Here is a 144179-nt window from a genome sequence, read left to right as displayed (position 1 = left end):
CCCGTTTGCAGAGGCACTTGAGCAAATACCCTCTTATGCTAAGTTCATGAAAGAGATCTTAAGTCATAAGAAGGATTGGAAAGAAACTGAAAAGGTGTTTCTCACTGAAGAATGCAGTGCAGTCATTCTGAAAAGCTTACCAGAGAAGCTTAAAGATCCCGGAAGCTTTATGATACCATGCACATTAGAGGGTGCTTGTACCAAGACAGCTCTATGTGACCTTGGAGCAAGTATCAACCTAATACCTGCATCCACCATCAGAAAGCTTGGCTTGACTGAAGTGGTCAAACCAACCCGGATATGTCTTCAACTTGCTGATGGCTCCATTAAATACCCATCAGGCATAATTGAGGACATGATTGTCAAGGTTGGGCCATTTGCCTTTCCCACTGACTTTGTAGTGTTGGAAATGGAGGAGCACAAAAGTACAACTCTCATCCTAGGAAGACCCTTCCTAGCAACTGGATGAATCCTCATTGATGTACAAAAAGGGGAAGTGACCCTGAGAGTCAATGAGGATGAGTTCAAGTTAAATGCTATCAAAGCTATGCAGCATCCAGACACATCAAATGACTGCATGAGCGCTGATATTATTGACTCTTTAGTGGAAGAGATCAATATGGCTGAAAGTCTCGAATCAGAGCTAGAGAACATCTTTAAAGATGTTCAGCCTGATCTGGAAGAATCAGAGGAAATAAAAGAACCTCTGAAAATTCCTCAGGAAGAGGAGAAACCTCCTAAACTCGAGCTCAAACCACTACCACCATCCCTGAAATATGCATTTCTGGGAGAGAGTGACACTTTTCCAGTGATCATAAGCTCTGCTTTAAATCCACAGGAAGAGAAAGCACTAATTCAAGTGCTAAGGACACACAAGACAGCTCTTGGGTGGTCCATAAGTGATCTTAAGGGCATTAGCCCAGCAAGATGCATGCACAAGATCCTATTGGAGGATGATGCTAAGCCAGTGGTTCAACCACAGAGGCGGCTAAATCCAACCATGAAGGAAGTGGTGCAAAAAGAGGTCACTAAGTTACTAGAGGCTGGGATTATTTATCCTATTTCTTATAGCCTCTGGGTGAGCCCTGTCCATGTTGTCCCTAAAAAGGGAGGAAAGACAGTGGTTCATAATGAAAAAAATGAACTGGTTCCTACAAGAACAGTTACAGGGTGGCGTATGTGTATTGACTATAGAAGGCTCAATACAGCCACCAGAAAAGATCATTTTCCTTTACCATTCATAGACCAGATGCTAGAGAGACTAGCAGGTCATGAATACTACTGTTTTTTGGATGGCTATTCAGGATACAACTAAATTGTAGTAGATCCTCAGGACCAAGAGAAAACAGCATTCACATGTCCTTCTGGAGTATTTGCCTACAGAAGGATGCCCTTTGGTCTATGCAATGCACCTGCAACCTTTCAGAGGTGCATGCTCTCTATCTTCTCTGATATGGTAGAGAAATTTTTGGAAGTCTTCATGGATGACTTTTCAGTATTTGGAGACTCATTCAGCTCCTGTCTTGACCATTTAGCACTTGTTCTGAAAAGATGCCAAGAGACCAACCTAGTTTTAAACTGGAAAAAATGTCACTTCATGGTGACTGAAGGAATTGTCCTTGGGCATAAAATTTCAAACAAAGGAATAGAGGTGGATCAAGCTAAAGTAGAAGTAACTGAAAAATTACCACCACCTGCCAATGTTAAGGCAATCAGAAGCTTTCTGGGGCATGCAGGATTCTACATGAGGTTTATAAAGGATTTTTCAAAAATTACAAAACCTCTGAGCAATCTGCTAGCTGCTGATACACCATTTGTGTTTGACACAGAGTGTCTGCAGGCGTTTGAAACTCTGAAAGCTAAGCTGTTCAAAGCACCAGTGATTTCTGCACCAGACTGGACATTACCATTCGAACTAATGTGTGATGCCAGTGACCATGCCATTGGTGCAGTATTAGGACAGAGGCATAACAAACTTCTGCACGTCATTTACTATGCCAGCCGTGTTCTAAATGATGCACAAAAAAACTACACAACCACAGAAAAAGAGTTGCTTGCAGTGGTTTATGCCATTGACAAGTTTAGATCCTATTCAGTAGGTTCAAAAGTGATTGTGTATACTGACCATGCTGCTCTTAAATATCTACTCACAAAGCAGGATTCAAAACCCAGGCTCATAAGATGGGTGTTGCTTGTGCAAGAGTTTGATATAGAAATAAGAGACAGAAAAGGGACAGAGAACCAGATAGCTGATCACCTGTCCCGGATAGAACCAGTAGCAGGGGCGTCCCTCCCTCCTACTGAGATCTCTGAGACCTTTTCGGATGAGCAACTCTTTGCCATTCAGGAAGCACCATGGTTTGCAAACATTACAAATTATAAAGCTGTGAGGTTCATACCCAAGGAGTACAGCAGGGTGCAAACAAAAAAACTAATTTCTGATGCAAAGTACTACTTATGGGATGAACCATATCTCTTTAAGAGATGTGCAGACGGAATGATCCGCAGATGCGTGCCTAGAGAAGAGGCACAGAAAATCCTATGGCATTACCATGGATCACAGCATGGAGGATATTTCGGAAGTGAGCGAACAGCCACTAAGGTCCTCCAATGTGGGTTCTACTGGCCTACTCTCTACAGAGATGCTCAAGAGTTTGTGCGTAACTGTGACAGTTGCCAAAGAGTTGGCAACTTGCCTCATGGTTATGCCATGCCTCAACAAGGGATCTTAGAGATTGAGTTGTTTGATGTATGGGGTATTGACTTCATGGGTCCTTTCCCACCATCATACTCAAACACTTACATTCTGGTGGCAGTAGACTACGTATCTAAATGGGTAGAAGCAATTGCCACACCCACTAATGATACTAAGACAGTGCTGAAGTTCCTCCAGAAACATATCTTCAGCAGATTTGGTGTTCTCAAAGTACTCATCAGTGATGGGGGCACTCATTTCTGCAATAAACAGCTTTACTCCGTTATGGTCCGATATGGAATTAGCCACAAAGTAGCAATTCCATATCATCCACAGACAAATGGGCAGGCTGAAGTCTCTAATAGAGAACTAAAAAGAATCCTGGAATGGACTGTAATTGCTCGTAGAAAGGATTGGGCAAAAAGCTTGGATGATGCTCTGTGGGCATACAGAACAGCATTCAAGACTCCTATAGGAACCTCTCCATACCAGCTTGTGTATAGCAAGGCCTGTCATCTGCCCGTGGAACTGGAATATAAGGCCTACTGGGCAACCAGATTCCTAAACCTGGATGCTAAGTTAGCTGGAGAGAAAAGATTACTCCAGCTGAATGAGCTAGAGGAATTCAGACTCAATGCTTTTGAAAATGCAAAAATTTATAAGGAAAAAGCAAAAAGGTGGCATGACAAGAAACTGTCATCTAGAGTCTTTGAACTAGGACAGAAGGTTCTGCTGTTTAATTCTAGGCTCAGATTATTCCCGGGGAAATTAAAATCCCGGTGGAGGGGACCATATGTGATTACAAGTGTGTCACCATATGGATATGTTGAGCTTCAGCATACTGACTCTGACAAAAAGTTCATTATTAATGGACAGAGAATCAAACATTATCTTGAAAGTAATTTTGAGCAAGAATGCTCAAAACTGAGGCTTGAATAAAGCTCAGTCAAGGTCCAGCTAAAGACAATAAAGAAGCGCTTATTGGGAGGCAACCCAATTTTTATTTATCTATGATAATTTTCCATTTTCCATTGTTATTTTATGTCTTCTTTAGGTTGATGATCATGTGGAGTCACAAAAATAACTACAAAAATCAAAGCAAATTCAAAAATAGCACACCCTGGAGGATGAGCTTACTGGCGTTTAAACGCCAGTGAGGGTAGCAGAATGGGCGTTAAACGCCCAGTCTGGTACCATTCTGGGCGTTTAACGCCAGAAATGGGCACCAGACTGGCGTTTAACGCCAGAAAAGGGCACCAAGCTGGCGTTAAACGCCAGAAATGGGCAGCAACCTGGCGTTTAACGCCAGGATTGGCACTCAAAGGGGTGTTTACACGCCAGAATGGTGCAGGGATGAGAAATCCTTGGCACCTCAGGATCTGTGGACCCCACAGAATCCCCACCTACCTCAACTCAATCTCTCTCTTCTTCACACATTCCAATAACACCCTTCCCCAAATACTCTTCCCCATCACTTCTTAACCACTCACACCTCTCCACCTCCCCCATTTTCTTCTTCTTCTCCTCCCTTCTTTCTTCTTTTGCTCGAGGACGAGAAAACCTTCTAAGTTTGGTGTGGAAAAAGCATTGCTTTTTGTGTTTCCATAACCATTTATGGCACCTAAGGCCGGAGAAACCTCTAGAAAGAGGAAAAGGAAGGCAAAAGCTTCCACCTCCGAGTCATGAAAAATGGAGAGATTCATCTCAAAAGCCCATCACTAAGAAAAGGATGGAGCAAACAAGAAAGCCCACTCATGGACCTCAACAAGAGCATTCCACTATCCTCCATGAAATTAGAGAGGACCAAAAGGCCATGAGAGATAAGCAACAAAGGCAAGAAAGAGACATAGAGGAGCTAAAGCACTTCATAAGATCTTCAAGAAGAAGAACAAGCCGCCATCACTAAGGTGGACCCGTTCTTTAATCTCCTTGCTCCTATTTTTCTATTTTTCGAAAATTATGCTTTTTGTTCTATCTATGTTTGTGTCTTTATCACATGATCATTAGTGTCTTAGTGTTTATGACTTAAAGCTATGAAGGTCCTATGAATCCAGCACCTTTCTTAAAATGAAAAATGTTTTCTGAAAAAGAAAAAGAAGTACGTGAATTTCGAATTTTAAAACAGTTTAATTATTTTGATGTGGTGGCAATGCTTTTTGTCTTTCTGAATGAATGCTTGAACAATGCATATTTTTGAATTTGTTGTTTATGAATGTTAAAATTGTTGGCTCTTGAAAGAATAATGGAAAAGGAGAAATATTATTGATAATCTGAAAAATCATAAAAATGATTCTTGAAGCAAGAAAAAGCAGTGAATACAAAGCTTGCGAAAAAAAAGAAGAAAAAAAAAAGAAAAAGAAAAAAAAAAGAAAAAGAAATAAAAATAAAAAGCAAGCAGAAAAAGCCAATATCCCTTTAAACCAAAAGGCAAGGGTAAATTAAAAGGATCCAAGGCTTTGAGCATCAGTGGATAGGAGGGCCTACAGGAATAAAATCCTGGCCTAAGCAGCTAAACCAAGTTGTCCCTAACCATGTGCTTGTGGCGTGAAGGTGTCAAGTGAGAAGCTTGAGATTGAGCGGTTAAAGTCGTGGTCCAAAGCAAAAAGAGTGTGCTTAAGAGCTCTGGACACCTTTAATTGGGGACTCGAGCAAAGCTGAGTCACAATCTGAAAAGGTTCACCCAGTTATGTGTCTGTGGCTTTTATGTATCCAGTGGTAATACTGGAAAACAAAATGCTTAGGGTCACGACCAAGACTCATAAAGTAGCTGTATTCAAGAATCAACATACTGAGCTAGGAGAATCAAGAACACTATCTGAATTTTGAGTTCTTATAGATGCCAATCATTCTGAACTTCTAAGGATAAAGTGAGATGCCAAAACTGTTCAGAAGCAAAAAGCTAATAGCCCCGCTCATCTAATTAAGACTAATCTTCATAGATGTTTTTGGAATTTATTGTATATTCTATTCTTTTTATCCTACTTTGTTTTTAGTTGCTTGGAGACAAGCAACAATTTAAGTTTGGTGTTATGATGAAGCGGATAATTTATACGCTTTTTGGCATTGTTTTTAGGTAGTTTTTAGTATGTTTTAGTTAGTTTTTATTATATTTTTATTAGTTTTTAAATAAAAATCACATTTCTGGACTTTACTATGATTTTGTGTATTTTTCTGTGATTTCAGATATTTTCTGGCTGAAATTGAGGGACCTGAGCAAAAATCTGATTCAGAGGCTGAAAAAGGACTGCAGATGCTGTTGGATTCTGACCTCCCTGCACTCTAAGTGGATTTTCTGGAGCTACAGAAACCTAATTGGTGCGCTCTCAATTGCGTTAAAAAGTAGACATCCTGGGCTTTCCAGCAATATATAATAGTCCATACTTTGCTCGAGATTTGATGGCCCAAACCGGCGTTTCAAGTCAGCATAAAAATTCTAGCGTCAAAACGCCAGAACTGGCATAAAAGCTCGAGTTAAACGCCCAAACTGGCACAAAAGTTGGCGTTTAACTCCAAGAAAAGTCTCTACATGTGAAAGCTTCAATGCTCAGCCCAAGCACACACCAAGTGGGCTCGGAAGTGGATTCTGCATCATTTACTCATTTCTGTAAACCCTAGGCTACTAGTTTTCTATAAATAGGACCTTTTGCTATTGTATTTACACACCTCATGACATTTTACATCTGAATTTTGTATCTCCTACGGCATGAGTCTCTAAACCCCATGGTTGGGGATGAGGAGCTCTGCTGTGTTTTGATGAATTAATGCAATTACTACTATTTTCCATTCAATCACGTTTGTTTCTATTCTAAGATATTCACTCGCACTTCAACTTGATGAATGTGATGATCCGTGACACTCATCACCATTATCAACCTATGAACGCATGCCTGACAACCACCTCCGTTCTACCTTAGACTGAGTGCATATCTCTTAGTCTCCTGATTCAGATCAGAGTCTTCGTGGTATAGGCTAGAATTATTGGCAGCCATTCCTGAGATTCGAAAAGTCTAAACCTTGTCTGTGGTATTCCGAGTAGGATCCGGGAAGGGATGACTGTGACGAGCTTCAAACTCACGAGTGCTGGAAATAGTGACAGACGCAAAAGGATCAATGGATCCTATTCCAACATGAGTGAGAACCGACAGATGATTAGCCGTGCGGTGACAGCGCATTTGGACCATTTTCACTGAGAGGACGGATTGTAGCCATTGACAACAGTGATCCACCAACATACAGCTTGCCATGGAAGGAGCCTTGCGTGTGTGAAGAAGAAGACAGTAGGAAAGCAGAGATTCAGAAGACAGAGCATCTCCAAAACCTCAACCTGTTCTCCATTACTGCATAACAAGTATTTATTTCATGTTCTTTTACTTTTTACAATTAAAACTAAGAATCATTACTGATATCCTGACTAAGAATTACAAGGTAACCATAGCTTGCTTCAAGCCGACAATCTTCGTGGGATCGACCCTTACTCACGTAAGGTATTACTTGGATGACCCAGTGCACTTGCTGGTTAGTTGTGCGGAATTGCAAAAGTGTGATTGTAATTTCGTGCACCAGTGACGCACACGCGTGAATGGCCTCTTTTTGAATACTAACGCGAACGCGTGGGGCACGCGTTCGCGTGGTAGGGCTGTGCTTCTAGCATGGTTCCAGCCCCACTCCATCACAACTTACTGCCATACATCCATTTACGTCGATTTTACAGGGCCACGCGTTTGCGTGGATGACGCGGACGCGTGGGCATGTTTGTGCCTAAGGCACGCTTCCAGCCACGCTTTCGCGTGACTTTCTGTTTAATTTTCTTTTCTTCCTAACGCACTTGTGACGCGGACGCGTCAGCGACGCTTACGCATTGCGTGCGTGTTTTTTTTATGCAGTATGTAGAATGCAGAATGCAGATGCTGATGCAGGCATTATGAATGAACACTAAGAAAAATAGATTAAAATAAAGCTAAGAACAAAACAAAATAAAATTAAGACTGAAAAAGAACGATCATACCATGGTGGGTTGTCTCCCACCTAGCACTTTTAGTTAAAGTCCTTAAGTTGGACATTTAGTGAGCTCCTTGTCATAGTGGCTTGTGCTTGAACTCATCCTGAAACTTCCACTAATGCTTGGACTTCCAATAAGCTGTATCAATACTAAGTAAATTTCTCAAGCTTTGATGGAGTTTGTCACAAGTTTTGAGCTCCCAAATTTGATCCTCATATATGCCTGGATCCCAAATCTTGTTTCTGCACCCGTCTTCAAGTTGATCATCATGGTTCCATCCGGGTGACAAGCAGTCTGAATTCTCTACGGAGTACCAAACTCTTCTTTTAGATCTAACCAAATTATCACCAGTTGAGCCCTTACATCTTTCTCTTGAAGTATCAACCTTGATAAGCCTTGATTTACAACTCCAACCACTAAACATTCTTCTCTTACGCTTAATGCCACAAAGGTTCCTAAGTTGGCCGTCCGTTTCAAGAATACCGTACTTAAGTGGGATAGGAAGACAAACAGAGATAAGTTTTACCCACTCAAGTGAAGGAGTCGACGACAACCTAGGTGGAGAAATCTCCAACGTTCTTGACAAAGCGTATTCAACTCCCGTCGATCCTTTTTGAAGGGCTTCTACTTCCACATCATTTGCAGACTCAATTAGAGAAGAGTCTTCATACTCAAGGAGTTCGTTTGTGGATGTAGATTTATCACTAGGAGGACTTGATGCATGTTTCTCATCACCAAGGGAACTTACTTCTTGATCTATCCCATCTAAGTCTTCATAAGGAATATGCCTTGGAGGTTGTGCACTGGCCTTCTTGACATCAATTTCAATCTTATTGGAGGGGTACTCTACAATTCTAGATTTCTATGGAGGTTCAGCATCTCCTAAATCTTCAACCACTTCTTCCTCTGCAACTATTATGGCTTCCTCCACTTGTTCCAATACAAAGCCATGTTCCTCGTTGTCCACCGGAGTTTCTAGTGTATCTTTCATGCGACGCTCTTCTTTTGATTCTCCACATGTAGCCATGGGAGTACTTTGAGTGCTCAGATATTGGGAAGCTAATCGATTTACTACCTCGGTAAAGGCAGTCGTGAATTCTAGTACTCCCCATTTCATCTCTTCTTGCCCTTGAAGAAGAACACCAATAGTATCATGCATTGAAGGTTGAGGTGGATGTGAGGGCTCATTATTTGGGAGGAGAGGTTCATGATAAGAGGGTGGTTCATCACTCTCCATCTTTTCCACTTGTTGCACAGCACACTTCAATTTCTTGTTCTCAAATTGAGATTCTTTAGCCATGAAAGCTTCGGGTGCCATTCGGTTTACCGCTTGGTCTAATTGACGCAGGGTTGCTTAAAATTGATCCATTATTTCCTTGAGACAATCCCTTGACTCTTGTTCTGCTCGGATATCATAAGTAGGATCATAAGGCTCTTGGATTGATGGAGATGGATGTGGTGTATATGGAGGTGGTTGTCCTTGGGAGTAATTGGGTTGGAATTGGGGTGGATATATGTATGTCTCATATGGCTCATAAGGTGGTTGATATGGTGGATAAGGATTAGAATCATGTGATGGTGTTTGGTAGTAGGGGGCTTGTGAGTATGGTTGTCCAGAGTTGTGTTGAGGAGGCAGTTCATAATCATATGGTGGGCCTTGTTGGTAACTACAAGGGGGTCCACCATATCCATCATATTGGTATGCTCCCTGGAATGGCTCTTGACTATAGTAATTTGGTGGAGGTTGGTTGTCATGAAAGGGTCCACCATAACTATTGTCTCGGCATGCATTGTGGAATGGTCTTTGTTTGTGGTACTGTGGAAGGTGTTGTGGCTCCTTCCATCTCTGATTATTTTGACCTTGATGCATGTTCCTGTTATAATTTCCATTCCTTGCAACAACATTGGAACCAAACTCAAAGCAACGGGGGGTAAGAACTCATAGTAAATAATAAAAATTAAAAGCGAAAATAAAAAGAAATAAACAAGCAAAAGAAAATATTTACAATAACCAATAATAAGGCACACGTTTGCAATTCTCCGGCAACGGCGCCATTTTGATGAGAAGAATTTTGCGTGATCTAGAAATTCACAGATAAATCTTCGTTGCAAGTATAGTTTCTAAACCAACAAGAGTCCTTTCATACAAAAGTTTTTGGTTGTCACAAGTAACAAACCCCTAAATAAATTGATAACCGAAGTATTTAAACCTCGGATTGTCTCTCAAGGAATTATAGGGAGGTGTTCTTATTATTGGTTATGAGTCCTGTAAATTGGGGTTTTGGGTTGAGAAATAAGAAGAGAAAATTGCAAGGAAAATAAAATAATAACTAATAAAGTTCTTAGCAAGATATGAGAACTGTACGTCCTATCCTAGTCATCCTTATCAATTATGATTTAACCTCTAACTATGAAGGTAAGTTAAATGGATGAATCAATTTGATTCCTCAGGTCCTAGTCAATTCCTAAGAAAAGACTAGAGTTATTGGAATTCAAATCAATCAGCAAAGATAACAATTATCAATCACAAGGAGTTTGATAACTCAAGTGCCTCCAATTAATCAATTCAAGCTAAGAATGTAAAAAGCTAAATTAAAAATTATAAACCTGAAATACCTCAAATTGTATTAAATAGAAAATCAATCTAAACATAAAGAATTCATAAACCAAATTGAGAAAATAAATAAAAGGAATATTGAACCTGAAAATTGAGAAGAAGAAATCCTAGATCCTTTAAGAGGAATCCTAATACTGAATCCTAAGAGAGAGGAGAGAGCCTCTCTCTCTAAAAACTACATCTAGACCTAAAATTGTGAATTATCAGAACATCTTGAGTCTCTACATGTTTCCTGACTTTAATCTGTGTTTCTGGGCCGAAAACTGGGTCAAAACGTGGCCCAAAATTGCCCCCAGCGTTTTCTGAATTTTCTGCATATCGCGCATGTCACGCGTACGCGTCGTCCACGCGTTCGCGTCACTGGCCGATTTCCCTTTCCACGCATGCGCGTCAGGCACGCGCTCGCGTTGTTGTGCTGATCTGCTTCCACGCGTACGCGTCAAGCACGCGTTCGCGTCGCTGTGATTTTCTCCGTTTTGTGCGCACGCGTGAGCCATGCGTGCGCGTCACTTCTCGCTGGTTGTCTCCTTTACTTCTTGTGCTCCTTCCATTTTTGCAAGCTTTATCTCCATTCTCTAAGCCATTCCTGCCTTATAAAGCCTGAAACACTTAACGCACAGATAACAGCATCGAATGGTATAAAGGAGAAATTAAAATACACAATTTAAAGCTTTAGGAAGCAAGTTTTCAATCATAGAAGTCCAGGAAGGAATTGTAAAACCATGCGAATCATATGAATAAGTGGGTGAAAAGCTGATAAAAACCATTCAAATTAGCACAAGATAAACCATAAAATAGTGATTTATCAGACTCACTTAGTCAGGCAAGCAGAAAATGATGTTTTGAGGTTCAAAAGCATTAAATAGTACTTTAGAGAGTAAGAAAGCAAACAGTAGAATTGGTGTAAAATGTATATGAGAAAACAGTTAAGGTTTCAGAGTTATTTATTCTTCCGAATTATGTTTTCTTACCAACTATTTTAATCATGCAAGATTCATTTCATGGCAAACTGTAATTGACTAAACCCTAATTTCTTAGTGATTTTGTTTTCTCTAACCTAATCAACTGCTAATTCCTTGGTCACTTAATATAGATTAGAGGGTTAGGTTCAATTCTAGTTTATTAGCCACAAAAACCTTAATTACCCAGATATAAGAGGATTATATGTCATGTATCCCGTTAAGTCCAAGCAATTAGCAGTTTAGGAGGAATTTACTTTCAAGCTAGTATTCAAGTGAGATAATTTTTCCAAGAATCAACAAGAATTCATATAAAATGAGAATGCTTCTGATATATTCAAACTCATGAGATGAAGAACGAAAATAATCCTTGAAACTAAATCAATACATTAATTAAAATAGAATGATAATAGTGTTAACCCATAGAAATAAACAGAGATCCTAAGCTTAACCAAGAAGGTTTAGTGGCTCATGACTCAGAGAGAAAACTAGGGTTCAAAAAATGTGAAAGTGCGTAAGAGAGAAGATAGCCCGAAGGGCTAAATCGTTTTCCTTTTATATCTAACCTAATTTGATTTGAAACTAAAAATAATAATAAATTCTAAAGCTAAAAGATTTTGTTTGTAAATAAAAATAACTAAAATAACCTAAAATATAACAATTAAAAGCCAAATCCAACTAAATATGCTCCTGTGGTAAAGCTTGATCTGTATTGCTGGCGCTAAACGCCAGATTCAGCGTTTAGCGCCCTAGAGGGCAGAAAGCCTCCTTTCAATTCTGCTTTCTGGCGCTAAACGCTAGACTTGGCATTTAGCGCCCTAGTGGGCAGAGACCTTCCTTGTGTTTCTGAGTTGCTGGCGCTAAACGCCCAGGTCCACGTTTAGCGCCAGCTTGGCAGGTTTCAAACTCTTCTCTTTTCTTGCATACAAACTCTGCCAAACCGATCCAACCTTCACCTAAAATAATTAAAACACTAAAGCAACTCAATGTAGCATCCAAAGAGGTTTCAAACACTAAAATCTAATTAAAACTCAGTAAATTTGTATCTAAAATAAATAGAAAATAAAGAAAGGATGATCACACATCACAACACCAAACTTGAACTGTTACTTATCCTCAAGCAACTAAAAACAATATAGGATACTGTAAGTGTTTATTTAAGCTCCTGTCCAATTATTGAGTAGGGTTTATGAAACTGTGATTCTGAATAGGTTTAGCATCCCACCATCCTTTGAAGCTTAGAAATGTTGATGCCCTTTAGAACTAGAACTCGGATGATATTATGGAATCTGTTCCTCTTTAAGCTCTGATTAATCCTTGAACACAGCTTTTTCTTGTCTTTTCCTTGGTGCTTTGCACCTTGAGCCTAGTCATGACTTTAAATATTTTGTCTCAAGTTTAACTTGACACAAGAACACTACAAGCACTTAATTGGAGAACTCTTTGAGTTCTAATTTTTTTTCTTTTAATTCCTCCCAGTTAGTGGTGCTCAGAGCCTTTGGCATACTCTATAATTGCACTTGGTCTCGACTCTTAGTGCTCTGTTTCAAGGGTTACTTGACACATTCATACCACAAGTATATGGCTAGACAAATAACTCTTTGATCTTTTAATCATATTTGACCTTCCTAACTGTTGATGCTCAGAGTCTTGGACCTTGCTTTTTATTTTCTTTTTCTTTTTGCTGTTTGTTTTGCTTCAAGGATCAATTTCTTACTCAATTTAGAGAATCCATAATATTTCTCTAAGTTCATGTACCTCAAGAATCAAACATTCTTGACCTCAATATCAATTATGTACTATTCAATTCATACATTTAGAATCATAGATAATACCATCACAGTAGAGTAATCAAGACAAGTCAGAGTATGTAATTCAAGTCTCATGCATTTTACTACTTCTTTTCTTTTTCTTTTGATTTTTCAAGCTCAGTGAGCAATACATGAGACATTTTTTTTTAATAAACATAAAATATCAAATTAAAAAACTAAGCTAGAAAAACAATAAAATACTACTAATAATCATGCAAAGGCTTCAAATAGAGAAGACAAAATAAAATAACTGAAAAATAAAAATAAATAAAGCAGCAGATAATGAAACTCAACCACCTCAGTTCTGGTGGCTGCTCCCTCCTGAGAATCCTCTCAAGCAATACAAGTCGGCAAAGCAAGCAAACAGATAAAAGATGCACATGATGAATGCTTGTCCTATTGGCTGTGATATCACATTGTCGGTTCAACTGTCAACCCGACACATCTCCATGGAGATGTTGCCCTTCGGTCTCATAATGGGAACCCCCAAGATATCGTGCCCGGATCACGGTATAGGATGTCAGTGCCTGCACACTATAGTGATTCCGAAGGGATGCGAGTGGGATACTTTTTCTATAGACCTCGCATCTTAGCGTAAGCGGGATAAACCTACCGTCCTTACGCCGCCGCCGCAACCTCGACAGGCGGGATTGACCTACCGTCTCTGCCAGGCACATAGCGTCTCAACAATCTCATTAAAATATTTCATCAGTGGTTTTCAAAAATCATTTCATTCAGAACTCATTAGTTCACCACTTTCACAATGCATTCCGAACTCATTAGTTCACCACTTTTACAATTCATTCAGAACTCATTAGTTCACCACTTTCACAATTCATTATCAATAATGACCAATACCATATGCCGCCTTCTCACTAAACCAAAACTATCCTCAGTACTTGGTGCACAAAATTGTAATCTCAACGGCGCTAGAAACTTGGTACGCACGATTGTAATCTCAACTCCTTTTTACAACTCCGCACAACTAACCAGCAAGTGCACTGGGTCGTCCAAGTAATAAACCTTATGTGAGTAAGGGTCGATCCCACGGAGATTGTCGGCTTGAAGCAAGCTATGGTCATCTTGTAAATCTCAGTCAGGCAGATTCAAATGGTTATGAGGTTTTGATAATTAAAATATAAATAGAACATAAAATAAGATAGAGATACTTATGTAATTCATTAGTGAGAATTTCAGATAAGCGTGTGGAGATGCTTTGCTCCTTCTGAATCTCTGCTTTCCTACTGCCTTCATTCAATCATTCATAATCCTTTCTAAGGCAAGCTGTATGTTGGGGGATCACCGTTGTCAATGGCTACCGTCCATCCTCTCAGTGAAAATGGTCCAAATGCGTTGTCACCGCACGGCTAATCATCTGTCGATTCTCAATCATGTTGGAATAGGATCCATTGATCCTTTTTGCGTTTGTCACTACGCCCAACACTCACAAGTTTGAAGTTCGTCACAGTCATCCCTTCCCAGATCTTACTCGGAATACCACAGACAAGGTTTAGACTTTTCGGATCTCAGGAATGGCTGCCAATAATTCTAGCCTATACCACGAAGACTCTGATCGTGAACCAAGAGGCTAAGAGATACACACTCAAGCTATTGCAGATAGAACGGAAGTGGTTGTCAGGCACGCGTTCATAAGTGAGAATGGTGATGAGTGTCACGGATCATCACATTCATCAGATTGAAGTGCGAGTGAATATCTTGGAATAAGAATAAGCTTGAATTGAATAGAAAAATAATAGTACTTTGTATTAATTCATGAGGAACAGCAGAGCTCCACACCTTAATCTATGAGGTGTAGAAATTCCACCATTGCAAATACATAAGTGAAAATAGTGTAGGCATGGCCGTGAGGCCAGCCTCCAATGTCTAAGGACTAAATGTTCCAAAGATCCGATGTAAATACAATAGTAAAAAGTCCTATTTATACTAAACTAGTTTCTAGGGTTTACAGAGATAAGTAAATGATGCAGAAATCCACTTTCGGGGCCCACTTGGTGTGTGCTTGGGCTGAGCATTGAGCTTTACACGTGTAGATACTTCTCTTGGAGTTAAACGCCAGGTTGCAGCCTGTTTGTGGCGTTTAACTCTGGTTTGTAACCTGTTTCTGGCATTTAACTTCAGAATAGGGCAGGAAGTTGGCGTTTGAACGCCAGTTTGCGTCGTCAAAGCCCAGGCAAAGTTTGGACTATTATATATTGCTGGAAAGCCTTAGATGTCTACTTTCCAATGCAATTAAGAGCGTACCAATTGGATTTCTGTAGCTCCAGAAAATCCATTTAGAGTGCAGGGAGGTCAGAATCCAACAGCTTCTGTAGTCTTTTTCAGCCTCTGAATCAGATTTTTGCTCAGGTCCCTCAATTTCAGCCAGAAAATACCTGAAATCATAGAAAAACACACAAACTCATAGTAAAGTCTAGAAATGTGAATTTTGAATAAAAACTAATAAAAATATACTAAAAAGTAACTAAAACATACTGAAAACTACCTAAAAACAATGCCAAAAAGTGTATAAATTATCCGCTCATCACAACACCAAACTTAAATTGTTGCTTGTCCCCAAGCAACTGAATATCAAATAGGATAAAAAGAAGAGAATATACTATAAATTCCAAAGTATCAATGAAACTTAGCTCCAATTAGATGAGCGGGACTAGTAGCTTTTTGCCTATGAACAGTTTTGGCATCTCACTTTATCCTTTGAAGTTCAGAATGATTGGCATCTATATGAACTCAAAATTTAGATAGTGTTATTGATTCTCCTAGTTCAGTATGTTGATTCTTAAACACAGCTACTTTATGAGTCTTGGCCGTGGCCCTAAGCACTTTGTTTTTCAGTATTACCACCGGATACATAAATGCCACAGACACATAACTGGGTGAACCTTTTCAGATTGTGACTCAGCTTTGCTAGAGTCCCCAATTAGAGGTGTCCAGGGTTCTTAAGCACACTCTTTTTTTTTTTTTTTGCTTTGGATCACGACTTTAACCGCTCAATCTCAAGCTTTTCACTTGACACCTTCACGCCACAAGCACATGGTTAGGGACAGCTTGCTTTAGCCGCTTAGGCCAGAATTTTATTCCTTTGGGCCCTCCTATCCACTGATGCTCAAAGCCTTGGATCCTTTTTACCCTTGCCTTTTGGTTTAAAGGGTTATCGGCTTTTTGCTCTTGCCTTTTGGTTTAAAGAGCTCTTGGCTTTTTCTGCTTGCTTTTTCTTTTCTTTTATTTTCGCCATTTTTTTCGCAAGCCTTGTTATTCACTGCTTTTTCTTGCTTCAAGAATTAATTTTATGATTTTTTAGATTATCAATAACATTTCTCCTTTTTCATCATTTTTTCAAGAGCCAACAATTTTAACATTCATAAACAACAAATTCAAAAAAAAAAATATGCACTGTTCAAGCATTCATTCAGAAAACAAAAAGTATTGTCACCACATCAAAGTAATTAAACTAATTTCAAGGATAAATTCGTAATCATGTACTTCTTGTTATTTTGTGGTTAAAACATTTTTCATTTAAGAAAGGTGATGGATTCATAGGACATTCATAGCTTTAAGACATAGACACTAGATACTAATGATCATGTAATGAAGACACAAACATAAATAAATATAAAGCATAGAGAACGAAAACAGAAAAAATAAATAGACAAGAAGATTAAGGAATGGGTCCACCTTAGTGAGGGTGGCGTCTTCTTCCTCTTGAAGAACCAATGGTGCTCTTGAGCTCCTCTATGTATCTTCCTTGCCTTTGTTGCTCCTCCCTCATAGCTCTTTGATCTTCTCTAATTTCATGGAGAATGATAGAGTGCTCTTGGTGCTCCACCCTTAGTTGTCCCATGTTGGAACTTAATTCTCCTTGGGAGGTGTTAATTTGCTCCCAATAGTTTTGTGGAGGAAAGTGCATCCCTTGAGGCATCTCAGGGATTTCATGATGAGGAATTTCCTCATGCTCTTGTTGAGGTCCATGAGTGGACTCTCTTGTTTGCTCCATCCTCTTTTAGTGATGGGCTTGTCCTCTTCAATGAGGATGTCTCCCTCTATGGCAATCCCAGCCGAATTGCAGAGGTGACAAATAAGGTGAGGAAAGGCTAACCTTGCCAAAGTGGAGGACTTGTCAGCCACCTTGTAGAGTTCTTGAGGTATAATCTCATGAACTTCCACTTCCTCCCCAATCATGATACTATGGATCATGATGGCCCGATCCACAGTTACTTTGGATCGGTTGCTAGTAGGAATGATAGAGCGTTGGATGAACTCCAACCATCCTCTAGCTACAGGCTTAAGGTCCGGTCTTCTTAATTGAACCAGGTTGCCTCTTGAGTCTCTTTTCCACTGAGCTCCTTCCTCACATATGTCCATGAGGACTTGGTCCAACCTTTGATCAAAGTTGACCCTTCTAGTGTAGGGGCGTGCATTCTCTTGCATCATTGGCAAGTTGAACGTCAACCTTACATTTTCTGAACTGAAATCTAAGTATTTCCCCCGAACCATTGTAAGCCAATTCTTTGGGTTTGGGTTCATACTTTGATCATGGTTCCTAGTGATCCATGTGTTTGTATAGAACTCTTGAACCATTAAGATTCTGACTTGTTGACTAGGATTGGAGAGAACTTCCCATCCTCTTCTTCTAATCTCTTGTCGGATCTCTGGATATTCGCCCTTTTTAAGCTTGAAAGGGACCTCAGGGATCACCTTCTTCTTGGACACAACTTCATAGAAGTTGTCTTGATGGACCTTTGAGATGAATCTTTCCATCTCCCGTGACTCAGAGGTGGAAGCAATTGCCTTCCCTTTCCTCTTTCTTGAGGTTTCTCTGGCCTTAGGTGCCATTAATGGTTATGGAAAAATAAAAAGCAATGCTTTTACCACACCAAACTTAAATGGTTTGCTCGTCCTCGAGCAAAATAAGAAAGAAAGTAGTAGAAGAAGAAGAAAATAGAGGAGATGGAGGGAGATATGTGGTTCGGCCAAGGGGTAGAAGTAGTGGTTGTAATGTGTGAAAATGAAGGAGTGGTGAGGGGTTTATATAGGGGTGGGGGAAGGGTTAGGTTTCGTGTATTAGGGTTGGGTTTGGGAGGGAAAGGATTTTGAATTTGGAGGTAGGTGGGGTTTTGGAAAAGAGTGAATGAGGTGATTGGTGAAGGGTATTTGGGGAAGAGTGTTATAAAAAGGTGTGAAGAAGAGAGAAGAAGAGGTGAGATAGGTGGGAATCCTGTGGGGTCCACAGATCCTGAGGGGTCAAGAACTTATCATCCCTGCTCCATTTAGGCGTGCAAAATGCCCTTATAGTGCAATTTTGGCGTTTAACGCCAGACTGCTACTTGTTTCTGGCGTTAAACGCCAAGCTGTAGCCTGTTTCTGGCATTTAACGCCAGCTTGATGCTTCTTTCTGGCGTTAAACGCCAGTCTGATGCTTCTTACTGGCGTTTAAACGCCAGTAAGCTTATCCTCCAGGGTGTGCTGTTTTTAATGCTATTTTTCATTCTGTTTTTGATTTTTTAGTTGTTTTTGTGACTTGACATGATCATCAACCTACAGAAAACATAAAATAACAATAGATATAATTAAATAACATTGGGTTGCCTCCCAATAAGCGCTTCTTTAATGTCAATAGCTTGACAGTGAGCTCTCATGAAGCCTCACAGATAATCAGAGCAGGGTTGGGGCCTCTCAACACCAAACTTAGAGTTTGGTTGTGGCCTCCCAACACCAAACTTAGAGTTTGAATGTGGGAGTTTTGTTTGACTCTGAACTGAGAGAAGCTTTTCATGCTTCCTCTCCATGGTTACAGAAGGAGAACCTTGAGTTTTGAATACAAGGTAGTCCTCATTCAACTTAAGGACCAACTCTCCTCTGTCAACATCAATCACAGCTTTTGCTGTGGCTAGGAAGGGTTTGCCAAGGATGATGGATTCATCATCATCCTTCCCAGTGTCTAGGATTATGAAATCAGCATGGATGTAAAGGCCTTCAACCTTTACTAGCACGTTCTCTACTAGTCCATAAGCCTGTTTCATTGATTTGTCTGCCATCTCTAGTGAGATTCTTGCAGCTTGTACCTCAAAGATTTCTAGTTTCTCCATTACAGAGAGGGGCATGAGGTTTATCCCTGATCCCAGGTCACACAGAGCCTTCTCAAAGGTCATGGTGCCTATGGTACAAAGTATGAAGAATTTTTCGGGATCCGATTTCTTCTGAGGTAATGTCTGCCTCATTAATGCATTCAGTTCATTGGTGAACAAGGGGGGTTCATCCTCCCAAGTCTCAGTACCAAATAACTTGGCATTCAGGTTCATGATTACTCCTAAATATTTAGCAACTTGCTCTTCAGTGATGTCTTCATCCTCTTCAGAGGAAGAATATTCATCAGAGCTCATGAATGGCAGAAGGAAGTTCAATGGAATCTCTATGGTCTCTGTATGAGCCTCAGATTCCTTTGGTTCCTCAAAGGGAAACTCCTTTCTGTCCAGAGGATGTCCCAGGAGGCTTTTCTCACTGAGACTCACGTTCTCCTCACTCTCTCCAGGTTCGGCCATGTTGGTCATGGTTATGGCCTTGCACTCTCTCTTGGGATTTTCTTCTGTATTGCTTGGGAGAGTACTGGGAGGAGTTTCAGAAATCTTCTTACTCAGCTGACCCACCTGTGCCTCCAAATTTCTAATGGAAGACCTTGTTTCATTCATGAAACTTAGTGTGGTCTTGGATAGCTCAGAGACTATAGTTGCCAGGCTAGAATGGCTCTGTATAGAATTCTCTGTCTGTTACTGAGAAGATGATGGAAAAGGCTTGCTATTGCTAAACCTATTTCTTCCACCGTTATTGTTGAAGCCTTGTTGAGGCTTCTGTTGGTCCTTCCATGAGAAATTTGGATGATTTCTCCATGAAGGATTATAGGTGTTTCCATAGGGTTCTCCCATATAATTCACCTCTGCCATTGCAGGGTTCTCAGGATCATAAGCTTCTTCTTCAGAAGATGCTTCTTTAGTACTGTTGGATGCAGTTTGCAATCTATTCAGACTCTGAGAAATCATATTGACTTGCTGAGTCAATATTTTGTTCTGAGCTAATATGGCATTCAGAGTATCAATTTCAAGAACCCCTTTCTTCTGAGGCGTCCCATTGTTCACAAGACTCCTCTCAGAGGTGTACATGAACTGGTTATTTGCAACTATTTCAATGAGTTTCTGAGCTTCTGCAGGGGTTTGCAGATAAAGAGATCCTCCTGCAGAATGGTCCAATGATATTTTTGACAATTCAGACAGACCATCATAGAATATACATATGATGCTCCATTTTGGAAGCATGTCAGTAGGACACCTTTTGATCAGTTGCTTATATCTTTCTTAAGCTTCATAGAGGGACTCTCCTTCCTTCTGTCTGAAGGTTTGGATTTCCACTCTAAGCTTGCTCATCTTTTGAGGTAGAAAGAATTTGACCAGGAAAGCACTGACCAGCTTATCCCAAGAGTTCAGGCTTTCCTTAGGTTGTGAATCCAACCATGTTCTAGCTCTGTCTCTTACAGCAAAAGGGAAAAGCATAAGCCTGTAGACCTCGGGATCAACTCCATTGGTCTTGACAGTGTCACAGATTTGCAAAAATTCAGCTAAAAACTGATGAGGATCTTCCATTGGAAGTCCATGAAACTTGCAATTCTGCTGCATTAGAGAAACTAATTGAGGCTTAAGCTCAAAGTTGTTTGCTTCAATTGCAGGAATTGAGATGCTTCTTCCATAGAAGTTGGAAGAGGGTGCAATAAAGTCACCAAGCATCTTCCTTGCATCTCCACCATTGTTATTGGGTTCGGCCATGTCTCCTTCTTTTTCGAAAATTTCTGTCAGGTCCTCTCCAGAGGGTTGTGCTTTAGCTTCTCTTAGTTTCTTCTGAAGAGTCCTTTCAGGTTCAGGATCAGCTTTAATAAGAATGTCTTTGTCTCTATTCCTGATCATATGAAAAAGAAGAGAACAAAAAAGAAGAGGAATCCTCTATGTCACAGTATAGAGATTCCTTTATGTGAGTAGAAGAAAAGAAGAATACAAGAAAGAAAAAGGAGAAAAATTCGAACACAGAAGAAGAGGGGGTTCGAATTATGAGTAGAAGAGGAGTGTTAGTAGATTAAATAAATAGAAAGAGATGAGAGAGGGAGAGGAATTCAAAAAATAATAAAAATAAAATAAAAATATTTTTGTTTTTATTTTAAATATTAGTTAGTATTCGAAAATTAAGAAGGAAAATAAAATTAAATTAAACTTTAAAACAATTAGTTAGTGAAAAGAAATTTTGAAAAAGAGGTTAGTGATTTTCAAAAATTGGAGAGAGAAAAGTAGTTAGGTGGTTTTGAAAAAGATATGATTGAAATAGAAAACTTTTAAAATCAAACAAAAAGTCAAGTAGTTAATTGAAAAAGATTTGAAAATCAATTTTGAAAAGATAAGAAGTTAGAAAAGATTTTGAAATTGATTTTGAAAAAGATGTGATTGAAAATCATTTTGAAAAAGAAATTTAAAAAGATTTGATTTTGAAATTAAAGTTAATTACTTGACTAATAAGAAGCTAAAAGATATGATTCTAGAATTTAAAGATTGAACCTTTATTAATAGGCAAGTAACAAACTCAAAATCTTTGAATCAATCACATTAATTGTTAGCATTAATTTCGAAAATATGAAATAAAAATAAGAAAAAGATTTTAAAAATTAATTTTTTAAAAGTTTTCGAAAATATCTATAGAAAATGAAAAAGATTTGATTTTTTTGAAAAAGTTTTGAAAAGATAGGATTTTTAAATTGAAAATTTGACTTCACTCATAAGAAACAACTAGATTTTTAAAAATTTTAGAAAAGTCAATCCAAATTTTCGAAATTTATGAGAAGAATAAGGGAAAGATATTTTTTTATTTTTGAATTTTTAATGAGGAGAGAGAAAAACAACAAAAAGACTCAAAACATGAAAGTTATGAATCAAAACATACAATGCATGTAAGAACACTTCGAATGTCAAGATGAACATCAAGAACACTTTGAATGTCAAGATGAACACCAAGAACTTATTTTTAAAAATTTTTAAGAAAAGATACACATGCAAGACACCAAACTTAAAAATTGACACAAGACTCAAACAATAAACACAAAATTTTTGGTTTTTATGATTTTATGAAATTTTTTTTGGTATTTTTTTTGAAAATTATTTGGAAAAAGAAAAATAAGGATTTTAAAATTTTTAATAAGAATTCCAGGAATCATGCAATGTTAGTCTAAAGCTTCAGTCTAAAAAGATTAGGCATGGCTAGCCAAGCTTTAGCAGGACATTACATACAACAACCAAATTGATGGGAATCAATTAGCTCCTGTGATGATAAAAGCATCATCTGAAACTCTAGAATTCATTCTTAAAAATTCTGAAGTCATAGAATAATTTATTTTTTTGAAAATTTTTTGAAAATAAAAATAATAAAAACAAAAAGCATAAAATTAAAATAAAATTACCTAATCTGAGCAACAAGAGATGAACCGTCAGTTGTCCAAACTCGAACAATCCCCGGCAACGGCGCCAAAAATTTGGTGCACAAAATTGTGATCTCAACGGCGCCAAAAACTTGGTACGCGTGATTGTAATCTCAACTCCTTTTCACAACTCTGCACAACTAACCAGCAAGTGCACCGGGTCGTCCAAGTAATAAACCTTACGTGAGTAAGGGTCGATCCCACGGAGATTGTCGGCTTTAAGCAAGCTTTGGTCATCTTGTAAATCTCAATCAGGCAGATTCAAATGGTTATGAGGTTTTGATAATTAAAATATAAATATAACATAAAATAAGATAGAGATACTTATGTAATTCATTGGTGAGAATTTCAGACAAGCGTGTGGAGATGCTTTGCTCCTTCTGAATCTCTGCTTTTCTACTGCCTTCATTCAATCATTCATACTCCTTTTCATGGCAAGCTGTATGTTGGGGGATCACCGTTGTCAATGGCTACCGTCCGTTCTCTCAGTGAAAATGGTCCAAATGCGCTGTCACCGCATGGCTAATCATCTGTCGGTTCTTGATCATGTTGGAATAGGATCCATTGATCCTTTTGCGTCTGTCATTACGCCCAACACTCATGAGTTTGAAGCTCGTCATAGTCATCCCTTTTCAGATCCTACTCGAAATACCACAGACAAGGTTTAGACTTTCCGGATCTCAGGAATGGCCGCCAATAATTCTAGCCTATACCACGAAGACTCTGATCGTGAACCAGGAGGCTAAGAGATACACACTCAAGCTATTGCAGATAGAACGGAAGTGGTTGTCAGGCACGCATTCTTAAGCGAGAATGGTGATGAGTGTCACGGATCATCACATTCATCAGGTTAAAGTGCGAGTGAATATCTTGGAGTAAGAATAAGCTTGAATTGAATAGAAAAACAATAGTACTTTGTATTAATTCATGAAGAACAGCAGAGCTCCACACCTTAATCTATGAGGTGTAGAAACTCCACCGTTGAAAATACATAAGTGAAAATAGTCTAGGCATGGCTGTGAGGCCAGCCTCCATTGTCTAAGGACTAAATGTTCTAAAGATCCGCTGTAAATACAATAGTAAAAAGTCCTATTTATACTAAACTAGTTTCTAGGGTTTACAGAGATAAGTAAATGATGCAGAAATCCACTTTCGGGGCCCACTTGGTGTGTGCTTGGGCTGAGCATTGAGCTTTACACATGTAGAGACTTCTCTTGGAGTTAAACGCCAGGTTGCAGCCTGTTTGTGGCGTTTAACTCTGGTTTGTAACCTGTTTCTGGCGTTTAACTTCAGAATAGGGCAGGAAGTTGGCATTTGAACGCCAGTTTGCGTCATCAAAACTCGGGCAAAGTATGGACTATTATATATTTCTGGAATGCCCTGGATGTCTACTTTCCAACGCTATTGAGAGCACGCCAATTGGGTTTCTGTAGCTCCAGAAAATTCATTTCAAGTGCAGGAAGGTCAGAATCCAACAGCATCTGCAGTCCTTTTCAGCCTCTGAATCAGATTTTTGCTCAGGTCCCTCAATTTCAGCCAGAAAATACCTGAAATCACAGAAAAAGCACACAAACTTATAGTAAAGTCCAGAAATATGAATTTTGAATAAAAACTAATAAAAATATACTAAAAAGTAACTAAAACATACTGAAAACTACCTAAAAACAATGCCAAAAAGTGTATAAATTATCCGCTAATCAGTACTCCAGAAACCTAACTCTCCGTTCTCTAACTTTTTACCAGAAATATCGAATTAGCTCACCTAGGACCTTTTCTATGTTTTGACATCTAAAAGCAAGCCAAAGAGTCTTATATAAGTGTCACGGAAGTTTACAAGCTTGCTAGGAAAGTGAAACAGTTAAAAACAACATTTTTATTGAAAAACAGCACAATGTGCGTACGCATAGGGTTGTTCATACGCACGCCCATAGGAATTTTCAAGAAGTGTACGTACACATAGAGGTGTGCGTAAACACAATAAGTAAAAATTTCCATTATGTACGCACGATACATGTGAACGCCCTCAACAGAATGCACCTTCCATCGTGTGCGTGCGCACATCTTGCAAAATTTTGTTGGTTGTTTGTGCACACAGAGCGTGCTAGCGCTCCCAACAGCAGCCATATCCCTTTGTGTGCGTGCGCACAAGAGTGTGCATATGCACAGTTTCAAAAATACACGGGATGTGCGTGCGCACACAAACCAGAAATCACAAATTCTGCAGCATTCACAGAATTCAAATTTCAGATATCAACTTTCAACGATCATATATTTCTCTACAAAATTCAGATTTCTACAAAATTAATACCATTTTAAAGCTCTTTGAATTATCTTTGATTTGATATAAAATTCATTTCATTTCACAAACTGTAGCTCAAGATATGATCCGTTGAAGTTCATCAAATTTCCATTTTTTTTACCAAAAGTTCACTAATTTTTCAATTCCCAAAAATTCATAACCAAACCAACTTAAGATCACACCAAACTCCAATTTACCTCATAACTTACCCTTTGTGTCACAAATCACCATTTACACCAATTTCCATTCACATTACATATTCCTCAACCTCAACTATCAATTATTTTACACTATAACATTTCTCAACCAACACAATCATCCATCATCATTATATCACCAACAATCATCATGATCAATCTCAATCTCAATCTCAATCGTCAACACCATTTTATCAACATTAACATCACAATTCATCAAAACAACCCAAAATCATCAAATCATCATACATCATCATACAACAATTTCAACAACCAATTTAATCCAATCCTATCCTATAGGTCACTAGCCTAAGTGTCCAGAAATATTATATATTACATAGAGGAAATCGAAATCATACCTTGGCCGATTCCCAATATGCACTAAATCACCAAATTGACCTCCACCAAGCTTCCACAAGCTCTCAAACTCAATCAAGCCACCAAGTCCACTTTCAAGTCACCAACATTCTCCATATAACACCAATTCAAGCTATATACACATAATTCATAGCTAATCAACCTAGGGTTTATCATAATCACAATTTCACAAGGTTTAAGAACAAACTCACCTTACCCAATGTTGATTGAGTCAAAACCTAATATGAATCAAAGGCTAGAGTGTACTTAAACACCCAAGATCACAAAATTTTACTCAATACAAAACCCAAAAACTCAAAATTCATAGGGCAGGAAACTGGGCAGAAAATTTCGAGAAACTTACCACAAGGCTTAGCTAGAAGTGACGAGCTCGGCGAGAGCTTTGCGTAGTCGCTAACAGCACGCGAATCAGAGCATCGTAGCTCGAGATATGGTGGATTGAAGAGGAAAGTGAATAGTGTTTTAGCTCTCCCCTCTCACTGCACTCTTGCAGCTGTGTTTTGTGTTTATGAGTGTGGTGAATGAGCTGATAGCTTATTAAAAAAGGTTTCATATGTTGGGCTTGGGCCCAACTTGGGTCCAACTTGGGTCCGGTCCAATCTGTTAGCGTTTTTGGTCCGTTTGGCCCAATTTCGGGCCAAACCTTTAAAATTAATTCCCGGTTTTCGACTTTAATTATTTTTCTAAGGTTTTCTACTATTTTTAGTTACTCTCGCTCAGTACCGGAGATACTTAATTACATTTTTTGACTCAAAAAAATCTACTGAGTCCAAAAATTATATTTAAATTTTCTAATTCACATTCTAAATTTTCGAATCCTATTTTGGGTAATTAATTTAATTAATTAAGCGGTTAATAAATCACGGTTCTTATATTCTCCCCACCAAATAAGAAATTTTGCCCTCAAAATTTAGTGATTACCTAAGAATAACTCGGGATAATCCTTCTGCATCTCGGATTTCAATTTCCAAGTATGCTCTTCCACTCCTGCTCTCTTCCAAGCAACTTTAACCAGTTGAACTTTCTTTCCACCCAGTTTCTTCACACTAGTGTCGTCAATACGCACCGGTGTTACTTGAAATGTTAAGTTCTCCCTCAACTCGACCGTCTCGGGCTCTAACACATGAGCCGCATCCGACGTGTACTTACAGAGTTGTGAGACGTGGAATACGTCATGCAAGTTAGACAAGTGTGGCGGCAAAGCTACTTGATATGCCACCGGCCTGAATCACCTCAGAATCTCAAACGGTCCAATGAATCTCGAATTCAGCTTCTTGGTTCTTATAGCTCTTCCAATCCCAGTTGTCGGTGTAACCCTCAGAAATACATGCTCTCCTACTTCAAATTCTAACGATTTCCTTCTCAGATCCGCATAACTTTTCTGTCGACTCTGCACAGTAAAAATCCTTGCTCGAATCTTCTTAATCTTCTCAGTAGTCTCTGCTATCAAATCAGGACCCAAAACACTTGCTTCACCAATCTCATACCAACAAAGTGGAGATTGACACTTCCGTCCATACAAAGCCTCATACAGAGCCATCCCAATGCTCGCATGAAAGCTATTGTTGTATGCAAACTCCACCAATGGCATGTAACGGTCCCAACTTTCAGGTAGATCTAAAATGCATGCCCTTAGCATATCTTCCAACGTCTAAATAGTCTTTTCCGATTGTCCATCTGTTTGCGGATGATATGCGGTGCTGAGACATAGCCTCATATTGAAAGCTCTTTGGAAAGCTCCACAAAACCTTGATGTGAATCGGGAATCACGGTCTGATACTATGCTCGATGGCACACCGTGCAACCTTACAATCTCCTTGATATACAACCTCGCCAACTCCTCCATTGAACAATTTACTCGGATAGGCAGGAAATGAGCGGATTTGGTTAAGCAATCCACGATCACCCAAACCGCATCAAATCCCGACCTAGTCCTCGGTAAACTGGTCACAAAATCTATTGCAATTCCTTCCCACTTCCACTGAGGAATCTCAAGTGGCTATAACATTCCCGACGGTCTCTGGTGTTCTATCTTCACCTTTTAACATGTCAAACACTTAGATACGACTGCCGCTACATCATTCTTCATTCCAGGCCACCAGAACATCTTCTCTAAATCATAATACATCTTCGTACTTCCTGGATGAATGGAAACCCGACTGTTGTGAGCTTCCAACAACAACTCTTGTCTCAGACTTCCTACATCTGCCACACAAATTATCCCTTTATACCCCCACAACCTTTCATCATCCTTAGTAAATTCTCTTTACCTCTTCTTGCCAACCGGTTAAAATAATTGCTGAAGTCCTTGCTCATCTTGTTGTGCCCTCTGTATTTCTGATTTAAATGTACTCAAAATCTGCAGCTGGTTCAAACAAGCTACTTCGGCAACTTCACCAATATCCAACTTAAGATCTACAAACTTATCCACCAACTCTTCTTCTTTGATCCTCATCCAAGCTATCGTCAAAGACTTCCGACTTAAAGCGTCCGTTACCACATTAGCCTTCCCAGGGTGATAACTCAGTTCAAAATCATAATCCTTCAAAAGCTCCATCCACCTCCTTTGACGCATATTGAGCTCTTTTTGATCAAAGATGTACTTGAGACTCTTGTGATCAGAAAAGACGCTAAATCTCACTCCGTACAAGTGGTGCCTTCAAATCTTCAATGCAAACACAATCGCCGCCAATTCCAAGTCATGAGTGTGGCATTTTACCTCATGCGGTCTCAGCTGACGCAATGCGTAAGCCACCACGTTCCAGTGTTGCATTAATACGCAACCTAAACCCTTCAACGAAGCATCACAGTATACCTCAAACGGTTCATGCGGTTCTGGCAAGATTAAAATAGGTGCTGAAGTCAACTTTTGTTTCAAATTTCAAAAACTCTCTTCACACTTCGATGTCCACACAAACGATACCTCTTTCCTTGTCAACTTAGTCATCAGTAGTATAATCTGGGAAAATTCTTCAATGAATCTCCAGTAATATCTGGCCAAACCCAAGAAACTTCTAACCTCCATCACCGTAGTCGGTCTCTCCCATTCCATCACTGCCTCCACTTTCGAAGGATCCACCGCAATTCCGTCCTTACTCACCACGTGACCAAAGAACTTCACTTCTTCTTTTGGCATACAACTTTCGCTCCTTCAGGATTTGCAACACAATTCTTAAGTGCTCTTCGTGTTCTTCCACCGTCTTAGAATAAATTAAGATGTCGTCTATGAAAATCACCACGAATTTGTCCAAGAAGGGACGAAATACTCTGTTCATGTAATCCATGAACACAGCAGGTGCATTCGTCAGCCCAAAGGACATCACCGCAAACTCGTAGTGTCCATAGCGCATCCTAAACGTAGTTTTTGGAATGTCATCCTCCTTCACCCTTATCTGATGATAACCGAATCTTAAGTCAATCTTAGAAAACACTCCAGCTCCTTGCAGTTGATCCATTAAGTCATTTATCCTCGGCAGCGAGTACTTATTCTTCACAGTCACTTTGTTTAACTGCCGGTAATCTACGCAAAGTCGCATTCCTCCGTCCTTCTTCTTCACCAATAAATCTGGCACTTTCCACGGAGATACACTCGGTCGAATGAACCTCTTGTTCAGAAGGTCTTCTAACTGAGCCTTTAGTTTAGCCAGCTCTATCGGAGCCATTCGATACGGTGCAATCGACACTGGTCTGGCTCCCGACACTAATTCAATCGCAAATTCAATCTCCCTTTGAGGTGGAAATTCAGGAATATCTTCCAGGAATACTTCTGGAAAGTCTCTAACTACCAAAATCCGATCTAAGTTCTGTGCATCACCCAAGGCATTAGCAACCAATAATATATAACCCTGACACTCTTCCCCACTGCAGTTCACCATTACAGAGTTCAGGTAATATCCCTCAGCTACCACTGCTCCATTTTCTCCTTCCAGCATGAACTGAATCGATCGGTCAAAGCAAACCAACAAAACCCAATTCTTTGACAACCAATCAAACCCTAAAATCATCTCCAACCTAACCATTGGCAAGCAAATCAAATCATGCATAAAGTCTATACCCTCAAGCTTGAAACCTACCTGCCTACAACCTGACCTAGCCACAACCGTTTGATGCGGAGTATGTACATGCAAATCAAATTCTAATTCTGACACTTTCAATCCTAGTTCTTCAACTATGTTAAATGCAATAAACGAATGCGAAGCTCCAGTATCATACAATGCAACTAATGTTTTATCACCAATTAAGCATATACCTCTCATCAAAGGATCTGCCTTCGCCACATCATTGGCGTTCACAGCAAACACCCGACCTTGTTGGTTCTGGTCCACATTCTGAGTCTTCCTTCCACGAGTGTAATCTCTCGCAATGTGACCAGGCAATCCGTAGTTGAAGCAACCACCTATACCAATCTTGCAAGAGTCATTCGGATGAAAACCACCACAACGATCACAAGTTAAATCCGGGAAAGCTTTACTTTGGTTACCTCTCCCTCTCGCCTGGTGGTACTGATCAAAAGTGGGTCTCCTAACATTTCCTTGACCTTGAGGGGCATGTCCGCCCCTCTTAAAGTTCTGACCCCTCGGCTGAAAGTGCTTGCCACATCCACGGTTAGTGTTTTCTCCACGAGTGTCCCTTAAAGAGGCTACCGTCTTTGCACACTCCTCGATAACCCTTGCCTTGTTCACAAGCTCGGAGAAGAGCCGAATTTCCAAAGGAGCCACAGCAGTCATAATGTTATCTTTCAAGCCCCTTTGATACTTAATGTACTTTCAACTTTCATAGGTCTCCGGGGCACCCTGACATACCCTAGAGAACCTACAAAGCTCCTCAAACCGACTAGTGTAATCCGCCACAGACAAAGAGCCCTGCTTCAGCTGCATAAGCTCCAACTCCTTCGCTTCTCTTGCAGATTCAGGAAAGAACTTCTTGTAAAAAGCTGTCTGGAATACATCCCAAGGGATGTCGGCATTCTGAAGCTGTAGTAAGTGGCATTCTCCTTGCCACCAATGCCGAGTCTCTCCCAAAAGCTGATACGCAGCAAACCCTACATACTGGTTGTTCGAAACATGCTGTGCTTGTAACGCATGCTCCATGGCTTGGAACCAATTATCCGCTTCTGTAGGATTGGTCGAACCTTGAGAAAAATAGTCTAGGTTATCGGAGCACCTCCCAAGTCATTACCGTTTCCTTCCCCATTATTATTCCCATTTTCATCACCGTTTCTGTTTCCAGCTGGTTGACCTAACCTCTGCACAGCTTGCAGAGTCGCAGCAGCATTTGCTTCCATGGTATTCACAAGATTAGCCATTGCCACCATGAACTCGGCATGGTTATCGGCCGGTTGCTCATTTCCAGTCTCTCCTCGTGAACGTGTACGACCTCATCCGTGAGTAGCCAATAGGGTTCCTGTCCACACCAAACAATCGATATTAAGGTGATCAGTCTCAATATCAAAAGTCTAGTGCTTCAATTATCCCAAAAGGCACTCACAAACAAGCATGCTATGCAATATCAATGAGATAACCTAAATAGCATCAAAGAAAAAGACACAGAGTATGTAATGAAGTACAATCAGTCCATCCCTCGGGCTCACGAGGATGAACCACTCTTATACCACTAAATGTAACACCCTAATTACCCTAAGCCTTACCTCGCGTCGTAAATCAAATATTAATCAAAGGTTACAACAGTTCTAAAGCTTATACATATAATATAGAAAAAATAATATATTCTAGAAGCCCGATGAAGAATTAAGCTCGAAAATAGAGTTCGAGAATCGCAAACACTAAATGAAGCACAAGATGTACGTACGGATATCAAGGTATATGTAAATAGATACATCAAAAGATAATAATATAGAGATCTAGCCGCCGCTCATGGAGTTTACGCTGGCTAGTTACATACTGACATGCAGAGTTTAGACAGTTAAAACAACTTATATAAACTTTCTCTCAAAGTAAGCCTCTAGGCAAAATAAATACAAAAGTGAGAGATCTAAGCAAAATAATAAAAAGGACTTCAAAATACAGTGAAAATCCCCCGCTTTGTCACTATCAAAGTAACTCACCGAGGTGGGTGGCAACCTGTATCCAAAAAACAACAACAAAATATGGTATGAGAACTGGAGGTTCTCAGTGTGGTAACAGTGCCCAGTGATGTAAGATATAAGACTCCTGGATGTCAGAGGCAATCCTAGAGCTTCATATCCATCATGAGATTCAACTTAAAGCATAACTAAAACATTAAAACATCACTTAAAACAATAATGATAAAAGGGTAATCAAAATTAGTAGATTTCTAAACTAACAGCTCTCCGCTGTCCCACAACTTTCACCAACCTATCCTCTATGCGATCCCATCGCCACCGCCTTCCGAACCCCCTCAATCCCAGTAGAATACACAATTAATACAATGCAAGTAAAGCACAAATATAAGCATATATGTCAAGTAATTTCAAATAGGCAATTAGGCATGTTATACAATTAGACAAGCAATACAAGTCGACAAAGCAAGCAAACAGATAAAAGATGCACATGATGAATGCCTGTCTTATTGGTTGTGATATCACATTGTCGGTTCAACTGCCAACCCGACACATCTCCATGGAGATGTCGCCTTTCGGTCTCATAATGGGAACCCCCGAGATATCGTGCCCAGATCACGGTCCAGGATGTCAATGCCTGTACACTATAGTGATTCCGAAGGGATGCAAGCGGGATACTCTTGCTACAGACCTCACATCTCAGCGTAAGTGGGATAAACCTATGTCCTTACGCCGCCGCCGCGACCTCGACAGGCGGGATTAACCTACCGTCCCTGCAAGGCGCATAGCGTCTTAACAATCTCATTAAAATATTTCATCAGTGGTTTTTAAAAATCATTTCATTCAGAACTCATTAGTTCACCACTTTCACAGTGCATTCAAAACTCATTAGTTCACCACTTTCACAATGCATTCCGAATTCATTAGTTCACCACTTTCACAATTCATTCAAAACTCATCAGTTCACCACTTTCACAATTCATTATCAATAATTACCAATACCATACGCCGCCATCTCACTCAACCAAAACCTTCTGCAGTACTCCAGAAACCTAAGCCTTTGTTCTCTAATTTTTTACCAGAAATACCGAATTAGATCGCCTAGGACATTTTCTATGTTTTGACATCTAAAAACAAGCCAAAGAGTCTTATATAAGTGTCATGGAAGTTTACAAGCTTTCTAGGAAGGTGAAACAGTTAAAAACAAGGTTTTTATTGAAAAACAGAACAGTGTGCGTACGCATAGGGTTGTGCATACACACGCCCATAGGAATTTTCAAGAAGTGTGCGTACACATAGAGGTGTGTGTACACACAGTAAGTAAATTTTCCATTCTGCTCATACGCACGATGCGTGCGAACACCCTCAACAGAATGCACCTTCCATCGTGTGCGTGCACACAAGGCTGCGCGTGCGCACAGAGCGTGCTAGCGCTCCCAACAGCAGCCATATCCCCTTGTGTGTATGCTCATAAGAGTGTGCGTACGCACAGTTTCAAAAATACACGGGGTATGCGTGCGTACAGGGCTGTGCGTGCGCACACAAACCAGAAATCACAAATTCTGCAGCATTCACAGAATTCAAATTTTAGACACCAGTTTTCAATGATCATATCTTTCTCTACAAAATTCATATTTCTACAAAATTGATACTATTTTAAAGCTCTTTGAATTATCTTTGATTTGATATAAAATTCATTCCATTTCACAAACTGTAGCTCAAGATATGATCCGTTGAAGTTCATCAAAATTCCATTTTTTTTAATCAAAAGTTCACTGATTTCTCAATTCCCAAAAATTCATAACCAAACCAACTTAAGATCACACCAAACTCCAATTTACCTCATAACTTACCCTTTGTGTCACAAATCACCATTTACACCAATTTCCATTCACATTACATATTCCTCAACATCAATTATCAATTATTTCACACTATAATATTTCTCCACCAACAATCATCATGATCAATCTCAATCTCAATCTTCACCATTTTATCAACATCAACTTCACAATTCTTCAAAATAACCCAAAATCATGAAATCATCAAAGATCACAAAATTTTACTCAATACAAAATCCAAAAACTCGAAATTCTTAGGGCAGGAAACTGGGCAAGAAATTTCGAGAAACTTACTACAAGACTTAGCTAGAAGTGACGGGCTCGGCGAGAGCTTCGCGTAGCCACTGCGGTACGTGAATCGAAGCACTGTAGCTCGAGATATGGTGGATTGAAGAAGAGAGTGAATAGTATTTTAGCTCTCCCCTCTCACTTCACTCTTGCAGTTGTGTTTTGTGTTCATGAGTGTGGTGAATGAGTTGATGGCTCATTAAAGAAGGTTTTATATGTTGAGCTTGGGCCCAACTTGAGCCCGGTCCAACCCGTTAGCGTTTTCGGTCCTTTTGGCCCAATTTCGGGCCAAACCTTTAAAATTAATACCCGGTTTTTTACTTTAATTATTTTTCTAAGGTTTTCTACTATTTTTAGTTACTCTTGCTCAGTACCGGACAGACTTAAATCGGTTCTGCCGGTTCATTCACCGGTTCGAGTTTTTATGCGGTTTTTTGCAGAAAATTACATTTTTGACTCAGAAAAATCTACTGAGTCTAAAGATCATATTTAAATTTTCTAATTCATATTCTAAATTTTCGGATCCCATTTTGGGCAATTAATTTAATTAATTAAGCAGTTAATAAATCACGGTTCTTACATTCTATTTCTCTTCCAGATTCTTCCTGTTCTTATTCTAAACACTTTGCATGACCACAAACAGAATTATACCAAGGAAAACAAAAAAAGATTATCCAAACTAAATAAAAATGAATAAAAATTTATCTGAGCATGAAATCAAAGGATACTAAGGGTTGGGTTGCATCCCAACAAGCGCTTTTTTACCGTCACTAGCTTGACAGTCAGCTTTGCTAAGGCGAGGGTCGACCATAGTGCTTTACCTCACCTCTCACTGTGAATCTTTTTCTTGTGTTATCATGGATTAACTCAATATGCTCAAGATATAGGATCTTGTTCACTGTATGAGGAAAGATTGGGCCTTTAGTCAACACCACTTTCATTCCTGGTGAAAAATCTTCAATGGGGATCTTCTTCTTTCTCCATCCCTTGGGTACCTTCTTCTTAGGAACTTCCTCCTTAGTGGATGATGCATACCCGACACCAAAATTAGGTTTGATGTCAAGGAAAATTTTTTTGATTCCCACCAAAGGAGGCTTGAGCTGTAAATCCTGTTTACCCATTAAGGGGTTCTTGGAGACTTGGATTAGTGAAGTCATTCTTCATGCCTTTATTTTCTTCACTTAAGTATTGCATAGGTCTAAAAGCCTTAAAGATCAACAGCTCCTCATGCACCCTTAGAACAAATTCACCTTTTTCCACATCGATCAGAGCTCTCCAAGAGGCCAGGAATGGTCTTCCCATGATTATATGGGCGTTTTCATCCTCTCCCATGTCGAGGATAACAAAATCTGCTGGGAGGAAGAATTTTCCCACCTTGACCAAAATATTCTCCACTATTCCATATGCATGTTTCAGAGACTTGTCTGTCATTTATAATACTATCCTTGTTGGTTGTGCCTCTTGGATTTGCAACTTCTTCATCACAGATAAGGGCATTAAATTAATGCTTGCACCTAGATCACACAAGGCTTTCTCAAATGTGGTGCTCCTAATGGTGCTTGGAACCTGAAAGCTCCCTGGATCTGGCATCTTCCTTGGTAGTTTGCTCTAAATTATGGTATTACATTCCTTGGTCAGGACCACTATTTCATCTTCCCTTAAAGTCTTCTTCTTGGAAAGTAAACCCTTCATGAACTTGACATAGAGAGGCATTTGCTCTAAGACATTAGAAAAAGGAATATTGATTTGTAACTTTCTGAAAACTTCCAAGAACTGTGAAAATTGCTTGTCCTTAGTCTCCTTTTGAAGCTTCTGAGGATATGGCATCTGTGGCTTGTACTCAAGTGCCTTAGGTTGGGCATGTGCTACGGTATCCTCAGTCTTTTCTGGAACTTCTATTTCCTCTAATTCCTTAGTAACTTATACTTCCTCCTCTGTCACTAGTTCACTTACCAATGTGATAGCCTTGCATTCTTTTCTTGGATTAGGCACTGTGTCACTAGGAAGAGTGTTAGGAGGCCTCTCAGGTACTTACTTGCTCAACTGACCCACTTGAATCTCTAGGTTTCTGAGTGAGGCTCTGGTCTCCTTCATAAAGCTATGAGTATTCTTGGAGAGTTCTGTAATTATAGATGCTAACTCAGGAGCATTCTGAGACTGAGAGGGTGCGTGTTGTTGGCTGAGAGGCTTGAAATTAATGGTTGTTAAAATTATTCTGATTAAAATTACCTTGAGCATTATTGAAGTTCGGTTGCCTTTGAGATTGGTCTCTCCACCCAAAGTTAGGATGATTCCTTCACCCTTGATTGTATGTCTTCGAAAAAGGGTAATTATTTGAGGGTCTAGAGGAATTACTGATGTAATTAACCTGTTCGGGATCAAACTGGCCATACTCATACTTCTCACCTTAAGGGAAGCTACACTTATGTCATAGGAAGTGTCTTGAGCACTAACGGCTGAGACTTGTATTCCACTCAAGTGTTGTGTGATAGCATTAATTTGCTAAGACAGCCTTGTTTTGGGCAAGAATAGCATCCAAGGTATCCAACTCCATAACTCGTTTCTTTACAGAGGTCCTCTTAGAATAGTATAAATACTGGTTGTTAGCAACCATCTCAATTAACTCCATAGCCTCATCAGGGATCTTTTTTATGTGGAGTGACCCTCCTGCAGAATTATCCAGAGATATTCTGGCGGTCTCAGAAACTCCATCATAGAATATCTGCAACTGAATCTAGTCTGAGAACATATCAGGAGGATACTTCCTGAGCATTAACTTATACCTCTCTCAGGATTTATAGAGAGATTCACCCTCTCTCTACCTGAAGGTCTGAATATCCATCCTCAGCTTAGTCAGCCTCTGAGGTGGAAAGAACTTGGTCAGAAACCTGTTGACTACTTTATCCCAAGTGTCCAAGCTCTCCTTGAGTTGAGTGTCAAGCCACTATTTAGCTCAATCCCGTACAGCAAATGGAAAAATAAGTAGCTTGTAGATATCAGGATAGATTCCATTAGTCTTTACAATGTCACAAATCTGCAGAAAATTAGAGATAAACAAGTTTGAATCTTTCTGTAGGAGTCCATGAAACCGGCAATTCTGCTGCACCAGAGAAATTAATTGAAGCTTTAGCTCAAAGTTGTTAGCAGCAACAGGGGGTACAACAATGCTATTCCTATAGAAATCAGCGATAGGAGCAGTGTATGAGCCAAGTGTTCTCCTCGGTTGTTCAGGCATATTAAGAGGATTAACAACATTGACATTAACCACATTGTTGTCGTTGTTGAGCTCCATAGTGGACTCTTCAACTTCCTTATCAAAGTTGCTCCTGAGATTCTCACCGGCTTTATAAGCTCTAGCTTGTTGTAAACGCCGCCTCAAGGTCCTTTTAATCTCAGGATCAAAGTCTAACAGGGGTTCTGTATTCCTATTCCTGCTCATAAACAATAAAAAATAAAGAGAAGGTGGAAATCTCCATGTCAGAGTGTAGAGAATTCCCAGTAAGGTATCTTGTGTAAAAGAAATAAAATAAAATAAACTGCACAACTGATACTAGAAATTTTGAAAATCAACGAAGAAAAATAAACCACTAAACTCGAAAATAATGGAAAGAAAATTAATCAGGAAAAATAAAATAAGATTACTAAGAGGGACACCAAACTTAATTTCAGAAATTAAGAAAATTTTTTAACTAAAATAAAGCTTAAATTTTCGAAAATTAAAAGGGTAAAATTGAATAAAATTTAAAAACTAAGAACGCCTAATCTAAGCAATCAGACAATGGTTAGTTGTCAATCATAGTCAATCCCCGGCAACGGAGCAAAAACTTGGTAGCGGAATTCGAATGTCCACAACTGAACTGGCAAGTGCACCAGGTCGTACCTAGTAATACCTCAGGTGAGTGAGGGTCGATCCCACGAGGATTGATGGACTGAGCAATAATAGTCGAAAGACTCACTTAGTCAGGCAAGCAGAAAATAATATTTTGAGGTTCAAAAGTATTAAACAGTATTTCAGAGAGTAAGAAAGCAAACAGTAGAATTTGTGTGAAATGTATGTGAGAAAACAGTTAAGGTTTTGGAGTTATTTATTCTTTTGGATTAAGTTTTCTTACCAACTATTTTAATCATGCAAGATTCATTTCATGGCAAACTATAATTGACTAAACCCTAATTCCTTAGTGATTTAGTTTTTTCTAACCTAATCAACCGCCAATTCCTTGGTCACTTAATATAGATTAGAAGGTTAGGTTCAATTCTAGTTTATTAGCCACAAAAATCCTAATTACCCAGATATAAGAGGATTATATGTAATGTATCCCATTAGGTCCAAGAAATTAGCAGTTTAGGAAGAATTTACTTTCAAGCTAGTATTCAAGTGAGATAACTTTTCCAAGAATCAACAAGAATTCATGTAGAATGAAAATTATTCTTCTGATATATTCAAATTCATGAGATGAAGAACAAAAGTAATCCTTGAAACTAAATCAATACATTAATTAAAATAGAATGATGATAGTGTCAACCCATAGAAATAAACAGAGCTCCTAACCTTAACCAAGGAGGTTTAGTAGCTCATGACTCAGAGAAAAAACTAGGGTTCAGAAAATGTGAAAGTGTGTAAGAGAGAAGATAGCCTGAAGGGCTAAATCTTTTTCCTTTTATAACTAACCTAATTTGATTTGAAATTTAAAAAAATAAATTCTAATGCTAAAAGATTTTGTTTGTAAATAAAAATAACTTAAATAACATAAAATATAACAATTAAAAACCAAATCCAACTAAAGATGTTCCTTTGGTGAAGCTTGATCTGTATTGCTAGCGCTAAATGCCAGATTTGGCATTCAGTGCCCTAGAGGGCAGAAAGTCTCCTTTCAATTCTGGCTTGCTGGTGCTAAACGCTAGACTTGGCGTTTAGCACCCTAGTGGGTAGAGAGCTTCTTTGCCATTCTGAGTTGCTGGCATTAAATGCCCAGGTCTGCGTTTAGCGCCACCTTGGCAGGTTCCAAAGTCTTCTCTTTTCTTGCACACGAACTCCACCAAAGCGATCCAAACTTTACCTGAAATAATTAAAACACTAAAGCAACTCAAAGTAGCATCCAAAGAGGCTTCAAACATTAAAATCTAATTAAAACTCAGTAAATTTGTATCTAAAATAAATAGAAAATAAAGAAAGGATGCTCACACATCAGGCCGCACTAAATGGAAATCCTCAAGAATTGAATTCCACCAAATTAACACCCATGGCGCTAGATGCCCAGAGTTGGCGCTAGACGCTAGGGGTCCAGAGACAATTCCCTTTTCTTGCGTGCCCTCTAGTGCTAGACGCTAGGGTGGCAGTGGCTACTCCTCGTGTTGCGTGCTTCTCGGCGCCAAACGTCAGATCTTGGTGTTTAGCACCAAAGCACTAGAATCCAGTTCCTCCTTCACAGTACTTTCCAATCCATTCCAAGCACATCTGTCTCTGTTTCACTTAGAATGCATGATTCAAATATAATTAAAAACAAGGAAAACTATGAACTATGAAATTAAAACAAATAAAATGTAAAGATAAAATGTAATTAAAGGATACTAAAGGTGTTGGGTTACCTCCCAATAAGCGCTTCTTTAACGTCACTAGCTTAACAGTTCATCTCTGTTAGGTAAGCAGGTGAGTGGTCTTCTTGCGGTTAATGTCACCACCAAGATAGTGTTTCAACTTCTGGCCATTTACAGTGAACCTCTTATCAGACTTTTCGTCCATGATTTCAATATGACCATAAGGAGAAACCTTGGTGACTAGAAACGATCCTGATCACCGAAATTTCAGCTTTCTGAAAATATCTTAAGCATTGAATTGAATAGAAGGACTCGCTGACCCAGCTCAATCACTCTGGTGGCTATCTTTTTATCATGCCACGCCTTTTTCTTTTCCTTGTAGAGCTTGGCATTTACATAAGCTGTATTTCAAAACTTATCAAGCTCATTGAGTTGGAGGAGCCTCTTCTTTCTAATAGCATTGGCATCAAAGTTCAGGAACTTTGTAGCCCAGTAAGCTTTATGCTCCAACTCCACAAGCACTGACAGGTTTTGCCATAGACCAACTGGTACAGAGACATGCTTATAGGAGTCTTGAAAGCTGTCTGGTAAGCCCAGAGAGCATCATCAATCTTTCTAACCTAGTCCTTTCTTGAAGCACTGACAGTCTTCTCTAGAATTCGCTTGATCTCTCTGTTAAAGACCTCCACATGGCCACTTGTCTAAGGATGATAGGGGGTAGCCACTTTATGTTGGACTCCATACTCCTGAAGAAGAGAGTCCAACTATTTATTGCAGAAGTGACTTCTCCCATCACTGATCAAGGTCCTTGGGACACCAAACCGGTTAAAAATATACCTCTATAAGAAGCTCATCACAACTCTGGCGTCATTGGTGGGTAAAGCAATAGCCTCCACCTACTTGGACACATAATCTACAACCACTAGAATGTAGTTGTTTGAATATGAGGGGGAAAAAGGTCCCATGAAATCACTCCCCCACACGTTAAACAACTCAATCTCCAGGATAGCTTACTGTGGCATGTCATTATGCTTAGGCGAATTCCCAACTCTCTGACACTCGTCATAGTTCCTTACAAATTCTCTAGCATCACTGAAGAGAGTAGGCTAATAGAAATCACATTGGAGGACTTTTGCGGCAATCCTCTCTCCACCAAAATAGCCACCATACTCAGAACCATGACAGTGCCAAAGCACGACCTTTACTTGTTCATCCGAAATACATCAACGGATGGTACCATCGAAGCAAACAAATAAGACTACTCCCACAAAAAACTTTTGGCATCATGGAGTAACTTTTTAACTTGTTGCTTGGTGAAATCAGTGAGAATGATTTGACTGGCCTTATAGTTTGCAATGTCCGCAAGCCACGGGGCTCCAATATAGCAAAGAGCAGCTCATCAAGAAAGGCTTTATTCACTGGAGTGGGGTTAGCTGTGGCTTTCTCAAGCTCAATTCTAGAAAGGTGGTCGGCTACTTAATTCTCTGTATCTTTCCTGTCTCCAATCTCAACATTAAACTCCTGAAGAAAGAGTACCCACCTAATCAACCTAGGCTTAGCATCCTATTTGGTCAAAAGATACTTCAAAGCAGCATGATCAGTGTAAAAAATAACTTTTGAACCAATAAGATAGGACCTAAACTTGTCAAAAGTATATACCACAGCTAATAATTCTTTTTTTGTGGTTGTGTAATTATTTTGTGCGTCATTTAAGATGCGATTTGCATAATATATAACGTGAACAAGCTTGTCTTGCCTCTGTCCCAGAACAGCTCCAATGTCATAATCATTGGCATCACACATCAACTTAAATGGCAAATTTCAATTAGAAGGAGCTATGATGGGTACAGAGACAAGCTATGCTTTCAGAGTTTCAAAAGCATGCAAACAGTCATCATCAAAGCAAAAAGGTATATCTATAACTAAAAGGTCACTCAGAGGTCTAGCTATTTTAGAAAAATATTTTATGAACCTCCTATAAAAACCTGCATGGTCTAAGAAACTCTGTATTGCCTTCACATTAGCTGGTGGTGATAATTTCTCAATTACCTCTACCTTGGATCTATCTACCTCTATTCCTTTGCTTGAAATCTGGTCCCAAGAACAATACATTCAGTCACCATAAAATGGTATTTTTTCCAGTTTAAAACAAGGTTTATCTCTTGGTACCATTTCAAGACTAAGGATAGATGGTGTAAGCAAGAATAAAAAAAATTACCAAACACAGAAAATTCATCTATAAATATGATGAGCGGATAATTTATACGCTTTTTGGCATTATTTTTACATAGTTTTCAGTATGATTTAGTTAATTTTTAGTATATTTTTATCAGTTTTTAATTAAAAATCACATTTCTGGAATTTACTATGAGTTTGTATGTTTTTCTGTGATTTCAGGTATTTTCTGGCTGAAATTGAGGGACTTGAGCAAAAATCTGATTCAGAGGTTGAAGAAGGACTGCAGATGCTGTTGGATTCTGACCTCCCAGCACTCAAAGTGGATTTTCTGGAGCTACAGAACTCCAAATGGTGCGCTCTCAATTGCGTTATAAAGTAGACATCCAGGGCTTTCCAGCAATATATAATAGTTCATACTTTGATTAAGGATAGATGATGTAAAATGGCATTGAACGCCAGTCCCATGCTGCATTCTGGAGTCAAACGCCAAAAACAGGTTGCAAAGTGGAGTTAAACGCCAGAAATAGGTTACAAACTGGCGTTCAACTCCAAGAAAGACCTCTACACGTGTAAATCTCAATGCTCAGCCCAAGCACACACCAAGTAGGCCCCGGAAGTGGATTTCTGCATCATTTACTCATTTCTGTAAACCCTAGTAACTAGTTTAGTATAAATAGGACTTTTTACTATCTTCGGATCAGATCTTTGATTAGTTTTATGCTATCTTAGACTTTTGTGAGGGCTGGCCATTCGGCCATGCCTGAACATTTATCACTTGTGTATTTTCAACGGTAGAGTTTCTACACACCATAGATTAAGGTGTGGAGCTCTGCTGTTCCTCAAAGATTAATGCAAAGTACTACTGTTTTTCTATTCAATTCAACTTATTCCGCTTCTAAGATATTCATTCGCACTTCAATATGATGGATGTGATGATCGTGACAGTCATCATCATTCTCAACTTATGAACGCGTGCCTGACAACCACTTCCGTTCTACCTTAGATTGAATGGATATCTCTTGGATATCTAATACAGGGGACCGAGTCCGAGTTATTAGTGTCTTCGTGGTATAAGTTAGAACCCATGGATGGCTATTCTTGAGAATCCGGAAAGTCTAAACCTTGTCTGTGGTATTCCGAGTAGGATTCAGGGATTGAATGACTATGACGAGCTTCAAACTCGCGAGTGCTGGGCGTAGTGACAGACGCAAAAGGATCAATGGATCCTATTCCAGTATGATCGAGAACCGACAGATGATTAGCCATGCAGTGACAGCGCATTGGACCATTTTCACTGAGAGGACAGGTGGCCATTGACAACGGTGATGCCTAACATACAGCTTGCCATGGAAAGGAGTAGGAAGGATTGGATGAAGACAGCAGGAAAGCAGAGGTTCAGAGGGATGAAAGCATCTCTATACGCTTATCTGAAATTCTCACCAATGAATTACATAAGTACCACTATCCTATTTTATATTTTATTTATCTTTTACTTATCAATTCATAAAATCAGTTGAATCCGCCAAACTGAGATTTACAAGGTGACCATAGCTTGCTTCAAGCCGACAATCTCCGTGGGATCGACCCTTACTCACGTAAGGTTTATTACTTGGACGACCTAGTGCACTTGCTGGTTAGTTGTACGAAGTTGTGAAACAGAATTAAGAACATGAATGTGCGTATTGAGTTTTTAGCGTCGTTACCAAGGAAGGAATGATCACGATTTCGCACACCAAGTTTTTGGCGCCATTGCCGGGGATTGTTCGAGTTTGGACAACTGACGGTTCATCTTGTTGCTCAGATTAGGTAATTTTATTTTAATTTTAAGCTTTTTATTTCTTATTTTCGAACAATAAAATAAAAAAAATATTTCTTCTTTGTCATTTTTCCCAATTAATTTTTGAAAAATACAAAAAAATTTTAAAAATCATAAAATCAAAAATATTTTTTTGTGTTTCTTGTTTGAGTCTAGAGTCAATTTTTTAAGTTTGGTGTCTTGCATGTGTTTGTTTTTCTCAAGAATTTTCGAAAATTCATCATATGTTCTTCATGATCTTCAAGTTGTTCCTGGACAGTCTTCTTGTTTGATTCTCTTATTTTCTTGTTTTGTGTCTTTACTTGTTTTTCATATGCATTTTCAATTTGTTAGTGTCTAAAGTTTGCAAATTTCTAAGTTTGGTGTCTTGCATGTTTTTCTTTTCTTTAAAATTTTCAAAAAAATAAGTCTTGATGTTCATCTTGATCTTCAAAGTGTTCTTGGTGTTCATCTTAACATTCATAGTGTTCTTGCATGCATTAGTTGTTTTGATTCATAATTTTTATGTTTTGTGTCAATTTTATGTTTTTCTCTCTCTCATCATTAAAAATTCAAAAATCAAAAATATCTTTCCCTTTTTCTCTCTAAAAATTTCGAAAATTTGGATTGACTCTTTCAAAAATTTTTAAAATTCAATTGTTTCTTATGAGTCAACTCAAATTTTCAATTTAAAAATTCTATCTTTTTCAAATCTTTTTCAAAAATCAAATCTTTTTCATTTTTCTTTCATATTTTTGAAAATTTCAAATTAATTTTCAAAATCTTTTTCTTATTTTTATTCCATATTTTCGAATTCAATGCTAACAATTAATGTGATTGATTCAAAAATATTAAGTTGTTACTTGCCTATTAAGAAAGGTTCAATCTTTAAATTTTAAAATCATATCTTTTTATTTCTTGTTAGTCAAGTAATCAACTTTAGTTTTCAAAATTAAATCTTTTCAATTCCTTATCATATCTTTTTCAATTTCAATCATATCTTTTTCAAAATCAATTTCAAAATTCTTTCTAACTTCTCCCCTAACCTCTTATCTTTTTCAATCAATCTTATCTTTTTGTTTCAATCATATCTTTTTCAATTTCAATCATATCTTTTTCAAAAACAAATTTCAAATCTCTTTTAATCAATCATATCTTTTTCAATTTCAATCATATCTTTTTCAAAACTGCCCAACTAACTTTCTACCTTTAATTTTCGAAAATCTCTTCCCTCTTTTTCAAAATTTCATTTTAATTAACTAATTATTTTAATTTTAATTTAATTTAATTTCAATTTTAATTTTCGAATTTTAAATTTAAATTTAAAATATTTTTATTTTATTTTGTTAAATTTTCGAATTCTTCTCTCATCTCTAATCTCCTTCTATTTATTTATTCATCCATTAACACTTCTATCCTCACCCCTGTGTTTGGATTCTCATCTTTTCCCTCTTCTATTCTTACTTTCTTCTACTCACATAAAGGAATCTCTATACTGTGACATAGAGGATTCTATATTTTTTTTTCTGCTTTCTTCTTCTTTTTCATATGAGCAGGAACAAGGATAAGAACATTCTTGTTAAAGCTGATCCTGAACCTGAAAGGACTCTGAAGAGGAAGCTAAGGGAAGCTAAAGCACAACTCTCTGGAGAAAATCTGACAGAAATTTTTGAAAAAGAAGAAGAGATGGCCGAAAATAATAACAATGCAAGGAGGATGCTTGGTGACTTTACTGCACCTAATTCCAATTTACATGGAAGAAGCATCTCAATCCCTGCCATTGGAGCAAATAATTTTGAGCTTAAACCTCAATTAGTTTCTCTGATGCAACAGAACTGCAAGTTTCATGGACTTCCATCAGAAGATCCTTTTCAGTTCCTAACTGAATTCTTGCAGATCTGTGATACTGTTAAGACCAATGGGGTTGATCCCGAGGTCTACAAGCTTATGCTTTTCCCGTTTGCTGTAAGAGATAGAGCTAGAATATGGTTGGACTCTCAACCTAAGGATAGCCTGAACTCTTGGGATAAGCTAGTCACGGCTTTCTTAGCCAAGTTCTTTCCTCCTCAAAAGCTTAGTAAGCTTAGAGTGGATGTTCAAACCTTCAGACAGAAAGAAGGTGAATTCATCTATGAAGCTTGGGAGAGATATAAGCAACTGACCAAAAAGTGTCCTTCTAACATGCTTTCAGAATGGACCATTCTGGATATATTCTATAATGGTCTATCTGAACTATCAAAGATGTCATTGGACCATTCTGCAGGTGGATTCATTCACCTAAAGAAAATACCTGCAGAAGCTCAAGAACTCATTGACATGGTTGCTAATAACCAGTTCATGTACACTTCTGAAAGGAATCCTGTAAGTAATGAGACGCCTCAGAAGAAGGGAGTTCTTGAAATTGATACTCTGAATGCCATATTGGCTCAAAACAAAATATTGACTCAGCAAGTCAATATGATTTCTCAGAGTCTGAATGGAATGCAAGCTGCATCCAACAGTACTCAAGAGGCATCTTCTAAGGAAGAATCTTATGATCCTGAGAACCCTGCAATAGCAGAGGTAAATTACATGGGTGAACCCTATGGAAACACCTATAATCCCTCATGGAGAAATCACCCAAATCTCTCATGGAAGGATCAACAAAAGCCTCAACAAGGCTTTAATAATGGTGGAAGAAACAGGTTTAGCAATAGCAAGCCTTTTCCATCATCCACTCAGCAAAAGACAGAGAGTTCTGAGAAGATCCCATCTAGTTTGGCAAACATAGTCTCTGATCTATCTAAGGCCACTCTAAGTTTCATGAATAAAACAAGGTCCTCCATTAGAAATTTGGAAGCACAAGTGGGCCAGCTGAGTAAAAGGATCACTAAAACCCCTCCTAGTACTCTCCCAAGCAATACAAAAGAAAACCCAAAAGGAGAGTGCAAGGCCATTGAATTGACCATCATGGCCGAACCTACAAGGGAGGGAGAGGACGTGAACCCCAGTGAGGAAGACCTCATGGGACGTCCAGAGATCAATAAAGAGTTTCCTTCTGAGGAACCAAAGAACTCTGAGGCTCATCTAGAGACCATAGAGATTCCATTAAACCTCCTTATGCCATTCACGAGCTCTGATGAATATTCTTCTTCTAAAGAGAATGAAGATGTTACTGAAGAGCAAGTTGCCAAGTACCTTGGTGCAATCATGAAGCTGAATGCCAAATTATTTGGTAATGAGACTTGGAAAGATGAACCTCCCTTGCTCACCAATGAACTGAGTGATCTGGATCAACTGAGATTGCCTCAGAAGAAACAGGATCCTGGAAAGTTCTTAATACCTTGTACCATAGGCACCATGACCTTTGAAAAGGCTCTATGTGACCTTGGGTCAGGGATAAACCTCATGCCCCTCTCTGTAATGGAGAAACTGGGAATCTTTGAGGTGCAAGCTGCTAGAATCTCATTAGAGATGGCAGACAACTCAAGAAAACAGGCTTATGGACTAGTAGAGGACATGTTAGTAAAGGTTGAAGGCCTTTACATCCCTGCTGATTTCATAATCCTAGACACTGGGAAGGATGAGGATGAATCCATCATCATTGGAAGACCCTTCGTAGCCACAGCAAGAGCTGTGATTGATGTGGACATAGGAGAGTTGGTACTTCAACTGAATGAGGACTACCTTGTGTTTAAAACTCAAGGATCTCCTTCTGTAACCATGGAGAGGAAGCATGAAAAGCTTCTCTCACTGCAGAGTCAACCAAAGCCCCCACAGTCAAACTCTAAGTTTGGTGTTGGGAGGCCACAACCAAACTCTAAGTTTGGTGTTGAACCCCCACAACCAAACTCTAAGTTTGGTGTTGGGAGGTCCCAACCTTGCTCTGATTATCTGTGAGGCTCCATGAGAGCTCACTGTCAAGCTATTGACATTAAAGAAGCGCTTGTTGGGAGGCAACCCAATGTTATTTAATCATTTTTATTTTATTTTCTCTTTGTTATTTCATGTTTTATTAGGTTAATGATCATGTGGAGTCACAAAAACTACTGAAAAATCGAAAACAGAATGAAAAACAGCATTGAAAATAGCACACCCTGGAGGAAGGGCTTATTGGCGTTTAAACGCCAGTAAGGAGCATCTGGCTGGCGTTTAACGCCAGAACAGAGCATGAAACTGGCGTTAAACGCCAAAAATAAGCAGTAGTCTGGCGTTTAAATGCCAGGATTGCACCCAGAGGAAAGCTGGCGTTAAACGCCAGAAACAAGCATCAGACTGGCGTTTAACGCCAGAAACATGCACTATACTGGCGTTCAATGCCAGAAACATGCTATAGACTGGCGTTGAACGCCCAAAACAAGCAAGGAAGTGGTGTTTAACACCAGAAACATGCTGCAGTCTAGCGTTAAACACCAGGATTGCATATATAGGGCGTTTTACACGTCTAAAAGGTGCAGGGATAAGAAATCCTCAAACACCTCAGGATCTGTGGACCCCACAGGATTTTTTCAGGATCTGTGGACCCCACAGGATCCCCACCTACTTCTTCTCCCCTCTTCACACCTTTCCATAACTCTCTTCCCCAAATACCCCTCACCAATCAACTCAATCACTCTTCCCTATCACCTCTTCACCAATCACATCCATCCTCTCTTCCCCAAAAACCCTACCTACCTTTAAATTCAAATTAATTTCCCTCCCAAACCCAACCCTAAATGGCCGAACCCTAAACCCCTCCCCACTCCTATATAAACCCCTCATTCCCTCTTCATTTTTACACAACAAAACCCTCTCTTCTTCCCCTTGGCCGAAACCATCTCTCTCTCCCTCTCTCCATTTTTATTCTTCTTCTACTTCTTTCTTTCTTCTTTTGCTCGGGGACGAGCAACCATTTTAAGTTTGGTGTGGTAAAAGCATAGCTTTTTGTTTTTCCATAACCATTCATGGCACCTAAGGCCAGAGAAACCTCTGGAAAGAGGAAAGGGAAGGCAATTGCTTCCACCTCTGAGTCATGGAAGATGGAGAGATTCATCTCTAAGGTCCATCAAGACCACTTCTATGAATTTGTGGCCAAGAAAAAAGTGATCTCTGAGGTTCCTTTCAAGCTCAAAAGGAATGAGTATCTGGAGATCCGACTTGAGATTCAAAGAAGAGGTTGGGAAGTTCTCACCAACCCCATTCAACAAGTCGGGATCCTAATGGTTCAAGAGTTCTATGCAAACGCATGGATCACTAGGAACCATGATCAAAGTGTGAACCCGAATCCAAAGCATTGGCTTACTATGGTTCGGGAGGAAATACTTAGATTTCAGTCCAGAAAATGTAAGGCTGGCGTTCAACTTGCCAATGATGGAAGAGAACGCACGCCCCTACACAAGAAGGGTTAACTCTGATCAAAGGTTGGACCAAGTCCTCATGGACATATGTGTGGAAGGAGCTCAATGGAAAATTGACTCAAAGGGCAAGCCGATTCAACTAAGAAGGCTTGACCTCAAACCAGTAGCTAGAGGATGGTTGGAGTTCATTCAACGCTCAATCATTCCTACTAGCAACCGGTCTGAAGTTATTGTAGACCGGGCCATCATGATCCATAGCATCATGATTGGGGAGGAAGTGGAAGTTCATGAGATTATACCTCAAGAACTCTACAAAGTGGCTGACAAGTCCTCCACTTGGGCAAGGTTAGCCTTTCCTCACCTCATATGCCACATCTGCAATTCGGCTGGAATTGACATAGAGGGAGACATCCTCATTGAAGAGGATAAGCCCATCACTAAGAAAAGGATGGAGCAAATAAGAGATCATGGACTTCAACATGAGCATGAGGGGATTCCTCACCATGAAATCCCTGAGATGCCTCAAGGGATGCACTTTCCTCCATAGAATTATTGGGAACAAATCAACACTTCCCTAGGAGAATTAAGTTCCAACATGGGACAACTAAGGGTGGAGTAAGAAAGACAAGGAAGAGACATAGAGGAGCTCAAGAGCACCATTGGTTCTTCAAGAAGAGGAAGACGCCACCCTCACTAAGGTGGACTCATTCCTTAATCTCCTTGTTTATTTATTTTCCTGTTTTTCAATTTTTTGAGCTTTATGTTTATTTATATTTGTGTCTTATTACATGATCATTAGTGTCTAAGTGTCTATGCCTTAAAGTTATGAATATGAATCCATCACCTCTCTTAAATGAAAACTGTTTTAATTACAAAAGAACAAGAAGTACATGGTTTCGAATTCATCCTTGAAACTAGTTTAATTATTTTGATGTGGCGATAATACTTTTTGTTTTCTTAATGAATGCTTGAACAGTGCATATGTCTTTTGAAATTGTTGTTTATGAATGTTAAATATGTTGACTCTTGAAAGAATGATGAACAACAAAAATGTTATTAGATAATCTGAAAAATCATAAAAATGATTCTTGAAGCAAGAAAAAGCAGTGAATACAAAAGCTTGTAGAAAAAAAAGTGGCGAAAAAAATATAAAGAAAAAAAAAGAAAAAGCAAGCAGAAAAAGCCAAAAGCTCTTTAAACCAAAAGGTAAGAGCAAAAAGCCAATAGCCCTTAAAACCAAAAGGCAAGGGTAATAAAAAGGATCCAAGGCTTTGATCATCAATGGATAGAAGGGCCTAAAGGAATAAAATCCTGGCTTAAGCGGCTAAACCAAGCTGTCCCTAACCATGTGCTTGTGGCGTGAAGGTGTCAAGTGAAAACTTGAGACTGAGCGGTTAAAGTCAAGGTCCAAAGCAAAAAGAAGAGTGTGCTTAAGAACCCTGGACACCTCTAATTGGGGACTTTAGCAAAGTTGAGTCACAATCTGAAAAGGTTCACCCAGTTATGTGTCTGTGGCATTTATGTATCCGGTGGTAATACTGGAAAACAAAGTGCTTAGGGCCACGGCCAAGACTCATAAAGTAGCTGTGTTCAAGAATCAACATACTAAACTAGGAGAATCAATAACACTATCTGAACTCTGAGTTCCTATAGATGCCAATCATTCTGAACCTCAATGAATAAAGTGAGATGCCAAAACTATTCAAGAGGCAAAAAGCTACAAGTCCTGCTCATCTGATTGGAGCTAAGTTTCATTGATATTTTGGAATTTATAGTATATTCTCTTCTTTTTATCCTATTTGATTTTCAGTTGCTTGGGGACAAGCAACAATTTAAGTTTGGTGTTGTGATGAGCGGATAATTTATACGCTTTTTGGCATTATTTTTACATAGTTTTCAGTATGATTTAGTTAGTTTTTAGTATATTTTTATTAGTTTTTAATTAAAAATCACATTTCTAGACTTTACTATGAGTTTGTGTGTTTTTCTATAATTTCAGGTATTTTCTGGCTAAAATTGAGGGACTTGAGCAAAAATCAGATTGAGAGTTTGAAGAAGGACTGCAGATGCTGTTGGATTCTGACCTCCTTGCACTCAAAGTGGATTTATGGAGCTACAGAACTCCAAATGACGCGTTCTCAATTGCGTTGGAAAGTAGACATCCAGGGCTTTCCAGTAATATATAATAGTCCATACTTTGATTAAGGATAGATGACGTAAACTGGCGTTGATCGCCAGTCCCATGCTGCATTCTGGAGTCAAACGCCAGAAACAGGTTGCAAAGTGGAGTTAAATGCCAGAAACAGGTTACAAACTGGCGTTCAACTCTAAGAAAGACCTCTACATGTGTAAAGCTCAATGCTCAGCCCAATCACACACCAAGTGGGCCCCGGAAGTGGATTTCTGCATCATTTACTCATTTCTGTAAACCTTAGTAACTAGTTTAGTATAAATAGGACTTTTTACTATCTTCGGATCAGATCTTTGATTAGTTTTATGCTATCTTAGACTTTTGTGAGGGCTGGCCATTCGGCCATGCCTGAACATTTATCACTTGTGTATTTTCAACGGTAGAGTTTCTACACACCATAGATTAAGGTGTGGAGCTCTGCTGTTCCTCAAAGATTAATGCAAAGTACTACTGTTTTTCTATTCAATTCAACTTATTCTGCTTCTAAGATATTCATTCGCACTTCAATATGATGGATGTGATGATCGTGACAGTCATCATCATTCTCAACTTATGAACGCGTGCCTGACAACCACTTCCGTTCTACCTTAGATTGAATGAATATCTCTTGGATATCTAATACAGGGGATCGAGTCCGAGTTATTAGTGTCTTCGTGGTATAAGTTAGAACCCATGGACGGCCATTCTTGAGAATCCGGAAAGTCTAAACCTTGTCTATGGTATTCTGAGTCGGATTCAGGGATTGAATGACTGTGACGAGCTTCAAACTCGCGAGTGCTGGGCGTAGTGACAGACGCAAAAGGATCAATGGATCCTATTCCAGTATGATCGAGAACCGACAGATGATTAGCCATGCAGTGACAGCGCATTGGACCATTTTCACTGAGAGGACAGGTGGCCATTGACAACGGTGATGCCTAACATACAGCTTGTCATGGAAAGAAGTAGGAAGGATTGGATGAAGACAGCAGGAAAGTAGAGGTTCAGAGGGACGAAAGCATCTCTATACGCTTATCTGAAATTCTCACCAATGAATTACATAAGTACCACTATCCTATTTTATATTTTATTTATCTTTTACTTATCAATTCATAAAATCAGTTGAATCCGCCTGACTGAGATTTACAAGGTGACCATAGCTTGCTTCAAGCCGACAATCTCCGTGGGATCGACCCTTACTCACGTAAGGTTTATTACTTGGACGACCCAGTGCACTTGCTGGTTAGTTGTACGAAGTTGTGAAACAGAATTAAGAACATGAACGTGCGTATTGAGTTTTTAGCGCCGTTACCAAGGAAGGAATGATCACGATTTCGCACACCAAAATACCTCAATAAACTTTTCAACCATGTTAGAGAATATGAAAATCATGCACCTTTGAAAAGTTTTTAGGGCATTGCATAAACCAAACGGCATCCTCCGATAAGCAAATACACCAAAAGGACAAGTGAATGTCGTCTTCTCCTGGTCTTGAAGGTCCACTGCAATCTGATTGTATCCGGAATAGCCATCTAGAAAATAGTAAAACGCATGTCCAGCTAACCTCTCAAGCATCTGATCAATAAAGGGCATGGGGAAGTGGTTCTTCCTAGTAGCAGTGTTGAGCCTCCCATAATCAATGCACATACACCAACCGGTAATGGTTTTTGTAGGAATTAGCTCATTCTTTTCATTTGTAACCACTGTTATAAGGTCCCACATCGGTTGGGGAGGGGAACGAAGCATGCCTTATAAGGGTGTGGATACCTCTCCCTAGCATGATGCGTTTTGACGAGTGAGTGTGGAGGGCTTCGGCTATCATCCCTATCGTCAAAGGCAAAACCGTAAGGCCTTGTGTGCCAAAGCGGACAATATCGTGCTAGCGGGTGGTCTGGGCTGTTATAGATTGTATCAGAGCCGGAGCCCGGATCGATGTGCCAGCGAGGGCGCTGGGCTCCCTTAGGGGGTGGATTGTAAGGTCCCACATCAGTTGGGGAGGGGAACAAAGCATGCCTTATAAGGTTGTGGATACCTCTCCCTAGCATGACGCGTTTTGACGAGTGAGTGTGGGGGGCTTTGGCTATCATCCCTATCGTCAAAGGCAAAACTGTGAGGCCTTGTGTGCCAAAGCAGACAATATCGTGCTAGCGGGTGGTCTGGGCTATTACAACTGTCACTCCTCCCTTCTTGGGAACTACTTGCACCGGACTTACCCAAGGAGTATCAGAAATAGGGTAAATAATTCCAGCTTCCCATAACTTCATAACCTCTTTTTGAACCACTTCCTTTATAGTTGGATTAAGCCGCCTCTGTGGTTGCACAATGCGTTTAGAATCTTTCTCAAGCAAAATCTTATGCATACATATGTTGGGTTTATCCCTTTTAAGTCACCAATGGTCCATCCTAGAGCTATTTTATGGTCTCTCAGCACATGTATTAATGCTTCTTCTTCACCATAGCTCAGAGAGGATCTTATGATCACTGGATATGAATTCTTTTCACCCAAAAAAGCATACTTGAGAGAAGGAGACAAGGGCTTCAACTCAAGTTTTGGTGGCCCAGTCTCCTCTTTAAGCACGGTTGGTGCCTCTTTAAAGGGTGAAAAATCATCAATCTCAACCAAGTCTCTCTCCAAAGGGGGCTCCAAAACACTCTCAAGTTCCTGTCCCTCCAAGACATCTTGAACCAATGGTTCAATTAAATCAATCTTCATACATCCTTCAGAATCACTGGGATGTTGTAAGGCCTCAAGCACATTGAGCACAATTTTCTTATCATTGACCCTCAATGTCAATTCACCTTTTTGAACATCAATCAAAGCCCTCCTGGTGGCAAGAAAAGGTCTCCCTAGGATGATAGATGCACTAACATCCTCTTCCATATCCAATATAACAAAATCCGTAAGAAAGAGAAACTCTAGTGGGTTTTACCTCATCAATGTGGAGCTTTCTCATCAAGGAAAGTGGCATAAGGTTGATGCTTGCTCCAAGATCACACAACGCCCTTTGAATAGTGACATCACCAATGGTACATGGAATCAAAAAGCTCCCCGGATATTTCATCTTTTTCGCAAGGTTCTTCTGGATAATTGCACTGTATTTTTAAGTAAGTACCACGGTCTCACTTTCCTTCCAATCTCTCTTCTTGGTCAGGAGCTCCTTCATAAATTTGGCATAGAGAGGCATTTGCTCCAGAGTCTTAGCAAAGGGGATATTGATCTGTAATTTCTTGAAAACCTCCAAGAACTTTAAAAACTGCATATCCTTTGTTGTCTTTTGGAGCCTATGAGGATATAGAATCTTGGGCATGTATTCGGGTACCGAAATCTTCTTTCTTGATGGTTCGGCCTCAACTTGAACTTGGGTGAAGGAGGCATGCTCAGGGGCGTGTTCATCAGAGCTCCTGGCTTCCTTCATAACCTCTTCAGTACCTCCTTCATTACCCTTAGCTTCTGTGCTTACCACTTTGCCACTCCTCAAAGTGATAGCCTTGCATTCCTCTTTTGGATTTGGAACTGTATCACTGGAAAAAGAATTAGGAGGCCTCTCAGCAACTTGCTTGCTCAACTGGCCCTATCGAACTTTCAAGTTTCTAATTGAAGCTCTAATTTTTTGTATAAAACTATTTATATTTTTGGAGATCTTCCAATTCTGAAGGTTTCTGAGGAACCGGATGTGGATTGTGTGATTGAGGAGGTTGGTATGGATGGTTGAAATTAGTTTGGTAGGAGTTGTTGTTGTTGTTGAAATTGGAATGCCTTTGATTCTGATTTTCAGCCAAAATTTGGGTGATTTCTCCATCCCGGATTGTAGGTATTGGAAAAGGGATCATTATTAATTGGTCTTGAAGAATTACCCATGTAATTAACCTGTTCAACTGGGGGTTGCTCATAGCCAAAGCTTCCAAATTGAGACACTCCACCACTCATGTCATAAGAAGGATCTTGGGTAGCAACAGAGGAAACTTGCATACCTCCCAAATGTTGAGTGATGGCATTAATCTGTTGAGATATAGCTTTGTTCTGAGCAAGAATAGCATATAAGGCATCCAACTCCATGACACCTTTTTTCATAGTTCTCTCTGAAGAATACAAGTACTAATTATTGGCTACCAGCTCTATCAAATCCAAGGCCTCATCAGTGGTCTTCATATGCAAAGAACCTCCTACAGAATTATCCAGAGAAAGTCTCAAAGCCGGAGTGATACCATTATAGAAAATCTGTAATTGTACCCAATCCGCAAACATGTCGGGAGGGCACTTTCTCACCATAGCCTTGTATCTCTCCCAAACTTCATAGAGAGACTCTCCTTCAATCTGTCTAAATGTATGATTGTCAGTCCTCATCTTAGTCAATCTCTGAGACAGAAAGAATTTGGTCAATAACTTACTAACCAAATTCGTCCAGGTTGCTATACTTTCCTTGGGTTGTATCTCAAGTCACTGACTAGCTCGGTTCCTCACAGCAAAAGGGAATAACAACTGGTGGCATGATGCTTCCTACACAATTCCCAGGATTGGAGTTAGTATATGACCCCAGAGTTCTTCTAACTGGTGGGACATTGTTGGGGTTATTGAGTACAAGATTTTTAGTATTATCAGCCATACTGAATTCAGCTTCCTCTTCAGACTCGTCCCCAAAGATTTCTTGAACTTCTTGACCTCTAGCTTATTTCCTTTGTCTCTGAAGAGTTCTTTCAATCTCAAGTTCGTACAGAAGAGGTTCTTTGTCAATGTTTCCCTGCATAAACAACTAAAAACAAGAAAAATTAGGATTTTTAATGTCACGGTGAGAAGAATCCCGGTGAAGCACACAAAAATAAAAGAGAAAGAACTAAAATAAGTAAAGACTAAAGGGGAAAAATTAAGGAAAAACAAAAACAAAAATAAAAGTAAAACAAATAGGAAGTCTAATATAAGCAACTAATCAATTGGTAATTGTTAGTCACAAAAATCTCTAACATTGACGCCAAAATTTTGGTGAGGATTTTCAAACCATAACTTACCGGCAAGTGCACCAGGTCGTACCAAGTAATAAACTCAGGTAAGTGAGTGTCGATCCCACGAGGATTAATGGACTAAGCAAGCAGTGGTTGATTAATTGTTCTAGTTAGACAAGTTGAAATGAGAGTTTTGAATGTCAAATAGCATAAAAGACAATGAAGTAAGAAAAGCAAATAGTGAATGGTTGAGAAAACGGTATGAGAATAGAGTTAAGGCTTTGGAGATGTTTAAATGTCCGGATTAATATTCAATGTTAACTACCTTAATCATGCAAAGATTTAGCTATGGCAAACTCTAAGTAATTGGATTCCTATCCCTAGGCAATTCAATCTCCTCTAATCCAACCAACCATCAATTCCTTGATCAATCAATTGTATTAAAGGGTTAAGTTCAAATTTCGATTTATAGGCCACACAAACCCTAAGAACCCAAAGATGATGCAGTTATATGTCATGTACCATATTAAGTCCAGATAATTCAGGAGTTGTGAGAAAGGGTTTCAAGATGTAATTCTAGTGATATAGCTTTTCCAAGATTTAGAAGAATTCAATTTGGATTAGAGTTATTTTTCAATACTCACTAATTCGTAGGATGAAGAACAAAACCAATTCTTAAACATAAATCAATGCATTAATCAAGAGTAGAAGAATAAATAATTATTAATCCATCAAAATAAACAGAGCTCCTAACCTTAACAATGGAGGTTTAGTGGCTCATGGTGTAGAGAAAATCCTAGGAGAGAAAAACTGTAAATTATGGAATGAAAATTAGGAGCCAAAAGAACCCCGCGAGGGCAGATTTATATTCTATTTATATTCCTAATTAATATTGATTTGAAACTTAAAATTAAAATCTAACAAATATTTTTAATTGTTAATTGATTTGAAATCAAATAAAAAAGTCTTCTGTTGATTCTTGCTTGCACGTGTGGTCCCCACTTTGATTCACGCTATCAGCGCTAAACGCCGGGGACTGGGCGTTTAGCACCACCCTTACAGAAACGTTACACGTGAATCCAAGGCCCCAGTGCTAAACGCCGGTGAGTGGGAGTTTAGCGCCCAACGTCCAGAAAGTATTTCATATTTTATGAGGCTATTGGCGCTAAATGCCGAGTCGTAGCATTTAACGCCACATGTCTAGAGAAGAAATTGGCTTTGTTGAGCTTGTTCAGTCATGCGTACGCACAACAGATGCGTACGCATCAATCCTTCTTTGCTCCTTCATGAATGTTTCACCAATTCTTCATTTGAATGTTACCTGTAATCAACAAACAGCCACAAAAACTCAAAGTAGCATTCAATGGGGTATAATCCACTAAAATCCTCTAATAAATCAACAGAATACCATATAAATCACATAGAAAAGATACTAATGATGTTCACACATCAATGAGGAAGTGAGTGTCAATTCGATCGCGCCCGTCGTCCCTCTTGGTGCTTTGTTGACGATCTTTCGATCTCCTTGACGGAGACCGGGTGCGTGAAAGGCTTGGACGGGCCTCTAAACATAGACGAGAGTCTCGGCTATGCTCGGGATGGTAGCGGTCTCTCGCCGCCAATTCTCTCTCCAAGTTCTGTACCCTGTGCCCGAGCTCCTGCATGATTCGAGAGCTGTCATTACCGGTACCGCCAAACGAGAGCTTTTCCGGAGATCGGGCATGGGGGTCGCCTTGGTGAGAGGAGGATCCTCGATGTTTCTGGGAGGTTTCCGAACTCACGCTGCTCCTTAGGCGGCCCCCTGGACGCCCGGTGGCTCTACCCTCCTCTCGTACTTCCTTCGTACAAGGAATAAGCTCCATGCTCACCTCAAGTGCCCTATAGACGGCGCCAATGTTCAGTTGCTCGTCGGGATTAGATGTCAGTCGAGCGTCTGGTTAAGAGCAACCAGAGGTGTGAGATATCTAGACTTGGGCGTGAGCTTTACGAGGAAGAGTGCGGCCACGATCGTCGATGAGTCGGCAGGTGAGGCCACCTACAAGGACACTCTGATGCCAAAGTAAGGGTCCGTACAATGAGGCGGCTAATTAGGGTAAAGATGACGTACCTCGGGAGAGGGGTAGATCCCTTTCCTTTTATACCTTGTATTCGAGTGGGCTCTCTTGGTTAGACTCGTCTACCTAGAAACTTCCGCCAGTTATCCAAGTCTTTTTCAAGAAGTAATGTGACACGCATACTATTTTTGACTCATATGGGTCAAGAGTCTGTCGGGTTGATAGTCTGTAAAATGGATCTCCGACCCTTATTGGACCAGGTCAATAAAGGTCGAAGATATATATATATATATATAATAGAAAATACAATGTGTTTCTTGACATGCGTTTTACAATGTGTCTGATGTAATTTTTGTATGAGAAAGAAAGTACATTTGAGTATATAATTTATTCTGAAAATAAATTAAGACATTTCAAGAATTTATCACAAAAATTATTGTACCAACTACTAAGACTAAGTACCCGCTTTTGACAACAATAAACAAAACATCTAATTACAGACTCTCTTTTGGATTATACTTCAGAATCATAATTATAGATCTTTTAAAACCAACGTTTAAAATTATGTTCATACAACTTTTTAAAGTACGATTTTTAGATGTAACAATAAAAAAATATGATCTAAAATCTAAAATAATTTTATTAAAGAAGTCATTCTTTAAAATAAAATGTGACAAAAAATTTTTATTTATTTTAAATTATAATTAAAAATCGTGACTATAAACCTAAAACCTAATTAAATATTATTGTGGTTTGAGACTTGGTCAGAATTTTTAAATTTTACGTGCAAATTAGTGAAATAATATTGGTACACATCGCATAGAGTTTCGATTAATGAAAATTTTATTGCATGTCACGATAGTAGGATTTTTTATTTATTTAAATTATTTAAAAATTTTATTTATTAAAATGTGTAATGTATAAAAAATATACGGTTTTATATTTATATTACACATCTTGAGTACCAAAAAAAAAAAAAAAAGTAAAGTATCGTTTTTGTCCCCAACGTTTGGGGTAAATCCTATTTATGTTCCTAACGTTTAAATCGTCCTATTTATATCCCTAACGTTTGTAAAAGTGATTCAATGTTATCCTACCGTCAATTCACATCATGAGCGCTTTAGTTTGAGTTTTAAAAATCTCTTCTTGAAGTTAGAATACAAATGTCTGTGATATAATTGATGATCTACTCCGAAAAATTAAATAGCTCATCAAATGTTGAAACTAATTCCTACAACATTTACATAATTTACTTTTCTAGAGACATAATTGAATCTAAACACAAATAGTGGGTATAATATTAAAATCGAACACATCCAAGTGAGACCTAATTGAGAATTAATACATACAAGTGAGAATAATTGAAAAATATAATCTGATTTGTTAGTATAATTGATAGTAAGATAACATTGAATCACTTTTATAAACGTTAAAGATACAAATAAGACGATTTAAACGTTAGGGACACAAATAAGACTTATCCAAACATTGTGGACAAAAACGATACTTTACTCTAAAAAAAATAAACATAGAGTTTGGGTATTGGAAATAAAAAAAATTAAACATAGAGTTTAGGTAATGTGTATTCGAAATGTGTTACAAGTTAAAAAAATATTTTAGTGCATTTGGAATATATTAGATCTGCGTAAATATATTATTGTTAATTTAAATTTTATTCATCTAAATTTTAAATTAAAAATTTGTAATTTTAATTTTTTAAATAAAATTAGATTAAATAAAAAAATTAATCAACGCAATACTATCAAGAATATTATATTGACATAGTAACAAATCCTAAGTTTGGTTTTTCACATATTTTAGATGTATTTAAAATTTTAAATTGTTAATTTTTTAATTTAAAATATTTAAATTTTTTATAATTTTTTAAAATCAAATATATAAATACTATGATGCACGGACACTGACACCGACACGGGACACGACACGACACGGGATATGTTGACACGCGAATTTTAAAATCTTACATGACACGGGGACACGCATATATATAAAATATAAAGTATTTTTTAGATAAATTGTAATGATATTTTGATATTTTATTGATATTAAAATATAAATTAAAATTTTTAATTATTTTTAATGTCTTATTTTAATTATATTAAGTATTTAAAATATTTTTTATTTTAATAAATAATAATATATACTATATCTAAATTTATTTTAAGAATATATGTTAAGAATAAGATTGGACACGCGGACACGTGATGGTATTTAGGTGTGTCCAGGCGTGTACGGAGAAGAATTTTTTATTTTTTATTAAGACACAGTTGGATACAGCAGACACGCGTATCGGTGAGTGTCGTGTCTGAAATGTGTCCGACACGCGAACATGATAACTCAATGAAGTGTCCGTGCTTCATAGTATAAATATAAATAACTATACGAGTATGTTTGTTTGTATTGTATTAGATTAAATTAAATTATTAATTTAAATTATATTCATTTAAATTTTAAATAAAAATTTTGTAATTTTAAAAAATTTTAAATGATTTGAATAAAATTGGATAAAATAAAAAAATAAAAAAAAAACCAACATAGCATTATGTATAGGGCTAGGAATGGGTAGGTAGGGTAGGGTTTAGACTCTACCCTAACCCTACTCGCGGGTTGAAAACTTTCTTAAAACTCTATCATATCCTACTCACGGGTTGAGAATCTCTCAATTCTAACTCTAAGCACACCCTAAAATTCTAAACCCTACCCTACCCGCAGAAAAATAAAAAATTTTCAAGCAAATATAAAATTCAACCATTTTAAAATTTTATATATATTAATAAAATAGAAAATAAAAAACTAAGTTCAAATTAAAATTAAAATTAAAAACAATAAAATCTTAAAGAAATCTAATATAAAATTATAAAAATATGATCATCAATTAACTTAGTGGTTATTTCAAGTTTTTATAAAAAGGAAGATTGTGAGTTTAACATTCACTTTCTTCACTACATACATAACTTTTATATAAATATTATATAATATATTAGGAGTGCGGGTAGGGTAGAGTAACCCACAGACAAATTCGTATCATATCCTATCCTACCCGCAGCGGGTAGGGTAGACAACTCTACCTGAACGAGTTGGTTCGGGTTAGGTACCTGCGAGTAGAGTATATATTATCGGCCCTAATTATGTAGAATATTTTATCAATATATCAATTTTTGAGTTGGTTTTGTACATATTTTGTATGTATTTAAAATTTTAAATTATTAACTTTTTTAATTTAAAAACTTTAAATAGTTAAATTTTTTTCAAAATCAAATTTATAAATATAATTAATCATATGAGTATAATAATACTATCAAGTACGTTTATTTGTATTGAATTAAACTAAATTGTTAATTTAAATTATATTTATTAAAATTTTAAATTAAAATGTTTATAATTTTAAAATTTTAAATTATTTTAAAAAAATTGAATAAAATAAAAAAATCAAAATATAGCATATCTTAAATATATTAGACTGAATTTCTTATTTACTTTATCCCTCACATCCTAAATATGTACGAGAGGAGTAACCGAACAAGAAAATAATCCAAAATAATATTGGTAGAGTCAAGAGGAGACACATTTAGTGAACAACAACAAGAAGATTTGGGTTAAATATTTGGCTAATTTTTTTAGATATAAAAAAGATTGTATGTAATTCTTGGTAATGATTAATTGATGTGTTTTTTTATATGAATTTTAATTTTTTTTTAATTTTAAATAACAAATTGGACTTCCAAATTTAAAAAATATCAGGGTTAAATTTTTTAAATTTATAAATCAGATATTCTGTTTGTGTTAAAATAAATTTTTTCTATTATAAAATAAATCGAAGCATCCGATTTTGCATATTTAAAAAATTTTTAATACTAAAATATAATTCTGAAAGTTAAATTTATATGTTTAACAAAATCTAAAAAAAAAAAAAAGAATCCCACTCTCAAAGTTGTATGTTATATATAAAAAGAAAATTAAATGTTACAGTCTCATCCTCAGATTCGTCTATTGAAAAGTCTAATTGTACACACACATTTATATCATCTCTTTTTTTCTTTGGCCTTTTATTTTATTTTTTTCTTCTCGTCATTTATTTCACAATATATTTTTTATTTTTTCTATTATTATACTTCTTTATCTTTCTTTAAATAATTATTATTTTGTTGATAAGTTTTCACATTTTTTTAGGTTATTATACTTTCTAAAAATATAATTCTTTATTTTATTCTAAAATTAAGAGTAAGACTCGAATCTACAATTCTTAAGTGAGTATAAAAAAATTATATTATTTGAGATATAACTCATTGAGTTTTAAAATAAAATTCTTTAGAGTATGAAAAACAAAGTTTGTTATCTCTAGCGTGATATCATGTTTTTCTAAAATTGAAAAAATTTATTTAAAAAAAAAGTATATCTATAACTTTATCTAACAAACTAAAATACCGGAATTAGTTATGCTGTCTCCTTCTCCTCACACGCACCAAACTAAAACTAAAATCACCTTCTAAATTCTAATACAATCTTGGGAGTGTCACAACATGAAAGTATCCTATGCAATTTTTCCAATCATTCCTTTTTTTAGGCATATTATTATTATTATTATTATTATTATTATTATTATTATTATTATTATTACACATTTAATTCCGCTGCTACAAAATATATATTTTTTTATATTTTATACCAAACACATTGTTATCAGAATTTAACTCGTATTAATCAAACTATATTTTCATTGATTAATTTATAAAAAAATTTAAAAAATTAGTACTATCTAATTGGATTAAAATTTTTAAATATAATTGATGATAGATTTGTTTGGATGAGCTTTTAAAAAAAATTTGAGTTATCTTTCTTTAAAAAGATCTTTTAAAAAGATAAAATTAATTTTGTATTTAAATATCTTATGTTAATAGATTTTTTTATTTATCAATTATATCTAAATACAATAATATCAAAATATTTTTTATTTATTTATTATGTAAAAAATATCTTTTTAAAAAAAATATAAATTATAATTTCTCAAAAAAATATTTTTTAATTTTTTAATATTTTTTATTTTACTATTAAAAATTTATCAAACACATTAAAAGATAAAAAAGATTTTTTTTAATGACACCAAGCACAATATAATTGATGCCAGTAAGACAAAGATAGGATAAAAAATCGAACAAAAAATCTTTGTTTAAAAAGGCAATAAATAAATAATAAAAAAAACAATATTTTAAAAACTGTGTTCAAACTTCAAATAAAGAATGAGAGTTCACCACGTAAAAAAATAGAAGCAAGTGAGCTTGAATAAGATCCCAAAGCATTCGTAATTTTTCTTTTTCTCTCTTCAATTTTCTTCTTTCCCTTTTCTTCTTCATTTTTAATATTTTCCCGCACAATTCTCGGCAATGTCTCTCTCCGACGGCACAGATTGAACCCTGCATGCGCAAGCCACGTTACTCTCTTTTTGTGGTTTTAATTTTTTTTTTCAACAATTTCTCAAAAGGAAAACATATTCTGTCTCAATTTTCGATTCATCGATCCAACACCGTTTCCTTTTTTGTTTCTCTCTCAGAAGCCTCAATTCCACTCCCGATTCGATCACGGTTCGCTACAATTGCGAGCAATTTGAGAATTCGGTGGTGGAAAAACAGAGGTGGAAGAAGAACAGAGGAAAAAAAAATACAGAGGCTAATCAAAGTTTGTGGTAATTTTTTAAATCTGAAGGGAAAGTATTGAATTTTGAATGATATATATTTTGATTTCTTGCATGCACTGCTAGAAATTTTTATTTTGTTCTCATTTTTATTTATTTATTTATTTATTTATTGGGTTGATCATGTTGGATTTACAATGTTGATGAAGGTGTTAGAATTTGCTGATTCGGATTGTTGCTGCTGATCAAGGATTTGCTCAACAATTTTGCAGCAAATATTCTTTAGGTTATTGTAGTTGCTCTTCACCTCCTTAAGAGTTAGTTACACGTGTGCTTGTACAATAAGGTAAAGTTGGAGTTAGTTGGAATGTTTTTAACACTTTTTGTTGGTCTATCACTTCTTGGATTTTAAGTTTTCTACATGATCTCTTCATTCTCTTGATGCAGTTTTCAGCTTCTCCAAAAGTGTGAGTTAGCATTTGGAATTGAATTTGTGATTGGATGTTATTAAACTTGTTGAGTTGAGAACTCGGATCTTAATAGGGTGGAAATTGTGCTCAAATTTTTTGAGTTGTTAAGCAATTACTTAACTCCTTGGATTATTCTTATATAGCCATCATTCTGTGAGAAGAATTAGAAGCTTCACCGGTTGAGAAACTTTTATTATGATGATGCATAAGGCGGAGAACCTGTTAGTCAACAATCATGGGAGGGATCCTGGTTTCTCAAAGCAACACTTCCAGCCAGGATTTTCTAATAAATGTCAGGATCTACGTAGTAATATCAATACTAGGGCAGGGGAAGAATTTCCTGTGCAGTTTGTTAATGATGGAGTTGCTTCTAGAAGAATTCCTGTTCCTCGTGACATATCCCAAATGCGTGAAAATAGAGCGGCACAAAGTAGGGAAAATGGCGACGTCAAGTATGAATGTCTTACTAATATTTTGGGGCTGAAGAAATTGGAATCTCAAAGGTCAGATGTAAGTGACCTTATATCTCTGAAAGAGCCAACTCATGAGATGGAGAATGGGGCTTCTGTCACTGTTGGTGAATTAATTGATGAGTGGGGTGATCATGGGACACGTGTGTCATCTGTTGTGCAGAATGGATCCATGCATTTGAATGGTCATGTTGGTTCAATTTTAGATGACTCTCGGAATGGGAGAATGAAGTTTCTGTGCAGCTTTGATGGAAAAATATTACCGAGGCCTAGTGATGGAAAACTCAGATATGTAGGGGGACAGACCCGCATGATATCCATTAAGAAGGATGTTTCGTGGGAAGAGCTTATGAAGAAGACTTTGGGTATTTGCAGCCAACCTCATACAATCAGATATCAACTTCCTGGGGAGGATCTCGATTCTCTGATATCTGTTTCGTCTGATGAGGATCTTCAACATATGATTGAGGAATACCAAGGGCTTGAAAGAAATGAAGGTTCACAAAGACTCAGAATATTTTTAATTCCCTTGGGTGAATCTGATGAGGCATGTTCATTCGTGGCAAGCACAATTCCACAGAGTGATCCTGATTACCAATATGTTGTTGCTGTGAATGGCATGCCAGGGCCTACTCTTAGAAATAGTGCTGGGCAGTGTTTGGCAAATGAAGCAAGTCAATTGAATGCACCTGGTTTACAGAAAAATTCTCTCAATGCCTTTTATCCTGTGGAAGCCAGCAGTGGTATTCATGCTTTGAATGCAGATGGAAGTTTTAATGATTCTCTGACTATGCACAGATGCAACAATCAATCTCCACAAATTTCCTCTATTCGAATCAAGGGAGGAGGTTCAAGTATGGGTTATACACAGTTGCTTGGTAATAATTCATGCCAAGGTAGTATTGAGAGCAATGCATCGTTTATTACTGCTCAGCTGCAACCTGAGAACTCCCCCATAAGCCCTGCTGATCGCAGATACCCCCAACAAGTAACTTTGAATCTCTTAAATGAAAGTCTCCCCTGTCAACGTGATGATGTTTGTCCACCAAAGAAGCACATTGGAGGTCAATTTAGCAACTGCAGTCCTCACATGGAATCTGTGACCCCTTCATATCTGGAAAATTCAAACTTTCAACAGGCTGACTCTAGTGGTACTAACAATCCCCCTTTTGGGATGCTTCATTCATTTTCTGATTCACAGTTGCATGAGAGTTTAACAAGGTCTGGTTACTGCTCACAAGAAGGATCTGGCCTCTCTTTCTCCTTGAACCATGCAAAGGCTCAGCCATCTTCCATGTTACAGTCTAGTTTCTCACAAGGAAATCTTATTGAGCTCCAGCATGATTCCAGTCTCCTTTATCCTCAACTACAAAGTAAGCTACCAAATAATATTGAGTCTTCTGAGTTGTATGGAAGGCAGGATTTGACATCATCTTCTCCATATTCAGAATCATCAGGAATGAATGGAATTCATAAAGATAGCATTTTAATTGGAAAAAGTTACCCTGTGCCTCAATCTGATGTAAACGGATCTAGCTTTATGGCGAAGCATGCTGAGGACAATTCTCTAACTTCAGAAAAAATCAATGTAATTGAAGGAAAGAATCCTTTTGATGTAACAAATGGCAACTTTTATGAAGGGAAATCACTTGCTGCTCATATGGGACACGTGACTGAATTGAATCTTCTGGATTCCTTCCCTGCTAATAAATTGAATGCCAAGATTAATATGCAAAAGGATTGGGAGCTAAGTTCTGAGGACATGAACCAAAGTACTATAGATAGTAAGAAATATGCTGTTGCTGAAGGTATGAATGGTGGACAAGGATCTGATTTTGCATTGACAAGAAACATCAAGATAAATGGTTCAGTGCCAACCTGTAGAGAAACCTCTTGCCACAAAAATTCTCTTGGTGATCTTACGTGTGAGCTGTCAACCGAACCTACTTCTTGTAAAGCTTCGCAAGTTCAACCTTCCATGAGTTGCCATGATGCCTGTTTTAATGAAATTTCAACTTTAAGCACTGCTTCTTTGTATCATGTACATCATAATGATCCCGGTCCTTGTTCAAATTCACCTACAAATGATCAGCACATTCCAAACAACACTTCTTTCCACAAAGTTCCTTCTTTTATTGATGACGACTTGATAACCAGTACTGACCAGATCTTTCCAGTTATTGGTGGGCACTTTGCTGGAAAGTCAAAACCTGGAGATGTCATGCCAGGACTATCAAAAAATTTAGGAAACTGTGATGATGTTAATCAAACAAAACCATTTGGGCTTGTAGAAGATGTGACTGGTGTCGTTCCTCGAGTCATTCATTCTACATTTGCATCCATCCCCCCAATTGTGGATGTAAACGGATGTATGCCTGTATCCTTGTCTTGTACAGAGGCAGATAGCATCATCGCAGACTCTGAACCTGAGGTAGAAAAACTAAAATCAAATTGGATTCTTGGCTAGTCTCTTTCATATTTCTGAATATTTTTTCTTCATTTATAGGATTTTAAATACGATGAAGCTGACAAAAATGATTCCCTTTCTGACGCAATGATAGCTGAAATGGAAGCGAGCATCTATGGTCTGCAGGTATTCCATCTCTGAAATGTTCCTTTTTTGGTTTTCATTTTTCACAAGTTTCAAGATCAGAATCTTTGATTTATTAACATGCTACTTAAACCTTGCTACCTTCAAATACACTTTCACATCCATCTATGTATATAAAATATTTGTTTCTGATTCTTTTCTAGAGGATTTGTTTTTAGTTGAGCAACTTGAGAAATAATTGCTGTTATTGTTTTTCTTTAAAGTCAGAGTTAAATGGTCTATGGAGGGAAAAGAAAAGTGGAATGGGCCGACGGCAGGAAAATTGTATCAAGAGCTGATTAATTGATAAAGTTTTAGGATTGTTGAGACTTGAGAGGAAGTTAAGGAGGAAGGAGAAAAGGAAGTCAGCTAAAACCTAACATTTTGAGAGTTCGTGGGGTGCATAAGAGGGTCACTGGAACTATCTTTTCACAATTTTACTGTTCTTTATTTTGCATGGTTGCTTTAGCCAGGAAACTCCAACAAATACATACTTTTCTTAAACTAGCATTCATTTTTTTCATTTCTGAACCAATTTTATGCCTTTCATGATTAGAGTTTTATTAACACTTCCATGTTGGAACACTATTTTTTGTTTTGTCAATAGAAGAATAAATTTGTTATTGAGAGACAAAAGATACAATGTTGTGAATCATCTTTCAAAAGCTTAAACTATTGTGTAGAGGCACGTGAATGACTTCATATCTGACAGACCTCCCCAATACTCAATAGCATTTTTTGGGGTTGATACGTAGACAATATATAGGCCCATCTTATTGTGTGTTGAAATTTAACATTTCATATTGAAGAAGTGCTAATACCTTGCTGTGAGCTATCTCTCCTAAAAGCATGAGTTATTCGTGTGCTTATCACTGTTGCTAAGTAGTTTACATCTTCCTAATGCTTTTCTGCTTTACATAATATGGTTTTCCTATTGGCTATAACTAACTTGTATTATTATTCAGATAATAAAGAATGCTGATCTTGAAGAACTTAAGGAGTTAGGATCTGGTACTTATGGAACTGTTTATCATGGAAAATGGCGGGGAAGTGATGTTGCTATAAAGAGGATTAAGAAGAGCTGTTTTGGAGGGAAACCTTCTGAACGAGAACGATTGGTGAGTCTATGATGGAAATTATTCTTAAATACCTGTTATGTATATGTATCATTGTATCATATGTTTTATCTCTGTTTTACTGTTGGCAACAGTCTTCATAGACTTTACAAACAAACCCCTTAAGTTGCCAAAATCTCCAAGTTGCCTGTTGATTTTCCAAAATTTTTAAATTAGTTATAAGTAGAAATTGTAAAATCTTCAAAGCAAATCACTCTTTACATTGATATGTTTCTTGGCTTGATTAGACTAAAGATTTTTGGAGAGAGGCACAAATCCTTTCAAATCTTCACCATCCCAATGTTGTTGCATTTTATGGAATAGTACCAGATGCAGCTGGGGGAACATTGGCAACTGTAACCGAATATATGGTTAATGGTTCCCTACGGCATGTCCTCATCAGGAAAGATAGGTAGTTTATTTCTTACTTGTTCCTCTCAACGCCATTTTGTTTTTATAGTTGTTTATGCATATAGGGTCTTATTTCTGCAGATTACTAGATAACCGTAAAAGGCTAATAATTGCCATGGATGCGGCTTTTGGTATGGAATATTTGCACTCCAAAAACATTGTTCACTTTGATTTGAAGTGTGACAATTTGCTTGTCAATCTAAGGGATCCAGAACGACCCATATGCAAGGTAAGAATTCTCTGAGCAAAATCTCATTCATTTCAAATAAAGTTAAGAGATAAAATGATAAAGATTGTTCGACATGTAAAATGCTATGCTTCCTTTTTATGATTCAAATGAGCTTATAAGGGCTGCGAAAGTTAAAAGCAGATATTGGAACCCAAAAGTAGAATTGGAACTTTGAATTCAAGCATACGATCTGGTTAATAATGATTAATGCAGGACAATGAGGATGCTTATAGTGATGACAAACTTTCCATAAAAACAGTTTAAATGCCAATATATAGTGATGAATCCATTTCTGTTGATGAATTCAATATCTGACAACTTTCTAAAGCTATAAAACCTTTCTCTGTTGTGTTTTATGAATTGGTGTGCCTAAGTTGACTATGTGTTTCCTTCAGCAACCTTTGTTGATCGGTTGATTTCCCAGGTTGGAGATTTTGGATTATCAAGAATTAAGCGGAACACCCTGATATCTGGTGGTGTGCGAGGAACCCTTCCTTGGATGGCACCAGAGCTGTTGAATGGCAGCAGCAACAGGGTTTCTGAAAAGGTCAGTTGTATCATCCGTTGTTATATTGCATCTCACCAAAGCAACAATTAAGTCATTTGTCACTTTTTAAGATCAACTACAAAGATCAAATGATGCTGTTGTAGTTATAATACTAGCAACTTTAAACTGAATCTTTATTATTGCCTTCTATAACATCTGTTGTTTTCAGAGACTAGAACTGAGACTCGGTATTGTGTTTAATGGTCAGAGACTGAAACTAAAATTTCAGTCTCAAAACACAATTTCAGTCCCTTTTAATATCTCCAGAAAGTAGAGACAGAGGGGACTGAAATTTTGGGGACTAAAGACTGAAATTTTAATAATATTTCTTTTCAAAAACACTTTCGTTTAACTTTTCAAACTCCAAATCTACCACTCAATCTTCATATTTATTTTAAACCAAACATGATACTTAGACATAACTCAGTCTAGTACATTTTACACCAAACACAATATACAGACTTAATTTAGCCTCAGTCTCTTAGTCTCTGTCTCTCAATCTCCCTTCCAAATGCAGCCTTAAGTCTTCAATGACTAAATCAAATTAAAAAAAAAGAAGCAGCAGAAATCCACTACTTTTTATGAATTTGATTATTTGAGCAACATTGAGTCAATGAATCTTTTGATGGCATTTAGATAGTGGATGAAATTTTCAGGTTGATGTCTTCTCATTCGGCATTTCAATGTGGGAGCTCTTGACTGGTGAGGAACCTTATGCAGATATGCATTATGGTGCCATTATTGGTAAGATTCATGCCCCTACAGTTTTTTCTTTGCCAGAGTAGTTAATGATGATCATTTTATGCAGTTTTGGAAGTTTATTTTCTTGATTCCTATGGTATGTCTTTCATACCATTGCTTTCTTGATATAGTTCTTTTGTAGAATTTCAAAGTTGAAAGGGTTGGACAAATTTATAGTATAGTAAACTTAACTTGCCAAACGTTGTGTGTGACATTCACGCCTAGGCTTATCCAGAACCAAACTTCGAATTAATTATTTTTCTCTTAAGAGAATATAACAATCATTTTTTTTAGCTGTTCTTTGAGTCTAAAATGATTGTTTCCATTCTTCCTAGATATGATTATGATGGATTTGAAAGGAATGATATTACATATTTGCCACTGGAAAAAATTGCTTTGTGAAATTGAGTCGTGACTAACTTCTTGGTCTGCTTGCATTTTGATGACATGCTTATAGGGGGGATTGTAAAGAACACTCTTAGACCGCCTATTCCAGAACATTGTGATCCTGAATGGAAGAAACTCATGGAAGATTGTTGGTCGCGTGATCCTGAAAGTCGCCCATCGTTCACCGAGATAACTAACCGGTTACGATCTATGTATAAGGCGCTTCAAGCAAAAGGGGTTGTCAGGCACGACAGATAAGGCAGGCCTATTTTCTGCACTACCAAGAGCTTCATTGGTTATTAGAAATAGGTGGCAAGTGCTTCTTGTCTTTCAGCTAGCTGTGAAATCTTAAACTAGCTTGTTCTTCTTGTAAAGTGTGAGGTTGAGATCATGGTATAGTAGATTGTATCTGTCAATTTTCTGCTTGGTTCAGGATCTAAAACTCTACCAGCAGCATAGAGTAAAGACTAGAGAAGAGTAAGGTTGCTATAGTGTAAATACAGAGGCATGTGTCTTGTAAGATATGTTTTGTTAATGTGAGCTTCCTTTCTCTCCTGCCTTTTGGTCTTTCTCCCTTTTTTTTTTTTTTTTTGGGGTGAGGATGCATATCAACTTTTAGGCTAATTTATTTTAGATATCAAAGAAGATTGTGTGTAATTCACACTAATGGATCATTAGTGTATTTTTTTATATGGATTTAATTTTTTTTTAATTTTAAGTAACAAATCGGATTCTCAGAAGAGAAATATGAAGGTTAGATTTTATATTGAGCAAATCAGAGAGTTTGATTTGTCCTTCAATTTGTGTTGAAATAATTTTTTTCTCTTATTGTAAAGCAAATCGGAGGATTTGATTTGTACATTTAATTTTTTTTTAATACTAAAATATAAATATGAAGATTTAGAGTTTAGGGTTTGATTTATATGTTTAAAAAAATTTAAGATAAAAAATTTAAATCTGATCTTTAGATTTGCATATTTAAAAAAAAATTAAAAGTCACAATTCTAAGAGTCAGATTTGTGCTCTTCACATGAGAAAAAAATATATATAAATTCTCTACGTTGTTTTTTTTTTTGGTGACTAATTCTCTACGTTGTTTGAAAATACTATTGGAAGCCCAATAACAAAAATAAAAAACGCAACTTTTATACTATTTCTTGAGAAATGTTTCTACTCTTATTTTATGAAAAATCAATTAGTTTAGCTGGATTTTCTGTTTTAATTTTTAAAGATTAAAACTATATCAATAATGTATTTAGAATTTAGTAATTATTTATATTAATGAGATTTATATAAACGTAAAAGAGAAATGCTAGGTGAATTACGGAACATAATATATATCCTTTGGTTTCATTTGATTTTAGGTTTTAAAAATTATTACAATCGACTATAAGATGTTATACATTAATTTAGTAATGATTAGGAGATTTAATTAATGGTAAATTTTTGTGTCTATGAATTCGACGTCGAATTTGTCAAACTTACCGGTAAATTTTAAATATTTAAAATTTATTTATTTTTATATTTTTAAATTAAATATAAACACCATAACATATACCTTAATTAATTCTCTTATGAAATGATGAAAAATTTTAAAATATATTTTACCTTTCAAAAACATCAAATAATAAAAATTCAATTTTTTATTTAAAAATTATAAAAAAAATTAAAAATATAATTTAAGACTTCTAATAATTTTTTAATTTAGTCATTATACAAATAATTTTAATCAACCTTACATCTTGTTAAGTTATAATTTTTGAATAAGCGTTTAAAAGTTATAATTTTTTAAAAAATAAACTACCATTTCTACCCAAAAATGATGAAGACGTTGACATTTCTACTCATAAATGAAGAAAATTGAAGTAATACCCATCAATGATGGGCTCCGTATATCAAAAATGTCCAAGTGTTAGTCTGCCGTTGACTCCGTTAGTAATCTTTTTTATGTGGCATTACATGATTTTGTGGCAAACAAAGTCATCATGCGTGGCATGCTGAGCAATGTGACCATTATAAGCAACCCTAGACACAAAAATTTCTCAAAATTTTAAATGTTGTCTAAAAAATTATTCGACCCAAAAATCCTAGCTTGAAAAATTGGAGGCACACATCTAAATGTCAAGACGAAGATTGTTTACCCCAGTTTTGAATGAGAGTTGCAGTGAATCTAGGAGCTCAATTTCGAAGAGGAAGCAAGATAAGATATTTGATGGGAGATGCTTTTGTGGGTTGGATGCGACGCTGTTGCAATCTGGAACTTCAATAAATCCTGGGAGGTGGTTCATCCGTTGTCTCCAATGGAAGGTAAATTCTTGTACATTTTATTCTATTCCCAGTGAATTGGTATCTAAGCCGTTCTTAATTTTCCTTCCACATACGTTAGACTGAAGCTACTTTGTGTGGGTAGACAAAATTGAAGGACAATGAGAGAATTTTAGGAGATGTTTGTACGAAAGAAAGAAACATGAAGATGGTAACAAAATTAATGCTGGGTTTCAGATGCTCATCAAGATAGCAAAGATTGAAACTGAAGTTGTGAGATTTAGGGTGTGGTTTATCATCGTTTCTTTGCTTGTGGTGCTTAGTTTCATTTGTAATGTTTATCTCTTAATGAGGATATGAGTTGCATATTGTTCTATGTGTGAGATGGTAATGCAATGCAATGCATAATTCGATGACCTTTGTTTGTTTGATCTGTGGTTGTTGTTGTATGTGATGGTTGATTTTTTTTTGACAAAAGTACCCATACTCAGATGTAATAATTGACAAATTGACACCTATTATATATGGTAATTGTCACGTATAGTCATAACATATATAGAGTTGGGCAATATTATCCTGAATTTATAGAATAATGTGAACCAATTTCAAGTCCAACACAATAACTCTAATGTAACATAATTGAGCATTCATTCATGCACTGAAATTAACGCATTATCAACCCAAAAGAGGAAAGCATAACATATCTCTTTCAATGTGATAAGCCAAAGCAAGAGTACCAAAAGAAATGATATGATGTCTGATTCGGGTGAGTTTTGTGGAAAATAGATTAAATGTAAAAAAATGGTTAAGATGAGAGATTCAGGGTAAGTATACTTGTGAGGAAAACACTTCTATTAATGACTGATGAGTTTGAAAAACTCTATTTCTAAATTAGTGATGATCAAACATTATTAATGTGATTAATTTTAATTTTCATATGTTGATTTAAATATTTTTGCAATGCAGATTTTAGTGTTGGGCCGAAAAACATTAGTTAGCCCAATTCATATACTCAGCCTTGGAATTGAATTTATGTGGCTAAAATAATGGTTGTGTTAGTTGGGTCAGAATTGATGAATCAAGCCCAATTGATCTTATCATTAGCTTTGATATAAATAATCAAAGAAGTGGGGCTGAAATATTTTGAATGGGCCAGATTCAATTCACACTATCATTAGCCCAACTCAAAATCTTGGTTGGATACTCCAATGCTTGATCCGAAAATATTTCATCAGGAAAGCAAATGTTACTATTTGCCTTATGCCTTCTAACGGATCTAAGCTTATTACCATGTGATGGATCCCAAATTCATTCAATTATCATTTATTGCATGGGAACAATGAGAGAGAAAAAGGGACATCTGATTTGATTGCAACATCTAATGCTACACGCTACTCAAAGGGAAGAATCATTTCAATTAATTTCATTCTCTTTCCTAATTCAATGATGTTCAAATTTCTTTCTTCTCTCTCATCACTTTCCTTCTCTTCTTCGGTTCTTACACAGCAAACCATGGAGACTTTGAGCTATCAAAAAGAAGGGAAGGTAAGCTACAAGACCATCTCAATGATGGCAAGAAAACATAAAAAATATAGTGGCTGAGATTCTTATCACTTGTAGTAAGATTTAGTGATGAGATCTTAGCTCCTCCATACCAAAAATGGAGAAGGAGATTCGGCCAGTAAGAAGAAGATCTTGGAGGAGATGACTTGTCACTACTTTTGAGTTCACTTATCACTGAAGGTAGCTAGGGTGGCTACGTGAGGAAGGAAGCAAAAGTGGAGCAGAAGAAGTCATCATCATCATGAAGCACCAAGGGCCAGAAATCCATCTTGGAGAGCAAGCCAAGGATGGAGAGCTCGGATTGATGAAGAGTGATGACCAAGGAAGGACTAGAGGTAATTGCATGTTGGTTATTGCATGGATTATCTCTTCTCTCTCTCTGGCCGAACCGGTTTGTGTTACTTGGAGAAGAAGAAGTTGGCTAGGTTTTTTGGTTTAAACCTTGGAGGCTTCTCCCTATAAGTAAGGGTGAACAGTCAGGGTTTGATTCAAGGAGAAAGTGTGAGAGTGCAAGGCATAGAGTTCTCAGAGCTACCTGAGCTAACAAATTTCTCTTCTCATTCAATGTATTCTGTTTTGTATTTTCTGTTTAATTTTGTCATGTCTTGAGTCTCATGGAAAAAGGCAAACAGTGAGGTTTGTATGAAAAAGCCATAGAGCGGAAAAAGACAGAGAGAGCAAAATTAAAAGAAAAAGCCATAGATGTCCTTAGAGTTCCTTTGTTCATCTATGTTGTGTTTCATGATTCTGTGGGAATCCCCTTGTAAGTTGGGTTAGCACTTTACAGTCTATAATCAGGAAGATTATAGTGAAATTCCATCATGTTTGTGATGGAGACTGGATGTAGGCTGCATTGCACTTAGCAGTTGAACTAGGATATATCTGAGTGTAATTTTCTCTCTTCTCTACTCCATTTCTATTTCTACTACACAGGAGCAAAAACCAAAAATATCTCGTGTCAAGTGACGAGACAAAAAGAAAAGTCTCGTGGCTGGGGACGAGACAAAAGAAAAAGTCTCGTGGCTAGTCACGAGATAAAAAGACAAGAAGTTTCCAAAATTGGTTTCAAAGGTCAGCAAATATTATCAAGCAAAAAGGGGGCTAAGATTCAACCCCCCTTCTCTTAGCCACTGATAACCATCAATGACAAATAAGCAATACAAGAACTAATGATGAGAAATAGAGGTGGAGAACAAGTGTTGAGACCTCCACTAATGTCACAAAAGGATGAATGAGCATTGTTTAAAGTGGACAGGGGTTGGTTAATGGTTGTCGATTGTTCTGGTGGAACACCTGAATGCCAGTTTTTACTCGTGAAGGTGATGAATGAAATGAAGAACAATGACAGGAATTTTGGGGAGAGAAAAAAGATTGGTGTTTTAGCTTCTCAGTTTTCAGAAAAAGAAAAGGTCTAAGGTCCTTTAAAGAGGTGGCTTGAGGTCATTTTATAGTGTAAAACCACCAAGAAGAAGAAATCTATTGTCCAATGGTTGTAGTCTGATATTTGGTTTACTCCTTTTACTCCAAATATTTTTAGGTATTCCTGTCACTTCAAGTCTTTTCAACTGTTCAATGGAAGAAGTTGATTTCCACAAGTTAAACTAAAGCTCATGACATGTGACATTAGTGAAGGGACATCTAGTTTGGTTTTCTTTCAACTAGATGACACTCTTTACACTCCAAATCTAACCAATCTACTTCCACCAGTTTAGTTCCCACCAAAGAGAAATTCAACTCCTCAAGGTGTTCTTTTGGGTTCCATCCTTTTACCCAATACCTTTAAGAGAAACTTGACTCTTGTTTGACTATATTTGTAGGTCATTCTTAAAATTATTTATGTACAAAAAAGGTTTATATTTTTAGTACATAATCAATGTCTAAAGTTGAATCACACATAAATAGCAAGAAGTCTAGTCATGAAACAAATTCTTCAACAAAAAATGAACCACATAAATAACAAGAAGTCTATTGTCAATATCATAAACAACCTAAAGCTACTGCAGGTGCTTTAGGGGTTAGGTGTGGAGTTGTTACTTTCACTTGATCCTCCATTAATAATTGCACTGGTTGACCCATGTCTTGTTGGTGCTCTAAATCTTGGTTGGGGCCATTTGATTGCATTTGAACTTCTAATAGTAGGAGTTGGCATGAAAGTCATGAACCTGCTGGTAATTCCTTGAGATGCTCCTTGCATTATTTGAGGTGTGACAGTAGATTGTGGTTGAGCATTTGGTGTTGGTGGCCTCATGGGTGGTTGAGAAATTGGTTGTGCTTGGTTGACATATTGGGTGCTTGAAAGTGGTCTTTTTAGATTTCTCTTTTTTGGGATTTTTAGCAGCTGGTGGCTTAAATGACTGGTTCATCCTTGGAGGCCTGATTGGATCAGGCCTAATTAGAGCAGTAGTAGGTTGTGACATTGGAAGAGGTACCTATACAAAATGTACCAAGCATCAATTAAAGTACACAATTAAATAACAGAAATAATACACAAAAAAAGGGTATAATATTACTGGTTGAGGTGGTACTTGAGTTGCTGTTACCTCAGCCACTTCAATAGCCTCTGAAATTTCCTCTCAAAACATCTCTTGGATCCTATCTGCCTCATCATCATCTACAAAATCAGCTTCATGTTGGTCTCTGGACCTAGTTGTTGAGTTAGAGGTTGCCCTCCTTCAATAGTAGCCATGGCTTCCTTTTTCTTAGTGCAACTACTACTGTTGTGGCCACTCTGCAATAGACAATTGGATGTGAGCAGGTATGAATACAAATAATCAGTACCTTAACCAAAAGAAGCATGTTGTATACTTGTAAGCAGTACTTGCAGGTGATAGCACCGTATCTTTGTTTTGCTCTGTGAGGATCTAGTTCCAGGTCTTTGGAAGCATCATTCCTTTTGTCTCTGGTCAACTTAGGTCTCCCTGCTGGCTTTTTATACACTAGAAGTAGCACTGGAGGCAGATTCACATGCTCCCTATACTCCTGACTAGGTACAGGCTGGATCACAAATTTGTATGTGCTATGTGATGAGCGGATAATTTATACGCTTTTTGGCATTATTTTTACATAGTTTTTAGTATGATTTAGTTAGTTTTTAGTATAATTTTATTAGTTTTTAAATAAAAATCACAATTCTGGACTTTACTATGAGTTAGTGTGTTTTTCTGTGATTTCAGGTAATTTTTGGCTGAAATTGAGGGACTTGAGCAAAAATCTGATTCAGAGGTTGAAGAATGACTACAGATGCTGTTGGATTCTGACCCCCTGCACTCAAAGTGGATTTTATGGAGCTACAGAAGTCCAAATGGTGCACTCTTAATTGAGTTGGAAAGTAGACATCCAGGGCTTTCCAGCAATATATAATAGTCCATACTTTGCCCGAGTTTAGACGATGCAAACTGGCATTCAACGCCAGCTCTCTGCCCTATTCTGGAGTTAAACACCAGAAACAGGTTGCAAAGTAGAGTTAAACGCCAGAAACAGGTTACAAACTGGCGTTTAACTTCAAGGAAGACCTCTACACGTGAAAACTTCAATGCTCAGCCCAAGCACACACCAAGTGGGCCCGGAAGTGGATTTCTGCATCATTTACTTATTTCTGTAACCCTAGTAACTAGTTTAGTATAAATAGAACTTTTTACTATTGTATTTACATCTTTACTTTTATCTTTGGATCATTTTAGATCTTTAGACCTCCATGGGAGGCTGGCCACTCGGCCATGTCTACCCTATTTTCACTTATGTATTTTCAACGGTAGAGTTTCTACACACCATAGATTAAGGTGTGGAGCTCTGCTGTTCCTCATGAATTAATGCAAAGTACTATTGTTTTTCTATTCAACTCAGCCTATTTCTTCTCTAAGATATTCATTCGTACACAAGAACATGATGAATGTGATGATTATGTGACGCTCATTATCATTCTCACTTATGAACGCGTGCTTGACAAATACTTCCGTTCTACATGCAAACAAGCTTGAATGCATATCTCTTAGCCTCCTGATTCACGATCAGAGTCTTCGTGGTATAGGCTAGCATTATTGGCGGCCATTCTTGAGATTCGAAAAGTCTAAACCTTGTCTGTGGTATTCCGAGTAGGATCTGGGAAGGGATGGTTGTGACGAGCTTCAAACTCGCGAGTGCTGGGCGTAGTAACAGACGCAAAAGGATTACTGAATCCTATTCTAGTATGATCGAGAACCGACAGATGATTAGCCGTGCGGTGACAGCGCATTTTGGACCATTTTCACTGAGAGTAAGGGATGTAACCATTGACAATGGTGATGCCCAACATACAGCTTGCCATAGAAAGGAGTATGAAGAATTGGATGAAGGCAGTAGGAAAGTAAGGATTCAGAAGGAACAAAGCATCTCCATACGCTTATCTGAAATTCTCACCAATGAATTACATAAGTATCTCTATCTTTATTTTACGTTTTATTTATCTTTTAATTATTAAAACTCTATAACCATTTGAATCCGCCTGACTGATATTTACAAGGTGACCATAGCTTGCTTCAAGCCGACAATCTCCGTGGGATCGACCCTTACTCACGTAAGGTTTATTACTTGGACGACCCAGTGCACTTGCTGGTTAGTTGTGCGACGTTGTGACAAAGAACTAAGAGTATGAATGTGTGTATTAAGTTTTGAGCGCCGTTACTAAGGAATGAACGATCACGATTTTCCACACCACTATGGTATGCACCTGTACTGAGCTAATTGTGAGCATATTCTTTGGGCCTCCTATTTTGATATGCAAGGGCAGTGCATGCATGCCTGTATCGGCAATCCAGTTAGTTGCTAAAATCTACAACTGTAAGTCTTTTTACCTAAGTCCACTATAACCTTGTGTGGCAAGCATTGAACTTCATATATGTTTCCAAGATCATCTCCTAGTGGTAGTGGTCTCTATTTCTTGCTTTCTCTTTTTTTTTCTTTTCCAACCTACTCTGCTGTACAAGAATGATCAACCCACAATAATTGACTAAAACCTTCTTATTTTTGGCAATAATACTCATCAAATAACATCTAATTTCCTCCAACATGGTTATTATAGGCTTTTCCCTCATCTTCTTGATTCTAGAGTTGAATGACTCGCAGATATTGTTAGTGTAGTTATCAGATTTTGGATACTCACTAAACCTTTGATCTACTCCATTGGTGTGAGGGTATCCTATTCAAATAATCCCATGCATGGGGATTAACCCTTCCCAATCTATCCATTACGAAGTTGAAGTCTTGTGGTATTAAGGCCTTGCACATCTCCACATAGTCATCTTCATCTCCATATCCTTCCATCATTTTCTGAAGTTTTGCCAAATGTGCAAAGCACAAAACCTATGGTGTGCTCTAGATTCACTTCTAACATAGTAGATATAAGACCCTACATAATTGCATAGAAACAATTACGAAGTAAGTAATAAACAAGTATCTAATATGAAAAACATATTTGTTAACTAAATAATAAACAACTAACTCGTTAATTAGCTAATTTATAAAAGACATCACCAATGCTCACCTTCTTCATGTTCGACATGAAATTGAACCCATTTATATCGTGGTTAACTACATCTTCTCGAAGGAGTTCCAAAAATCATTTCTGGCTATCCTTGCACTCAAACTCCACAATGGCATAAGCTATTGGATATAGCTGGTTATTGGCATCATGACCAATAGCCGTCAACAATTGTCCTCCATATAACCTTTAAAAAAGGTTCCATCTAATCCTATGAATGGTTGAAAATCAGCTAAGAAACCCTTTTTACAAGCATCCAAACAAATGTAGATCCTCTTGAACAAAAACCATGTACCTTCCACATAATTATTGCTAATAGCGACAGTAGAACCAGGATTGGTCCTTAACAACTCCTTCGCATAGTCCCTCAGAATGGCATACTGTGCTATCTCAGACCCTTCAATCTTCTCTTTTTCCTTACCCATAGCTCAATAAACCTTTCGCTCATTCCTAATTACATCATATTCTTTTTTGAAGAAATCCTCAGCTTGCGTTACTGTCATATTTTTTTGATCTCGAATCTTATTCTCAAGCTCATCTACAACCCATTTCTCTTCTACCAATTTATTATTGTTCACTTTGCTATAGATATGTTCGTTCACAAACGTCTTTTGTAAATCCCGTTAAATTAGTAAATAATTAGTCAATAAATTAGTTTTTAATAAAAAAATTAGAAATGTGAATATTATATTAAATTAGGATAGAGCTCATCGAAAAGAGATTTTTGACACTAATTTCAAAGAATTCGGCCCAAGATTAAACCGAACGGACCGAACCGGTTGAACCGGGTCCGTGGGCCCAAACCAGCCCAAAACAAAATTAAATGAACCCAAACTCTTCCCCCTTCCTTCCATTTTCACGTTACAGCAAGCATGGGAAGGGGAAGAACGGAAACATTTCCAAACCCTCACGTTGATTTCAAATCCCCGTATCTCCTCTGTCCGAGCTCCGATCGCTGCACCGTTTGCGGCCACGCGACCACCGCGTCGAGCTCTACATTTCTACCAGAACAATTTCATAAGTAACTCACTTTATTGTTCTCAACCACTCCTTCCCCCAATTTTCGAAAAATTATGTTGAGGTATTGAATTTCTTTGCCCTTTGATATTTTAAGATCCAATTAGTTTGAGGAAAACGTTCACTCTTGCTTATACGAAGCTTGGGTAAGGTTGTGAATAAATAATTAGAGTTTGAAATTGTGGATATTAGAACTTGAAAAAAGCTATTTTATTAAATCTTTGGGGGGGAGTGTTTATTTTGGTGAGTTGCCTTGGACAATACATGGAAATCGACCAAGGTATGGTTTAGGTTTCTTGCATTTAATATATAATGTTCTGTGAAAATTCAAGCTAGATGACCGTAGGATAAGTTGGAATGCATGCGTATATTTATTGTTTAGTATTCTTGTTAAGAAATATGTTTGGTTTGGAGCTTGTTGATTTAATTGATGATTTAGTGAATTGTTGATTTGAGGTATGATAATTGCGGTGGTTGTTGTGATGAGTAGGAAGGGCATATTGTGTTATAAGGCTAGGATTTGTAAACTATAATTTTTGGTTAGTTTTGGTTGATGGATTTGAATAATATATGTGTATTAATGTTGATTTGAAGTAGGTTTATTGTGGTGATGGTTGTGATGATGAGGAAGGATAAATTGTAGTGAAAAAATGCAGGTTTGGTGATGAAAAGAATGGAGTTTTTGAATGAAAATGAGGTTTGGAAATTTTGCAAAATTTGGTTTTGGGCCAAACTTTGGTGAGCTATAACTTGGCTTCCGGACCCTCAATTTGTTTCCAACTTATTTTAAATAAAAATTGGGTTCGTGAAGTTTATGCCGTTCAAAGAACGGATGAAAAATGATTTAAAATGATTAAGTTATGTGCGTTGGAAGTTTGGTTAAAAATTATGTAAATCTGCAGCATTCTGCCTAATCAGGTTTTTGGAAAAATGTACGTCCACGCATACGCGTAGCCCACGCGTACGCGCGGCATGGAATTTTTAACAGTGCGTACACGAGTAGCCCTATGCATACGCATAATGGACCAGCATGCATGTCCACGCATACGCGTGGCCCACGCATACACGTGATATGAAGTATTCATCTACGCGTACGTGTGACAAGGGGATGCACGCGCGAGCTGCCTTTTTACACTTCCACGTGTACACGTGAGCCACGCGTACGCGTGACCCCTATTTCAGCAAACATAATTTTCTGAGTTTTATACCCTATTTCAAACTTCTAAACCTCTATTTTCATTCCTTTAGTCATAAATAATAGCATTAAACCTAATAATCAGATGAAGTTAGAAAGTGGGGATAACTTGGAGGTGAAGTAAAGCTGAGAAAGTGATGAATTAAATTATGAAATGTTATGAATGATTATGTATGATATTTGTCTTGAATAATCAAATGATTTGAGATACGAGATTCCCTGGGTAAAGTACCGTGGCTTGCCACCATGTGTACCAGGTCGAAAACTCGATACTCTGTTGACCCTACGACGTAAAAGGTGACCGGGCGCTTATAAATTCCCGGGAATGTTACCCCCATTGAGCAATATTAATTATTTGAGAAAAAGCTATACATAGACTCTTGGGGATGCACGTCGAGGGACAGTCCAAAGGTTTAGCAAACCGGACTTTTCGGGTTGGCTTGATAACCAACAGATGAGATTCATCAGCCGTAAGACAGGCATGCATCATGTGCATATTACTTGAATTACTTGTTTGTGCATTAACTAGGTGTGCCTAATTGCATTTGCTATGTTAAATGTATATTTGCTACCTGCAGTACTTGTAACCTTCTTGTGTTTGCCTTTATCTGTTTATTTGTCTGTGATATGTTGTCGGAGATGGAGGTACGAAGGAAAGGCGGTAAGATTATATTCAAGATTTAGTTAAGTTAGGCTTAGATACTCTTAGAAAACCACCTTTTATGGTTTCCGTTTAATACTTTAAGCTTTATAATTTGAGTGTCGGCGTTCTAAGATTGCCTCTGGCATTCCCAGGACCTTATATCTTATATGTGTCGCACCTTTACCATGCTGAAAAAGTTTGGTTCTCACCCCATACTATGTAGGGGCGGCAACGGGGCAGGTAAGGGCGGATTTTTGCTCTACCCGACCCCGCCCCGCCTTACAATAGTCCGCATAAAACCCACCCTGATCCTACCCGCGGTTAGTAAATGGTTGAACCCTAACCCGCCCCCGCGGGCCCCTACCCGTCCCTATAATTATTAAAATCTAATAAATAAAATTAAATTTCAAAATTTATATAACCATCATCACATACATAACATAAATTAAAGTAAAATTTTAAATATGATACAATATTATCAATTATTTTACTAATTATTTTATATATATTACACATATTATATATTAAAATTATATATTATATATATACTGGGGTGGGTAGTACCTAAACCTGACCCCACCCTGCCCCATCCAAGAACACGCCCCGATGCGGGCGGGTAATTACCCGCTCGTGCGGTAGGGGCGGGGTGGGTACCCGCGGGTTCGGGTGGTGTTGCCATCCTTAATACTATGTTGTTATTTTTCAGATGCAGGTCGAGAGCACCTCGTTAGGCGTTTGGATTTCTAAAGCGAAGTGATTGTTGGGTTACCTTTTGATTGTACAGTCTTGTATATATATGTACTTAGTTTTTCTCTCTGCATAACTTGTTCCTTTTGATCCCCTTAGAGGCTTATAGAGAGGCAGAATTTTGTTTATGTAAATTTGGGTTTTGGATATGTATATATATGTGTGTAAATATTCTCCAGCCAGCCTAGACTTCGCCAGCTGAGTTAGGAGCTTGTTATTTTGTATCTTTGGCCCTCTATTCTTACTTTGTTATCCTATAACTGATAGCTATAGTTTTTTAGTATGCAAGTTAACTCATTTTTATGAGCGTTGCGCTTTTATTTCGCGACTTTTATTTCTTCTGTTCTTCAAGGCTCCTAGTTTATTACATTCTTTCTGCTATTATATGTACACTTTTATTTTAGAGGCCGTAATACCACATTACCTTTGTTTTACGGCTCAAGCGTAAAGCTCTGTGTGGTAGGGTGTTACATCTTTATCTGAAAACTAAGCAGAAAAGGCCTCTTAGCACAGTAATCTACGATGGACAGTTCTCATCATAGCAGATTGTCTTACACATTGTTGAATTAATCCTTGGAAAAAAGATACTTCGGCCAAAGAGAATCTTTATAGAGGATTTCGAATAGATTCAAAATTTAATAGATTAATAAAATCTATAAATCTGAATATATTACTCCTATTGAATATTCAAATTGATTTTTCCAACATTCCCCACTTGTCCGACTGTTGCTGAGCAGTTTTTGGACATCAAACGGACCTCCCCAGAAGGTAATTTTAATGTGGCCGATTTTTCCTCTTTTGCAATCAGTTTCGCTACAGCGCCTACTGCTCTAGCTAATTGTCCACCCTTTTTTGATATTGAACTTTCTCACTGCTTTCTTGAACTGATCTAGATTTTCAAACTTCATAGCTAACTCTAACCTGACCTCTTTAACTGGTGCATTTGCATTGCCATATGGGAAAGCTACAGACTGACTATCTTCATCATCACTTGGGAGGGAATTAAGCTCCTCTGACTCATAGCAGTGGTACCCTACATCTAGATCTGAAAATTCTTCACCTTCAATAGGGATGAAAATTGATGGAGGATTCTTTGTGTTAGGGTTGGGTATGAAGGTTTGGACATCAGGTAGAGGTCAAGTCTTGCAATTGACCTTCTTTTTCTCTTTTTGTGACTCCCTTCACCAATTTCTAAGTTGATATTTGGTGCTGCCTCTACAGTCTGACTGCAGTATCTTGTGATGCTTGTTCACAGCAAGGTGTGGGAATATACTGTGTGAACACTTCAGTGTTTGGGATAGATGTGGACAAACTTGGGGCTCAACATTTACATATGTCACTACCCATGGGTAGGAACAACTGACTCTACAGAAATTGGTTGCTAATTTGGGACTTGGTCAGCGGAGTTTGATATTTGTGTTGGATGACTATTTAAAATAAGTTTCTCCAATGGTTGGGAGGGGGTTGAGGGTATTTGTGGTTGCTGGATGGTCACTTCTGGAGCATGGAAGATTAACTTTGGGATTATAGGGGTCACATTTGGCATTTGGGTGGTCAATTTTAGTTGTTGTGTTCATGTGGTGTTAGGATGAACTTTTTCATTTTGGGCTCCTACTGTTGGCTAGGCCTTTATCCCAGGCCCAACTTCAACCTCAAGTACCAGATTTAACTTCATTGGAACATTCCTCTTCACAACTCTATTTATTCCTTTCTTCCTTTTTTTAGTGTTGGGGTCCTCCTACCATATGTCTTGAATCTACGCTTAACTGGACTCCTAATGACATTCACAATTTTAACTTTCGATTTAGGAGCTGTGTTTTCTTCAGCCAACTCCGGACTGTTTATAGGGTGCTTTATATACACTTCAACTCTGTGTCCATTAGCAATGACAGCTTCATACATTTTTACAACATCCATGTCAATTCTCACTAAAGTTCACCATCTAACTCCTTTTCAGGTTCAAGCCAGTGAAAAGCACTAACATCATTGTACCCTATATTCTTTAAAATATTAGTTATGAAGAACTTGTTCAAAGTATCCACGTTCATTCTCTCTATCTCTGCTTTCTCACCACTGACATGCTAACTTCCTATCGGAACCCTTTTCAAACCTTCCTCTATGGCTTATCAGTTATCACCAAGGTTATGAGGACGGTAGTTATCTGTACTACGATATACACACAATCAGCAAATCACTAATGCAACAACCTTAAACCTAGTTAAATACAACAATAGAAACTCAGAACTAATCAAACAAAAAGTCTGAAGCCCTAATCAAATCACCGAGATAAAACAAACCTTAGATGCTCTCTCACTTATGAACAATGAAAGTAGTTTACCTAAAAAAAATTACATACATGCAAATGGATCCATGAACCACGAACAGCTTCAGATGTATCTACAATAGCTGTTCCCTCTGCAGCGGAGAGACTCACTCAAGATCGTGGGCTCGGGGTCGTTTAAAGCCAACCTTCTTTACGGCGTACGAAAATGAGGAATGAAAATTGACAGAGATCAATAGAAAAGATGAATAGCTTAGCTCTGCTAGGGCTTTAAGCTCTACTCTATGAAACATGCGAATCTAAATTGCCTTTCTAATTCCTAGAGCTAAGTTGTCTAGGTAGATAACGTTTAGTTATGATATTTTTAATATAAATTAAAAAATTGCCACATATATAATCACGTAATGTGCCACATAGGAAGGATTACTAACAGAGTCAATGACAGACCAACACTTGGGCAGTTTCGACACATGGAGCCCATCATTGATGGGTATTACTTCAATTTCATTCATCTATGGGTAGAAATGTCGGCGTTTTCATCTTTCATGGGTATAAATGGTAGTTTACTCTTTTTTTAATAGAGTGGTGCTATATATCCAAGCCTTTTTGACAACCAAGTCCAACCAAATTGGTTCAAACCCAACAAAAACCAGCTTCATTATTAGCGCGTGTGAACACACTACCTTTTCATATTCTGCGCATCTTCTTTGCATTCTTCTTCTTCTTTGTGTTCTTCTTCTTCTTCTCCGTCGTGTTTCTTTTTCTTCTTTACATATTTTCTTATCATTGTCGTTTTTTTATTGATTTGCTATTACTGTATTTTTTTTCTTTTTCTCCACATCTTTTTGGTATTTTTTCAGCATTATGTATGTCTTCTTCTTTATTTTGATTTTTTTTTATTTTTATTCTTATTACGAGGATAAAACAAAAGAATTATGAGAATCTAAAACAAGATGATGATGATAACCAAGAAGGGGAGAAAAAGTTTTGAGTTATGCAGAATTTATCAGAAAATAACACCGAAATTTTTTGACCGTGACACAGAAGTTTCTTAATTTTAAACAAAAATTTCTTAACCGTAACACTGAGAGTATGAAATAAAAATTATAAGAATGTGAAAGAAAAAGGAGGAGGAAGAAGAGGAGGAGGAGTTTTGAAATATTATTTAGTAGAATGAATGTATGTTAACACTTATTGGATTGAATTACTGTCATAAACAAAAATAGCACCGAAATTTCATAATTTTAACATCAAAATTTTGTTACAAAAACTTAGAAATTTCTTCTTTAATGTTGTATTTTTTTGCTTTTTATTATTCTTTCTTTATTTTCTTTCTTTTCTTTTGCTCTTATATCTTCTTTTAGGAGTATTGCTTCTCATATTAGACTTGAATGAACATATATATTATAATCTTATTTAGTTGAATGAATATAAATTCACACTTATTGGACGAAATTCTTGCTAGAAATAAAAATAACACCAAAATATCTTCCTTAATACTATATGTTTTTAGTTTTTTTTTGTCTTTCTTTATATTTTTCTTTCTTTCTTTTATGTTGTTCTTACTTCTTCTTTTAGGAGCATTAATTTTCATTTTTTTTTACCGAAGATATGGAAACTCAAACCCGCAACCTCTTAATTGAGTATGGGGAGACTAGGCCATTTGAGCTATTGCTTCTTAGCTTAGTTTTCATATTAAACTTAAATAAACATGTTTGTATTATATTACAATCTTATTTAGTTGAATGAATATAGGTTTACACTTATTGGATTAAATTCTTGCTATAAACAAAAATAACACCAAAATTTTTTAATTTTAATTTCAAAATTTTGCTACAAAAATATAAATTAATCTTGTCTTTAATGCTAAATTTTTTTTCAAATTCTTCTTTCTATTTTTTTTTTGTTGCATTGAAATCTCACATGTGCAACGAAAAAATGAAGGAGAGAAAAGAGCACCGATGACGATGATGATGATGATGATGGAGGAAAAAAAAAGAGAAGAAATTCAAATGAAAAGGAAGAAAGAGGAAGAGGAGGTGACAACGATGGCAATGGTGGTGATGGCAATGGTGGTGATGGTAGTAACGATAACAAGGATAACGAAAAAGAAAGCTAAAAAAAAAGAGAAGAAAAAGAAGAAGCAACAACAGTATAGTAAAGAGGAAGAAAAAGAAGTGAGCGTGAATATAACAGGATAAATTACTTAGTTATAGAGTATTTTTGTAAAAAATAATTGATAAAATAAAAATAAAATCTATTCAAATAAAAATAACAACACTCACGCATAATATAATTATTTTATGTCTATGCATAGAAAAAAATCTTTTAAAATGACAATATTAGTAAAGTAATAAAATAATACTTTAATTATTTTTAAATTTGTAATATTTATTATTTATGAGTCTATTATCTTAATCTAAGGATGATTAATGATGTAAATTAACTTATTTTTTCTTTTAAAGTGACTAAATAATTTTAGAGGAATTGGATCTTTGTGCATAATATAATTTATTTACCCAAATATTAAATATTTGAATAATATTATACATCTAAATCTTTTTATTTATCAAGTCTAACTAAATTAATCTAACATAATAAAAATAGTTATAATTAATATTATTTTAAATTTTATTATTTAACTTTATTAAACTTAATTTATAAAAAACACCTAGAGGTGTAGCAAGTAGCATTCCTCTAAACATTTACTCTCTTATTTATCCAATTTTCCTATTTTATTTTAGCGGCAACCGTTCCCTACCCGTGGCTGATGGTGACACTTTATTTTTGGCGGCAACGCAATGGAGTGGTAGCGCCAACAAAAGTTTCAATTTTCAAACTCATCACTCAACAACATACCCAAAAATCACTACTTCATTGCTCTTGCCGGTGCCGTGAGAGTGCTATTTGATGAAATGGCTTCTTCAAGCATGGAAGGATCAATGCCCACCATGGACGAATATGAGGCTCTCTTGTCAACCACCGACGTCGAACTTCTCAAGAGAGCATGGCGTAGCGAGAAGGCTGCTCCCGAGATTCTCCGCTACGATTTCGATCTCGTTGGCCGCGTCACCGAACAGCTTCAATTGATGGTAAACCTTTTTCCTTTTCTTGATTCTAACACCGGTGAACCCTAATTTCATCCCCCTTTGTTTTCTTATGCTTATGCCTGTTTCAATTTGAATGAAATTTGAACCTTTATTAAGTGTGTTGTTATTAGGGATTCTATTATTTGAAACCTTTTTTGTTTTGTTTGATTTCTCCTGAGACGTTGCTGACTGAAGTAAATTTCAATTTTGGGTTTCAAAACATGTGAATAAAGTTTTGATATTCACTAGATTGAATTCTGCTAGTTAATTGCAACAGGAAAAAAATATTTTTTTTTCTTTGTGAACAATTTTTTGGTTTCTGTTCTTTAAAAAATTTAGTGCTACATTTTTGCAGGAGGAAACTGTGGAGGAGAAATCTACCAGTGGTGCTGACCCGCTTTCGTTGTCTTTATATCAGATGGACTTGGATAGGACCCTCTTTCTCTTGAGATCATATCTTCGGATCCGCATACAGAAGGTAACCATGTGCTATTATCATGGTTGTTATGTCAAAATTAGTTTCTTAGGTAGCATATGAAGTGTGTGTGAACCAGTAAAATTTATATCGGAATCAAGCTCGAGTATATGCAGTAGCTGTTAGTCTACAACTTGATTTCTGTCAATTTTTTTGCGTCGACTCTCTTTTACCATATATTTATCCCTTAATAGTAAATATTATATTCCCCATCATTAGACTTTAATTGCCTTGATGGTATAAAGAATTTTACATTGGCATCAAGTTAGATACTTGTTGATATGGCAATGTTTAATTAGATGTCTATGTAAATTATAACCTTCACTTGTACTTATAATAGGTGTTGAGAATAATCAGTTGTAGAACTAAAGATTGATTGTTAAAATATTTGAACACTCATTGAGCAGTGAATATAGACTTGACTTGCTCCTGTGCTCATTAGAAATGCATTTTGTTTAATTTTTGTAATCATGTTTTTGTTTCAGATTGAAAAATACATGTTCCACATTCGAAAAAGTGACGAGCTATGGAATAGGTTATCTAAAGGGGAGAAAGATTTCGCTTCAAGGAAAGGCTCTCTTTTAATCTACATACATATGCTTACTGATACCATGCTTGTTTTGGTTTTTGAATCTAACAAATCTTCGTGTTGCAGGTGCATAGATGACCTAAAACAACATCTCGAGGAGAGTGTTCTTTCGAAATTGCCTGAAAATTATCAATCCGTTGAGAAGCAATCTGTAATAAGTGAAGAGGATGACATGGGTAATTTACCATCCTAGAAGTTATTTATTATGTTATTTCATCATTTTTTGGACCATTTTGTGGCTGTTAAGCACTCCAATTTGCTTTGCCTGAAAAGTTTGAGTCTGTAATGAGATAAGTTTCTACCTTGTTAGTGTTTTGGTTGATAATACGAAAGAATTGTCATTTATTGTAGTGAAGACATGAAACTCAAAGTATGAGGATGATAGGATGCCACGGATTTTAACCAGAAAAATAGGAGAAATGTTGTGATACTAATCCCTGGACTAATTCAGAAATAGAAAATAATAGAAAGAGAAAACCTGAATTAGAGCACTATGGACAACTCAGCAATTAGTTACAGTTATTAATTGGCCAAATTCCCATTAGGTACCTATCATTATTCTCTCCCTAAAGAATCACCTTATCATCAAGGTGATGTTGTCATGTAACTAGGAAAAAACGATTAATGCTGAAAAGATGGAGAGTAACAAGCCTGCAATTTAGTGGTATCCACCCAGGTCCCATTGTTTGAAACATGATGGCTTAGGATTCTCAGCACCGACTGAGGTGCAGTGAACCTGCAGAGCATCTCCTCTGGATCTTTGACCAATGCCACAAATCAGATACTGATAAGGGAACAAGTGCTTGCACCAAGAAGAACTTCTCCTATGGTTCCAAACTGTTGGCTTTGTGTAATGGTTACCTTCGATGTTTCCAGCTATATGGCCCTTTAGAACAGTCCTTGAAAGCATTGATGGTTGAAGTGGAACAAATTTTCTTAGCCCACAGTTCTTGCTCAAAAGGAAGATATTGTTTAGATTGGCTTTTTTGAAGAGGGGAAAAAAAACTTTTCATAGAAAAAAGTATTTTTGTATAATTGTAAAGGTGCTTGGATACAATTTTTTAGAAAAATAATTTTATTTTAAGCAAGCAATATGTTGCTTTTTTTAAAAAAGCAATTTATCCCTTTTGAATTTCTCTTTTGTCTCTCTTTCTGACTGAAGTCTTAGACTGGAAATCTTGCTTTGGTTCTTACCATCCATGCATTATTGCCATGATAACTGGTTAGTAGTTTTCAGTTGTTTCGTTTCTATCTTTCAGTCCCAGAACCACGCCTAGACACATTCGTCTTATGTAGAAGCAAAGAGTATCTCTCTGGCATTCAACTTGAAGATGGACCTGTTGATGACAGGCAATTCTCTTACCCTTTCATGACTTTTTATTTCTCCCTGCTTAGGAAAAGGTTAACCAAATTGTTCTAATTGTCTGATTCGGTGGCAGGTCGAAGCTCTTTGAGATGGAGCCGGGTGTCCTTTACTTCATATGTTACAAATCAATAAAGCCACTTGTGGAGAGTGGGAAAATTGATCTTCTCTGAATGAAAACTTTGGATATTGATGTTCATGAAATTCCCCGTTGTTGATCAATTGTCTCCTACCAAGACTTGACTTTATGGAGCTGATTCTATGACACCTTGAGGAAGAGAAGAAAATCCGGACTTTAATTGTACATTGTACCTGGTTGAATTCAACAAGGCTCCTGAAGGAAGCTTGAAGTTTGACTGTGTGCTCCATGAACATTTATAGCAACTTATTTTCATTTATAATATTTGAAAGTTATATTTAAAAAAAAAATTAAGAATGAGTATCTGTAAATGTTCTTGAAGTTCGTATTAAATGTACTTCAAATCATGCAAGTATTTCTTATATAACATACTCATTCTTTGAGTTTTAAATAACTTTTTAGGAGAAATAGATCTTTTCAAATTTTTTTCTCAATTGATATATGCTAAAGTGTGGTATCTCACCATATACTCTTTAAGTAAAACTAAGAAAAAATATGTAAAAATAGATGTTAGATGATAAAAATCACACTTGACGACATTAATTGAAAGAAAAAAATTAAGAGGATTTATTTTTTTTTTTTGTAGGCTTTTATTTTTCGAAGTTTCAATTTGGTGTCGATTAACCTTGAAATAACTGAATCTATGTAGTTTTGGAGATAGATAGTGCATATTTAATTTTATAGATTGTGAACATTTTTGTAATTAGGATATTTGCCTGAAATTGTCAGGGCAATCGAATGATATAAAATGGTGGAATTTATTTAAATTCTCTAAAGATTATCTTGTCATATAATTCAGGCTTCAGGCAATAAAATTCTAGTAAAAACTTTGGTTGCATATTGTTTTGCTTAAAATATGATACATTTATATTTACGGCAAATTTCTTAGTTGTCTTTATCCTGCTCATTACTACATATTGTTTTAGGTGATTGCTAGTGTTTGGCAAGTGTTAACAACTTAACATTGAGGACTGTTGAGTTGGGTTTAGAAAAAAGATTAAAACTGAGAGATAAAGATTAAGAAATAGAAACTAAAGAGACAAACATTAAATTTGTGAGGTTCTTATGGTTTGTTAGCTGTGTTGATGGTGTTCTTTTTTAAAATATTCTCTCCGATAGAAGAATTTAGAGTTGCATTTAGTTTTGAAAATATAATAAGATACAAAAATTAATATTTTTATATTTTATTTGATAATAAATTAAATATAAGATAGAATAAATAATAATAAAATTTAATTTACCTTCATTTTTTTCTTCACTTAAAATTTAGAATGAAAAGTAAAATGATAAAAGATATAATTATAAACATTTGATAATAATAATAATAAAAAAATAAAAAAAAATTATATCTCTGTTTAGTGTTGCTGTGTCTTTTTTATTAGAAAGAACACAAAATATATTAATTCAATATCCTAAGACAAAATATTTTTGTCCATATCTTATTTATTAAATACAATTTTTTGTCTTTAAAATTATATCTCAGTGTCTTACCTTTATAAACCATGACGGCCTAAAATCTTATTCAATATCTGTTGTTAATAAATGAATAAATAGATGGTAGTGTAGTGCAAGGTAAGCTCTTATGTGCTTCTTCACCTTCTTGCTTGCCTTGTATTAGAAATCATATAATTTTCATCATATAATTTTCATGATATAAAATCCTTACCCAGCAGCCATGTGAACTAGTCAAGCCTAAATAGAATTTCGATTTCCTTATTTGATTCATGGATCATATTGATATTTATGCAAGTACATCATTCACCACAATTTTTTTTTTAAAATCAAAATTTATGTGTCCTCTAGTCCAATCTAGTCCATACATTTCTTCGGCACCTTCTTAAAAATTATCATGTGGAAAGTGCAATTATTAAGTGGAAAGTGCTTGAGGGCACATATGTCAATTTGATATCTGTATATAATTCTACTAAGAAGAAATTTGTGTGTGGAAAAAATAAAAAAATAAATTATTTTAAAAAATTAATAAAAATAAACTAATATATATATATATATATATATATATTTTTTTTTTTCTTCACCATAATATGTACCGATATCTATCTCTTTTCTTGAGTCATCGTTAGGGTCAACTGGTCAAGAAAGAGACATAAGAGGATGGCCCACGTTTAACAGTCCACTTCACTCAGTTATTGACTTATTGTTATACCGGCCACTTCTCTCTCTCTCTCTCTCTCTCTCTCTCTCTCTCTCTCTCTCTCAGTGGCAAACGTTGGGTCCAATCAATTTATGCTAATTAAGGCTCAGAACTAATTTATACGATGCGTCAATGCAAGAATACATCTTTTTAATGGTTAAAAAAATTGAAAAAACAAAATATAATTTTTAATTTTTTAATATTTTTAATTTTATTTATAAAATTAATAATAAAAAATCACATTTTATTATTTTAATTATTAAAAAAATTGAAAAAATTTATTTCTGCGTCAATACATAATGAAATGGCCAAATTTACGAAAATGTTATTAAGATATTGATATTTTAATATTTTTAATTATTAATTTTAATTATAAAAATATAATATATTAATTAAAATTAACTGTTAAAATGATTAGATTATAAGTATTTTCATAATATTTGCAAATTTTTTCAAATTTTATAGCGAATAAATTTGATAATATAAACGGTCAAGTACCAACTCATTTTTTGTCTACAAAGTACAAACTCTTTCATATTACCATACTATAATCAATTCGCAATATATCGTGGGGGTATAGCGAATAAATTTCTTAACAGACTTGATAGAGTAGACTTTTAACATATGGGTTTTAATTAGGAGTTTTCATGGGACAGAGATTTTTGTTGTCTTTCGTTTTCGTTTACTAAAATATGTTTTTTTTTTCCGTTTTACTTTTATATGAATCTCCGTTTATTTTTTTTGCACAGAAAGTAAATACCTACGAGTATTTATAATATTATGTTTTAATTTTTTTAAAAAATTTAACATAATTATAATAAATTTTATACCAGTTATTTAAATATATCAAATCAAACAAACTTCAAACAAAATAATATACACATAAAATTTTAATATATAAATTAAAATAAAATAAATTAGAATAACTTACAAAACTTGTATATATAAAGATATTTAAGTAAAAGTTTTTTTTACGAGAATTTTTTAGGTTCTTGTAGAACAGTAGTACCTCAATCCTTACCCCAGTTTTATTTATTTGTGGGACAAATTCTTGGACTCGTAGAAATTTTGTAAGTTTCCGTTATTCTCTCTGTCGAAAATAATTTCTGCGAGTGTATGTGTTTCTGTCATTCCTAATTTTAATATAAAATGTTTGTATTAAAAAATTCAGTAATACTATAAAAACAAAAAAAAAAAATTCAAATAGTTTAATTTTTTTATTTAATATTTATTAATTACAGAATACACTAAATAAAGTCAAAATAACAAATTTTAACTGTTTTTGGCTAAAAAATTTTATTTTCCAAAACTTTTCCTAAAAACTTAAATATTTAACTTTGAATGTATTTATTATGTGATATGACCAGTAAGATCGGTTACGAATTATAGCTCGGTAACGTACCCACAATAATAGCCGAGCATTCGAAATGATCGGCATTTATTTACATAACGTCGGACATATGATTAATGTTCTCCCAGACGTTATGATCTAGATAAAACAGTCATCCCTATCCGAACAAATATAAAAAGCAAGAGACAGGAACAAAAGAGGTATGCAATCTCTCTAAGAAAAAGTCTTCATACATATTCTCTTATTGACTTGAGCGTCGGAGTGCCTTTGCAGGTACCCACCTCTCCCACTCTTCTTCGGCCGACGAAGTTTGGATCGCGCCTTAGGAGTTTGCCGACCTTACCAGAAGGACGACTTATACCTCGGCTCAAGCTGGTAAGAACATTGGCGCCCACCGTGGGGCCGAAAAATTTGAAACATCATTTGTGGTAAGCCCCAAAACCTCCACGCATTCTCATGGCCGATGTTCCCCCGCCCACTCCATCCGAACTTTTGAGGATGGTGACCGAGCTTCAACAAGCAAACCAGCGAATGGCGGAGGACAACCAGAGAATGCAAAACCAAATTGCACAGTTAGTGCAAGCTCGCTTAGAGCACCATAACCATGATCACGAGAACAACGAACGAACTCATGTTTCTGAGACGCCACAAAGCGACAACGAAGGAAATCAACAGAATGACGAAGCTCAGCCTGATAATGAAGAAGAACAACTTGACAACTCGGCGGGACCATTCACAGCAGACATAATGAACTTCCAACTTCCCAGACAATTCACTCTTCCGACAACTTTAACACCATATGACGGATTGGGCGACCCAAAGCAGCATATCAAAAAGTTCCGATCTATTATGATTGTTAACGGTGCATCCGATCCAATTCTTTGTCGATGTTTTCCATCTTTTTTAGACGGTCCTGCACTTGACTGGTTTTGCTCTTTGCCTGCAGATTCGATATCCCGTTTTCAGGAGTTGGCTGCCCAATTTGAAGACCATTTTGCAGCGTCCGCAATATATCTCCACGATTCTGACTATTTGACGACCATAAGGCAGGGAACACAAGAAAGCTTGAAGGATTATATCACTCGCTTTACAAAGGTCGCCATGAGGATCCCCGACCTTCACCCAGAAGTTCATCTCCACGCCATAAAAAGCGGCCTCCGCCCTGGCAAATTTCAGGAAACTATCGCTGTGACAAAGCCCAAAACTTTAGCCGAGTTTCGTGAAAAGGCCAAAGGTCAGATTGATGTCGAAGAACTCAGGCAAGCAAGGAGGACAGAAAGATCAACCACAAACAAAGACGACGATAAACCCCGAGATAGCAAAAAAGCATTTAAGCCGGTCCCTCGTTATGACTCATACACTCAATTCAACACAAAAAGGGACGATATTATCAAGGAGATATTGAACTCTAAACTAATTAAGCCTCCTCGCAAAGCCGGCAATTATCCAAAATCAAAGAGCATCGACAGATCGAAGTATTGTACTTTTCACCAGAAGCACGGACACACCACCGACGAATGTGTCATTGCTAAAGATCTCCTTGAACGACTAGCAAGACAGGGGCATCTCGACAAATTTATTGCAGGGCATATCCAGAAGAACACTAGCCCCGTCCCAGATACATCAACAGCTGGCGCATCCTCAAAAGGAAAGGAAAAGGCACCGGCCCAACCTAGAGGAGTAATAAACTGCATTTCAGGGGGCTACGCTGGAGGAGGACACACAAGCTCAGCCCAAAAACGTACTTACAGAACCATGCTGGCAGTAACGGATTCCCCAAGCAATCCTCAGCCACTGACGAATGTCCCAGAAGTGACTTTCAGGTCAACCGACTTTAACGGTGTTGATACCAACCTAGATGACCCTGTTGTCATCTCCATTCAGTTAGGAGACCTGATAGTAAGAAAGGTTTTACTCGACCCAGGAAGCAGTGCAGATGTATTATTTTTCACCACCTTCGAAAAGATGAAGCTGAGCAACAATATTATGCAGCCATACATGGGAGACCTAGTCGGATTTTCAGGAGAACGAGTTCCTGTACTGGGATCAGTGTGGTTACAAACCACACTCGGTGAGCAACCACTATATAAGACACAAGATATTCAATATCTTGTAGTCGACTGTTTTAGCCCTTATAATGTCATTTTAGGCAGACCCTTTTTAAATAAATTTGCTGCAATCGTATCTACTATTCACCTTTGTGTCAAGTTTCCTGTGCAGGACAATGTTATAGCTACAATTCACGGAGATCTCCAGGAAGCTCGGCAATGCTACAACACGAGCTTAAAGCCATTCAAAAAAGTCGGACAATCACACATCAACTCCATAAAGTCAGAACAGATAACACCGGCCGAACTTGACCCCCGCGCCGACTTCGAAGATCGGCCTATGCCAAATGAGGAGTTAACAAAGATCATTCTAAATGATGATCCAATGAAATTTACTTTTGTAGGCACTTCCATGAGTACAGAGGACAGGAAAAGCCTTGCAAGTTTCCTACAGGAAAATGCCGACCTATTCGCATGGACCTCTGCTGATATGCCAGGAATAGATCCGTCTGTTATAACACATAAATTGGCATTAAATCCGACAGCTCGGCCGATCTCCCAGAAAAAAAGAAACCTCGGCACTGAAAAGCGACAAGCATCAATCGCCGAGGTGAAAAAGCTCATCGACGCTAACTTCATCAGAGAAATCAGATTCACAACATGGCTGGCTAATGTGGTTATGGTAAGGAAAAATAATGGTAAGTGGCGCATGTGCGTCGATTTTACTGATTTAAATAAAGCATGTCCTAAGGATGCTTACCCCCTACCCTGTATTGATACCTTAGTTGATAACTCTTGTGGCTACGGTATTTTAAGCTTTATGGACGCATATTCTGGTTATAACCAGATCCTTATGCACCCAACAGACCAGGAAAAAATGGCTTTCATAACTGAGAATGGTAATTATTGCTATAATGTTATGCCTTTTGGTCTAAAGAATGCAGGAGCCACTTATCAACGGTTGATGAATAAGATCTTCCAGCAGCAAATAGGCCGGAATATAGAGGTTTACGTTGATGACATGGTCGCCAAAACAAAGCTCGGCGACTCTCATATCCAGGACCTAGCCGAAATCTTCGGACAAATCCGACGATACAATATGAGGTTAAATCCAGAAAAGTGCGCCTTCGGAGTTCAGGGAGGAAAGTTCCTCGGATTCATCCTTACTAGCCGAGGAATTGAAGCAAATCCAGAGAAATGTCAAGCAATACTCGACATGCAAAGTCCATCCACAGTAAATGAGGTTCAAAGGCTAACAGGACGATTAGCCGCTCTATCTAGATTTTTACCATGTTTAGCACCTAAATCCTCAAATTTTTTTCCAATGTTTAAAAAAGAAAGCAAAACACTTTGAATGGAACCAAGATTGTGAAATGGCCTTCAAAAGCTTAAAAGAATTTCTTTCAAAACCCCCTGTTTTACAAAAACCAAAGTCTGGCGAGCCATTATACATATATTTGTCTATTACTGATGTTGCCATTAGTTCTGCTCTTGTAACAGAAACAGATAAGAACCAACAGCCAGTCTATTTTGTAAGCAAGTCCCTACAGAACGCTGAGCTTCGCTACCCAAGGTTGGAAAAGCTCGCCTTAGCCTTAGTATTCTCATCAAGACGCCTCCGACCATATTTCCAGAGCCACACGATCATCGTCAGAACGGGACAACCTTTACGGCAGGTTCTTTCGAAACCCGAGCTGGCAGGAAGACTAATTAAATGGGCCATTGAATTGTCAGAATTTGACATTCAATATCAACCAAGAGGGTCGATCAAGTCCCAATACCTAGTTGACTTTGTTGCTGAACTCACGGAACCATGGTCAAACGCATCAAGTCCACAGTGGACCTTGTTCGTAGACGGAGCTTCCAACCCTCAAGGGGCTGGCGCTGGAATACTACTCGAAAGGTCGGATGGCATAGTTCTCGAGCATTCCCTCAGATTCTCATTCAAGGCCAGCAATAACCAGTCTGAATACGAGGCCCTCGTAGCAGGGCTCAGGTTAGCCACCGATTTACATATCGATAATTTAACAGTTTACTGCGATTCATTATTAGTCGTTCAACAGGTGAACCGCAGTTTTCAGACAAAAGACCCGATCTTATTGAAATACTTGGATATTGTCCAACTACTACTAAAAATTTTTCAACAATCCACATTATTCACATACCTAGGGAGCAAAACCATAGGGCGGATATTTTGTCAAAGTTAGCAACCACACAAGCCCACACCACTACTCTTTTACAGTCAACTCTAGACAAGCCGAGCATTGATGAACTTAATGTTCTAAACATAGTTAATAAAGATAATTGGCAACACCCTTACATTCAGTACCTCCGTTCTGGATCCATTCCGAAAGATATTGAAAATAAAGGCAAATTCAGAAGACAGGCCTCCTATTATACATTGTTAAATGATAATATGTATAGGCGAGGATACTCTCGACCTTTGTTAAAATGTTTGAACAGGGCAGAGGCCGACCTTGTCTTATCCGAGGCTCACGAAGGCATTTATGGAATACACTCTGGAGCTCGAAGCCTGTCACAGAAAATTCTTCGAGCCGGCTTTTATTGGCCAACGATATGGGAAGATAGCAAACACAAGGTCAGAACATGCAATAATTATCAGAAGCATTCGCCGACCATTCATCTACCAGCAGAGCATCTTCATCAGTCAACGGTAAGCTGGCCATTTGACAAATGGGGAATCGATATTCTAGGCCCATTCCCTACTGCTCCAAGACAGGTAAAATATTTAGTAGTTGCAATTGATTATTTTTCCAAATGGATCGAGGCACAACCTTTGGCAAAAATCACATCAGCACACATGATAAGCTTCGTTTGGAAAAGAATAATATGCAGATTTGGTATACCAAGTCACATTACAACTGACAATGGTCGTCAGTTTATCGACCAAAGTTTTAAAGCTTTTTTGCAGAATCTAAAAATAAAACAACATTTCTCTTCTGTCGAACATCCACAGTCCAATGGGTTAGCAGAAGCCGCTAATAAGGTCATTCTCCAGGCTTTGCGAAAAAAGCTCGACAATGCAAAAGGGTTATGGGCCGAGCTTGTCCCAGAAGTATTATGGGCATATAACACTACCGTTCATTCAACAACAAAGGAAACCCCATTTCGTTTGGTCTATGGATCTGAAGCTATAATCCCTATAGAAGTGTCACAGGGCTCAATGCGGACGTTAGCTAAAGAACATGATCAAGCTCGGCAAACAGAGCTCGACCTAATCGAAGAAATACGAGAAACAGCAGCCATTCGGCACCGAGCATTACAGCAGCAACTTAGCCGACGATATGGGCAGAAGGTAATTCCAAGATCCTTTAGCACTGGTGATTTAGTACTCAGAAAAACAGAGCAAGCTCGCCGACCTCCCTCCCATGCGAAACTCGCCGCAACATGGGATGGTCCGTACAGAATATCTGAAGTCCTCGGCAGAGGAGCATACAAGTTAGAAGACATAAATGGCACTAAACTCCCTAGCACATGGAACGTCGGATCCCTGAAGCGATACTACAGTTAGTAAAGCAGCAGCCCAGTACTCTTTTTCCTACCATGAGAATTTTTCCCAAAGGGTTTTTGCTCGTGGAGGTTTTAATGAGGCTGGCTTACCTTGAACAATTAAGATATTTTACAGGTACTGCTGTTTATAACATGTAATTTTTACTTTATTTCATACAGACTCATTAAGCAGATCAATTATTCCCCGAAAGGGACTTATTCCACGCAACAATACACTCCTTTAAAGGAGAAACCGATGATATCTAAAGTCGCATTACTACAATAACGAATGCGCAAATAACATAAATATCACTGTCATTCAAGCCACCTAAGGGCAACGAAATACATGATTGGAAAACAGACAACCCCAATCAAAACAGTTTTTCACAAATAAGTACTTAAGTACAAAATACTAATGTTCAGCAAAATAAACCAAATTCCCGCTTTGAACAGTTAAACCCTTCAGATATGCAACAAAAAGCAAGCTACTAAAGCTACACAAAGAAAATATCACTCAACCAAATTATCATCTCCCTCCTCACCAGTCTCCTCGTCATCGATGAGTTTACCATCCCGAATTATCTTGCCAGGATCCATAGCTGAAAAATCTTCATCCGGAAATAGAAACCTTTCTTGATTAACAGCTCGCTGAAACCCCTCAGCAAAAGCATCCAAAATATCCCCTTCCTTACGACTCTCAAGCTCTTTCATCTTCGCCGACACCTCGATAACTTGATCACTCAAACTCGTCAAGTCATTTTCTTTTTTCTTCAGCAAACCAGAAATCTCTTCATGGCATTCTTTTTCCGCTTTCAACTCAGTCTCAACCTCAGATAACCTTTTCTTCAAATCACTTACATTCGTTTCCTTCAGTAAAAGTTGCTCCTTTAACTTAGCAACTAGGGAAGCCTCACCAATCGACTTCCTATGTTTTTTCTCCTGACTCCGCCCAATGCTAGCTAGCCGAAAACCCAGTACCTAATATTCACAGTTCAGTGTTCAGCCCTCAAACATATTTTTTAAATAAAAAAAAAGAGAAGAAAGGAGAAACAGAAAAAGAAACCTGTAGAAACTGATCAACCCCTATATCCCCAGCCTCCTCCACTCGCCTAATATCTGTCACAGTCTGAACGACTTCATCGGCCACAATGTTGAAGGGAAACTTCTTGTTCCAAACTGACGAACTCTCCCCTTCCTCTTCAAATAGGTGTAACCTCTCCTGCTTTATCAAAAAGTTTGATAAGTCTTCCAGCTGAACGCTTTCGTCCTTACCTTGTACATCATCTGGCAAAGCTAACTCTGACTTCCTCTTTTTAAAAACAATCGCCTTCTTCCTCGGCGGGGGCTGATTAACTTCGGCACCTCCATCAGCCTTGTCTTGATTAGACGATGATCCCTCAAAGTTTTTGGTCTTAAATCGGGACCTCAGACTAGATGCAGTTACCCCGGGAAAATTGACAGCTGCAACATTAAAGCATTACTTGGTCAGTTCATCAAAAAATGTTAAAACCAACAAACAGTCTTTTCAACGTCTTACCGAAATATTTTATAACAGAGCTTTTATCTTCTTCCCAAGGAAGCAGATCAGAAACCGAAATTAAACCACCCTTATCAACCATCTCTATCAGAAACGAAATTATACATTCATTTCGACTGTTTATGAACTCGGGACCCAGTATGTGTTGCGGGTGACAACACCAGTACATGGGAAATTTTTCCCCCAGATGCTCGTCAATGTAAAATGGGAATTCCTCATCAGCCGATTTTACTTTCAAAAACATTTCTTTGAAATCTTTAAAAGACGATTTATAAAGCTTGAAAACAGAAAAGCCCGGTGTACTATTCAGACCTTTCCATACCCCTTTAGCTTGAAATAAGCTGAAAAACAGTTCTAAATCCGCTTCAATTTCAAGAAAATCCATCAAAGCTTGAAAACACCTAATAAAAGCCCAGCCATTTGGGTGTATTTGAGAGGGAGCGCAATTCATTTGTTTCAACACATTACATTCAAAACCAGTAAAAAGAAGCTTCACTCGCAACTCCTCCATGACACAACTATACATATAAAAACTTTGAAAATCATTTTTTCTATGAAAAACACGATCAGAACGACTGCATGGCAGCAGTTCCACCCGAAACCCAGCCCTAACTATCCTACCCAGATTCACCCTATTGACACTCTCAATATCAGAAAACAATGAACCCCGTATGTGAACGTCTCTCTCAACCCAGCTATAATCCTCATTGTTTTCAACTTGAGGTAACAATTTTTTCTTTTTATCACCCATTCTCAGTGAAAGATTAGAAGCATTAGAGGAAAAGAAGGTTAACTAACCTTTGGTACTCATGCTTCTATGAAAACCTGATGCTCCCCACTTAAACAGAATAGCAAAGGAACCAACCTTCATCCTAAGCCACTAATTAAATAAACTTTTCAGTTCCATGAATTAATCTACACCGTTGACCTAAACCCACTTAGAACGGTTATGGAACAACTTGAGAAGTTGAACCCAGTCATAATAATGACTACGCGCAAGAACCAATGAAACAAACCGTTTCATATTAACTTCACACTTCTCTATTTATAAAAAGTATTACTGAGCGAGCCACGTTGACCTGGGGGCTCCATACACCGAGCTATAACTCGTCAAAAAGCTCAACCCGTCTCCTCAAGGCCAGGCTAAGCTTGGGGGCTGTGATATGACCAGTAAGATCGGTTACGAATTATAGCTCGGTAACGCACCCACAATAATAGCCGAGCATTCGAAATGATCGGCATTTATTTACATAACGTCGGACATATGATTAATGTTCTCCCAGACGTTATGATCTAGATAAAACAGTCATCCCTATCCGAACAAATATAAAAAGCAAGAGACAGGAACAAAAGAGGTATGCAATCTCTCTAAGAAAAAGTCTTCATACATATTCTCTTATTGACTTGAGCATCGGAGTGCCTTTGCAGGTACCCACCTTTCCCACTCTTCTTCGGCCGACGAAGTTTGGATCGCGCCTTAGGAGTTTGCCGACCTTACCAGAAGGACGACTTATACCTCGGCTCAAGCTGGTAAGAACATTATGTATTTAACTAAAAAAGATAAAAATTGATGTAACATTTATAATTATTGTATGTTAATTAAAACATTTTGTTTTATAAATCATAAATAAATTGAAATCTCTTCATTTTTAATCAACTGACCACTTCTCTTTACTTGGATTAAAAAAATGATTGAAATATATTGAAGTTACAAAAATTATAAAATTATCCTTGAATTAATTGATTAATTCCTCGGTGTAAATATTGATCTACTTATTCTCTTTTAGTAGCTTGGCATTATTATAGAAGGTCATTGGATTATATTCTAATAAGGGGTGACTAAAAAATTTGTTACATTAATTTACTAAAATAGATAGTATTTATATATGCAATTTCGCTAGAGAATCAACAATAGCATAGTCAATAATAAGTCAACAAAAATTTTTGAATTGTATTTCATACTAATTAATTATTATTAATTAATAATTATTTAAATTTTAATTTTTAAAAGATATAAAATTAATGATTATTAATTATCTCTTCTTACTCTAATTTATCTTTTACCATTTATTACGTAAATTTTAATTTTTTTTTCTAAAAAAATGTCCAAATTCTAGAAAAAATTCCAAAATATAAGATAAAGAATCATTCAAATAAATCCTAAGAAAAAAACAAACAAAACATAAGAAAAAGAATCATCCAAATCCTAAAGAAAAAAACATACAAAACATAAAAAAAAATCATCCAAAACTAATAAAAAAAATCTTCCAAATCCTAAATAAAAAATAAAAAAACGCATTAACTAAAATAAAACAAAAAAAAAAGCATTCATTAGTAAGAGTTACAGAAAAACCTCCTCATTAGACACTCAAATAACAACATACCATTACAGAAACATCTAATTAAATGGAGAAAAAACATCCACTTAGTATCCAAAAAAAAAAAAAAAAACATTCACACCAGATTAACCAAATACAATCCACTTGTATTGAAAAAAAAAAAAATTGAAACAGCATCTTCTTTCTCCCACATCATACCTTGAAAACAAATTGAATTGTAACTTCACACTCAAATGTTCATTACCTTCCATTGAATTATTATCACTCGCATCAACCAACGGGCTATTCAATCCACATCCCAAAATTGATTGCTCCATGGACGAATGCTTTCTATCGGAAGTCGTACACTGCAACATCGACTTCTTTGTGTACAACAGCTCGGCGGGAAGAACTCTCTAACCACCACGAACAACTTCGGTCAAAGATGCAGCTGCGTGGTGGTCCTTGCAGCAGAAGGTGATTAAGCAATGAACAACAATGGCATCCCGATGACAAACGATAACGCTAATGGCGGCAAGAACGGCGGAGCACGGCGGAGGTGGACATTCGGTGGTCACGCGGCATGCTGATTTTTGCAGCGGAACATAATCAAGTAATGAACAACAATAGAACCCCGATCATTAACAGTAACGCAAAAGGTGGCAGGAACAACGTAACACAGGGGAGGTGGGATTTGGTATTCACGTTGTTGAGAACGTCGGCAGAATGAATCAAGCACAATAACATACTTAATATGTGAAAAGAAGAGTCCTAATAGGTCCGTGAATCATGTTTCAATTAGACCGTTAATTATAAATCTAATTTTTTTTAAAATAATCATTAATGAGAATGGTTTAAATTAATAAATTAAAATTATTATAATTAATTGAATTATTCAAATTGGCTGATTAGAGAATTGATTTCTTATACTTTTTCTTATACCTGGGGTATTAATATGAGTCTAACCTACAATTTCATTAAGGAACGAGTCTTACATGAGATTGGGTTAGGAAAAGTTGCTCCAATAGTAGCAAAACTAATACGTATGGCTGGTCTTATTCACATATGTTAGACTTACTTGTATATGGGTATTTATAGTTTATATTCAACCTGGAGAGCAAGTTGAATGTTTTTTTGCTATTTCGATTATCACCTTAGTGGATAACTAATTCTAATATGGGGTAATTTTTACTCTTTTAAGATTATATATGGAAGAGAGATTAAGATGAAAAGACAGAAATTAAATTAAGTCTTTGTATTATATTTAATATAAAATATACTAAATTGAGTTATGTCTTAGTATTATATTTAATTTAATATAAATATGGAGATTAAGGGATAGATTTGGAATTTGAAAATTTAAATAAGAATATTTTTGAAAAAAAAATATTATTAAAATTTTAGTCTCTTATATCTCCACTTTTTAAAAATATTAAAGAGATTGAAATTTTATGTCTTGAGACTGATATTTTAATTCTAATATTTAACCACCAAATATAGTAATGAATCCCAGTCTTTTAGTCTCAATTCCAATTTTTAAAAACAAATGCTACCTAAAGGAATAACCAAGTCATCTTTAAGAAATAACTAAGTCTATTCTATGGTAAATATTTCAATACTAGAATATTTTTTTAAAATCTAATCTCATATAAAATCTGCTTAAAACCTTTGCTGATTCAGATATTAGAGTCCCTTGTAGATATCTCACTGCAGTCTATATGAGTACATCGGATAAACAATCGTTTCGACAAATAAATCAGAACTCTCACCTAAAGATATTTAAATTTCACGTCAAACCCAAATTCACTTTATTTTCAAACTAGGCAATTAATTAAAACAAAAGAAATAATACAAATGTTTTATTATTAATTATATTTAACCTAGTATGGAAAATAAAACAAAAAATTTTCACATATGCTGAAATGCGTGTATATATATATATATATATATATATATATATATATATAAAACTGACAGATATGTTGGGAGATTTTTTCTTTTATTAATATTGGATCGAAATTAGTGTAATCTATTAAAATAGCCAAAAAATTGTGTTTAATGCCGTTGTGAAAATTTTTGATAACTACAGAAAAACGTCATTGCTGTTTTTTCATCCACGTCATTATCGTCTTCGACAAAACGTCGGCGACATTTTGCATAAAACGTCAATTTGCACAAAACGTCAATGATATTTTCTGTGCATGGCTAACACGTGATTGACGGATTCTCTCTTTTTAGTGTGAAATTTTTTCACCCTAACAACTATATTCTCTTTTTCATTTCTTCTTCTTCTCTTTTTAACTCTACAAAACGACTCTCTTCTATTATTGTTATTTTTATCCCACCAAAACAAATAAATTTGCCAAAAATAAATAAAATGGCAGCACCATACTCATCAGTCACTACAACTAACCAAAGCCATTCAGATAAATACTTGTATGCGTTAGTTATTGTTTTTATTTTTATTTTTTTTACTGAAAGTGTGAAAACATTTTTTAAAAAATAGTGTAAGGTTTTGTTGTTAATTTTGTTGTTAATAGTAAGTTAATTAATTGTTAGGGCATTAGTATAGGTGTGTGTTAGTGTTAGGGTTAGTTCTAGTAAATTAATTATTGTTAGTGACTTAGTATTAGTGTTATTTAAAATAATTCTTTTCAAAAATAAGATTATTTATGTATTAAATAGTTGATTATTATTAATGTTTGATCTTTATTATTGGTGATAGATAAAAAATATTCTTTGTACACTAGTTTATTCAGTCACATGCATTATTTGAAATTGACCGAAACTATTAAATACTAGTACATACTATCTGTACAAAATATTTATGATTTTCTTTTGCCTTTGATGATCTACACTTTAAAAAAATATACTTTTAAATTTTTTATATGTTATTAAAAGAGGAACAATAAATCAACAATAATACATGGATTTTTACATAAAAAGCTTATGCCTTTATATGTAGGAGGTAAAATCTAATCATTGTAGTATATTTTTAAACGAATATAACCCTCCATTTTATACACTTATCACACTCACTCACAAACTTTTTTCATTCTCTAAATTGAGAATATTTTGTAGAACAAAACTCTCATTACTCTATTTCTATGTAGCACAAAATTCTCATACTCTATTTTTACGTTTTAGCACAATCTAACATTTTTTTTATAATTAATTTTATATTTTTTTATTTCTTTTAGCACAAAATATCGCTGCCATTTTTACAAAACGTCATTTATGTTTTTACTTTTTTTTGCAGTACGTTAACAACGTTTTTACTGAAAAATATTTTAAAACTATGCCTTCAAACAAAATATCACTGAGATTCTTTTTTGCGTCAATTAAAAAAATAATTAACATACAATACATTGTTGACGTTTTGTACATAGTAAAATTAAAAAAACGCAATATCACTGACAGAAGGACTAATTTGACTTACATTTTATCTTTAAGGGAATAATTTGATTAAAAAAATCATTCGAGGATGAAAATGAAGATCGCGTGATCTTTTAGGGACGAATTTGAGTATTAACCCTAAAATCATTCAGGTAAAATACTTGTATGCGTTGGTTATTGCTTTTATTTTTTTATTTTCACTGAAAGTGTGAAAACATTTTTTAAAAAATAGTGTAAGGTTTTGTTGTTAATTTTGTTGTTAATAGTAAGTTAATTAATTGTTAGTAGTAGTACGGGCATTAGTATAGGTGTGTGTTACTCTTAAGGTTAGTTCTAGTAAATTAATTATTGTTAGTGACTTAGTGTTAGTATTATTTAAAATAATTATTTTCAAAAATAAGATTATTTATGTATTAAATAGTTGATTATTATTAATGTTTGATCTTTGTTATTGATGATAGATAAAAAATATCTTTTGTACATTAGTTTTATCAGTCACATGCATTATTTGAAATTGGTCGAAACTATCAAATACTAGTACATGTTCTTTGTACAAAATATTTATAACTTTCTTTTGTCTTTGATGATCTACACTTTGAAAAAATATACTCTTAAATCTTTTATATGTTATTAAAAGAGAAATAACAAATCAACAATAATACATAAATTTTTACATAAAAAGCTTATGTCTTCATATGTAGGAGGTAAATCTAATTATTGTAGTATATTTTTAAACTAATATAACCCTCTATTTTATACACTCATCACACTCATTCACAAACGTTTTTGACTCTCTAAATTGAGAATATTCTCTAAAACAAAACTCTTACTCTATTTTTATGTAGAACAAAACTCTTATACTCTATTTTTACGTTTTAGCACAATCTAACACTTTTTTTATAGTTAATTTTATATTTTTTTATTCCTCTTAGCACAAAATATCGCAGCCATTTTTACAAAATATCATTCACGTTTTTACTTTTTTTTGCAGTACATCAACGACGTTTTTACCGAAAAATATTTTAAAAATATGCTTTTAATTTTTAAACAAAACATTACTGACATTTTTTTTTGCGTCAATTAAAAAAATAATTAACATACAATACATTGTTGACGTTTTGTACATAGTAAAATTAAAAAAACGCAATATCACTGAATATCACACAAAGATTTATAATATAGAAAAAAATGAACCATATGTTGAAAAAACCTATTTTATTTAATAAACTTAAAAAAAAAATTAATGATCAGTTAGACATAAATTAGACGGAGTATTTGGTAGGAAAGAGATCCTATAAGAAGGGACAATCCTTTTCGTGCAAAACGTGTGATTTTTTATTTTATTTATTATTCTTTATTTACCCCAAAGAAGTGTGAACAGAACTTATAGTGCCAAGTTGGGGAGGTGGACGACCTCAAGCGAGTCAATGTTCTTTCTGCATGTTTCTTTTATTTTATTTTATTGTTCGGAAATTGGATACGTTTGTTGAGAGAAATTGATTAGTCACTTTCCTTGCTTTTTCTCCCTTTTTTGTAATTTCTTACTAATATAAATTGTTTCCTTTTCCTAACTTCTCTTTGTTCAACCTCATTATTCATTATTCATTAACACAGAACAGAGGCCAAAAAAAAAGGAAGAAAAAGCAAAAAAAAAAAAAAAATAGTGAAGAATGGAGAAAGCTATTCAAAGGCAGAAGGTGCTGCTTGAACATCTTCAACCCAGTTCCACGAACTCATCGTTTTCAATTCAACACAATCAATCAACTGATCTCACTGTAAGCTTATGTCTAAATGAATATATAATTCTTTCACTTCAATATTTTATTTTGTTTAGCGTTGTGTCTTTTGCATGTAATGAATGATTTTTGAATTTTTGGTTATTTGTTTCTGTCTGAGAAAGCATATTTGATCTTAAAATTTTAAAAATGTAATTTGAATTAAACTATATGTGTATATTGTTCATATTTTCATAGTAATATATAGTTAACTAACATAACTCCCATACCCATTTTTTCATGTTAGGCTTCAATATGTGCTGCTGGGAATTATGCTTTTGGGCAACCAGGTGTACCTAGAGATGATGATGTGGTGATTGTAGCGTAAGAATTATGAATCCCAATCTTTTTTGTATTTTTCACTCCTGATATAATAATTTTATTGATGGGATTGTTAAACTTTTTGACTTGAGTTTCACTTGAATGCCAGTGCATACCGAACTGCCATTTGCAAAGCAAAGCGTGGCGGCTTCAAGGATACCCTTCCGGATGATCTACTTGCCTCAGTTTTGAAGGTGAAACCTAGAATCTTTTCAAATAAGGAAAATAATGAAACAAACATTTTCGAGTAGGAAAATGAAAACAATTTAGGGGTATGTTTGGTTGTTGCCTGGATGTAAAAATTGGGTGTACATTTTCATGGATGAATTTTGTGTGTAAAACTATACATGGAACTTATCCATGAAAAATTCCATCATTTTTTTGTCCCCAACCAAACGTACCCTTAGTGAACATTTATAATGGTTAATGAATTGAAATTATCTATCTCGAAATGGTTTGGTTCAAAATGATCTCGAGATTCATTTTGGTAGTACTTTTGGTTTGATATAAGTTCTTATTTGTGGTTTCCATGTAGGCTGTAATAGAGAAAACAAATGTTGACCCAATTGAAGTAGGAGATATAGTAGTTGGTACAGTACTCGGACCCGGATCAGAGAGAGCAATTGAGTGCAGAATGGCAGCCTTTTATGCAGGTTTCCCCGGTATGTTTCTGAGAACTGATTGTGTTAGTTTTAGCTTAGCCATAAGAACTGATGGAAAAGGATGATGATTCATATGAAGTTTCTTACTGACTTCACTGAATGTAGTTGACTTCTATGTGATTTAACTAATGCTTGAATTTAGTAAGTATTTTAGTTTAATTTCCGATATATGACTCATTCCGTTCGATTTTCAATCAGAGGTGGTACCTCTTCGAACAGTGAATAGACAATGTTCATCAGGACTTCAAGCTGTTGCTGATGTTGCCACTTATATAAGAGCCGGGGTTTATGATATTGGTAAGAATGAATCCAGACTGTATGAAATGAATGTGATGGTTTTTTCGGTTTACGGCCTAATTGTCCTGTGATTGACACAGGCATCGGAGCTGGATTGGAGAGTATGTCACAGGATAACATTTCAACGATTCGCACTGGCAACCCAAAGGTATAGTGGAGTTGTGTTTTTCAAATTCATATTTTGTTTGCCCTTTGAAACATAGTTTATTCAGTTTTTTATTTTCTTTTTTATTGTTCTAACAGCTAGACACATTTAAACAAGCCCGTGATTGTCTTCTTCCAATGGGAATCACTTCTGAGAATGTTGCAAAGCGTTATGGCGTGACAAGGCAGGAGCAAGATGAGGCAGCTGTGAGTATGAGAACTGTATTTAATATGCTTAGAATCTTTCAGAAGATTAACTTAATGTACAAACACCTTTAATTTCCGTAATTAGGTTGAGTCTCACAAGCGTGCTGCAGCTGCAAGAGAATCTGGTAAATTCAAAGATGAAATTATACCAGTTTCTACCAAGGTAAGTGCCAACTTCCAATGTAAGCTTCATTGCAGATTTTGAAATGTTATAGTACTATTGTACTAAACTATTAATGGTTTTTTCTGTAGATTGTGGATCCAAAAACCGGAGAGGAGAAGAAAATTATAGTTTCGGCTGATGATGGTATCCGGCCTAACTCAAATTTGATGGATCTAGCAAAGCTAAAGCCTGCATTCCAGAAAGATGGTTCAACAACAGCAGGTGCTGAAGAAATCTGTTAATGTTAAGTTTGTTACAGTTTAAATTTCTTTTCACATTTTTGTTCTCAGTTCTTATTTTTAATTTCAGGTAATGCTAGCCAAGTTAGTGATGGTGCCGCAGCAGTTCTCCTCATGAAGAGAAGAGTAGCCGTGCAAAAGGGGCTTCCGATTATTGGAACCTTCAGGTACACAATAATCACGCAGAACAAGTAATTTTGTTATTAGTGGTATTACAAGTCAAATATGAGGATCTTGAAACAGTTCAGCATATATTGTTTCCCTATAGTGCAGGTTTTATAATATCTGAATTCCACATTAATATATAGAAGCAGCATTTTAAGCTCTTAATTTGATTCTGCTCATTTAATTCCAAAGATGTCTACTAGATAGGTTACTTGAAGTATTCATTTCACAAATGAGTATAATTGTATTTAATTTTCTTAGCATCCTATATTCAATTATTGTAGGAGTTTTGCTGCTGTTGGAGTAGACCCTGCTGTTATGGGAGTTGGCCCGGCATTTGCTATTCCAGCTGCAGTGAAATCTGCTGGTCTTGAACTTCGTGACATTGACTTGTTTGAAATCAATGAGGTACTGGTTTTACCAGTTGAAAATGCTAACCTAGAAGAACTATTTCTTTTACATTTAAGCAATTCAATGTTAATGAATCGTATACTGAGAAATATAATGTTACGCAGGCATTTGCATCTCAGTTTGTTTATTCCTGCAAGAAATTGGGACTTGATCGTAACAAGGTCAATGTAAATGGTGGTGCTATTGCTCTAGGTCATCCTTTGGGCGCTACAGGTAACAATGAGATACTTTTATAGAAGCCTCCTCAAATTTACAGTCGATAGGTTAAATTTATTGAACATTTGTCAGCTGATGCTGTCTTTGATATTCTTGGAATTGGCGTGTTTACTCATGCTACCATTTTGTGCCAGGTGCACGCTGTGTTGCAACTCTATTGAATGAGATGAAGCGTCGTGGCAATCGATTTGGTGTAATCTCAATGTGCATAGGTGAGTTCTTCTATTGGCTTTCTTTCTTCAACTCAAATGCTAGAGAACCTGTTGACCACTTAGGAGAAAAAATATAAACATATAGATCAGTTCTATTGTTTCAAGTCACCTGAACAGAAAATTCGTTTTCGATGAGAACTATATCATTAATGATGGTAGGTTAGTTGTGGAAATTCATTCAAGGTACATTTGGCGAAATGGTCAAATTTGAAAGCGGCTGTTGTATGCTGTTGCTGTGTTGCACTTTGTTAGTCTAGCTTATGTATAGCTGCTACATGTCATAAAACGTTTGAGCTGTCAAGTAGAGAGGTACAGGAATGGTTATATATTTGTTGGTTGAAAGAATGTTCATATCTTATGCCTGTCTTTGTTCCAAACAGAGGCAGTGTGGTAAATTAGACAGCATATTTATTTATCTCTTGAAAAAGGTTGTTTTTGGATTGGTGAAGATAGGAAGCAGAATAAAACATGTCTTTTCCAATATTTGTGTTTGAACTTCAATGTGTCTCTGGAAGTTCATTGCTTGTCTTCTATTTGTCCCAAGACATTTTAAAGGTAAATAACACTGAAATCTGTTATGTGAGGTGATTATAGCCGCAATTAGGTCCATGCAATTTACACAATTTTAAATGCAAACTAAGAGAAGAAAACAAACAAATTATTGCTACATGCTTGTGTGAGTTTAAGATGGTTTCATGTCCTTGCTTGGTGACACACTAACATCATTGAAATGTGCACAATTTCAGGGTCAGGTATGGGAGCTGCTGCTGTATTTGAAAGGGAGTATTGAAGATTTGTGCAAGTTTAGTCATTATGTTCTTGATATTACATGATTTGAAGTGTTGTCATTTTGAATTAGGTTATGATCGGAAGGTTAAAACACGGGAGAGAAAAAGAGTAAAAGAGAATGGAATTTGTTATGGCAAAAATAATTAAATAAATATGCCCTTTGATTTGTCACGGCCATATAACTGTAATGTTGAAATTGTGTCCTAGCTTAAAACGCTTTTTATTTTTATTTTTAGTTTATTTTTTATTCAAGCCAACAAAAGAGGAAGGGAAAGAGAGAGTGAGAGACGGTAGAAAAGTTGGCTAAATGTTGGTTTGAAAGAGTTAGTTTCCAACCTTTCTCTTTCAAGTATTACCATTAATAAAAATGCAAATATTATACTTGTTTTGTTTTCTTTTGTTCTTTTTAATAAAAGGATACGAGTAATATATATATATATATATATATATATATATATATATATATCAATTTAAAAGACAAATGATCTTTATTAGAGACAATTATTCGTTAAATAATGTAATTTGAAATTTATTTGTAATTGACAACTAAGGAGCGATAAGATATGCACAAATAGACAGATCTAATCACAAGTCCTTTTTATAAACCACATGGAAGTAATGCTTCACTGTTGAAAAATTGGAATTCTCAATTAATAAAAAGATAAAATTAGATCTTTTATTAAAATAAAAATTTATATTAGTATTTGTTAATTTTTTTAATTTTAATGTTAAAGAGTACATATAGATAAGTAGCAGTAGCAATTTAGCATACGACATTCAGTCTGCTAAAAAGAGAATCTTGAAGTTTTTTATGGCATAGAGAAGCGTGAATGGTATGTGGGTTAGTAAATGAATGTACAAAGTGGAAATATGGAAATTCATACTTATCATTGTTAATCAGTGTTTTGCACCTAAAGATCGTTTTCGTGAGCATTAATGTAGAGTAAGGATACATAATAGTTATTAACATTAAGAACATACTCTATATAAAATACTAACATTAAGTTATTTTTAATAACTTAACCTCTATAATTTTATTTATACAATATTTTTAATTATATATTTATTAAATCTAAAATTACTCACTTATTTCAACAATAATTAAAAAATATGAAATATCCAAAATGTATTTCTATATTTAAAGTTTGTAAATATTATCGTCGTCCTCAAATAAGTTTTGCAAGCTACGATTAAAATCTAAATCTAATCGACTTTTATAAGATCATTCTCTATAATGAAATCAAAAGTTAGAGCGGCTCAAAGAGAATGCTGTTAGGATTTGGTTGAATTAGTCCCACATTGCTTAGGATAGCAAATGGAGTGGGTGGCCTAGGCTATAAATATGAGGCTAAGTTCTCCATATTTTTTGCACCAGTCGGAAACACTTAAAACTTGTATCTGACTTTTCTTTTCCTCTATACTCCTTGATTAGAGAATGTTGTGAGGTGTAGTTAAATATTTGCTTTGAGAGTGTGGGTGTACTGGGGTGCCAGTGTTAGAGAGAAAGAAGTCTATGTGTTGTAACAATTTTCACATAGTGATATTCTCTGGTTGTCATTTGACAACGGCCGTGGTTTTTTTCTCCAGTAATTGGGGTTTTCCACGTTAAATTCTTGTGTTGTGATTGTGTCTATTTTATTTCTCTGTGAAAGGTATTTTCTCAAGGGGGAATAGTGTATTATTCCCAACATGTGGTATCAGAGCTTCGGTTCGGTGGGATTTATTCTTAGTATGCTCTGTGGTTGCATCCTAGTCTGACCTTCCACATCAGAAAAGAATTTTGTCCTGTGGCTTGAGGTTGATCTTTGGTTGCTGTTGTTGTTGCTGGAAGGCAGTGTGACACTGTGAGAGTGCAGTTTGGAAATGTTCTGGCTAAGGAAAGACTTGGTATTTAAGTGTGTCCGTTGTGACCCACCTCTCTTTCCTGGGGACCCTTCCTAGTGTACGGTCTACAGTTGAGTTATACTATTCCAGTATACGGTTGCAACAATGTCAGGATATTCAAGTGCTGTGAAGCTTGAAATAGAGAAATTTGATGGAAGAATTAATTTTGGCTTGTGGCAAATACAAGTCAAGGATGTGTTGATACAATCAGGTTTGCACAAGGCGTTGAAGGAGAAGATCTCTGGTATGAAAGATGATGTTCTCTAGAAGATAAGAAGTATCCTCATGGTATTGCCGCACTGCCATGGATAAGGATAAGTTGTGGCAATCGGGTCCACAATTGCACACGGGCATTGGTTGGTGTTGAGATGCAAGGTGTGTGGCGGAGTTATGTCGATGGCTGAAGAACTTCTAGGAGAAGCCAATTTGGAAGTTGCACCATGAATTTTCAGCAAGGTTTCGATCTGTACCAAGGCGAAATGCTTGGAGTGGTCTAATTCCAAGTGAGTATACTTTCATGGTGGAGTATGATAGTTCTCTGAACTATGATTGTCGGTATAGACAATGGCAGCAAAGAATTGTCGGTGTTGACTATGAAAGTTGAAGATGTGTGACTATTTCAATCAAGGTGGAGATTGTTAGGATTTGGTTGAATTAGTCCCACATTGCTTAGGATAGCAAATGGAGTGGGTGACCTAGGCTATAAATATGAGGCTAAGTTCTCCATATTTTTTGCACCAGTCGGAAACACTTAAAGCTTGTATCTGACTTTTCTTTTCCTCTATACTCCTTGATTAGAGAATGTTGTGAGGTGTAGCTAAATATTTGCTTTGAGAGTGTGGGTGTACTGGGGTGCCGGTGTTAGAGAGAAAGAAGTCTATGTGTTGTAACAATTTTCACATAGTGATATTCTCTGGTTGTCATTTGACAACGGCCGTGGTTTTTTTCTCCAGTAATTCGGGTTTTTCACGTTAAATTCTTATGTTGTGATTGTGTCTATTTTATTTCTCTGTGAAAGGTATTTTCTCAAGGGGGAATGGTGTATTATTCCCAACAAATGCCCTTATGACAACAGATTGTCATACAACATCAAATATGAAATCTAATCAATCGTTGGTAACATGTCTTCGAAGGTAGCCACTATTTATGAAAGCTCTTGAATGTTGTGTATAAAAATATTGTTGAGATCTATTTTGATGGTGATGGTAGTTAGATGGCATAAAATTAAATATCCATTAGGTTAAGGGATAAATAAGTCCCTGACCTTTTAACTCGGGGATATTTTTTCCCTGACCATTGAAAAATACTTTTAAATCCCTGACCTTCACAAAAATTAGATGGATGAGTCCCTCCGTCCAAATGCCTCCGTCAGACTCAACGAAAAAGTCTGACGTGGCTCCCGTTCTGATGACTTGGCGTCATAGATACACACGTGGACTAATGAGTCAACAGGATAGTTTCAAAAATTGGATAAATAAGTCCCTCAACCCTAAAACTATGTCGTTTTCCGTTTGGCCCTAAATGGCCATTTTTCTTCCTCCTCCTCTTCTGTAAGGGCCCGCTTCGAGAAGATGATTAGAGAAGCTTAGGACCCCGTCTGCACCGCCCTTGAGGCCGCCGACGGCGGGGCCAACTTCAAGGAGGATGTTTGGTCCAAGCCCGGCGGCGGTGGCGGCATCAGCAGGGTTCTCCAGGACGGGGCCATTTGGGAGAAGGCTGGAGTTAATGTCTCCGTTGTTTACGACATCATGCCACCAGAAGCTTAACGCGCTGCAAAAGCTGCCGCTTCTCCTGACCAGAAGGCTGGTCCTATCCCGTTCTTCGTCACTGGAATCAGCTCCGTAAGTGTTTCCCCCATTCAATTCTTTTCGATTTCAGATGGAATGGGAAATGACATCAACCTTTTTCAGGTTTTGCATCCGAAGAACCCATTTGCCCCAACCTTGCAGATTATGATTTTCCATCCTTATTTCGGAGCTGTTTCTCATACCATTATTACTACTGTTATCTGTTATATAGCTCAAAATCTTACTTATGCCAATTTCTAAGGTTATTGTCTTGCAAATAAGTATCTGCATAAATTTGTTGCTACTGACTGTGTAACCCTGTTGCATTCTACAGATGCTCCCGGAGCACCTAGGCAGTGGTGGTTAGGGGGGGACTGACTTGACTCCTGCTTACATTTTTGAGGAGGATGTTAAACACTTCCATTCGGTATATTCTCAATGCAAAAATATTAGTTCATGACATTTTTGTGATTTAGATTTAGAATTTTAGGGAGACAACAAGTCAAGTAAAACACTAATGAACCATAGTTCTGGTGTTTTAAAATGGCACTTCACATTCATGTATTGCTTCTTATGTTTTTTTTATAGATAGATTTGAAGTGTTGGATCCTGAATCTGATTCCTATAGCTAGTTTCTTTTCGTAAATAAGGCATCTAAAACAACCTTCTTTAGTAGGTTAAAAGAAAAAAGAGTGAGCTTATTGTTGTTGAAACAAGAGCAACTTGGAGGGCTGCCAATGACTTATACTCAGGTAAATGGGAATCTCTTCAAGTGAATCAATTATTAGATTTAGGCTTTGTAGGATATGCTTACACTTGGTCTAACAATCAGGTTGGGGAAGCAAATATTCAAGAAAGGCTAGATAGAGCAGTGGCAATAATAAATTGGAAGAAAGCATTCCTAGAAGAAGTGGTAAAGCATTTTCAAAGATACAGATCAGACCATTGTCCAATCCTAATCGATGTTCATGGGGAGAGCTTAAATTTGAAGAGGCCATATATTTTCAGATTCGAAGAATGTGGCTTAGAGACTCTGAATGCAAAGAGATTATCAAAAGAAGTTGGACTGTGAACTATGATCAGATTGAAGAGAAACTAGAAAAGTGCAGCAAAGCATTGCAAGAATGGAGAAAAGAGAAATTTGGGGAGCTTCTGAAACAAATAAAGGAAAACAAGAACTCATATGACAACTTATATCTCACTCACAAATTGAAGAAACAATTCTGAATTTGAAAAGGGCACAGGCAGACTTAGACGAACTCTTCTATCAAGAAGATATTAAATGGGCCCAAAGATCTCGTGCGAATTTGTTGAAAGCGGAGAACAAAAACACTCGATTTTTTCATCAGCAGGCATCTCAACAAAGAAGGAATAAAACTGAAAGAATCACTGATGACGAAGGAAATCTCTATAAAGAAGACGAGAAACAGAGTATATGGTTCTCCCTCTTCGACAGCAAATGCACACCGGAACCTTCTCAGTTTGGATGGTGATTTTTTTGGAGGGAGAAACAGAGTATTTCTGGGTTTGATCTTTGGTCTTCTTTAGGGTTTAATGTAATTCTGTAAAAGCTCTGTGGGTGTAATAGGCATTGTACACAAGAAAATGGATGAGAGTGTATATAAGGGGCAGCACACAAAACGACGTCGTTTTGAGTGACAGGGACTTATGTGTCCCTTTTTCAAAAGCTCCATCCCACTAACGTGCCATGTGAGAACGCCGTTAAGCCAGGTAAGCAGAGGGGGAGCTAGGTCAGCCTTTTCCGTTGGGTCTGACGGTGACTTATGGACAGAAGGACTGATCCATCTAATTTTTAGAGATGTCAGGGACTTAAAAGCATTTTCTAATGGTTAAAGATAAAAATATCCACAAGTTAAAAAGTTAGAGACTAATTTATCCTTTTCTCTATTGATTATGCAGATAGAACACGAGTAAAATCTGCTGGTTTAGATACACAGTTAAAATGTTACCATAGTTCAAGTATTTGATCAAGGCTTTGGTCGTGCAAGTGTGTAAAAAAAACTGTGCGGCTCGTGTTGATGATACGCCACTTCGTAATTCGTATATATGATAGAAGGTTCGTAGTCATAAGTAATAAGCTCCTCCTCTATCAATAATTTTTCTTGATGGACCCAAGCCTCAATCTGATTAGAAAGAATGTCAATCCAATTTTCATAATTAGGCCCCTTAAATTTCTATTGTGGTTATCTTTGAGGTCCACAAGATTTTCAGGCGCATTGAGACCACCCAAGTTGATGCATTATTCGATTAGATGGATACCACTCAACAATTTTAAAGAAATTAATATTTTGTCTAAATACTAAATTATCTTTTTGAAACATAAAAAAATTTAGATAATACTAAAAATCTAACTAATATCTTTTACTAAAGTCTATTATTATTTTAAATATTACGTTCATTACAACAGAAAATCGAATAATATTTTTTTTAAATATATTAAAAATAAAAATAATATTAAAAAATATAAAAATATTATTGTTATAAATATATTTGTTATAGATGTCTTAAATTGTAACTATATTTTAAAATTTTAAATAAATAGAATTAGTTATAAATATAACTTAGCTGAGTTAATTAGGAGTTAGTCTCTTAGTTATAAATTATTCATTTGAATCCACATCATGGCACAAATTTTTCATATTTTGTAAATTATTATTCGGAGCTTTCATAGTGTGGTATGGAAATTTGATAAATCTGGTATTTTCTCCACTAACTCCTTTGTGCAGGTGTTGCAAGCAGAGGTCCTCCCGGAGGACATCACAACCTATGGTTTCACTAGTGCTATTTGGAGAGGATTTGTACCTCCAAGGATCGAGCTGTTTGCTTGGTTTGTGCTGGTCAGCAGGGTGAATACCAAGGATAGACTACGTAGATTAGGCGTTATAGCACAGCATGATAATTTGTGTGTGTTATGCGGTAAGTCTGAGGAGACTGCGTTTCATTTGTTTATCGAGTGTGAGCTCACTTGGCAGGTGTGGAGTGCTTGGCTGTTCGCTCTTGGAAGGCTTTGGGCAGTGCCAGGTTCATTAAAGGAGCACTTTCTAAGTTGGACGAATGGGTCAGTACGAAAGGATGAGAGGAAGCGGTGGTTCATTGGATTCTGTGCTGTTATATGGACAATTTGGCTAGAAAGGAATTGTAGAATTTTCAAAACCCAAGCATCTTGTGTGGAAGAAATTCTGAACAGATCTTTTGAATTCGCTGATGAATGGCTTGGTGGTGAACCCTATGGTTGTTGATGGCAGTGCCGAAGATGACTAGGGGTTGTCATGTAAGTTGAGTAGTTTGATGTTGTTACCTAGTTCGTGTGTTGTACTGGTTTGCTTTAATGCTCCACTTTGTGTGTTGAGCTCCTTTACTTCAAAAAAAAAAATTATTCGGAGCATGCTTCTCATGTTTATTCCATTTTTGATTATGAGTAGGAATCCTATTATTCCATTTGTCATGTTCATGTCCACGGCCACGACCACGATTTCAACTGTTATTAGGACGGATTTCATGAGTTTTTTATTAATAGTTTATTATTTTATTCTGTCAATAGGAGACAATCTATTAGATCAGAATATCTTTTAAAATCATTTTCACAATACTGTTGTTGTAATAGTAGGTTAGAAACATGGAATGTGAAAAAGTTTTTTTATTAAGTCCTCATCTGTAACTTTTCGGCCATATAATTTCAATTGAAAATTTATTTTAAAAAGTATAAAATTATATTTACAGATTGTTTTAAAATCTTACGACCTTAAATGTATCCACTCATAACGAACTTTAGACAATAGTATAGTCTTTTGGTGTTCATATCTTTTAAATTTGTCCGTAATTTTTGTGGATCTAAGGTACTCCTGAGAGTAGGAGAGAACGAGAGAGAGGGCGAGTGGGTGGGGAAACATAGGGTGGGATAGAGTTAGGCACTTACAAAATGAAAAAGATCCACGGATTTGGAATCGAGAAGAGTATCAATGTTTGAAAAAAAAGAATCATTTACAATTTTTGTGGACAATTTACCGGAAGATAGTTCGAAGAAAGAGTTGTTTCACTTGTTTAAGTGGACAGGGCGGATAAACGACATATATTTGTTGTGTAAACAGAAGAATGGACGGATCCACTTGTTTGCCTTCATAAGGTATACTACGAAGGGAGGGGCATTGAAAGCAATACAAGAGATGGACCGAATACGATTGCGGGGTAAAGAGATCTTTGTGGAAGAGGCTAAGCATCGGAGATAGCTTGATGATAAGGCGAAACATGTTACAGAAGATGCCGCTAATACCAGATATCTTAAGAAGAGTTTAGTTGGCTATGGGAACCACCAAGTGACCGTGGTGGCTAGTTTGAACAATGTGAAGCAGATAGGAGAGGCAAGTAGAGTGGAATGCAGCACAGAGTTGGAGTTTGGCATACCATTAAAGATGGGGTGGGACATGGCAGCGGAGATATTGACACAGGTGGCACTGGCAGACGAACAGGAAATGGATAAAAGGGTCATTTCCCTCGAAGAACTGGATGAATGGCATACGGGAATTTCGGTAAATTTGAAAAAAGCAACGGAAGCTCCTATAATTAGATCGACGGTTATGGGATTACATTTAACTGATGAAGATGCTGCTCCTAGGGGTAAGGGGCCCAATAACGTACATCAGCACACTAAAGAGAATATGTGTGATGTGGGCCAAAACCACATAAGCGCTCATGAGCTAGCTGATCCTAGAGGATGGGCGGGTCGAGTAACCCAACCCGGATGTGGAACATGGGATGTACTCTCGGGTAGGAGCGTGGTACTGATGAGCGGATAATTTTTACGCTTTTTGGCATTGTTTTTAGTATGATTTTAGTAGGATCTAGTTACTTTTAGGGATGTTTTTATTAGTTTTTATGTTAAATTCACATTTTTGGACTTTATTATGAGTTTGTGTGTTTTTCTGTGATTTCAGGTATTTTCTGGCTGAAATTGAAGGACTTGAGCAAAAATCAGATTTTGAGGTTGAAGAAGGACTGCTGATGCTGTTGGATTCTGACCTCCCTGCACTCAAAGTAGATTTTATGGAGCTACAAAACTCCAAATGGCTCGCTCTCAACGGCGTTGGAAAGTAGACATCTAGGGCTTTTCAGCAATATATAATAGTCCATACTTTGCTCGAGTTTAGATGACGCAAAAAGGCGTTGAAAGCCAGTTCTACGCTACAGTCTGGAGTTAAACGCCAGAAACACGTCACGAATCATAGTTGAATGCCAAAAACACGTTACAACTTGGCGTTCAACTCCAAAAGAAGCCTCTGCACGTGTAAACTTCAAGCTCAGCCCAAGCACACACCAAGTGGGCCCCGAAAGTGGATTTATGCATCAATTACTTACTTCTGTAAACCCTAGTAACTAGTTTAGTATAAATAGGACTTTTTACTATTGTATTAGATATCTTGGGACATCTAGTTCTTAGATCATGGGGCTGGCCATTCGGCCATGCCTAGACCTTCATCACTTATGTATTTTCAACGGTAGAGTTTTTACACTCCATAGATTAAGGTGTGGAGCTCTGCTGTTCCTCATGATTTAATGCAAAGTACTACTGTTTTATATTCAATTCAACTTATTCCGCTTCTAAGATATCCATTCGCACCCAAGAACATGATGAATGTGATGATTATGTGACGCTCATCATCATTCTCACTTATGAACGCGTGCCTGACAAACACTTCCGTTCTACATGCAACAAGCTAGAATGAGTATCTCTTAGATATCTAATACAGAGGACCGAGTTTGAGATATTAGAATCTTCGTGGTATAAGTTAGAACCCATGGATGGCCATTCCTGAGATCCGGAAAGTCTAAACCTTGTCTGTGGTATTCCGAGTAGGATCTGAGAAGGGATGGCTGTGACGAACTTCAAACTCGCGAGTGCTGGGCGTAGTGACAGACGCAAAAGGAGGGTGAATCCTATTCCAGTATGATCGAGAACCTCCAGATAATTAGCCATGCCGTGACAGAGCATTTGGACCATTTTCACAAGAGAGGACGGGATGTAGCCATTGACAACGGTGATGCCCTTACAGAAAGCTTGCCATGGAAAGGGGTAAGACTGATTGGATGAAGACAGCGGAAAAGCAGAGAGTCAGAGGAACGAAAGCATCTCTATACGCTTATCTGAAATTCTCACCAATGATATACATAAGTAATTCTATCTTTATTTTCTATTTATTTATTATTATTTTCGAAAATACTATAACCATTTTATATCCGCCTGACTGAGATTTACAAGGTAACCATAGCTTGCTTCATACCAACAATCTCCGTGGGATCGACCCTTACTCACGTAAGGTTTTATTACTTGGACGACCCAGTGCACTTGCTGGTTAGTTGTGCGAAGTTGTGAAGTTATGTTTGGACCATGGTATTGTGCACCAGTTATTGGCGCCATTGCCAGGGAGAGAACGAACAACAAATTTTACAACCTCAGAGTAACAATTTTGCATACCAAGTTTTTGGCGCCGTTGCTGGGGATTGTTCGAGTTTGGACAACTGACGATTCATTGTGTTGCTCAGATTGGGTAATTTTCTTCTTATTTTATTTTCAAAAAGTTTTCAAAAATTTTTCAAAAATATTTTCTTCTTTTTTCGTTTTTCCCAATTAATATTCGAAAAAAAAAAATATATATATATTTTTTCTTTTGTTTTAAAAAATCATTTCAGAATTTTTAAGAATGAATTCTAATGTTTCATGATGATTTGTTGAATCCTGGCTGGCTGTAAAGCCATGTCCAAATTCCTTTGGACTGAGGATTCAACTAATCACTTCAATGCATGTAATAGCATACTAAAGCTTGGCTGGCTATTAAGCCATGTCTAACCCTCAGATTGGAGCTTTAGACTAAAGAGCACAAAATTCCTGGAATTCATATTAAAAATTTTGAAATCTTTATTTTTCTTCTTCAAATAATTTTTTAAAAAATAAAAATATACAAAAATCCAAAAAAAAAAATTTATAAAATCATAAAAATCAAAAAGTTTTTATGTTGTTTGTTTGAGTCTTGAGTCAATTTTTAAGTTTGGTGTCAATTGCATTTTTTCTAAAAATTTTTATGCATTTTTCGAAAATTCATGCATTCATAGTGTTCTTCATGATCTTCAAGTTGTTCTTGGCCAGTCTTCTTGTTTAATCTTCATATTTTCTTGTTTTGTGTCTTTTCTTGTTTTTCATATGCATTTTTGCATTCATAGTGTCTATACATGAAAAATTTCTAAGTTTGGTGTCTTGCATATTTTCTTTTCTTGAAAATTTTTCAAAAATAAGTTCTTGATGTTCACCTTGACATTCAAAGTGTTCTTGGTGTTCATCTTGACATTCATGGTGTTCTTGCATGCATCACATGTTTTGATCCAAAATTTTCATGCATTGAGTCTTTTTCATGTTTTTCTCTTTCATCATAAAAAAATTCAAAAATAAAAAAATATCTTTCCTTTTTTCTTTCATAAATTTCGAAAATTTGGATTGACTTTTTCAAAAATTTTTAAAATTCAATTGTTTCTTATGAGTCAAATCAAATTTTCAATTTAAAAATCTTATCTTTTTCAAAATCTTTTTCAAAAATCATATCTTTTTCATTTTTTTATTTTATTTTCGAAAATTTTAAAAATATTTTTCAAAAATCTTTTTCTTAATTTTATATCATATTTTCGAAAATATCATCAAAAATTAATGTTTTGATTCAAAAATTTCAAGTTTGTTACTTGCTTGTTAAGAAAGATTCAAACTTTAAGTTCTAGAATCACATCTTGTGATTACTTGTGAGTCAAGTCATTAATTTTGATTTTAAAATTCAAATCTTTTTCAAAACTAATTTTAATCATATCTTTCTATCATATCTTTTTCAAAATTTTATCTTTTTCAAAAATTTGATTTTCAAATATCTTTTCTAACTTCTTATCTTCTTATCTTTTAAAATTTGATTTTCAAAATTTGTTTCAACTAACTAATTAACTTTTTGTTTGTTTCTTATCTCTTTCAAAACTACCTAACTAACTATCCCTCTCTAATTTTCGAAAATACCTCCCTCTTTTTCAAAAATTCTTTTTAATTAATTAATTGTTTCAATTTTTAATTTTAATTTTAATTTTATCTTAATTTTCGAAAATCATTAACTCTTTTTCAAAATTTATTTTCGAAAACTTCTTCTTCTCATCTCCTTCTATTTATTTATTCATCTACTAACACTTCTCTTTCACCCAAAAATTCGAACACTACCTCCCTCTTTGTGTTTGAGTTTTTCCTCTTCTCTTCTTTACATTACACTCTTTTCTTCTTCTACTCACACAAAGGAACCTCTCTCTACTGAGGCAAAGAGGATCCCTATTATGATTTTCTGTTCCCTTCTTTTTCATATGAGCAGGAGCAAGGACAAGAACATTCTTGTTGAAGCAGATCCTGAACCTGAAAGGACTCTGAAGAGGAAACTCAGAGAAGCTAAAATACAACAATCCAGAGACAACCTTACAGGAATTTTCGAACAGGAAGAGGAGATGGCAGCCGAAAATAATAATAATGCAAGGAGGATGCTTGGTGACTTTACTGCACCTAATTTCAATTTACATGGAAGAAGCATCTCCATCCCTGCCATTGGAGCAAACAATTTTGAGCTTAAACCTCAATTAGTTTCTCTGATGCAACAAAACTGCAAGTTTCATGGACTTCCATCTGAAGATCCCTTTCAGTTCTTAACTGAATTCTTGCAAATATGTGACACTGTTAAGACTAATGGAGTAGATCCTGAAGTCTACAGGCTCATGCTTTTCCCTTTTGTTGTAAGAGATAGAGCTAGAATATGGTTAGACTCTCAACCTAAGGATAGCCTGAACTCTTGGGATAAGCTGGTCAAGGCTTTCTTAGCCAAGTTCTTTCCTCCTCAAAAGCTGAGTAAGCTTAGAGTGGATGTTCAAACCTTTAGGCAGAAAGAAGGTGAATCCCTCTATGAAGCTTGGGAGAGATACAAGGAACTGACCAAAAAGTGTCCTTGTGACATGCTTTCAGAATGGACCATCCTGGATATATTCTATGATGGTCTGTCTGAATTAGCTAAGATGTCATTGGATACTTCTGCAGGTGGATCCATTCACCTAAAGAAAACACCTGCAGAAGCTCAAGAACTTATTGACATGGTTGCTAACAACCAGTTTATGTATACTTCTGAGAGGAATCCTGTGAGTAATGGGACGCCTCAGAAGAAGGGAGTTCTTAAAATTGATACTCTGAATGCCATATTGGCTCAGAATAAAATATTGACTCAGCAAGTCAATATGATTTCTCAGAGTCTGAATGGAATGCAAGCTGCATCCAACAGTACTCAAGAGGCATCTGCTGAAGAAGAAGCTTATGATCCTGAAAACCCTGCAATAGCAGAGGTGAATTACATGGGTGAACCATATGGAAACATCTATAATCTCTCATGGACAAATCACCCAAATCTCTCATGGAAGGATCAACAAAAGCCTCAACAAGGCTTTAATAATGGTGGAAGAAACAGGTTTAGCAATAGCAAGCATTTTCCATCATCCACTCAGCAACAGATAGAGAACTCTGAACAAAATACCTCTAATTTAGCAAACTTAGTCTCTGATCTATCTAAGGCCACTGTGAGTTTCATGAATGAAACAAGGTCCTCCATTAGAAATTTGGAAGCACAAGTGAGCCAGCTGAGTAAAAGGATCACTGAAATCCCTCCTAGTACTCTCCCAAGCAATACAGAAGAAAACCCAAAAGGAGAGTGCAAGGCCATTGATATAACCATCATGGCCGAATCCAAGGAGGAAGGGGAGGACGTGAATCCCAGTGAGGAAGACCTCCTGGGACCTCCAGTGATCAATAAGGAGTTTCCCTCTGAGGAACCAAAGGACTCTGGGGCTCATCTAGAGACTATAGAGATTCCATTGAACCTCCTTACGCCCTTCATGAGCTCTGATGAGTATTCTTCTTCTGAAGAGAATGAGGATGTTACTGCAGAGCAAGTTGCCAAGTTCCTTGGTGCAATCATGAAGCTGAATGCCAATTTATTTGGTAATGAGACTTGGGGAGATGAACCTCCCCTGTTCACCAATGAACTAAATGCATAGGATCAACTGAGATTGCCTCAGAAGAAACAGGATTCTGGAAAGTTTCTAATACCTTGTACCATAGGCACCATGACCTTTGAGAAGGCTCTATGTGACCTTGGGTCAGGAATAAACCTCATGCCACTCTCTGTAATGGAGAAACTGGGAATCTTTGAGGTGCAAGCTGCTAGAATCTCATTAGAGATGGCAGACAATTCCAGAAAACAGGCTTATGGACAAGTAGAGGACATGTTAGTAAAGGTTGAAGGCCTTTACATCCCTGCTGATTTCATAATCCTAGATACTGGGAAGGATGAGGATGAATCCATCATCCTTGGAAGATCCTTCCTAGCCACAGCAAGAGCTGTGATAGATGTTAACAGAGGTGAATTAGTCCTTCAATTGAATGTGGACTCCCTTGTGTTTACAACTCAAGGTTATCCTTCTGTAAACATGGAAAAGAGGCACAGTAAGCTTCTCCCACTACAGAGTCAACCAGAGCCCCCACAGTCAAACTCTAAGTTTGGTGTTGGGAGGCCACAACCAAACTCTAAGTTTGGTGTTGGGAAGTCTCAACAATGCTCTGAACATCTGTGAGGCTCCATGAGAGCCCACTGTCAAGCTATTGACATTAAAGAAGCGCTTGTTGGGAGGCAACCCAACTTTTATTTATCTAATTTTTATTGTTATTTCATGTTTTATTAGGTTCATGATCATGTGGAGTCACAAAATAAATATAAAAATTAAAAACGGAATCAAAAACAGCAGAAGAAAAATCACACCCTGGAGGAGGATCTTACTGGCGTTTAAACGCCAGTAAGGAGCATCTGGCTGGCGTTTAACACCAGAACAGAGCATGCATCTGGCGTTGAACGCCAGAAATGCACACTGAGGAAGAGCTGGCGCTGAACGCCAGAAACAAGTATCTGGGCGCTGAACGCCCAGAACAAGCATCAATTCGGCGTTTAAATGCCAGAATTGCATGCAAAGGCATTTTACATGCCTAATTGGTGCAGGGATGCAAATCCTTGACACCTCAGAATCTGTGGACCCCACAGGATCAACTCAGCATCTGTGGACCCCACAGGATCCCCACCTACCTCCACTCACTCTCTTCCCTCTTCTCAATGTTCATCCTCTCTTCCCAATAAACACTCTTCCCCAAAACTCTTCACCAATCGCCTCAATCTCTCTTCCCTATCACTACTTCACCACTCACATCCATCCACTCTTCCCCATAAACCTAGCTACCTCATAAACTCTACCTACCTTCAAAATTCAAAATCAATTTCCCACACAAACCCACCCTATATGGCCGAAACTAAACCCCCCTCCCCTCCCTATATAAAGCCCTCCATTCTTCCTCATCTTCACACAACACAACCCTCTCTTCCCCTTCTTGGCCGAATACACCTCTCCCTCATCTCCTCCATATTTTCTTCGTCTTCTTCATCTATTCTTTCTTCTCTTACTCGAGGGCGAGCAATATTCTAAGTTGGGTGTGGTAAAAGCATAAGCTTTTTGTTTTTTCATTACCATTGATGGCACCTAAGACCGGAGAATCCTCTAGAAAAGGGAAAGGGAAGACAAAAGCTTCCACCTCTGAGTCATGGGAGATGGAAAGATTCATCTCCAAAGCCCATCAAGACCACTTCTATGATGTTGTGGCCAAGAAGAAGGTGATCCCTGAGGTCCCTTTCAAGCTCAAGAGAAATGAGTATCCGGAGATCCGACGTGAAATCCAAAGAAGAGGTTGGGAAGTTCTAACAAACCCCATCCAACAAGTCGGCATCCTAATGGTTCAAGAGTTCTATGCCAATGCATGGATCACTAAGAACCATGATCAAAGTAAGAACCCAAATCCAAAGAATTATCTCACCATGGTTCGGGGGAAATACTTAGATTTTAGTCCGGAAAATGTGAGGTTGGCGTTTGACTTGCCTATGATGCAAGGAGATGCACGCCCCTACACTAGAAGGGTCAACTTTGATCAAAGGTTGGACCAAGTCCTCATGGACATATGTGTGGAAGGATCTCAATGGAAGATTGACTCAAAAGGCAAACCGGTTCAACTTAGAAGACTGGACCTCAAGCCTGTGGCTAGAGGATGGTTGAAGTTCATCCAACGCTCCATCATCCCCACTAGCAACCGATCTAAAGTTACTGTGGATCGAGCCATCATGATTCATAGCATCATGATTGAAGAGGAAGTAGAAGTTCATGAAGTCATCTCCCTTGAACTCTACAAAATAGCCGAAAAGACCTCCCTCTTGTCAAGGCTAGCTTTCTCTCATCTTATTTGCCATCTATGTTACTCAGCTGGAGCTTTCATAGAAGGAGACATTCCCATTGAGGAAGAGAAGCCCATCATTAAGAAAAGGATGGAGCAAACAAGAGAGCCCACTCATGGAGCTCAAGAAACGCATGAGGAAGCTCACCATCAAGAAATCCCTGAGATACCTCAAGGGATGCACTTTCCTCCACAGAATTTTTGGGAGCAAATCAACACCTCCCTAGGAGAATTAATTTTCAACATGAGACAACTAAGGGTAGAACATCAAGAGCACTCAATCATCCTCCATGAAATTAGAGAAGATCAAAGAGCTATGAGGGAGGAGCAACAAAGACAAGGAAGAGACATAGAAGAGCTTAAGGACATCATTGGTTCCTCAAGAAGAAAACGCCACCATCACTAAGGTGGACTCATTCCTTGTTCTCAAATTTTCTGTTTTTCGTTATGTTAAGTGCTTATCTATGTTAGTGTCTTATTACATGATCATTAGTATTTAGTAACTTTGTCTTAAAGTTATGAATGTCCTATGAATCCATCACCTCTCTTAAATGAAAAATGTTTTTAATTCAAAAGAACAAGAAGTACATGAGTTTCGAATTTATCCTTGAACTTAGTTTAATTATATTGATGTGGTGACAATACTTTTTGTTTTCTGAATGAATGCTTGAACAGTGCATATGTCTTTTGAAGTTGTTGTTTTAGAATGTTAAATATGTTGGCTCTTGAAAGAATGATGACAAGGAGAAATGTTATTTGATAATCTGAAAAATCATAAAAATGATTCTTGAAGCAAGAAAAAGCAGTGAATACAAAAGCTTGCAGAAAAAAAAAATATGCGAAAAAAAAAGAAAAAGAAAAAGCAAGCAGAAAAAGCCAAAAGCTCTTAAAACCAAAAGGCAAGAGCAAAAAGCCAATAACCCTTAAAACCAAAAGGCAAGGGTAAATAAAAAGGATCCCAAGGCTTTGAGCATTAGTGGATAGGAGGGCCTAAAGGAATAAAATCCTGGCCTAAGCGGCTAAACCAAGTCGTCCCTAACCATGTGCTTGTGGCGTGAAGGTGTCAAGTGAAAACTTGAGACTGAGCGGTTAAAGTCAAGGTCCAAAGCAAAAAAAGAGTGTGCTTAAGAACCCTGGACACCTCTAATTGGGGAATTTAGCAAAGCTGAGTCACAATCTGAAAAGGTTCACCCAGTTATGTGTCTGTGGCATTTATGTATCCGGTGGTAATACTGGAAAACAAAGTGCTTAGGGCCACGGCCAAGACTCATAAAGTAGCTGTGTTCAAGAATCAACATACTGAACTAGGAAAATCAATAACACTATCTGAACTCTAAGTTCCTATATATGCCAATCATTCTAAACTTCAATGGATAAAGTGAGATGCCAAAACTATTCAAGAGGCAAAAAGCTACAAATCCCGCTCATCTGATTGGAGCTATGTTTCATTGATATTTTGGAATTTATAGTATATTCTCTTCTTTTTATCCTATTTGATTTTCAGTTGCTTGGGGACAAGCAACAATTTAAGTTTGGTGTTGTGATGAGCGGATAATTTATACGCTTTTTGGCATTGTTTTTAGTATGATTTTAGTAGGATCTAGTTACTTTTAGGGATGTTTTTATTAGTTTTTATGTTAAATTCACATTTCTGGACTTTACTATGAGTTTGTGTTTTTCTGTGATTTCAGGTATTTTCTGGCTGAAATTGAAGGACTTGAGCAAAAATCAGATTTTGAGGTTGAAGAAGGACTGCTGATGCTGTTGGATTCTGACCTCCCTGCTCTCAAAGTGGATTTTTTGGAGCTACAGAACTCCAACTGGCACGCTCTCAATGGCGTTGGAAAGTAGACATCCAGGGCTTTCCAGCAATATATAATAGTCCATACTTTGCTCGAGTTTAGATGACGCAAAAGGGCGTTGAACGCCAGTTCTATGCTGCAGTCTGGAGTTAAACGCCAGAAACACGTCACGAACCAGAGTTGAACACCAAAAACACGTTACAACTTGGCGTTCAACTCCAAAAGAAGCCTCTGCACGTGTAAACTTCAAGCTCAGCCCAAGCACACACCAAGTGGGCCCCGGAAGTGGATTTATGCATCAATTACTTACTTCTGTAAACCCTAGTAACTAGTTTAGTATAAATAGGACTTTTTACTATTGTATTAGACATCTTGGGACGTCTAGTTCTTAGATCATGGGGGCTGGCCATTCGGCCATGCCTAGACCTTCATCACTTATGTATTTTCAACGGTAGAGTTTCTACACTCCATAGATTAAGGTGTGGAGCTCTGTTGTTCCTCATGATTTAATGCAAAGTACTACTATTTTATATTCAATTCAACTTATTCTGCTTCTAAGATATCCATTCGCATCCAAGAACATGATGAATGTGATGATTATGTGACGCTCATCATTATTCTCACTTATGAACGCGTGCCTGACAAACACTTCCGTTCTACATGCAACAAGCTAGAATGAGTATCTCTTAGATATCTAATACAAAGGACCGAGTCTGAGATATTAGAATCTTCGTGGTATAAGTTAGAACCCATGGATGGCCATTCCTGAGATCCGGAAAGTCTAAACCTTGTCTGTGGTATTCCGAGTAGGATCTGGGAAGGGATGGCTGTGACGAACTTCAAACTCGCGAGTGCAGGGCGTAGTGACAGACGCAAAAGGAGGGTGAATCCTATTCCAGTATGATCGAGAACCTCCAGATGATTAGCCATGTCGTGACAGAGCATTTGGACCATTTTCACAAGAGAGGACGGGATGTAGCCATTGACAACGGTGATGCCCTTACAGAAAGCTTGCCATGGAAAGGGGTAAGACTGATTGGATGAAGACAGCGGGAAAGCAGAGAGTCAGAGGAACGAAAGCATCTCTATACGCTTATCTGAAATTCTCACCAATGATATACATAAGTAATTCTATCTTTATTTTCTATTTATTTATTATGATTTTCGAAAATACTATAACCATTTTATATCCGCCTGACTGAGATTTACAAGGTAACCATAGCTTGCTTCATACCAACAATCTCCGTGAGATCGACCCTTACTCACGTAAGGTTTTATTACTTGGACGACCCAGTGCACTTGCTGGTTAGTTGTGCGAAGTTGTGAAGTTATGTTTGGACCATGGTATTGTGCACCAGTTATTGGCGCCATTGCCAGGGAGAGAACGAACAACAAATTTTACAACCTCAGAGTAACAATTTCGCATACCAGGAACCGCATGGGATGAGGAAGGGATTGGAGTTGATCACACTCCTATTGCTGCTACTGTAAGGTGCGACAGTGACTTCATCATATTGCGCTTTCACAAAAAGTTCTTACCAGCTGCTGCGGGTGGTGGTGCAGGGAATACGATGCATTGGATAGTGATGAGGGAGGAAGGTCATGGGTATCATGCAACTGTGGTGGATAACGTGAATCATAATAGCGACACGGGATATGGTAGAGGAGTGGTAGGGATGGAAGTTGCCCGGCAGAAGGTCAGCGATGGTGCCAGCGGAGATGTTTGGAAAGCGGTCGCTGTCATGGCGAGTGATGAGTTTGACGTTGGCGGTACCGCCGCTGGTCCGCTCTGTGCTGTGAAGGAGCATGACGGTGTTGGAGGGCACAAGCCAGTGCCAACGGTGGAAACCTCTTTGGTAATGAAGGTAAATGACATAGGGATGAATGATTTCTCTTATGCGGGAATTTTTCATGCGGTCAATAACTCTGTGATAGATGGCGACAATCTATTGGACGGGGAGGAAGGGGGAAGAATAACAGGGAGCTTGAATAAAACTAATGCCATATCACATACGGTTCACGAAAGTCTCGATGAGAGGGTAAAGAAGAACACCGTTACAAGATCGGTAAGGGATGACGGAGTAGAGGAAGCAGATTCATGGGGTGAGGATACTCTAAGGGAGGGAACATACTTTGAAGAGGATGGGACGGTCAGGAACTTGGAGGATGTTGGGAATTCTAAAAAGGATGTAATAAGTGATCAGAATATTGTGAAGAAAATAAAAAGCTAGGATGAAGACTTGGTTGAAAACAGAGTTGCTTGGGCCTTGGCAATAGAATCAGGGGCTGTCTCATATGACGTGTAAGAACCGGATTTTTCACGGATAGAATCATTTAAATGCCCAAATTAGATTCTGAAAAGTTAAGATGAGAATTTGGGGATTTAGATATGATTTTTGGACTCAGTAGGTCCTTCCGAGTCAGAAAATGTGTTTTCTGTGAAAAACCGTGAAAAACTGCGAACCGGCAGTCGAACCGGTTGACCCAGTTCAAGTCTGCTTGATGCTGCATGAGAAGCAGTGAAAACAGTCGAGAACCTTAGAAAAATATTAGAAATGGAAAACCGGGCGTTAGTGTTAAAGGTTTGGTCCAAAATTGGGTCGAACGGGCTAAAAAAGCTAACGAGTTGGACCGGGCCCAAGTTGGGCCCAAGTTGGGCCCAAGCCCAACATATATAAGGGTTCATTAATGAACCCAAACACTCATAACACACTCAAACACACCCACACCAGCTGAAAGGGGAGAAGGAGAAGAAACCCCCATGAGCACTATTCATTTTCTTCTTCCCAAGCTCATATCTTGAGTTACAGAGCTCCGATCGCCGCACCGTTTGCAGCCACGAGTTCCTTGTGAAAAGCTCGACAAAACTCATACAAGAAACTGGAGAGGTAACCACGAAATATTTTCTATTCTTATCCTCAAAGTTTCGAGTTTTTAGGTTTTTTGCTAAGTGAGGTTTTGTGATTTTTGGGTATTTAGGTACACTCTAGTCTTTGATTGATGTTGGTTTTGGCTTCTAAAACTGTTGGACAAGGTAAGAGGTATTGAAAATCTTGTCAAATTTCAATTATAATGAGCCCTAGGTTGATTTATGATGGTTTATGTACATATAGCTTGTTTATGGTGATGTTTGGAGCTTATTGATGCTTGTTGGAGATTCTTGGTGGCATAGATTGTGCTTGAAAGCTTGTCTTGGGCTCGATTTGGGGTTTTGGTGTATATTGGGGATCGGCCAAGGTATGGTTTCGATTTTGTTCTATGTAGTATATAATATTCATGGGCACTTAGGCTAGTGACTCATAGGATATGTTTGAAAATTGATATGTTGTTGATGATTGGCTGGTTTATGATGTACAATGAATTGATATTGTGGTTGATGTTAAATGATGATGTTGAGGTATAATGGTTTTGGATAAATGAATATTGTTGGTTAATAATATGAAGCATGGTTGAGTTGATGATGAAGATTGATAGTGATAAAATGATGATTAGTGGATATGTGTTTGGAATGTTATATATATGTGATTATTGAGGTTGAGAATGATGAAATAGGATGAAAAGATTGGTATTAATTGTGAAAAGTGAACTAAGAGGGTAGATTGTGCTGTAGAGGGAAGTTTGGTATGGCTTAATTGGTTTAGGATATGAGACTTGGGAAGTTGGTAATTTGTGATTTTGGATAAAAGTTGGTTTTTAATGAAATTTGTCTAATCATAACTTTTGCCTTGATTTTCAAAATTGAATAAAATTTGTTTAGAATGAAAGCTTATTGAAGACCCTTTAATTTGATATAAAGATTGCCAAATTTTCAATTTTGTAGAGGAAGTTATGATCATTCAAAATTGGTGTTGAAAATATGAAATTCTACAAAATTGCAGAATTTTAGGATTTCTGATATGTACGCACGCACAACCCTGCGAAAATCTTAATCTGTGCGGATGCACAGACCTGTGCGTACGCACAGGCAGGAAAAGGCTCTCTGCTTGCAGCGTTAGAACAGCTTGTGTGCGTGCACATCAATGAAGAATTATGACCTGTGCATATGCACAGCCCTGTGTGCACGCACAAGTCAGGAAGGGTTGTTTGTTGGGGGCACTCGCACAGCTTGTGCGAGTGAACAGGCTTGTAAATTTTAGCACATGTGCGTACGCATACCCCTATGCGTACGCACACTTTCAAAATCTTCCTGGGTGTACGCACGCACACCGCTGTACGGACGCACACGCCCTGTTTCTCAAATTTTATTTTATTTTCAACTATTTTACCTTCCCGACGAGGTTGTAAGCTTCTATAACACCTTTTAAGACTGTTGGGCATATTTTTGGATACTTGAAGAGTGGGAAAGGATTTAAGGGCTTTAGAGGATATTATTTGGAAAAATTTAGAACATGGAAGCCTAGGTTTCTGGCGTATTGAAGGTGGTTCAATGTTATGTGATGAATGGTGGATGAATGAGATGAGAATTTAGGAACTGTTGAGTCCGGAACTGAAATGTGAATGAACAGTAGTTGAAAAGAGTCAGGGCTCTGAATAAAGTGATGGATCCATCTTATACTAAAAATGTTTTTGAAAACTACTGCACTACTTTTTCATTGAGACTATGAGACGCTATGCGCCCGACAGGAGCCGAGGTTGGATCCTGCCTGTCGAGGTACCGACAGCGGCGTAAGGGCGGTGGTTCGTCCCGCTTGCGCTTAGATGTGAGATCGGTGGCAATAGATCCCGATCGCATCCCTTCGGATCAATAGAGCGTACAGGCGCAAAACCCTGGATAGTGATCTGAGCACTATATCTCGGGGGTTCCCACACCATGATTCCAAAGGGCAACATCTCCATGGAGATGTGTCGGGTTGGCAGTTGAACCGACAATGTGATATCACAGCCAGTAGGACAGGCATTCATCATGTGCATTTTCTACCTGTTTGTATGCTTTGCTGACTTGATATTATTTTCCTATCTGTATAACATGTCTAATTGCTATTTGAATTAATTGCTATATATGCCTCTACTTGTGTTTTACTTGTATTGTATATATTTGTGCTTTCTACTGGGATTGAGGAGGTTCGGAAGGCGATGGCGATGGATCGCATGGAGGATCGGTTGGTGAAGGTTGTGGGACAGTGGTGTTTGATTAGATTAGAAATCCCTTAAGATAGATTACCCTTTTATGGTGCTATGGTTTAAGTTTTGTTAAGGTTTTACATATTATGCTTATTTGGTTTAGAATGCTTTAAGCTTGAATTATTGTGATGGATATGGAGTCTAGGATTGCGTTTGGCGTTCCGGGGTCTTATATCCTACATCTCTGGCCACTGTTACTATACTAAGAACCTCCGATTCTCATACCATATTTCTGTTGTATTTTTCAGATGCAGGTTGTAACCCACCTCGGTGAGTTGTTTGATTGGTGACAGAAGCGGAGGATCCGGATACCTTTTTAGAGTCTCTTTGGTTTATTTTGTATATATCTCTCGCTCTTGTATTTTTTTTTGTCTAGAGGCTTGTATTTGAGAGAACAAAACTTGTATAAGCTATTTTTTACTGTCTGGTTTCCTGTATTGTCTGTATATGGCTAGCCGGCTTAAACTCCGCGAGCCGTGGCTAGTTTCTTATGATATTATATACTTATCTTTGGTCATTTTATATCGGTTCCTTGTTCTTCAAGTTAGTAGCTTCGATAGTATGTTTTACACTTTTCAAATCCTGTTTTTGAGCTATATCCTTCATCGGGCTTCTAGATATTATTAATTCCTTCTAAAATATATATATGTATAAGCTTAGAACTATCGTAACCTTTGATTAACTTTTGCTTTACGACGCGAGGTAAGGCTTAGGCTAATTAGGGTGTTACATTTAGTAGTATCAGAGCGGTTTGTCCTCGTGAGCCTGAGGGATGGACCGATTGTGCTTTATTGCATACTTTGTGTGTCTTTTCTTTGATGCTATTAGGTTATCCACTTGATATTTCATAGCATGCTTGTTTGTGAGTGCCAGTTTGGGATAATTGAAACACTAGGCTTTTGATATTGGGACTGATCACTTTGATATCGATTGTTTGGTGTAGACCGGAAACCCAATGGCCACTCGCGGACGAGGTCGAGCACGTTCACGAGAGAGTAGAAATGAGCAACCGGCTGATAACCATGCCGAATTCATGGCGGAGATGGCGATCCTGGCGAACGCCATGGAAGCGAATGCTGTTGCGATTCTGCAAGTTGTGCAGAGGTTAACCCAACCGGCCAGAAGTGGAAACGACAATGGAGAATGTGCTGAAGACAACTTGAGAGGTGTTCTGAGAACTCTAGCTGCTTTTCGGAAAGCTGGCCCGCCGGTTTTCAATGGTTTGACAAACCATACTGAAGCAAACAACTGGTTCCAAGCTGTGGAGCATGCATTGCTAACTCAACATGTACCGTATGACAAGTTCGTGGAATATGTGACTTATCAACTAGTGGGAGAAGCTCAGCAATGGTGGCAAGGAGAGCGCCGACTGCGACACCAATAGAATGTGAACATTACCTGGGCGTTATTCGAGGAAGCTTTCTACAGGAAGTACTTTCATGGGTCATTAAGGGAGGCCAGAGAATTGGAGCTCTTACAGCTGAAGCAAGGGTCCATGACTATAGCAGAATACACCAGCAAGTTCGAGGAACTCTATAGGTTCTCGAGGATAAGTCAGGGTACTCCTGAGTCTTATGAGGGATGAAAATGCATCAAATACGAAGTGGGGTTGAGAGAGGATATTAGGCGTGCTGTGGCTCCACTGGAGATGATGAGATTTTCTGAATTGGTGGACACAGCGAGGGTTGTTGAAGATTATGCAAGGACGGTAGCATCGTCAAGGAACACTCATGGAGGGAATACTAGTAGGTAACTCGATGATCATCTCGGACCTAGGGGAGAGAACTTCAAGAAAGATGGACATACTCCTCAGTATCTGCAAGGTCAAGGGAATTTCAGAAGGGGCAACAAAGGCCAGTTTCATCAGGTGAAAGCAAATGGTCGATGCTATAATTGTGGGAAACCTGCGCATATATCTAAGTATTTTCGCCATGGGAGGAACCGAGATGAGGGCCATAATCAACAGTCAGGCCGTGTGTTTGCTTTGGAGGCACATGAGGCGACGGGGTCGGATCCTCTGACAAAAGGTAAGCGTATGCTTTGAGTATTATAGTGCCTAGACCTGAGGATAGCTTGGTTCTATCTTTTGCAAAGTCATCGTTAGGGTTACGAGAGCTTAGGGTTTTGTTGGGAGTAAACCATGGGAAAGGAGGATTCTAGTGGCGGTAGCCGAGGATTTTGGACTAGTAATGAAGAATGATCAGAGTGGACGTGCCGGAATGGTTTACAGGTATGACTAGAAGTCTTGGCGGTCCCCTGCATGGGTGATGGGTGCGGTTCAGCACTAGTGGCAACGGAAGTACCGACTGACGCCTTTGCGGTTTTTAACTATGATTTTGCGGTTTTAAGGTTTAGAATGATTTCTAACCTAGTTTGGAACTTTGGCTTAAATGATTCGGTTTTGAAGGTTAGTCGAAACTCTTGATTTAAGAGATATGGTTTAAACGAACAGTGAGTTCTCTGATTTTGTTTGAAAATCGTTTCCAATTTTTCTTATCGAAACGGATTCAATTTGGAAAGTTTTAATTTAAGGAAATCATGATTTGAAGTAGGCAACTTCCGAGTAAACTATTTTGACTCCTTTCAGAAAACCCAACAGTAATCTGGTATGAAATGAACTGTTTTGAATGATTTGGTTTTGAAACTAAGATTGGAACTTTTGAATCAAATGATACGATTTGAAAAGGAAAAGTGAGCCCTAAGATTTTGTTCACTTGTGATTTTGGTTTGTAAATTCTAATTTAACAAAAGGGATTCAAATGGAAAGATTTTGATTTAAAGGTTTCAATGAATTAAGGCAAATCATGCTTTAAAATGTTTGATTTACAAATAAACGGTTTTAACTTTTTTTATAAGATTTTAACAATGGACTCATTTAGATTGAAGTTGTTTTAAAGGTTTTGACAAATATTACAAAATCGGTGTTTGGTTTAAGGAAAATTTTCAAATTCTTAATGACGATAATCAGAGTGACGCAGCGGAAGTTGTACGCTAAGTTGTCGAAGTGTGAGTTCTGGAATGAGAAAGTGAAGTTATTAGGTCACGCGGTGAGCAAAGGAGGAATAGCCGTAGATCCTTCTAAGGTGGAAACGATGATGGAATGGAAAAGACCGTCAACAGTGATGGAAGTCCGGAGTTTCTTGGGTTTAGCCGGATATTACCGGAGATTCATTGAAGGATTTTTCCCAGATTGCACTACCGATGACTAAGTTGAAAAGAAAGGAAGTGCCTTTCGTGTGGACGTCGGAGTGTGAAGAGAGCTTCCAAACTTTGAAGCAGAAGTTAACTTCAGCACCTATTTTAATCTTGCCAGAACCGCATGAACCGTCCGAAGTATACTGTGATGTTTCTCTGAAGGGTTTAGGTTGCGTGTTGATGCAACACCGGGATGTGGTGGTTTGCGCATCGCGTCAGCTGAGATCGCATGAGATGAATTACTCAACTCAGGACTGGGAATTAGCGGCGTTTGTGTTTGCACTGAAGATTTGGAAGCACCACTTGTATGGAGTGAGGTTTAGCATCTTTTTCTGATCATAAGAGTCTCAAGTACCTTTTTTATCAGAAAGAGCTTAATATGCATCAGAGAAGATGAATGGAGTTGCTTAAGGACTACGATTTTGAACTGAGTTATCACCCTGGAAAGGCGAATGTGGTAGCAGACGCATTGAGTCGGAGATCCTTAACAATTGCTTGGATGAGAATCAAGGAAGAGGAGCTAGTGGATAAGTTTGTGGGTCTTAAGCTTGACATTGGTGAGGTTGCCGGAAGAACTTGTTTGAACCAGTTGTAGATTTCAAGCACGTTTAAGATGGAGATTCAGAGGGCTCAACAAGGTGAGTGGAAGCTTCAGAAATTGTTCCAACCAGTTGGTGATAAGAGGCGTGAGGATTTCACTAAGGATGGTGAAGGATTAAGGAGATATAAGGGGAGAATTTGCATATCGGACGTCGGGAGGTTGAGGCAGGACTTGTTGTGCTCACTATAATGGATTTCCTATTCATCTCAGAAGTGTGAAGATGTAGTATAACTTAACGAAGATGTTCTGGTGGTCTGGGATGAAGGTGATGCAGCTACAGCGGTATCCAAGTGTTTGACGTGTCAGAAGGCGAAGATAGAGCATCAGAAGCTGTCAGAATTGCTACAACCTCTTGAGATTTCTCAGTGGATGTGGGAAGAAATCGCGATGGATTTTGCGACCGGTTTGCCGAGGATTAGGTCGGGATTTGATGCGGTTTGGGAGATTGTAGATCGCTTAACCAAGTCCACTCATTTTCTGCCTATCCGAGTGAACTATTCCAGGGAGGAGTTGGCGAGAGAGAACATCGACACGGTAGGATGATGGTGGACGAGATACTTTGACAACTTGTTGGGTGATTCGGATTTCCGAGGGTGAAAATCTTTTTAAGGAGGGGAGGATATAAGAACCGGATTTTTCATGGATAGAATCATTTAAATGCCCAAATTAGATTCCAGAAAGTTAGGATGAGAATTTGGGGATTTAGATATGATTTTTGGACTCAGTAGGTCCTTCCGAGTCAGAAAATGTGTTTTCTGTGAAAAACCGTGAAAATTGCGAACTGGCAGTCGAACCGGTTGACCCGGTTCAAGTTTGCTCGATGCTACATGAGAAGCAGTGAAAACAGTCGAGAACCTTAGAAAAATATTAGAAATAGAAAACCGAGCGTTAGTGTTAAAGGTTTGACCCAAAGTTGGGCCGAACGGGCTAAAAACGCTAACGAGTTGGACCGGGCTCAAGTTGGGCCCAAGCCCAACATATATAAGGGTTCATTAATGAACCCAAACACTCATAACACACTCAAACACACCCACACCAGCTGAAAGGGGAGAAGGAAAAGAAACCCCCATGAGCACTATTCATCTTCTTCTTCCCAAGCTCATATCTTGAGCTACAGAGCTCCGATCGCCGCACCATTTACGGCCACGTATTCTTTGTGAAGAGCTCTACAAAATCCATACAAGAAACTGGAGAGATAACCATGAAATATTTTCTATTCTTCTCCTCAAAGTTTCGAGTTTTTAGGGTTTTGGCTAAGTGAGGTTTTGTGATTTTTGGGTGTTTAGGTATACTCTAGCCTTTGATTGATGTTGGTTTTGGCTTCCAAAACTATTGGGCAAGGTAAGAGGCATTGAAAATCTTGTAAAATTTCAATTATAATGAGCCCTAGGTTGATTTATGATGGTTTATGTACATATAGCTTGTTTATGGTGATGTTTGGAGCTTATTGATGCTTGTTGGAGATTCTTGGTGGCATAGATTGTGCTTGAAAGCTTGTCTTGGGCTCAATTTGAGATTTTGGTGCATATTGGGGATCGGCCAAGGTATGGTTTCGGTTTCCTCTATGTAGTATATAATATTCATGATTACTTAGGCTAGTGACCCTTAGGATAGGTTTGAAAATTGATATGTTGTTGATGATTGGTTGGTTTATGATGTACAATGAATTGATATTGTGGTTGATGTTAAATGATGATGTTGAGGTATAATGGTTTTGGATAAATGAATATTGTTGGTTAATAATATGAAGCATGGGTGAGTTGATGATGAAGATTGATAGTGATAAAATGATGATTAGTGGATATGTGTTTGGAACGTTATATATACGTGATTATTGAGGTTGAGAATGATGAAATAGGATGAAAAGATTGGTATTAATTGTGAAAAGTGAACTAAGAGGGTAGATTGTACTGTAGAGGGAAGTTTGGTATGGCTTAATTGGTTTGGGATATGAGACTTGGGAAGTTGGTAATTTGTGATTTTGGATAAAAGTTGGTTTTTAATGAACTTTGTCTGATCATAACTTTTGTCTCGGTTTTCAAAATTTAATGAAATTTGTTTAGAATGAAAGCTTATTGAAGACCCTTTAATTTGATATAAAGATTACCAAATTTGAAATTTTGTAGAGGAAGTTATGATCATTCAAAGTTGGTGTTGAAAATCTGAAATTCTGCAAAGTTGCAGAATTTCAGGATTTCTGATACGTGCGCACGCACAACCCTGCGAAAATCTTAATATGTGTGGATACACAGACCTGTGCGTACGCACATGCAGAAAAAGGCTCTCTTCTTGCAGCGTTAGCCTGTGCGCATGCACAAGTCGGGAAGGGTTGTCTGTTGGGGGCGCTCGTGCAGCTTGTGCGAGTGAACAAGCTTGTAAATTTTAGCACCCATGCGTACGCACACCCCTATGCGTATGCACACTTTCAAAATCTTCCTGGGTGTGCGCAAGCACACCGCTGTGCGGACGTACACTTCCTGTTTCTCAAATTTTATTTTATTTTCAACTATTTTACCTTCCCGACGAGGTTGTAAGCTTCTATAACACCTTTTAAGACTCTTGGGCATATTTTTGGATACTTGAAGAGTGGGAAAGGATTTAAGGGCTTTAGACGATATTATTTGGAAAATTTTAGAAAACAGAGGCCTAGGTTTCTGGCGTATTGAAGGTGGTTCAATGTTATGTGATGAATGGTTAATGAATGAGATGAGAATTAAGGAACTGTTGAGTCCGGAACTGAAATGTGAATGAACAGTGGTTGAAAAGAGTCAGGGCTCTGAATGAAGTGATGGATCCATCTTATACTAAAAATGTTTTTGAAAACCACTGCACTACTTTTTCATTGAGACTATGAGACGCTATGCGCCCGGCAGGGGCCGAGGTTGGATCCCGCCTGTCGAGGTACCGACGGCGGTGTAAGGGCGGTGGTTCATCCCGCTTGCGCTTAGATGTGAGGTCGGTGGCAATAGATCCCGCTCCATCCCTTCAGATCAATAGAGCGTACAGGCACAAAACCCTGGATAGTGATTCGAGCACTATATCTCGGGGGTTCCCACACCATGATTCCGAAGGGCAACATCTCCATGGAGATGTGACGGGTTGGCAGTTGAACCGACAATGTGATATCACAGCCAGTAGGACAGACATTCATCATGTGCATTTTCTACCTGTTTGTATGCTTTGCCGACTTGATATTATTTTCCTATCTGTATAACATGTCTAATTGCTATTTGTATTAATTGCTATATATGCCTCTACTTGTGTTTTACTTGTATTGTATATATTTGTGCTTTCTACTGGGATTGAGGAGGTTTAGAAGGTGGTGGCGATGAGATCGCATGGAAGATCAGTTGGTGAAGGCTGTGTGACAGCGGTGTTTGATTATATTAGAAATTCCTTAAGATAGATTACCCTTTTATGGTGCTATGGTTTAAGTTTTGTTAAGGTTTTACATATTATGCTTATTTGGTTTAGAATGCTTTAAGCTTGAATTCTTGTGATGGATATGGAGTCTAGGATTGCCTTTGGCATCCCGGGGTCTTATATCCTACATCACTGGGCACTGTTACCATACTGAGAACCTCCGGTTCTCATACCATATTTCCGTTGTATTTTTCAGATGCAGGTTGCAACCCACCTTGGTGAGTTGTTTGGTTGGTGATAGAAGCGGAGGATCCGGATACCTTTTTAGAGTCTCTTTGGTTTATTTTGTATATATCTCTCGCTCTTGTATTTTGTTTTGCCTAGAGGCTTGTATTTGAGAGAACAAAACTTGTATAAGCTATTTTTTACTGTCTGGTTTCCTGTATTGTCTGTATATAGCTAGCCGGCTTAAACTCCGCGAGCCGTGGCTAGTTTCTTATGATATTATATACTTATCTTTGGTCATTTTATATCGGTTCCTTGTTCTTCAAGTTAGTAGCTTCGATAGTATGTTTTACGCTTTTCAAATCCTGTTTTTGAGCTATATCCTTCATCGGGCTTCTAGATATTATTAATTCCTTCTAAAATATATATATGTATAAGCTTAGAACTGTTGTAACTTTTGATTAACTTTTTCTTTACGACATGAGGTAAGGCTTAGGCTAATTAGGATATTACATGACGAGGAAGACGATATTATGGCAGCTCTTCAAGCTCAGAATGAAGTGCTTTCACAGAAACGAAGGCAAGCAAAGCAAAATGAGAAAGCAAGAAGGAGCCGGCCTAAAAACCGGAATAAGGTGTGTAATAACGTGCTTAAATGATTTATATTTTTTGGAATGTGAGGGGTATTAGGGGTGTTGGAAAAGTGGTTATGGTGATACATAAAAAAATTAAATTTCACGTACTTACCGGCAAGTATACCGGGTCACATCAAGTAATAAA

General features: G+C 37.1%; 5 protein-coding genes, 2 non-coding genes and 1 pseudogene across 10 annotated transcripts; 5 read left to right on the top strand and 3 right to left on the bottom strand.

Moving 5' to 3' along the window:
* Positions 1-26385: 26385 nt before the first annotated feature.
* LOC112730270 (uncharacterized) lies at positions 26386-27321 on the bottom strand. The gene is made up of 2 exons (XM_025780362.1): positions 27224-27321; positions 26386-26698 (listed from the first exon to the last, which is right to left on the bottom strand). Exons 1-2 carry the CDS (start codon positions 27319-27321, stop codon positions 26386-26388), a joined length of 411 nt encoding a protein of 136 aa, XP_025636147.1.
* Positions 27322-45231: 17910 nt separating this feature from the next.
* LOC112730817 (small nucleolar RNA R71) lies at positions 45232-45339 on the bottom strand. Its single transcript, XR_003166625.1, has one exon. It is a non-coding gene; the product is annotated as a small nucleolar RNA R71 (small nucleolar RNA).
* A 17526-nt stretch (positions 45340-62865) lies between these two features.
* On the top strand, positions 62866-70951 carry LOC112727729 (uncharacterized). 4 transcript variants are annotated; one of them, XM_072209488.1, is made up of 12 exons: positions 62916-62949; positions 63199-63330; positions 63489-63625; positions 63727-63746; positions 63893-66650; positions 66726-66812; positions 67775-67927; positions 68173-68336; positions 68417-68564; positions 68989-69111; positions 69768-69855; positions 70310-70951. In XM_072209488.1, the coding sequence occupies exons 5-12, from the start codon at positions 63945-63947 to the stop codon at positions 70495-70497; spliced, it is 3657 nt and encodes a 1218-aa protein (XP_072065589.1). In that variant the 5' UTR covers positions 62916-62949; positions 63199-63330; positions 63489-63625; positions 63727-63746; positions 63893-63944; the 3' UTR covers positions 70498-70951. The 4 variants fall into 4 exon arrangements, with proteins under 4 accessions (XP_029146609.1, XP_072065590.1, XP_025633398.1 ...); XM_072209489.1 differs by lacking the exon at positions 63199-63330 and having other exon boundaries at positions 62886-62949; XM_029290776.2 differs by lacking the exon at positions 63199-63330 and having other exon boundaries at positions 62866-62949; positions 63727-66650.
* A 17218-nt stretch (positions 70952-88169) lies between these two features.
* On the top strand, positions 88170-91493 carry LOC112727728 (DNA replication complex GINS protein SLD5). Its single transcript, XM_072210458.1, has 6 exons — positions 88170-88557; positions 88910-89032; positions 89515-89598; positions 89686-89794; positions 90878-90968; positions 91058-91493. Exons 1-6 carry the CDS (start codon positions 88381-88383, stop codon positions 91152-91154), a joined length of 681 nt encoding a protein of 226 aa, XP_072066559.1. The 5' UTR covers positions 88170-88380; the 3' UTR covers positions 91155-91493.
* A 3586-nt stretch (positions 91494-95079) lies between these two features.
* On the top strand, positions 95080-98025 carry LOC140176793 (uncharacterized). The gene has a single exon (XM_072208340.1). The coding sequence runs from the start codon at positions 95080-95082 to the stop codon at positions 98023-98025; it is 2946 nt and encodes a 981-aa protein (XP_072064441.1).
* A 10732-nt stretch (positions 98026-108757) lies between these two features.
* LOC112727727 (3-ketoacyl CoA thiolase 1, peroxisomal) lies at positions 108758-113427 on the top strand. The gene is made up of 14 exons (XM_025777610.3): positions 108758-109207; positions 109455-109531; positions 109638-109722; positions 110064-110190; positions 110389-110487; positions 110568-110635; positions 110731-110838; positions 110924-111001; positions 111091-111223; positions 111311-111407; positions 111690-111813; positions 111921-112029; positions 112167-112244; positions 112991-113427. Exons 1-14 carry the CDS (start codon positions 109103-109105, stop codon positions 113032-113034), a joined length of 1332 nt encoding a protein of 443 aa, XP_025633395.1. The 5' UTR covers positions 108758-109102; the 3' UTR covers positions 113035-113427.
* Positions 113428-116413: 2986 nt separating this feature from the next.
* LOC112730268 (coproporphyrinogen-III oxidase 2, chloroplastic-like) lies at positions 116414-119801 on the top strand (annotated as a pseudogene).
* A 5831-nt stretch (positions 119802-125632) lies between these two features.
* Positions 125633-125740, bottom strand: LOC112731823 (small nucleolar RNA R71). Its single transcript, XR_003167580.1, has one exon. It is a non-coding gene; the product is annotated as a small nucleolar RNA R71 (small nucleolar RNA).
* Positions 125741-144179: the final 18439 nt, after the last annotated feature.

Source organism: Arachis hypogaea, chromosome 12 (genome assembly GCF_003086295.3).
Source record: "Arachis hypogaea cultivar Tifrunner chromosome 12, arahy.Tifrunner.gnm2.J5K5, whole genome shotgun sequence".
Classification (NCBI taxonomy): Eukaryota; Viridiplantae; Streptophyta; class Magnoliopsida; order Fabales; family Fabaceae; genus Arachis; species Arachis hypogaea.
The sequence above is the reverse complement of the archived record's forward strand: the minus strand, read 5'-3'. Positions and strand labels throughout refer to the sequence as shown.

Bases quoted from the DNA above. Each gene is read 5' to 3' on its own strand.
- LOC112730270 (XM_025780362.1), bottom strand. From the start codon at position 27,321: ATGGAGGAGTTGGCGAGGTTGTATATCAAGGAGATTGTAAGGTTGCAC. The intron at 26,699-27,223 runs GTTTTGTGGAGC...GAGGTGATTCAG, and splicing joins GATTCCCGATTCACATCAAG to GCCGGTGGCATATCAAGTAG.
- LOC112727729 (XM_029290776.2), top strand. From the start codon at position 63,945: ATGATGATGCATAAGGCGGAGAACCTGTTAGTCAACAATCATGGGAGG. The intron at 66,651-66,725 runs GTAGAAAAACTA...CTTCATTTATAG, and splicing joins TCGCAGACTCTGAACCTGAG to GATTTTAAATACGATGAAGC. The intron at 69,856-70,309 runs GTAAGATTCATG...ACATGCTTATAG, and splicing joins GCATTATGGTGCCATTATTG to GGGGGATTGTAAAGAACACT.
- LOC112727728 (XM_072210458.1), top strand. From the start codon at position 88,381: ATGGCTTCTTCAAGCATGGAAGGATCAATGCCCACCATGGACGAATAT. The intron at 89,033-89,514 runs GTAACCATGTGC...TTTTTGTTTCAG, and splicing joins TTCGGATCCGCATACAGAAG to ATTGAAAAATACATGTTCCA. The intron at 89,599-89,685 runs AAAGGCTCTCTT...TCGTGTTGCAGG, and splicing joins AGAAAGATTTCGCTTCAAGG to TGCATAGATGACCTAAAACA.
- LOC140176793 (XM_072208340.1), top strand. From the start codon at position 95,080: ATGGCCGATGTTCCCCCGCCCACTCCATCCGAACTTTTGAGGATGGTG.
- LOC112727727 (XM_025777610.3), top strand. From the start codon at position 109,103: ATGGAGAAAGCTATTCAAAGGCAGAAGGTGCTGCTTGAACATCTTCAA. The intron at 110,636-110,730 runs GTATAGTGGAGT...TTGTTCTAACAG, and splicing joins TTCGCACTGGCAACCCAAAG to CTAGACACATTTAAACAAGC. The intron at 110,839-110,923 runs GTGAGTATGAGA...TTCCGTAATTAG, and splicing joins AGGAGCAAGATGAGGCAGCT to GTTGAGTCTCACAAGCGTGC.